The 121,896-nt window shown below is 45.5% G+C and overlaps 2 protein-coding genes across 5 annotated transcripts; one reads left to right on the top strand and one right to left on the bottom strand.

Annotated features, from left to right (window-relative positions):
- Nucleotides 1-9,827: 9,827 nt before the first annotated feature.
- Nucleotides 9,828-84,100, bottom strand: LOC146185912 (uncharacterized). 4 transcript variants are annotated; one of them, XM_084606840.1, is made up of 6 exons: nt 19,248-19,469; nt 16,159-16,242; nt 15,328-15,428; nt 13,780-13,875; nt 13,256-13,429; nt 9,828-12,088 (listed from the first exon to the last, which is right to left on the bottom strand). In XM_084606840.1, the coding sequence occupies exons 1-6, from the start codon at nt 19,464-19,466 to the stop codon at nt 11,509-11,511; spliced, it is 1,254 nt and encodes a 417-aa protein (XP_084462966.1). In that variant the 5' UTR covers nt 19,467-19,469; the 3' UTR covers nt 9,828-11,508. The 4 variants fall into 4 exon arrangements, with proteins under 4 accessions (XP_084462966.1, XP_084462968.1, XP_084462967.1 ...); XM_084606842.1 differs by lacking the exon at nt 19,248-19,469 and adding an exon at nt 83,976-84,100 and having other exon boundaries at nt 9,829-12,088; XM_084606841.1 differs by lacking the exon at nt 19,248-19,469 and adding an exon at nt 30,471-30,676 and having other exon boundaries at nt 9,829-12,088.
- Nucleotides 84,101-87,383: 3,283 nt separating this feature from the next.
- LOC146185911 (solute carrier family 2, facilitated glucose transporter member 8-like) lies at nt 87,384-94,899 on the top strand. The gene is made up of 3 exons (XM_084607948.1): nt 87,384-88,125; nt 90,001-90,668; nt 94,312-94,899. Exons 1-3 carry the CDS (start codon nt 87,384-87,386, stop codon nt 94,897-94,899), a joined length of 1,998 nt encoding a protein of 665 aa, XP_084464074.1.
- The last annotated feature ends 26,997 nt before the right edge of the window (nt 94,900-121,896 follow it).

The raw sequence follows: 121,896 nt of genomic DNA, 5'->3' as shown, positions 1-121,896 counted from the left end.
ATAGAAATCTAAAACCGGTGTAGTTTCCCTTTATGTCACACTGTGGTGGTGCAGCAGTGGTTAGGGCGCTCGACTGATGTGCCCAAGGATGCGGAATCGAATCCCGGCCGCAGAGGCCGATTTCGATGGAGGCAAAAAGCAAAACGCCCGCGTGCTGTGCTATGTCAATGCACTAATATTTGGGGCTACTTGGGCTGTTGAAATATCAGCACCGTGGACACATGGCCCTTCGGAAACGAGAACGAGTGCCGCGGTGGCTACCAGGTAGAAACCTTTAGGGCCCACAATCAAATTTGACGTGAGCAGTCAGGAAATATAAGAACCACAGGTGGCATAATTTTCCGGAACCCTTCTCTACGGCGTCTCTCATAGCCTGAGTCACCTTGGGACTTTAGACCCCGTAAACTAAACCACGGAAGTATATTTAGGTATATTTACTAGATCTAGCACTAATTAGCGAATTTCGCCGCTGTTATATTATGAAGCTAATTGAAGATCTCAAGGAGATGTTTAATTTTCAGGGCATTATCAGGTCTCCTCCCTCTCCCCTCTCACATGTTCACAGTACACAGTCGGATGACAAGTTCTCAATGCACTATCGCGCCTGGATACTGGCATCTTCTCGGTAGACGCGGTTTTGGAGAGAGAACCTCGAGAAGGACGCGTGCCGTACAATGAGGGTTATCTTGGAATTCCACTTGTATACCGCTCGTGACGTCAGGTCCTCGCTGTCAAGGGCGTTTTTGAGGGCCCACGTCTCCATCTTTTGGACTTCTTTCGAACTTCATTTTTCATCGCATGGTTGGCGTGGGATATATACTTTAAAAGCCTAAGGAAAAATTGGCGGCTTGCCGAAGGGGGCGCTGCTGGGACTTTGGAGCACGGGAACGCCGTATAGGGGGCATAAATGGATTGAACTGATTGGGCTGATGCTGTTGGGTTCCTTCCTATATAGTTGAGACACGAAATTGTCTTTGTGACGTAAAACGCAAAAGTGAACATCGGCATTGTATAAGCAGTACTGAAGATTACAATAATGTTATAAAATTGCTGCTTAAGTTGCTTTAGCATTACCCGCATATGACTATTTAAAGGCAGCAAAAAAAAAAAAATAACACCAGCACAGGAGGGAACAACGGAACGCGTTTTTTTTTGTGTGTTAAACATATATAACGAACACATCGACTCTCCTATATAAAAATTCCTTAACCTTTACATATGTTACTGATAATGTTTATGTTCGACAAATAATCATATGTTATATAGTGTGATTTATATTAACGTACAAACTAAACATTATTATAGTGATGCAATATAAATATTATTTTATAGTTAGAATCATAAGTAGGAAAAATTACATTCCAACTATTATCATATAACGTTCTAATAACAAAAATAGCAACATTAGCAACATATCTCGGATATTTCGTCTAAGAATTTTTCTTATTGTTCGTGTAGTAACAACGTTTTTCAAATAACAGACTTTGCCACTACATATAGCCGGCGGTGCCTGTCATTTATTTGGACCGTGCGTTTAGATGTCTTCCTTTAAGAGGTGCGTGCACAGCTGCAATATATAATAAAGAAAGATTCATATTTCAAGTACACCACTATATGGCTTATCAGGCCCTCTTCCTGGCTTGCTACGAGAGCTTGAGGTCACGGTATCCACTTGAACGTGAGTGCATGCGCTGCTTGTATCAGTCGTGCTGTATTGTAGAGTGTGTCGCCCTCGGTGACCCTCGTTCCTTGCAGAGTGTTACCTAGCTCCAGGTGTGTAAACTCGCAGTTGGCGGATATCTGGTTAACCAGCATTACTTTGACATTTCCGCGAAAGTTGCACGTATGCTCTTTCAGCATTCAATGTCACGGACGACCAGAAAACGGAATGGTGAAAAGGTGGGAACGGGAACCGGCTTCCGCCGCGCGTTACAGATGTGTTGGCCACCCATGCTGTCAGCGAAATATCGCGGAAAACAATTTTCTCTGAACTGTGTTACCTATTTCTTTTTTTTTTTTTGGGGGGGGGGGGGGGGGGGGGGCTGAATTATTTTTATTCCGAGCGGCATAAAGATGCGAGCGAGCGATAATAATGTGAATAATTTACTTGTAAGAATTTCCGTAAAGCAAGAATGTGGTTGTGAACGAGCCCGCGCTGGTCCCTCCATATCCTCGATCAAGCGAGTGTGTCCGCACCCTACACAACGGGAACACTTGTGAGGCTGGCGCGCTTATAAAAAGAAAGGAGTCTTTAATTTCGTGCAATGCCCAGCATACGCGCTGGCGGCTGCCTCCCAGACAGCACCGAACAGTAATGCTAATTGTTTTGGTCTAACGTTATTTCGATGTTCTTACTGCACTTCTTTTTTTTTTTTTCGAACGCTTAGTAGTGTTACAAATAAACGTAAGAATAACGCTTCTACAAACATTTAAACAGCATAAATATAACATGTATGCAATGTAAATAATATGTACATCGTCCTTGCATTGCGGGGCAGTGATAATATTCTTGAAAGTAAGTAAAGCAATCTTTCACGAGAGTGTACACTCGTTCAATTTTTTAACAATATCAAGTGTTGCGTCTCTAACAGCAACACGTAGAATGCTTCTCTCAGCTTTGTAGGTTCCTTGTTCGTACAGACATTTAACGCACAACGTAGTAACAAATGGCCCCTTTACTATAATAACAAATTAGGAGGGGAGGTTTGCTTGAATCGGCCAGAATTAACTAAAAATCATCATCCTTTGCTGCGACAAAGAGACAATTCAAGCAGCATGTGCAATAGCGGTTGCCATCCATTTTGCTTCATTTGGGTAAAGGATTGGTCTAAAACTGGAAGTGCCTGCGAATTTACTTTGGTAAGTTATTTTACGGTAGATGCTCCGCAAGAATCATTGCGATGATTTGGTTTACTACTTGTTTGGTTTAGATCGCAGCAGACGATGCGGATTTTAGGTTATTTCTGAGTGAATCAGACAAGTAGCATGCTATATGAAAACAGGCACTTTTAAGTACCACTTCGTGCGTTAAATTACAGCACGAATTAGCAAGCGGTGTAGACGAGAGACGCATTATATACGTTACATTTAGCGATGCAACACTTGAGGCCATTAAAAGTTTGAGAGGGCGTAGATGCCTGCCACTCCCGCTACTGGTGACGGTGACGTCGCGCAACTTGAACTCTGCAACACGAGTAACGGGAGAACTGAGGACAGGCCGTTGCGTTACATTTTTTGAAGCCGGGCGGCAGGTCTTCCTTCTATGATTTCAAAACCATTCAGTCAGTACGTTCGCGCATGCGTCGCAGGCGCCGTGAAGGCCAGATCAGATGTTGAATTCCAACGGCAGATCCGGATCAAGTTTTTCTACTCCATTTGGGCAGTTGTAGTCCAGTGGTAGAATGGGAGCGAGAGCTGTCTGTTCCAATGGCAGATTGGGATCAGGTTTGGATCCCGGATCGCTCTGTGGAGCAACGATACTTGCTCCGCCAACATCGGGGGATTTAGCCGGAAGCGCGTACGCCGCGTCCCTTGTTTCCGCTTCTGCTCCCTGCCACGACCGGCGCACATTCTCGCTTCCTCGTCGCTGGATGATGGTCCGAGCAACTGTGGATGACATGAAAGCTGCGCCTGCTTGCCGACCTCCAACGAGTTAACTTTCATTGCGAAATCCTCGCGCTAAAACATCTTGCTATGCGGGGTGCGTCGAATTCGAGCAAGGAGCGGAGGCCACCGGCATCAGGCATATCGCAGTAGACAGCCTTCGCAACGACGCTGTATATAGACGAGCAGTGGCTACCGGCCGCAAAAGAAGCTGCTACAGCATCAGTTCAGTCGTTCAGTCGTGTCCGACTCTTCGTGACTCTATGGACCATGTCACGCCACGCTTTCCGGTCTCTCACTATCTTCCTAACATCACATAACTTCATCTGCAGTGCCTCGAGGATGCCATCTAACCATCGCGTTCGCTGCCTACCCCTTCTCCGGCGACCCTCAACCTTTCCCAACATCAAATCTTTCTCCAGCGACTCCTCTCTTCTCATCAGATGACCAAAGTAGCTGAGCTTTAACTTTAAAATTTGACCCTCCAATGAGCAGCCAGGGTTTATGGTCGACAATATCGACTGATTTGATCTTCTGGCAGTCCAAGGAACTCTCAAGAGTCTTCGCCAGCACCACAATTCAAACGCGTCAATTCTTCGGCGGTCAGCCTTTTTCACAGTCCAACTCTCGCATCCATACATCACAACTGGAAAGACCATAGCACGAGTTATACGGACCTTGGTTGGCAGACTAATGTCTCTGCTCTTTACTGGGCGGTCAAGGCTAACCATTGCTCTCTTTCCCAGAAGCAGGCGTCTCCTAATTTCATGGCTGCAGTCTCCTTCCGAGGTAATCTTGGAGCCCAAGAACAGAAATTCTGTCACAGCTTCCACTTCTTGTCCATTGATGCTCCAGGACTTGATAGGGCAAGACGCCATGATCTTTGTCTTTTTAATGTTCAGTTTAAGCCCAAACTTCTCACTCTCTTCTTGTACGCGCATCAGAAGTCTCTTGAGTTCCACTTCACTTTCTGCCATTAAAGTGGTGTCATCCACATATCTAAGGTTGTTGATACGTTTTCCAGCAATCTTCACTCCAGCTGAAAACTCGTCCAGACCGGCCGTCCTCATGATGCACTCTGCATATAGGTTAAATAGGCAGGGCGACAGTATGCAGCCTTGCCTCACTCCTTTCTCGATCGGAAACCAATCAGTAAGACCATGCCCAGTTCTGACTGTGGCCTCTTGCCCTTCATACAGGTTCCTGAGGAGACAGATGAGGTGAATTGGAACTCCCATCTCTTGGAGAGCTTGCCACAATCTGCTGTGATCTACGCAGTCAAACGCTTTCGCATAATCAATAAAGCAGAAGCAGATGGATTTCTGGAACTCTCTTGCTTTTTCCATGATCCAGCGAAGGTTAGCAATTTGGTCTCTAGTTCCTCTGCCCTTGCGAAACCCAGCTTGCACGTTCGGAAGCTCCCGATCCACATACTGCTGCAGCCTACCTTGGAGGATTTTCAACATCACCTTTCTAGCATGCGAAATAAGCGCGATAGTGCGGTAGTTGGAACAATCTTTGGCACTGCCTTTCTTTGGAATGGGGATGTAAACTGACCTCCTCCAATCCTGTGGCCACTGCGGGGTTGTCCAAATCTTCTGACATAATGTATGCAGAATGTTAACAGCGTCATAGTTGAGGTTTTGAAGCAACTCAGCTGGAATGCCATCAATTCCGCTAGCTTTGTTCTTAGCAAGGCTGGCTAAGGCCCATTCAACATCTGTCGTAAGCTTTTCTTTTATGTAAACCTTACAAAGCACGTCAGGGGAGCTGTATGCATGATTTTCAACGTTGTTCCTACACACTTCGGCTGCAGCAAGACGGCGGAACTCTGCAGCCAGCCTTGCCAACGACGATATTCGAAGCATTTTTTTCGCATTCGAATATGATAAATCGGTCTGCATCCCAACCGACGCAAGAACAATGTTTGTAAGCATTGTCTACGATATTTGTATTATAACGTGCGTACCCCTGAATTACTTCTTTGCTGTGAAATGCTGTCATATACAGGGGCAGCCACCCGTCAAGCTGCTTTTCGAAGCAGCTTTTTAGCGGCTGCTGCTTTCCTTTCCTTGTATTAAAGGAAAACTAAATTATTATTATTATTATTATTATTATTATTATTATTATTATTATTATTATTATTATTATTATTATTATTATTATTATTATTAATATTATTATTATTATTATTATTATTATTATTATTATTATTATTATTATTATTATTATTATTATTATTATTATTATTATTATTATTACTGCTGTGGTAATATTCTTGACATCTGTCTATCGAATTTTGAAAGTGTTCCAGTCTCGAGTTCAGATATACCGCTGACTCGCTGTGACAAATTTCACCCTCCACTTCTAGTTACTATGCTGTCTCTGCCTCACCTTCTACTCATTCAGATCGGGTGAGGAATTCGCCCCGTTTCGCATATGCATGTGGTGATTATGTCGGTCTTTTCAATTTCCTCTCTTCCATCGACTGGTCCCTTTTAAATGACATTAATGAAGCGACGGACAGGTCAGTCGCTTCACTGAAATATTTCTTGATGATATGCGTCGGTACATACCTCTGCATACTCCTTGTGGCTTTTTTTTTTTTTGTACTTCTCATTCTCATGTACTTCGGTGCTTCGTAGACATGTTGAGCAGGTTACAGTTTTTTCATTACATAGGGACTTCACAAGTGATGTGGTTTGGATGGACATGTCTTACTGCATATGTGTGGTGGTTGGTTGTTAGCGTGTGACTATGTGACTATGTGGTGGACTTTATGACTATCCAGCTTGGATGATGGTTGTGGTATACTGGGACGAATGTGGCATTAGTTGCTGGGCAAAGCAGAGGTGTGTGGAGATGTACGTGAGTGTAGAATTGGTGACTGTCATGCTTGGATAATGTTTTTGTTCTGCGGGGAAGAAAGTGCTACTATCTCCTTGGCAAAGAAGAGGATGATGAGAAGATGTACTTGGGTGTACAAGAAGAGGAGTGGTGAAGAGGAAATGTGTGGTCAGATCCATATTACAGTTGGTAGTGTGCGCGTGTGTTGTGTCTCTTCGCATGTGTTTGTGTTTGTTGCGCCACATTTCTCGGTATTATCCATTAAATCAGATTTGAGTATCAGCTTAGTTGACTCTCAGGGGTCGGAAATTCGGGATGTTGTCGACAGTTCTGCTCAACATTTTTCCTCCGTTTACAAACATCCGCATTGTGATTCCGTTTGCCTCCCATCTGGTGCACCATCTAATTCCGTTCTCTTTGACGAGGAGTTGATAACTGATAGTCTTAAGCGTCTGAGACAATCTTTGTCTCCTGGACCTGATGGCATTCCAGCCGCCATAATAAAAGCCTTCAGTTGTATTTTTGTAGCAGTATTGACTGCCATATTTATTAACTGTTTAAAAATGCTGCCTTTCCTCGCGTGTGGAAAATGGCATGAGTGATTCCTGTCTTGAAGTCAGGAAACAAATCTGATGTTTGCAATTATCGTCTGATTTCTATTCTATGTGCAACCTCTAAACTTTTCGAATTTGCTTTGCACAACGTACTTTCCTTCCATCTCAAACATACCATAGTACCGAATCAACATGACTTCATATCGGGTCGCTCTACTTCTACCAACCTAGTCACGTTTATGACGTATGTCTCTGCAGCAGTCCTTCAGAGAGGTCAGGTTGACACTGTGTACTGTGATATGAGCAAGCTTTCGACGTTGTTACTCACTCACAACTTCTTGAGTAGCTTCCACTCCCTGGCGTCGAAGTCTCACTCGTAGCCCTCCTACGTAAGTATCTCCTTGATCGCTCCTGCTTTGTCAGTGTCAATGGACAGACCTCCTTCGTTTACCCTGCAACCAGTGGAGTTCTTCAAGGTTCTGTATTAGGCCCGCTTCTCTTCTCCGTTTTTAATAATGATGTTTCCTCGCCAATCAAGACCTCCTCGTTTCTTCTTTATGCTGATGATATAAAAAATATTCAAGGTAATACATTCTTTTCAAGATTGCTTGTTGTTGCAATCGGACATATCTGCTTTTTCTTATTGGTGTGCGAGGAATCGACTTACCCTCAATTCTTCCAAAACTAGAAAACTAGTGTTGTCTCATTTACTCGTAAAACACACAGCTTTCTCTACCATTATTCTGTGAATTCTGTGCTGTTGGACAGAGGTGATGAAATTAATGACCTTGGTGTACTTTTTGACCTTACCTTCAACTTCTCTCATACTAAACGCATTGCTCAGCGGGCTGTGCGCACACTCGGATTCGTTTGCAAACTTTCGAGAGAGTTCCGTACTCCACTTCCGTTCTTAAAACTGTACCTGTCCATATGCTTGCCGCTCTTGGAGTACGCGTCGGTTGTTTGGAATGACACTTTAGGCAGATAATGACAGAGTTAGGGTGTTAAATGTTTTCTGTTAGGCTTTCCGGGGAGAGGAAAGGCACATCACCTGTTTCACTTCTCGGAGCACACCTACTCTTATAACTAACGACATGCTATTGGATGTATATATGCTTCAGGTTCGAATCTCTGTCGCAAACCAGCCTCAAACTTGGCCAGCAGATGGATGCTTATTGGGAAGCGAAATTGTATGACGTCACCTTGATCGCTGCATAAAGAACGGTTACGTCACAATTGTGATACGAAATCACGTGTATTTTTTTTCGACACTTTTTCGACATTTAGCTGCACTTGCTTCCTGCTTGTGAAGCGAGAAGACCTGAACGGTAGGACGGCGCCCGCCTAATGTAACTTCTTTTAATCATGCTCACTAGTTAAGCAGACCCTGTCATGAAAAAACGAATCCCCTTCACCAAGAAGATGGAGAGGGAGCTTTATGGACCGGGGAATGGTGACTTGTACAGGGCTTGTCAGAAGGGGCTGTACTCAGATCGTGTCACTACAGCGTGTTCTCATGAACTTATCTGATAAGAAAAAATTTCTGATGGTTTAGCTTGATAAAACGTAGTGAGTAAGCGAAAGTTTCATTATTAATAGTTGCACGTGGTAAAGCTTTTATTTGCAGATGAAAAAGCAGGTCAAATGGAGCAAGAAGATTCGAAAAACTCCAAGAAGAAGAAGACAAAAGGGAAGAAGAAAACGGGAAGCAAGATGATTCGATAGACGCCATGGAAAAAGACTGCAGAAGAAGGGAAGAAAAAGACTGGGCGCATGCGCAGTTAGGGCCTGCGCCCGGCACGGTGATCTTGGCTTTACATGGCGTAGTGAAGCTTTCGCATAAAAAAATCGTTTCCACGCCAGGACTCGAACCACCATCCAGCCGTACTCCGAAAGAGCGCGCTAACCACTGCTTTTTCCGGCGAACCTGTCCATAATTCTCCTTGTCTAGCGTAATGACGTCTGGGGCCCCATTCAGAGGAAAATAAAAATAAAAGAATCAATAACAATAGTAATAAATATAGAAAAGCAAATGAAAAAATGACAATGATTTCAGTGTCGCAACAGCAGCAGCAACGCTCAGGCTGTCTCCTTACTCCAGTGCAGGTTCTGCAGTGCTCTACAATTTTTTTTCTCACGATTTGCCATTCCTCTGTTCAGGGGCGCGTCGAGAGAAGAAAAGAGTCGGGAAAGGAGGGGAGGGCGCAACATATTTAGAAAATGTAATTGAAACAATGTGTGAAATCAATAAAATCTGCTTTTCGCTACCAATTCACCACCGCCCACTCCCCACTTCTAAAATAGTTTAATCGCTCCATTTATCTTGTTTCCGGAGAGGGAAATAGAAAGTCGAAATGCCATATGGTGCCTGTCGGACAAGTCCCTTATCTCCTTGTTTGTGGTTGCGTTGGTTGCTGCTGTGCTGCGTATGACATAAAATTAATGCAAATACATTACTGTCGCATGAATCCTATTGATCGCATTTTGTTCTTTTTAAGTTTAGTGCACACAAAAGTGGGGATAGTTATAGGGCGTGTAGCGAGGCTTTGCACTGTCACACGTAATGAGCGGCTAAACATCCCTCTACTCCCTTTAGCAGAGAGTCACGGTCAGCCTTCTCCCCTATGTGCAGCCTACGGACGTGCAGACTCATAGCAGCTTAAATGACATTCTGACCGATCTGTATAACACATCTAGTAAAATGTCTACAGCTTGCGTCGCTTCTGCAGCGCGATGCCAGCACTCCCTGGTACTTCGTAGCCGCTATCGCCTGCGAAGATGCAGTGACTGGGGACCGTCTTCATGTCAAGAATACTCGACATCTCGAAACAAGAGTAATGATAAGGACTGTGGTTCCACGGCGGGATTTATTTGCACATGTCGACGCGAATAAATACAACAGCGTATTCAGTACGCCAACCAGTGAATGTACAAGGAAAATGTCAGATACATTTCCTTTCAATAAACAGCTATACGTACAATTTAAATCTTCACGGATAGTCACGAACCTACAATAAAGTATAGGGCCATCAAGCAAAACTATAAACTCCCCATCCGAATATGTGCATTCGTCATAAAAAAAAAACGGACGAACACAGCATTGTCACAGCAGAACGATGACAATAAGTGTTCAGTGATCTAAAAATTGGGCTATGCCGGTTAAAAAAGGGAACCTGTAAACCTGGACTTGTTTAAGAACGGTGGAATAATCTAGAAATCGCCAAAATAACGCGCTCGTTAGAGTAAAACGCTCGATGAGAGTAAATATTCTTGCAAGTACCTCACTGTACGAGGAGTCAATATGAGTATTCATTGGCTAAACACACGCGTGCAATTAACTTACCGCTAAGTCATAGTAAGCGCACAACTGTAGAGAAATCACAATACACGTATAGAGCTCAAAGCCTCCGTCTAGGAACAATGACAGTAGTAGCTTGCTCTTCATTCAGAGCATGGGTCTGCTAACAGAAGCAATGTTGCGCGCGATATACTCCCTGAAAGTGTGGAGTGTCAAAGTGTGATGCAACACATCAGCAGACTATCCTCTGCGTCCATGTTCAAAGCATGCAGTGCTGATTTACTTCTAATGAAAACATGGAATGAAATTAAATAACTGCGATGCCTGGCAGTAGTCATCATGCAGTGTGCGTACGGCGCTTCACAATAGTCAAGTAGTTGCCACTGGTGTACAGTGAACTGTCTCCCAAGAGTATGTCAAGTGCTTGTGAAACCGCATGTATGCAAAGTTCGTCTTGAGCAGCGGCAATAGCTTGGAAGTTTCATCAACAACACGTGGAACACAGCGGTCTCGATAACAGTCTCATGCGTATGGTTAATGCAAGATCTAGCCGCACACTAGTGACCGCTAAGCAGTTCTCCTTCGCGACAAAACAAGGCAGTCATCCAAAGCAAGACAGTCAGTCACGATGAAAAAGGTTGGCAGAGGGAGCCATAAGGACAGTGCATGCAACGCACGTCGCCTGCTCGAACAGAGCGGTCAAGATCTACGTCGCGTTTACGAACACAGGCGCCAGTTGCGGGCGCCAAGCACGCGCATAGGGACTTTGTTCCGCCTGTCGGTCTTTCGTTTGCGAACATGCCGAACACGACTTGATCGGCTGCTTCTCAAATGCGGGGTGCCACTTCCCGTGAAGGGAAGCAATGGCTGAAAACTAAGCACCTTTTTCAGTCCGTACGAGATCTTTGGATACAGGAACAGCTTATGCAGTCCCTAGCTATTAAGCTCAGACGTCAGGCAAAAATCATCTCACCTGTGCCATCACTAACAGCTTTTAGCCCTGGCACCTATAGTGTGTCGTGTCTACTTCTATACGCACAAGATTTTCAGTAAAGTGACGTTTCATTCGACAAAAGTAGAGTTTCAGGCGGAACCATCCCGTCACGCGTACTCAGCGCCTCCGATTGGCCCGCGTGTTTGCAAACGCGGCCTAGGCCCGTGTGATAATGCGAACAAATCCGCGCAACGTGCGTGCTGGTCCTCGTTTCAGGAGCAGGCCGAATTTTCGGAACCTGACGAAGAGCAGGACGAAAATGAAGACGCGTTGGCACCGAGGACACGGGCCGCGGTGGACAGCGCCACGCTATGGCAGCCATGACATTCATCTGGCACTCGGTCCATTATTTCGACGGCACTCGAGAAGGACACGTGCTTCTTCATGCCGCCCATGGTCACCAGGCACGAATCGCTGGCGCTGGTCCGCAGCCTGGAGGTCTTGACCTGGAGGTATGGGCTTCCCCCTTCGCTGCGGCAGCTGTCGTTCATGTGAGCCGTCATGCCGTTGCCATCGGCGGTTGGGATGGGAGTGCTGGTGGCGGGAAGGGGACAGGACAGGCTCTGAAGCATGCCGCTGTTGCCCTCCCAATATGGCGGCAACAGTGTGGGTGTGCAGACGCAGATGCTGGAGCCGATACGCAGGTGACAATGGCCGTCTCCGCGGCAGCACTTGAACGTGTGCATCACGTTGACACTGCTCGTATTGCGTAGGATGCCCCGCGGTGTGGCCGTGGAGTTTCCGTGGGCAGAAGTGGAAGAATCCTCGGCTGCCGACTCGTACGCGCTGTCACTAGTATGCAAAAGAAAAAGAAGAGACAAAAGTCGTTAGAAAAGTAGTCGGCTGTCGTCTCCACGGTCTATAGCTGTTAGAACAAGAAACAGGTTATGCCGAAGGAGGGTCACTTGCATCACGCCCGTTCACTACAAAGCCAAGCGTTTAGCTGTCAAATTAGACTTGAGCGCACTCATTTTCACAGCAGATTTTGAGGTCAGTGAACATTTCAATGCGTCCATGAAGATCGGTCGCATTCGCAGAACATCAGTTCCGAGGATGAGAAATGTTTAAAGAATTGCCCGAGAAATATAGTGTCTGCTATAAAATGACAATTTAAAACATGCCATGGAAGTGTACGGAACACTATAGACATGAACAGTACCTCTAAGACAACCAGCAGGCAAACATCGTGATGGATTAAATGTTTCTGGAAGAACTTTCCTCAGTTTTTTTTTTTTTTTTTTTGTCGTCTTTAGCTGACTTGTGCAGAAATAAAGATTAAAAAAGCGTAGATTATCATGGTTTTCTTATTTAACAATTTCAAAAGCTGGAATGATACATGCATACCGTCAAGACAGCAACATGGCGGGGTAAACCGAACAAACTTTATTGCTCAGGTCATATGCACAGCAAGGCGTAAGTACTTGACCGCTTAGCTTTCATGAGCTTCAACGTCGTTACCACGGTACTCAAAATGCGGCACGAAAAACTGTGGCCTTGGTTGCAAACCATTTTTGCACTGAACTAGTTTTTCGAAGGGGAATGATATTATCAGTGCCGTTATGAATGCATACTGAGATAATTTGTAGTGAATGCTGTTGATGGCTATGCTGAATTTCAAACATTAGGTTGTGGCAGCTATACATTGGAGAAAAATTGCCTCTGAAAAAATTCGGGGCCTGCAAACTCCCAACTGACGACAACGCTTATTGCTCGTGATGACGTTCCGAGATCGGGATGCTGTAGGCATCTTTGTACTCGGAAGGGGAGTGGGAGGAAGACAAAAACACCAGGACCATAAAACTCTCCTTCGATCTTCTACACGTATAGACTTTCCGCGCACTGCTAACCGGAGACCCAAAAGTTAAGCTCTTCGCACGGGCCTGTCAGATATAGATAAAAGGACACTCATGCAGTGGACCGAATTATGTTTAAAGGACAGGGGAGTCCTGGGCCACCTACCCAACCTCGTCAAAGACCTCGTCATGCAAAGCGAGCACAATGGGCGGTTTAGATTCCGGGATGTAGGTGCCCTCGGTTCCTTTAACGACGCCTTCGATCTCCTTCATAGTCAGGCTGGTCTGGATGAAGAGGTGCAAGCTCTTGTTGGAGAGGTAGAGTGGCTCCGTCAGTACGCTGTGCGAAAGAGATGCAAAATTGAGGAAGGGAGATTTATATTTTGCAATCATCCAACATCCGGTGCACAGACAAATGCGGTGAACAGAATGTTACCAGGGTCAACATTATCTGAGTTCTTCAATATTGTGTTGTTGAAAAGAAAAGAACAGCTGATAATACAAAGAAAGTGAAAAAATAAGGAGCCGTGGTAACATTTTCAATTCAGCCTTCCTGACTTCAAGTAGGTTCAGCATAATAAGGAAAAGGTGGGGGTAAACGCTTCAAGCAGTCTGTGGTAGCAAACATTACATTTATTTGGTAGTAAGGTGACCACTGGATGAAATAAATTAGTAGTTAAAAAAACTTACTTTCGCAAGAACGTCTCCAGGCCTGAGCGCCGCTCTTCTATGAATTTGTCATCGAATCTCTTCAGCAGTGTCTTCGAGGGAAGGCGAGGTGGAGTCCTGTTCGGAAGAAAAAATCGATATATCGGTTTATATAAAACTATCACATATTGCGGACATATGTAGTGCTAAATTTATTTCACCTGGCATATTTGAAAGCAGTTCATCTTGTCTTTAGCTAGGCATTTACAACGAGTTTGGTTTCCACGTTAAATTTCAAAGTGATCGTAAACTCATGGTGCTGTCTGTAACATGGTATGGTTCAAGCTTCATAATGAGGTAAAGACACGATGCCAGTGCATTTTTACGGCTTTTACGAGCGAGATTTTCGACGGAGAACTTAAACACGATATGAATTTTATGGCTACAATGTGTTTCTGAAATACAATATAAGATTGTCGATAGCTGGCGAATTATTTCAAAAAAAGGCAGCGACGGCACCCATTATGTTCGCCCACTCTATAACGCGTTATAAAGCAGATTAGGTGGTTATAGAGCTGCAGAAAATCCAGTTTCAAACATTGCCGTGTAGCCATTCAGACGGTATCAAAAGTGCGGTCTGTTGTGAACTTGTGTTTCAAGTAAAAGGCAGGGTCATCCATTGCTGTACGAAAAACTCGTGTGTCCGCAGAACAGCCCCGTTTTTTGCCTTGTCCCCTCTCCCATCCGCTTCCGCGCAAGACGTTTTCCGCACGCGCCAGTGCGTTTGCTGCGTATTGACTTTCGCTCGAACACGTGCTAGGGGCGGCGCCTTGACGCAATATCAACAACAGCGATCGAGCTGACTAAAGCGCAGAGTTATCGCCGCTGTTTGACGTCACCCGGTTCTGACGCAAGGCACACGGTGCCTTCCGCTTTTCGCAGCGGTGATCGATAGTTACTCGGTGCGTACGCATGGGCCAAGTCGTCAGCCGCCCTTCTCGAGTCAGGGCCTTGGCTAAATGACCTTTGTGGGCGCGATACGAAAGACAAAGAGTAATCAAAGATTTGCTGACCTTTTTTTCCCCGCTAGTAGCTTGCACCATGCAGTGCCGCTTATTATATCGAGTTGATTGTGTTTTCGTAAACGATAAGATTGCCGAATTCGACAAAAGACCGGCTTTGGTAACCACGTAAGAAGTGCGGCAAAAGTCTCATTGCCGCGCTGGATCACGTAGCCCGTGTTCCCGCAAATTCTCTGTGCGATTAGAAAGGGTAGTTCTCCTGCATTGTCTGCTTGCTTTAGCCATACTTTATTGCTTGAGGAATGCGCCGATAAAAGAAACGAATGTTTCGAAGACATGTAACCAAATATTTGTCAGATCGGAACAAAGCAATCGCATTTGGCGATGTAAGGGAGCTGTGGCATGAGAGGCTGAACGATGTTTAGTGGAAAAAAGCTCGCCCTAAAAGTATGCTCCCACGAATGACAAATAATTTTGAACAATTAGTGCTGAATTTGGCTGAAGTAATTCCTCAGTTCTGTAACGCAGTGGAATTATTATAGCCTTTAGGGATGCCACGGAAACTCACAGGGAAGGTTGCAGCTCCTTGAGAAGATTCTTGAGGGAAATGAATTCCGAAAACCTCCTTCGAACCGTCGACCGGGGCATTGTGAAGCTGCTGCTGTTAGTCTGCAACGAACATGGCAGATTCCAAAATAAGCCGCAATGAAAAGAAAATCGGCTGAAAACGAACGCGTGTCAAGGAGGCTAATCCCACTGGGACTTCGGAGTTCCTGTCGCGACCCAATTGACTGCGCCGTAAGAAAGCCAAATACCCGTACATAGATATTTTGGACAAATTCAGGGAAAGTTCAGAATTCAAATTTTTTTTTTCACATCTTGTATAACCGCATCATAATGACCAATATATCCCCAGTTCCTCCCAATAGAAGGCTTGCAGTTATTGCTATTAAACTATTAAACGAAAAAAAAAAAGCACCTCATTGGCTTTCTGTATAACCTTTAATCATTCGTCGTGGGCGTAGCACAAATTTCAGAAGCAAAAATTTGCAACGTATTTCTATACAATATTTCAGTTTCCTCGCAATTATTTCAAATCTCACCCCATTGATACCCACTGATACCCAGACAGCCTCAATTACTCGTCATGAGCGGAGGAAATACTTAATAGCAATTTTTTGCTTACGCATAGGAGTTCAGCTCAGACCATTCAAACCAACATGTGCCTGACAGTACGTTATATCTGTAATTTTGTTTTACAATTAAAAGGTGCGTCGGAAAGCTAGACTTGCATGAGAGAGACGGTTAGCGAAATTGTTTTGGGGTAAATTTACGACATTTAACTCTTGCAAAGGTTACTACTTGTAAGAGAATGCCAGCTTTGTTCTATTTTGCTTACCTCAATGGAAATGTCGTAAGAAGTGTGAGTATCTCCCTTAACGTGGTGGATGATTGGGTTCCTCACGTTCACGTCCAAAAAGGTCTGAAAAAATGACAAGAAAGCACGCAAAGCGAACAGAAGTCAGCAACGCATCACTACAAACCGTATCAGGAAGAAACAAAAAGTAAAATACGAGCCCACAGGCAGCCCGACCACAGTGCAGAACGCAGCACTCCTGAATTCTAGTCTCCTCTTGTATACATTTTTGAATTTTGTATAGTTAAGAAGATTGAATTTTAAGCTCTAGCCAAGTACAGTACAGGTTGCGCTGAAAGACGCGAGGCAAGGAGACTACGTCGACATTTAGAGAACTGTAATTTTTAATCTCCTGAGACGCAACACATGGCTGGAGTAAGGACGAAGGACAGAAACCACGTGCTTTTAATTCATCCTCTCTTCCATGTTGCGACGCATAGTCTTTTCACACTGAAAGATGGATGATGGAATAAACCTCCGAAATGAGAGCTATGAACAGTGCTCGCGGGCGTGGTTTGTTCCCTCTATCATGACGGTGGGAAACGGGACAGTGAGTTTCCGCAACCCGCTTTTTTTTTTAAAACATGCGATTGTTAGGGAACGGGAATTCACATTTATAAGTGATAACGGCGTGCTTTCCGGTCATATCAGCATATACTTGTTGACGTTGATGTTAATTAGCGGAATTACCTACTTAACGCTGCCGTACAATGCACGTCTATAGAACCATTGGTAACAGGCATCACAGGCGGCCTCTTTTTTCAGACTAACTAGTCGTTTCATTTGATCAGTCCATCAAGCTTTGTATATTTGGAATGAACCTTGGCCTATTGTGTTCTGGCTTCAAATATTTTTGCATTTCACGAGAGTTGTTAACATATATTTGTAATAATAAGAAATAAGGAACGAGGAATACACACTGACAGGTGTGTGCTCAACACAAAAAAACAAACTGTCTTTAGCATGTGGATTCAAATTACGTTAAGCGATCGCGCTTCACTTTTCGCGCACTGAGGGAACGTTCAATTCCAGTGAACATATGACATTGCGTTGCGCTGTCGTAGAAGCGAGAAATGTGAATGGCGGAATATGCGGATGTTGAAATGCAGGGCACTAGGGCTTGCATGTAAAATAATCCTCGCGCTTGCGTTGTCCACAGCTCTAACGCAAGCGAATTGCGCGCTACACCAGCGTTTGCCACCAGGTTTCGAAGCTTTACCACAGCTCAAGATTGTAAAAATAATTTCGTTTATTTGAGGAAAGTACGAGCATTCCCAGATGTAAACTGTCGCATCTCAATTCGTCAATTTCTTTTATAATTTGTAAAGTACAGCTGCCAGCGAAAGCTGTCTAGTCTAAGCTAAGATGTTCACCACCGACTAAAAAGGCGCTTTTCAATTATCACTTCAAGTTTGGATTATTTCAGATTTCATGCTATAGCTTAATTGTAATCTGCTTCCCTGCTGCAGAAAGACTGCGTCGCAGAGGTAGTAAAGCTAATTGTATAGTACAGAGAAATTATAGTAGAATTCATCCGGCGGAATGTGCGCACGTAATCTGGCTACATACTATTCGGCCTTGACGTATAGATGAGTCAAGAAAGTGAAGTAGGTGTACAAGAGTATTCGAAGCGGCGCATAAAAGAAAGTACCAGATGCATAGCAGAAAAGACAAAATATATGGGGGAACATTTCAGTTTCACCTTTAAGGTTAAGGCGCGATAGAATGAATGACTTCTGTTACGGCGAATCGTTGGCGTACATGCCTTTTGCTATTGGCTTAATAACTGCTCTCTTGAATTGTGAGTCTGCTATCTCACGTACTCATTAGCATGCAGTCATAAGCTACCACATTACATGTATGACCAACAAACAGAAGTAAAGCCCCGCTTCAACCGACACGTACGAATGTACCTGCTTGGTCTAGGATTAGCATGTCTGACATGAAATCTGTGAGGGTCCCAGCGGGTTAGATTCCCGTATCAAAAGCTGTCCGAAAGCAGCTTCTACTAATGCGGCCACCACATATGCCCTCGCGATGTCACACAACCTGCAGACCAATCAGTGTGCCACCATGTCAACTGCCACTCAACAGAAGCATGCTCGTTATTTTTCGCTCAACGCGGACAACATCAACATCGACAGCGACAAAGCCGACGGCAACGTTTTCTTTTATGAGAACGGGCTCTTATGGTATCGCGTAAGTCGGAGACTGTGCTGATAGAATCATTCAGCGAACTGGCAATGAGTCAAAGGCTGGCCTCGAACGGCTGGCGGCTACACGAGACCACTACCGGAAGACGGCGCGCTCCACACCGATATCGAATAAAAGGGCACGTGGTTCAACTCGATCCGGCAAGACTTCCGTATCGGGTGAACCAGACACGTGTAAGCTTGAGTCAGTGGCCGTCAAGGGGAGAACAAGGGACGGTTCAGAACCCGCGGATGCCACTGGCTTCGCATATGGCGCCTCTAAGGCCCGGCAAAACCAGCTGGAATGCCTCTAAGAGCAATACCAGAGTTTCCAGGCTATTGCTAGCGGGCATTGAGAGTGGTCAGGCAACTGTGGTATCTTGCATGAACCGGAAAAAGAGACTGAATATAGGGACTTCATTTGCGGCGCTGCATGCAGAATACCGAGCGCCGTGGAGCAAGCCTTCAGAAAGCGCCATCTGAGATTTTTTTTTTTTTTTTTTTTTTTTTTTTACAACAGCAACGCTCTAAATGCATGAAGTAAAAAAAAACTCCCATGCCTGAAATGAGCTGTTCGCCTGAATCGACGATAAACTGGGAACTGCGTCAAACACGTGCACAAAGAAGCACTTCATTTATGAGCCTCATTACCGATTAATGGGTGGGTGGGGTGGAAACGGGGGGGGGGGGGGGGTTGTGCCATTCTTGCAGACAGCGACAGGATTACGCGATCAGTAAAAAGTATGGACAAATGGTTCTTGACGTTCTAGTTCCGAGTTTTCCACATGAGCACGGCATGTTCGAAGTGCATAATAATGTCCCGTTGAACATCGACATTTCCCTCCCACAATCTTCCTCTAAAACACAGCGTCTCCCTACCTGCCGGTCATTCAGTGTGACGCCGACCGAGTGATCCTTGGAGGAAAAACTCCCATCGCTGTCGCTTCTGGACGAGATGCTAGCATCGCTGAGACTGAGGCTTGCGCTGTCATCGCTGAGATCGCTCGAGGAAAGCCGCGGCGCCTTGAGGATACCCTTGGGTCGTTGCGGTGCCGCTACCGAAGCGTCGCACAGGCATACAGCTGCAGCGAGAGGCATCTTCGACAGTTTCGCTCAGTTCGCCTCAGAATTTTCGAGAAGAAAGGCAATACCAGCCGAGGTCGGTGTGACCTATCTTCGGGCTGCTACCTCACAAGCGAGGAGCTTATCACACTTCAATATAGTTCTGGGACCAAGTGACGAGCTTGAAATCTTGACACTAAAGCTTGCTGAAATGCAGAATGTGCAAGCTTGAGTAGCTCTTTGAAGAGAGTACGATCTCGTCCTAAACAAGCGCGCCCTCTCTTTCTCTTGCAGAGTTCTCTTCTCCGGAGGCAGAATCTGCTCTCGCTGCCTGTCGCTCTTTGTCTGGAGCTTTGGTTCTGAACGTCTCGGCCTTTTAGGTGAAGTCAGCGTCCGTGGAATGGGGAGAGAGTGGGCCGAGTGTGGGAAAAAAGAGCGAAACAGAAATAGAGCGGGAGGACAGGGCCTTATCCTTGCGAGTAAGGGGGGCGGAGGAGGCAGAGGACGATAGTGAGACGAAGGCTGTAATCGAGAGGCGATAGGCAGAAGTCCATTGTTTTGGGAGGACGTCACGAGCTCGCGAGTGCTTCCAGGGCTTCTGTGCGAGGTTGAGAGACAACGAGGGCTTTTCCGCGCGTGGCACACTGCTTCAGGTAGAAAAGTACGGCTGTGAAAGCGTTTGTACAGGGCGCCTGAATGATGCTAAGCGCAGCAAACTAAACAGCATTTCAAAATACGCAACGAGTTTACATATTTTCTTAAAATATGCAGATTTACAAGCAAAAAAAAAAAGGCAAGATAGCCATGCCCTCAACACTAAATATATTATATATAAAGATCTCTACAAAAGCTGTTCTGTGGTGCCAATCGTTCGTTGTGATGGTTACTATCTCCATTGGACATTGTGCTATATACATTGTTTCTTTTTCTCATCAAAGAAAAATATTACTCTGTGCATTGTGACGACTCCTGCCTGGGCTTTCAATATATGGACTCAGTATAGTATAAATAAAACATAGTTTGTTCTGTAACATACTGACAAGTCGGCTCACGTCAGTACTGTTCACATTTGTTTTCGTTGTAGATCTCAGCGAATTAAGGCAGTCGATGTGTCACCGATCCTTCGACGCTTCGTGTTTGACTGCTATCCCTGAAGGAGTACGGAACGATATAGACGGCATATCAGCATGGTCTGTACACTCTGTAAAGGTGCTTAACCATGTATACTCGATGCACCTCACGCATTTCTAGCAAGTGAAAGGTATTAGAGCATAAAAACAGCAGCTTTAAAGCTGAATAACTTTTTTGAGACACCAGTTACAACCACACGCGTTGCATATGGCGAACTCGGAGATGTACTCATGGTGATCACACTCATCAAAGTAGGCTTTTATTCAGCCTCGATCGCGTATGCTAATGCGACCGGGTGTAGGCAGCGCAGGGACATCAGCTGTTTCCCTATCGTTTTCTTCAGCAAAAGACAAAGCTGTCCGCGTAAAATTAACATCCGCACGGCATTATGTGTCGTCAAGAAAAATACCAAACGACCTCTCTGCATTAAAGCGCTTTCCGTAATCACTCATAACCCTGACATACTACCAGACGTACCTTCATCTTCTGAGTCGGAAGACTGATAGGCAGCGAGGCGATAGCTTTGAAACACATCTGGAGTACGATCTCCTTAAGCGATGCAGTCATTCTCTGCATTCATGAATATAATGTATTGTCCAGTAGCTTTCGCGCCGCAGACGAGATATCGCGCTGTCGATAACACTCAATTTTTATCTGTCCTGGTGCATCAGATTCCAGCAATTACCTTATCTGCTATTCCGTACACAATTATATTGTGACATATATGCCCTGCATCGCTGGACGTAAAAGAAGACAACGATCAGAAGGAGTGACACAGAAGACGACAAAGTGGCAGCAACGTTCAACGCTAGAAGAAGGTTAACGCTGCTGTGATTCTGTGCTTTGTGCACTGCGTCATCCTGGACTAACCTTCGTGCACTAACCTTGCCACGTAACAATATTAGAAAGTGTACACAATTTGAAAGGGCGCGATTCAAGCACGTAGGGATTCGTAATTGTGACTGGTACGGGGGTCACGACGCCGAAATGTGCACATCGCTGCCGTAGGCATCATCCGGGACTTCGCAGTCTACCGTTTATGCTAGAGAGATGATTGGTGCGCACATTAAACTGCAATTAGAGTACGTACTCACGTAGATAGTAATTATTCAGTACGCCAAATGCGTATTTTGTTGTGTTGGATTTTGTGGCATACAAGCAGCTTAGGCTATCGGGCGTGAAACACAGGGTCAGAAACGTATCTTATACACTGAACCAGTTTTTCAATCTATAATGCGCTCAATGCTCTTGCTTACTTCAAAAAAAAAAAAAATCTATGCTTCTGGCTAGTGTCACTCATTATCTGAGCATACCAGCTGTTTCTTGTCATCACTATCACGAGTTATAGCCGCCAGAACTATGCCCATCATGCATCAAACCAGGCCAGCTTTGTCCCAATCTTCGCCACCATGAGTTCTCACCGTCTCCACCATCTCTCCAGCGCTCTCATCCCCGTTCCACCACAGCCATCGAGATTTCCAGCATAACTCGTGGTGGAATTTAAAACACGGGTCAGTACAGTAGTATCATAACATAATCGTCGAAGAACGCAGGAACACGGGCAACCTTGTGTTGGTATATTGTTAGAATAAGCTACCTGCTCAAACGCATGGATGATAACTTAAGGGTTTATGCGCACGGTACTTCGCCGACGCTCGTAGCTGCTTTCTACTGCTTTCGCGCGGCGTCTTTCCGTTAATGATGGGTTATTTTATCACTCAATTGTAATCTTGCATGTGGTGTCCGCTGGCGTAGGCCGCTAGGTATAGAGCACAGCACGATGTAAACAAACGGACAAACGGACTAAAAAAGATACAAAAGGGCTGCATTAGTGTTTGGTTTGTGGGCATTCCACTGTCTTGTCTCTTGTTTGTCCGCGTGGCTGTACAGTGGGTCAGAACTCCGCAACGTGGCCGCAGTGGTATACAGTCGAACGCAAGGACATGAGTGTGTGTATATCCTTATCGGAGCTCACTGGAAACGCCGCTGGCTCTGTTTTGTTTAACTTTAGAGGACATCCTTTACTCTTGAAAAGCGTGCGCTTCCGCGAGCGTTGAAACAACGCCGTTAATTCCGCTTCTACAACATTTGACTGGACGGTAGTTTCCGTCAATGTCCCGACTGGACGGAGAAAATATTCACGACGATTCATTTATTTACTACACTGAGCAGAGTAGGATAACTTTGAACTCAATAAGTTAATTGGTGCAAAAGGTGACTCCGTGAGCTTCGCAGCGAGTTTATTTCTTGATGCGTTCATAATAAAGCAATTTTTCTTTCTCTGACATATTTCGGATGTACGTCATGCATGTTAGAAATTAACAGCAACAGTTTGACGATGCACCGGTCGACGATCTGGGATATTTTCGGAATTAATTTATCTCGAGAATCTTCTGAAGGAGCTGCAGTCTTCCCTTCCCTGTGACTTTTCATGGCATATTTGAAGGCTAGTTTCAATTTTCTACCAAGTTTTGTTCGTATGGTGGTTTTAATGTCACGAATAGTTGAAGGAAACAGCGTGGGTTATATTATAAGAAGTCTAAAGATTTCAACTAACATCGTTGCGAGTTTTGGTTAAGAACGTTCACGACCAGCAACTATCATTAGCAAGTTGCACATGTTGCTTCAAAGAAATGGCCTGAACACCTGTGCTCAGATTTATAAAGAGCGCAGGAACAGGGTATGGTTACAGCGGCGGGAATAAACAAAAATGTTTTCGCGTACAGAGTTTTCGTTGAGGATGGTAACTTCCACGCCACACCTACGACGACGCGACAGTTGATTTGCTCTATGCTTCTGTGAGGGATGCTGTAGTGGAGAGCCCTGGATAACATCGACCACCTTGGGTACTTCAACATTCACTGACATCGCACAGTACACAGGCGTCTGACGCTTCACCCCCATCGAAATGCGGCCGCCGCGGCCATGATCGAACCCGGGTCTTCCGGTTCAGTAGTCGAGGGCCCTAACCACTGAGCTACCAGTTAACATTTACCGCTTAGTCAACATTTAGTGCAACGCCGGTAGAATATCTTAATTGCGGCTAAAATGTGCTTTCGGAGCTGCTCTGTCGTCCCCAGCTGCTTCGCTGTACGGCGTTTTTTTTTCTTTTATGCGCAATCTCATTTGCTAGCACTACGGATACAAATCTCAGGATAATAAAATAAAAAATATTCTAATACGGCTATAATACCAGGAACAGATGACGGTCAGTTGTAACTGTTGTGACTATACACTGAAAATGCTCCTCTGTCCTTGGAGACTTCACAAGGAGGTATTGCAATCCCTCCAAAAACAGGGTCGACACACTTCTGTGCAGATAATTTGGTGCGTTCAGATCTGTGCGCAGTTTAAAACACTATATAGCGCATTAGATTATAAGAGTGCGGGGTATCAACTGCAAGCACACGCTTGGGTGAATCATTTGGTATAGGCAGAATATGAACACTATAACAGAATGACGCGCAGAATGACGTCCTAAAACTGAATGTATAACTTCGCAGAAATAGATTTTTTTATTGCAGTGGCAGTCGTTCCATTATTTTATAGTTGATTTAAGCAGATGCAATTTATTTTGTAGGTGGTTCCATTCGACCTTTCGTTTGGACAGCAGCGCTAGTTTAGGATAGCGTGTCTCACTCGCGACGCAAGCGTCACAGGCTCTATCCCTATTAATTGCGCCAGTTTTATTCGCACTGCAATTGATTTACTTTAGTCTCACGTGTCACAATGACCCCTCACTTCCGTGTCATCCTGATTCACATGACCCGCGACATGCCGGCTTTTCCACTAAACGCCGTCGCATTAATAAGAGCAACTATATCACCCAAGGTGAGATTGCAACATCAAGCCGGCGTGCTGCCAGTTGGACGCTCCGCCATCGACTGGCAGTCTGCCAGGTCGGAGCGTACGCGCTGGCCACACAGCTGCGCAGGAGAGCTCTGTGCTATGCGTTTGCGGTATGCCATCCCCAGCAGAAGCTATCTATTCTTTAGTTGTACGCATCATTGTACGCCCATGACTCGAGAGCATAGCTGTCTACAATGCTATGCCACCAAGCTGCAGAATCAAAAACCACCTTTCCTGAAAAAATAAGAAGCGTCACTAATGCAAGCGGTGTTATGCTCGAAAGTATATAACTTCGAGCACGAAATGAATTGTCTGCACATAATTTCAGTCTGGAACAACCCCAGTAGAACTTTTTCAGCTGATTTACAACACCAAAGATATTTGTCTGTTGATTGCCTGCGGCAGGCAGAAATCTTAGGCATACTTTACAGCTTCCCCAGCTCACCGCGATAGCAAAGAGCGGCCTCGTATCGAACCTGTGGCCGCAACCTTCTGTTAGCTCGTCCACAAAGCCACTGTACAGAAGCGAACGTGTTTTAGTTCGACGCTTTCGAGAACACTGGAATTCAGTGGTTAGAACTAGGTAGTGTGCGATGAGGGAATAATGCCTGGAAAGCTAATAGGACTGTGTACAGCAAGCTTATCGGATTCCGAAGCCGGCAGTTATAAGCCAGTGTTGCGGTGCGAGCCAACCTTCATCCCACATTGTACAGATCAACCCAATTGTTACACCTTTAGGTTCTTTAGCACAGAATGAATTGATTGACAAGAAAGGCAAGACGTGAGAAACATACTCGCGCATGAAAACGGCATCCTATATAAACTGGAGTTTACCGTCTAGGAGAGGATACATAGGCTGGGATGGACGTCGTATATATATATATATATATACATATATACATATATACATATATACATATATACATATATACATATATATACACATATACATATATACATATATACATATATACATATATACATATATATACACATATATATACACATATATATACATATATATATACATATATCTAGGTTATATCGTCTTTGGTGACAGGGTCCAAAAGTAAAGCTGGCTCTGAGTGGCCAACCGAGAGCAGAGCTCCTCTGGCAACGGCGTTGTTGGACCACTTCCCAGAGCGATAAGTCACGAGTCTGGTCGCTTATCCGCGAGGGGTCATAGAACACACGCACCCAGCTGTTCTTGAAGTTCACTGGACGGCCTCGCTCGATTAAACGTGGACCCGAACGTTCTCCGATACGGTGACAGGCGGCCATAGAGTGGCCGATGTCTGTGCTCTAGAAACGCAAGTCTAGTCTAAAAATCCAGTTTAGTCATTTTGTATTCTATATAAAAAAAGCTAGAAGCGATACTCTCGCCCTAACATTTGAAGGACTGACATGATACGCTCCGCCTAATATCCCACACATCTGCCCACCTGCGCAAGGCGTGCAAGCTGCAACCAAACTGTTATCGTCTCCATCAAAGCGCTGCTTAGACGGGGAACGCGGGGCGATATTCAGATTAACGAACTGAAAGTGCGTTCTAATCAATGCGCCTATTCGTGGGCACAAAATGTCTTTTGGAAAGAGCCGGAACTTGCCGAATAGGCCGCAATCGTTGAAGGCCAGTACACATGATCACAGACGCTTCATACAGACAATTACCATTGACCTGCTTATGGACAACCTGCAGCAACTAGATCCAAGACGGGCTAGGAAAACACGAAACTACCAAATAATTTAATGCTAATACGCACATTACGTCACTCATACAGGTAAACGTTTAACGTCTAATTTAGTGCTAAGTCCACAGAATGACATTTCGCGTGAAACATACTGGTGAAACTGAACTATGGACAAGGCTTCCGGGAAACTGCAGATTTCAGGTTAGGTCGGGGTTTTCCGCACTCAGATGTGTAAGCGCGGAGTGTCAGCGCCCTATTTTCTGCCTATCTCGGTGATGCCGCTCTCCGTCACAGCTCGTAGTTCAGATTGCGCGCGAACTTTGCCTTTGACGCATCGTCATCTAGCCATATGTAGTTACGTGCTGTTCAACTAGATAAATCGTGCTCATAAGCAACGTACATTTAAATACCTTGCTCTCAATGACGTTCGAAACGGTGTACTGCCAGTTGCGCGTAACAAGTAGCGCGCGCGCACACGCACAAAGAAATACACACAGACACACAAACAAACAAACAAACACGCACACAAACACGCACACAAACAAACAAATGCGCACACACACATTATATATACATATATATATCGAGGTCATGGAGAAATGAGCCTTAGTTTTGCACGATACGCTGTAAATTAAAAATGTATTTCACAGAAGGTAGAAAACGCCGTTCTTGAGATTTCAGAAAACTGGAAGTTTGAAGCCTTGCTGCTCACGCACTGAAATTTCATCGTAAATCATTTCTTATCCAATTATTATATGCAACGTTTACTTTTGTGAAGTTTATATAAACGTTTTTTTTTTTTTTTTTTTTTTGTTGGCACATTTCTTTTTCTCTAGGAAAAATCGCAAATATTGCTCCAGGAGGAACTCGCTGCAAAAACTTTTGAGTCCTACATTCGGCACGATGCAATAAGGTGTTGCCATCGATACTTTTCTGCATTGTGTAAATCATGTCCTTTATTTCAGGCAAAATTTGTATCTCTAGAGAAGTAAGCCTTTTCTTCATACCGTTCCAAACGCGGCCAAAATTCAAAAAGTAAAAAAATTCTTGTATTTAAATCTTCCTCAACCATCGTCAGTACTTCATATGTATCAGGGACTAAAAGGTGTTGCATTATATATTGTTTAAAATTATAAAAATATTTAACTGAACGCATATTTAAAACAAATGCCAATTTTCAGCTTTTCATTACCGGACACTGCAATGAGGTCGTGCCACTAAACCTTTTGCTGTGCATTATACGCAGTTCATGTTCTTTATTTCAAATGAAATTTGTGGTTCTAGAATAATACTTTAAATATCGTTTCAAATTCGGTTAAAATTAAAAGAACCAACGAGAAAGGGGCAACCTTGGAATTTAAAATTAAACATCTCCGATTTTGATTAAAATTGCCCCCAAACAATCCCCAGTGCTTCATTAATACCATGCACTAAAATCCATTGCATTACTTGTTTGGTTTGGTTTATGGGGTTTAACGTCCCAATGCAGCTCAGGCTACGAGAGACACCGTAGGGGAAGGCTCCAGAAATTTCGACCACCTGTGGTTCTTCAACGTGCACTGATATCGCACAGCACACGGGCGCCTAGTTCTTCCCCTGCATTGAAAAAGCAGCCGTCGCGGCCGGAATTCGATGTATCGCATTACGCAGGTATGAATGTAGCCACCTTTTATCTCATACAATGCCCAAAGCCTTCTTTGTGCTTATAAAGTCGCCTTTCGTTTCTGGAAGGGTTGATTATAGCTTAAAATAGAATAAATGAGTTATTTCGTTTAATTTCAAATGAGATATTTTGTTTAATTTCAAGGGAAAAGATAAGTGGTGGTATAATTTTTTCTCTATCCTGAAATTCTTGACATGCGATGACATTCAATTGAGTTAATAAATATATCTCATTTCACGGTTATTACAAGTAATAGCAACAATATCGAATTTCCTAATGCGCACTTATGTACTATCCTAGGCAAAGGCTTTGGTGGACATATGCTTCATTATGTTAGACACGAGCAGAGATGGCGAGTATTCTTGTAGAGGGCGCTTTCTAGCGTAAAGAGAACTTTCCGTCCACCTAACCTGAAAAGGCTCAAGCGAAACGCGAGATCTGAGAACACCCGCACTCCCTGTGTACGAGCTGAATAGCTTGCAGCTCGTTAAAACGAGTTTTTCGACTAAACTGCCACGAAACACACCACATGATTTAGCAGCAGACAATGAAAGAGGTTGGGTGCGATATATGGTGACATTGTAAGTGACATTGTACGTGAGGAGTACGAACTTTACATCTCTTCTCAGTGTCACAAACCAGTGCCAACAGTTTGTAGACGTATGCTGGCGATGCACGCGTTGGCTCAGTGCTCTCACTCAAACAGGATGTGAAACTGGAGGAGGCTCGTGCAGCGATCATCCTTTCGTCTCCGTCACCCAGCTGGCCGCCTTCGAGCCAGCGCTGCGTAGGCGACCACCTGATCGGGAACTTCCGCCTTGATCCCCCCACCCCATGCGCACTGTTCTCTTGACTTTTCCATTTACGTGTCTAGTTTATATTGTCGTACATCGTCATCATCATCAGCCTGACTATATCCACTGCAGGGCGAAGGCCTCTCCCATATTTCTCCAATTAACCCGGTTCTGTGCAAGCTGCATCCACTTGACCCCTGCGAACTTCTTAACCTCATCCGCCCACCTAACTTTCTGCTGCCCCCTGCTACGTTTTCTTTCCAGTCGTGCATCACTGCCTGTAATCTAATGTATGCGTCTATTGTTTATTTGCCTCATTCGTTGAACTTGCATTTTGTCTGGTTAGTCCTTGCGCCGTTTTCGGTATTGATCTGTTGTCGCATAAACTACAATTTATTCTGTTACTTTGTGTATTATCCATTCTCCCCGAGTTCTTGATCGCTGGCCAACGCAACGACACAAGTGTCCCTTTCAAAGGCTGACCGGCCCTAACAAAATGTATTGTTCAGTTCTGACTCTTTGGTCTGGTTGCATCGTAAAGTAGTCGCTGTTTGCGCCTGGCAACCCTTAAACGAGGTGTTTGTGACACTTATAGCGCGAAAGTCCTAATTGCGCACGTGACCTCGATCACTGCGTCATGTAAACTGCATCCGCATGCAGCCCGTATTATATAAAATTCCAGAGGGTTTCTTCTCCTCAGAGGTAGTTCTAAGCAATTCCATAAAGTAAATATATGCGCAGAGTTTAATACCTTTAATTTAATATTTTAGACTGAATAATGCCACACACTTTAGAGCATTATATTAATGATGCACTGATGACTGCTTTCAGCAATATTGATTAAAAAAATCGATGCTTATTTTTATATTCTCATCAAAGTTCTCCGTTATTTGATGTTTTTGAATGTCATTTCAGAATAATATTGATTTTTTTTTTCAGGATATGCGCTAAGTTTATATCTTATAGTTCTAAACAACATAATTCAACGCTTTTTAGCGTTGGATTATTTACGAAGTATTTACGAAGTATTGAGTATTGTTGAGGGAGTTATAGAAATCGGATATGATGTTATCAGAATTGGAATGAAAATTGTCAATTCTTTGCTGTTTCTGAATTTTGGATGATTTTGAAGTAGTGTGGAGAAGAAGCCTATTAGTCCAGAGATACTTCTTTCTCGAAATAAATGTAGCTCCAATAAGACAAAAAAGTTGTGGCAACGCCTTAATTGCACCCTTCCAGAATGTAAGGCTGAAAATTGACTTCTTGCAGCGTGCCGCTCCTGGGGCAAAGTTTTTTTATTTTTCCCTAAACACCCATTTCAAAAAAGAACTTTAGAACTAACTTCTCTAAAAGTAAAAGTTGCATAGTAAAAAAATTATGTAAACAACACAATTTCAGTACACAATCAACAGGGCTCCAAACCTTTTGAAATGGCAAAAATAGCGTTTTCCACATCTGGTCATATACATTTTTTGTTGCGAGAAAACTAGAATATTTTGTAAAAATAAAGCTCATTCCTTTGAGTGGACACTTCCCCCATGAACAAAAAAAAAAAAAGGGAATATATTGGTATGCACAACATAACGATAAAATAAGACTGACAAACAGTATTGGTGAAGTGGGCGCATGCGTTCCGAAAAACGAAAGGCTACAAAGCCAATGATAATGACGTGATGGCGCTATCAGTGAGCTTTAAGACAGTGCTTTTAAACGGTCTTTGTGTCCAAGATCAGCCCACTCTCACACGCACGCGAGCACACGAACACACACTGTGCCTAGGTCACTTCATGCAAATACACTCCTTACGAAGTTTGTTTTACTACGGTACTTGTCATCAAATATTCACACGTTTGAGCTATTACAGATATTTAGCAAAATTATTCAGAAGTCAATCGAATACAAATTAGCATACCATTTCTCGACGTCGAGACCGGCGCCCGTTGGAAGAAAGTGGAAAGCACTCTTGTTCAATGCATTGACGGAGCTTTTTGGCGGCATGAGTCGAGGGAAATCCCCGGCGTTCCGCCGCCATTTCGATACTCAACGGTCTGAATTCAGCGGCGACGCTCTAGGTCTCGTCGAGGTTCCTTCCCCTATCACTTCCGCCTATAGTGAGACACTGGCGGCATTGCCACGCGCACGGAAATAACTATACGCGGGGCACTATAGGCTCCCAAAGCATCGCTGGGCGGCGCTGCGGCTCCTGATGGGCAGCGCCATCTGTGGCAGAAAAACACACACTGGGACGCCGCCGGCTCGGCTCGCTGCCTTCGCGACGTGCGCCGCGCGCTTTCTCTCGAACGAGCACGCGCCCTGACGCGCCCCCGCAGGCGCATCGCAACATTCCGCCTGCATTCCGTCTTAATTATTGGACAACCTGCCGCGTATTTCCATGGAGGAAACGTAATTATAGGCTAGAAAATTTTTATTCACGTCAGCACTGTAGAGCAGACGACAGACGGCGATGAGTAAATATTGATTGTGAATGCGTTTCCCACGTTAGCGAAAACGAAGGAAGTTTATCTCGAGGTAAGTCAGCTATGCAACTATATTGTCGTATATAAGATGTTTAAAAACTGCGGAAGTATTATCAGTACTCTGAGATAAAGTTGCTCGCTTGTTGATTATTTTTTTGCCCTATAGCATGAGATCTATATACGGTTTTGTTTTTATTATTACGATGTTACTAAAGCAAATCTTGCAGTAGAAGAATAAGCTATAGTCCGAAGGAGATGTTTCTTCAAAGGCACGAACGCTAGCAGTCTCAAAAGCACATGCGTGCTCCGCGCGCTGCACGCGACATAACCGGCTCGCTGGCTCGGAAGGAAGGTGAAATCCAAGCTTGTACTACAATCGTGCTTTATTTCGGTTCTTACTGAATGGTTGTGCTTTATTTATATTTGGTTTGCATTTACGAAACCTGTGACGCGAATAGGGTGCTCCGTGCGAGTAGTGTCAATCGAGCCATAGCTAGGATCGCTTTTGTATTGCACTTCCAACATATCTTGGTTATGAATAATAATAATGTTGGTTCATTTATTGGCCAATTTGCGGAAATCTGTAAAAGCATCTCAGCCAAGCATGTTTTCAACCCCCCCCCCCCCCCAAAAAAAAAAAAGGCCTCGTTCCTAGATATTTTCTTGGTCGTAGGGCACATTCACACATCATTATCGATCGCGGACGTCGCACATTGGATATCTGTTGATTTGGTTGCTTTCAGAGCACTCGCAAAGCAGGGAGAGAGCACAGAAAATCGGCAAAGCAAGACACGCGCGGAGCGAAGAGCAGGAGAATCCTCTACCCCCTTCACTTCGTATAGATGGTGTTAAACCATTGTACTCTTTTGATGCCTCTCTAAGACGTCTTTGTCAACTGTCGAACATTTCTGAGTTTATGGAGAAGGGGAAAATTGGCCCTTTTCGTTTCCACAAAGAACGCGAGACTTCTCAGAATGCTGTCATGCAGTTGGAAAACAGGTCTTGTGGAAACGCTTCCAATGAAATCTGCAAAGTTCCACACGTGAGCTTCGTCTTTTGGTGCTTCGTCTACTATTGTGGCTACCCATGACACAATGCTACTTAGTACCTCCGTTTCGCATCAGCGGAAGCGCTTTTGTATGCCCAAATAACCGCCAGGCGCAACTCGATCGCCGCACGTGCACAGGAAGCTAGCGGAGCGTCTGCTCCGGCGACGTCCCATCGTTTCACATTTCGCCACCATGCCAGGAATGCGGCGCTGCCATCGCGCGGCGAAACTTGAGCTTGGGTTCCCTATTGCGAAATGTCACCAGCACGCAGCGTACGCCAGCTGGCGTAGTGAACGCATGCTCTCGACGATAGAGAACAGAACGCTGCACTATGGCCGCTTTGAGAAACGAGTTTTAGAGCGACGGCGTTCGACGGTTGAGCTGCTGTCATAACCGAGCGAATGAGAGTCAAAGGCCGAATAATTTCTCACAAAAAGAGAAAGAAGAGAAAGAAGAGTCAAGAGCTCCAGCTTGGTTCGTGAGAAACATAAGGAGGGCTTTGTAACTGCGCATAGATATATATCCAAACATCTCAAATTCGTTGCCTCAGTATATCGAAAAAAGGCTTAAACAGCTAGATGCAGAGTCAAGAGCTCCAGCTTGGTTCATGAGAAAAATAAGGAGGGCTTTGTAACTGCGCATAGATATATATCCAAACATCTCAAATTCATTGCCTCAGTATATCGAAAAAAGGCTTAAACAGCGAGATGCGTTTAAATTTCGCATCAGGGAGTATCGTAATCACTTCATCTTCGAAATGAGCCGAGCTTAGATATCGAAATTGGGTGAAGCTTAGCTGTATTTCGAAGTTCGCCCAGGTATAATTCCTTTGACGCACCATAAAAATTAAATGGCACAGATAACTATCATTTTGAAGCATACCAAGTTAAAGCTTCCGATGCGTTGCCGTGGATAAAAAACGCGTTTTACTAGCTCTCTGTCAAGGCAGACTTGGCTTATATCGGAAAAAAAAAAAGAACTGATAAAATGCAGAGTATTTCGCCTCCTGTTGAATCTCGAGAAAGTTTTGCCTTACACGTAAAGCGTCGTTGTCCGCTAGTTGCTGAACAGCTCAAGCAGGTCGGGTGACCAGTGACCCTACGCAACACTCCAACGAGCGAATGCTGAACACAGTCAGTCTACGCTATGAAAAGCAGCCAGAATTTTTCTGACATGAGAAGTGGGGCTTTGGACCAGGTCCCTCGAAAGTAGAGCGTTGGCACCCTAAACCAATTCATTTGAAGTTAACTAGTAAGAATCGTAGTGAAAGTATGACACTTTTCTCAGCGTTTGAAGAATCAAGAAATGCGGTTACGACTGCAAGGACAGCACTAATGGTTTAATACGTGTTTTGTTGGATATGCAATTAGCTTGCAGCCTGTAGAACCATTACGGCCACGGTTCGCAGGGGTCAAGTGGATGCAGCTAGCACACGACCGGGTTAACTGGAAGAAAATGGGATGGGCCTTCGCCGTGCAGTGGGTATAGTCCGGCTGATGATGAGGCCACGGCTTGTGCTACTTTCAGTGAAACAGCTTTATTTGGTTGCGTTCAGACAGTAGTTAGTCATTAGCATCAATATTGGCTGCTCGAATACCTCAAATACAACTAGCACAAAATTGACGCCGCATGTCACAAGCCATTACGATTATCAAGTCAACGTTCCGACAAAAGTGACATAGCAAACTCGATATTATGCACCAAGAAAAATTATTTCCGATAGAACTGGCGGAGTGCGCACGTTTGTTTTCAGGGTCATTTAGCCGCATACTTGTGTCCAACGTCACCCGCAAAATTCGACGATAGATATATACTTCACGTGACCGTTTTCTGCGATGCCTTTTGTGAGGTTTGCTTTTCCCAGTCGCATACGTCATGAGGGCGCAAGTTGATACTCTTATCGTTTGAAACAATGAAACACGCTGGGGGAATTGTGCACATAATAGAACCCTCCCAACCCAAAACGAGGGTGTGCAATAAAATGTTCCATTTATTGTCCTAGCAGATCCTGCCCTCGTGGTTTGGTGGAGATGCAAGACTAAACAGTTTCAAATTACGTCAAATTCGCAATGAAAGAATTTTTTTTTTCGAAATCGTAAATTATCACCGATGGGTCGGGAGAACAAGTGGAATGGTCGGCAAAGCGTTGATAGCCCGAAATTTTATATATTCCACAGCTACTTCGTTTTCTACTTTAAGGGCGGCTTTATGCTGTTGTGTTGGGTTTTATGCCGCGTAACAAACTCAGGCTATCACGCGCCAAATTATATTAATGGTCTGTTGTATTTACAGATATTTTGTTTGGCGCACTTCCTTCTTTAAAATGCTAAAAATTCAGAACAGGTCAACACGGCCGTTTTCCCTTGAAACAACACTCGATGAAAAGAAATGTGTTCATCTTAAAACAGGGTAAACGTTTTTCTTAGTGCGTTAAGATGCCAGCTTTATAGAAAACTATGGTCTGCTGGTAATTTCTGCGTGCATCAAATATATGGGCTTGTCCTTTCTAGTTTTATAGACAAAAGCTTTACTTCGAGGTGACATTGAGCAGTTATCAGAAATGGTTCAAATTTTTACGTTTGAAGAAAGGACGTCATTAGTTTATCACTTCAGTTAGGGTGGTGAAACATGAGAGTATGCCTCAAGGCCCTGAAACATTTCCACTGGGTGGAAAACATTTGGCAACTGACAGAAAATAGACATTATATTATAGTGTGCGCATATTTACTGCTGTTTCTTGTTTCCAACGCGTATCTATAAAAAGCGCCTACGAAGAAAAGTGGCTGATAAAACCGCACACTTGAGAACTTAGTGTCGTGCGTGCTCACTAGCTGCGTTATGAAAGCGGTTGAGGATTACTTCAATACATCAAACAAATAAACCATTATACAAAGCCAACTAGATTGCTTCATTCTCAGTCCTTGAGTAGCAATCCCTCTGTTCACGTTTGCTCTCTTACTGACTACTTTTGCACGGATTGTGAGTGCGCAAAACAGTACGAAAGCCTTGAGGCACATGGCTTCTATTTATGAGGCCGTGGAGGGAGCGTCGTACTTACCAGTGTTCTTCCTTACATGTTAGGCTGAAATATTTTTTAGAACTTCCATCGCAGGCTTCAAGAGTTGCAGCTCACAGAAGCGATAAAAAAAAAACGCAAACGAACGTAAAGTGACGGGAGAGAGCGATAGGCATGGTTTCGGAATAGTTTGTTTTCGAGCAATTTGATCCCGTCGCTTGCTCGCCTGACATTGCTAGGGGGAAGCAAGAAAGGTCGACCCTGTCGCGAGGTGCTGACAACATTTTGCCTCAGCCGGCATAAGAGCGATACGGTACAGTACAGCGGTGGCTGGGTAGGCGCGTACAAAGAGCAGTAAAAAGATATCGTTCTAATCAGGGGCCGCAGCAGAAAGGGGCGTGTCATTCTGTTCCGGTGGTCGGTGATCCTAGTGAAAGCAACTAATATGCACCGATTGCTCACTGTGTGCGTGCATTGTACTGCCCCACTCGTTGAGCAAGCTCATTGAAGTTTGGGTCGAACAATGTGGTTGCAGTCCTGAGGAGATCACATAGCTGTGGGTGCGAGGTGTAGGCACCAGATTCGAGAGCCGCAGTTTGGCCGTTCTTGGTAGTGCATGCGCTACGACAGTATGGAAGTGATAATCATGCCGTTCTGGATCATGCATCGCCCCTCTGTATCATGTATCGCCCGCGGTACACACGCAAAAAAAAAAAAAAGAGTGCAATCCGTAGTCGGCGATGTCGGTAGTGGACTAATATTGACTGCTTGATATTTGTCCTGGGATAGCCGCCATTTCTGCGCTTCTGAAACGTACGGCATTTCGAATTTTGAATAACAAGAAATGACAGTAAAGATCATTATATCAGAACTTTATGGAACAGCGTAAGAACTTGTGTGGGCATTGTAGCAGGCGAAAAGCTCACTGAACAAGAATAAGCTTGCACGAACATCTGGTGGTTTATCGTTTATGGCCGTTATATGGCTGCTAAACGCTACGCGATTCAGTCATCTAATGACAATTACCATATGAAAGGGAACGAAGTTTGAACTCAGTTTACGATTACTTCATTCTATGTCAAGCACACTTTCTCTGTACTGTAACGAATTTTACTTTCGGCGTACAATTTCTTGAAATCACTTTCAACTGTACTAAAAAGACAAACCAAAAATTTGTATTTTGATAAATAACTTCCCTGCTCTTCCTTTTCACATCGAAGGAACTTGTATACGCTGGTAAAGCTTCCCGCTAACCCACGCATGAAAAGTGAATCATAACCTGTGACAAAGTATGTACGGCCGCGTAAGAGCATTATTCTACCAAGCTAGCCCACTCGCCAGTGGAGCAGACTTCGCCGAGCGCACCGTTCGGCGCTCTAGGCGTGTGACCGGCTGTACAGTGAGCGCTTTGAAACAAAGTGCAGAAGAAAAAATTCAAACGCACAAAAGGGTAAATGTGAACTAAGAGACAGCAAATGTCGCAGAGTGAAAAGTAACGAGTAAAATACGTTGGCAACGACGCCACTAGGAAGCAGCTGCTTCCCCGTGACAGCCGCTATCGGGCTGAAAATCACGTGGTACGCCTGTTTGTCACCGGTGATCAATCACTAAGTGCCAGTCAGGAGTCTTTTCTGGAAATGAGATGGTTACTAAGCAGAGAGAGGGAGCGCTGAAGCGCTTCACAACATATGCCATTCTGCACCACCATATACGTGTTATACGCCTGGAAAACGTAAAAGATATGTTCGCATTTCAGGCAGAGACAAAGGAAGTCAGTGGACAGTATCACCACGCCCGCCAAATGCACGGTGTGTCAGGTGTCAAAGCCTATGTTACATGCTAACTCTCCAGCGCAGCAACTATAAACGGACGTCCCTAATAAGAGAAGCGGATACATCCGGCGAATAAGTGCGTCCTTGAACTCACCGTGTTGTCCATGAATCCGGACGCTCCACGAGCCAGACCGAGGGAGCGTGTAGTTGAGGCGTGCACAACGCAGGAATGCGCCGAAACCGCAGTAGTGGAACACGCGGTGCCCAGGCGTCCGCTGGCAGCTGTCGGCGGGCGTCCACGCAGATAAAGAAAGAGAGACTGGCGCGAAGAGATCCGAGCACCGTGGATCCGAGACACGAAACGACGAAAGCGAACACTACCACTCGGAGTCGACGGCGCCGGTTTGAATTGAGTGTTCGGGCGTACGCGCACGCTTGTCGGAGGGTAGATTCTGCCGTCCCTTCACTAAGTCGCTGGCTGTCTTCGACTGACTGGCTGCCTTTGTCGCGCTCCTGTCTGCAGGTGTTATTGCTTGCGTAGCTGCTAGACAGTGCGGAGAGCGCGTGCGCTTTAGTAAACGTGCACCTGGCCTTGTGTTGCGATCAGCTCGCGCGCACGCGTCGAAGTTGAGCGTTGCGGGGGCGGTCGCGCGCACCTAACAACTCAGGTTCGCCGAACAATCGACAGAAGCCGCTGCTTTGTAGGCTATTGTTGCGTGCATATAATACTAATGCGGTGAATGGGAGAGGGTGCAGGAAAAACCGAAGGCTCACTGCTCTGGAAGCGAGTTGAATAACTGTACGTCTTTATTTGATATCCTCCTCCCCCCCTCCCCCCTCCCCCCGTAACCCCAGCGTAGTCATCTTTCGTCCGCCAGCAGTTATCAACAATCCAGCCGCTGCGCCGCCCACGAGACGTCAGTGACGGAATACGTGAAACTTCGCTAGTTCGGGTTTCCACCATGCTGGGTAGCCTGTCGAGTGCGGAGTGACAAAGCAGGGGGCGGAGTGGTAAAAGCAAGTGCAGGTGCAGTTGTTTCGGTGTTCTCCGGACGAGAAAACTGAAACCGGCTGTGGGCCAGAAAGAGCTCTATGCATCTCGCAAACCTGCATTGGAACACAATGCGCCAATCCAATTCTGGAAAGTACGGACTCCTCGCCAGTTTGTTTATCCGAAATGCTTACAAAAGAACAAAGTTTTCCGATTTATCTAAAACCTTTTATCATAACTGCGGCGGCCGCATATCGATGGAGGCGAAAAGCAAAGTCCACGTGTGCTTTTGCAATGTAAATGCACGTTCAAGAACCCCAAGTGGTCCAAATTTCCGGAGCCCTCCACTACGGCATCTCATAGCCTGAGTCGCTTTAGGACGTTAAACCTCATAAAACCAGACCAATCCTCTAATGCAGCCCCTGTGCCGGGCATCGTCAAGATTGGAGATGTGGAAGACGTAAAATCCCGAGTGAATTTTCGCACCTGTTCCCACATTTCCCTTTTAGAGCTGTTTAGTGATGACACACTTAAAGCTTCTTATGAAGTTTGGCTCTGTCTCCTTCACTGACAAGGTTTTCCGGAAAAATAAACATCTGCAAAACTGCACAGCCAATTCGTTTGATAGCGTGTAAGCATTGAAAAAGCGTGAAGCGACCCTATTTTGTAGTTATGGTAAATATAGCCTGGATCCATTTAAATATACAAAATACGCTGAATTGCAGCGGGGGTTTCTGCGTCGTTCGCCGTTGTTAACGTACAAAAATACGTCGATATGCAAGAGTTATTCAGAGTTGTAGCTGCTATCTATAGCCATACGGTCCAAACGCGATAATGTTATCCACGCGATGCTTTTTTTTTCTATGTGTGAGGGTTTTTACTCCAGTATATCTCATGGTCAAACGTGGCGGCAAGGACTAGAGGCAATTAAACAGGAGCAGAGTGAAGGTCATATAAGAAAGTAAATCTGACAAACGGAACGCACTGTACTTTGCTCCTAATTAAGCCCTAACATTGCAGTCAAACGTCGAGTTGTGTAAGTTCGACATCATAAGTCATACGTGACTGGCAAACCGCAACGTTTAATAGTCTAATAATAATAATGATAAAAAGAAAAGTGCCCGCAAGCCTAAAACCGCACATATATTCAGCGGCAAAACCCGAATAGTGATAGGGTTCAGATAAATACATTCTACGTTACCTCGTCACGGAATCCCCCCCTCCCTTCCTTCTCCAGATAAAAGAAAGACGCCCAGAAAAGCCCTCAGAAAAAGTTGCCTCGAAAAAAAAAAAAATGTTCCCAGAGAATGTCTTCATTCACGAAGTAAGAACAAATGTCTCCAAACTTGCGTCCTCAAACGAACCGTAAGCAGAATACTGTCAGTCGTAGGTCACATGAAATGCACTTAAAATCATGGATAAATGCGCGACCGCTCTCAGCTGCATTTTTGTTTTAATTTTTGCCGTCTAATGTGCTTTTTGGTTATAGGGCCATATTTTATCAAATTCGAATATTAATTTCTCATTTGAGTTCCATCTGGTTCCCTAGCATTTTACACTGTTGCTCGATGACGTGGCCGGAACTATCAAGTCTCCATCTCTACTTGAGCGTGTTGCCTATTGGTCCATTTACGCCTGCTGGCTGCATATGCCAGCCAATGGTGATCCGGCGCATGTAGCGAACAGCGATAGCTACCGTCGAGGGTGCTGCACCATTTGATTTCTGTGATCATCCGCTTGCTGCTTTCACCTGATGCTGCTACCACGCTATATATAGTGTCACGCAAAAAGAAATGGATAAGGGATTTGTACAGAATGAGGCTCGGGATTTTCGTTTAATTAGTACCAGCTGGTTTATCGCTCAAGGGTAGGAAGTATTTGCAACAGAAAGCTTGATCGGATCCGAAGATCGTCTCCTTTAATTTTCATTTTTTGTTGCGGTCATTGTATCTTTTGTTTCCCTCTGTTTCTTTGCTGGCGCTGTAGTTCTTCACTGTGTGATACATCTAGGATGTTATTTGAATGGCGAAAAAAAAAAAAAAACCGATCCCAGGAGGCGCAAACTTCATCAGGAAAAAAATATGGATCGGTTGTTTCTTAACACCTACGACAATTTATGAAGCGCCCTTGGCGCCAAACATAATAAAGAAATTTGACATAATCAATCTTAGTTAAGTAAATAAGCGGAATGTAAAAATAATCTCAGAAGCGCCACATGACGGCAAAAAATGGGCCGCTGGTTTCCCCCAGTTTAGGTAATCAACTGTACAGGCGGAGAGAACCGTCACTCCCGCAAGCTCCCGAGTAGACTTGAGGACGCAAATAAAGAAATTAGTGGCAAATGCGTAGGGGGTCCCCAGTCGAATATCGTTGGCTGCAAGCCCTCACCCCTTCCGCCCATGACATCGACTGATTCTCACGTCGGCATGGATTCCCATGGATCTCTAGTTGCGAGACAACTCATGGGGCGACCTATGAAAGGAGGTCCACCACGGCTTAATCGGATTAACCGCCTTGTTATAAAAATTGGCGCCATTGGCCGAAGCTCATCTTTCGAGGGGTGTATGCCGTTCTTTTTTTTTCTTGCGCAGTATCAGACTTAAAGAGGTTGCTGTTAGCTTAAGTCGAACCTTCCCCCTCTCTGTCTAATATAATGGCCTCGCTTTTTCGCTCTGCCAGACGCTTGTGTAGTGTTAATGAGCGGTGAGCAGGTTGTGCAAAACAGAAGATTGTGCATGGCTCCCTTCAGAATGTGCTGCCGAATAAGGCGCAGTTCACCACTTTGGCAGCGGTCCATGTGTTACAACGTACTTGTCAAGGGTACCTGACGGGCTGCGTCGTTGCCGCTCTTCTTATTCTCGTTTCTTGGGCCTTTACCCGGTGGATATGGTTGTGATAAGGCATACGTGGCTGATAAACAACTTTAGTGGAGGCGAGGATTAATTGCACTATATGGTAGATAGCGACCGCTGGAAGTGCGTCGAGCGGCTGTAGAAGTGCCCTAAGCTGAACGGTAAACACCGAGGACCGTGGAAGAAGCAGTGCAGAAGATAGAAAAATCCGCTTTCATTGAATGTGTAGTTTCTCAGTATGTGTATGCCGTGAATTTGTATAGTTTCTCAGTGCGATGCATGTAGGGGCCCCAGGTAAATTATTGTATCGGGGTTTGGAGCGGGGAGGTGCTTATTTGGAAATGTGAGACAGGCTTGCTCGGTGGTGGAAGTGAAGCCTTTTCCGGCAGGAACCGAAAACTGGGTGAGTTGGGGAAAGCTTGGCATTGTGAACAGTGCGACGAACGAGGAATGAGCATGAAGCACACGCACAAACGAAGCGCTGACAATAAATCGAATATTATTAGCAAGGAGTTATGTTTGTTTATACCTTCACATCGAGAGCACGCAGGAGCACGAGACACAAAAACAAAACACACGCAAGAAAACAAGTTAAACCACACATGTGAATTAATGTCCTGCCACTACAGTAGCTTCGTCAAGGTAATCCAGTTTTATCTGGTCAACAACCGAGGACTTTGCGGCACACGATGTACGCGATGCGGCGATCGAATATTTCCATGCACAGGCGATTCTGTGCCTGTGCCCAACGTCGGTACGTTGCCCCGAACGATCAGGCAGCCAACCCTGCTCAAGCAGCCACATCAATACTTTCTATACATCTCAATCACCACATTTTACAACACAGCCGCATGGCATTACCATCACCCCACAGTACCTTGTCGCCCTTATCCAGAGCCACATGGCGACAATAGCAGATGGGCTGCTTCATTTCCCCCTACCGTGTGTCATGCTTTCATCCTGACTTGCCCTCTCACTGTGACACTTTTGGCCTGCCCAAATACTCATTTTTCTACCATCTGTGGGAATGTACTTACCCAAAGCAGTACCCTTCATCCCCCATCCTACTTATTCTTCCTGGGAAGCTGCTTTGCGGACCGCTCAGCCCGCTGGCCAGAAATGGCTGGTGGATCGGGCTATATAAGAAGCACAAGCCTCTGGACTCCTGGACCAGTAGGGGACAACCCTGGAAGACTTTTTTTTCTAATAAGGTTGATTTCATCCATCCATCAATCCAATTCCGCGGCGCACAGGTTATCGTGTCTTTTGCGGTAGTCGCGGCAATGTAGGCCATATACCTGCTCCTTCCTCAGTCCTTCTTTTTCGCGCTGTTGTAAGAATGAAGCCTTTGGACGCGATTACTGATGCCGATGTTTTGAGGAATGGCCTTGCTACTAATATCGGAGTAATTGAAACGAAACAACGGGAACCAAGAAAACCTATTAGGTCTTCTGGCGAATTCGCCCAAAATTCTTAAAATATGTAATCAAAATTTCTAATACTTAAAATAGGAGATGACTATCCTGATAAGATATACTACTAAGACAGCAAAACTAGTGGTGTAAAGGTCTGAAAAAAAGGGACGTTTTGGAAAAATGTTACCTTCTTTTTCAGCTGGTAAAAAAAAGAGGAAAAAAATTTCTAAACGGATTTGAAGGCTTTCACCATGAGCTTCAGATCTTCGCCATGAACTTAGAAAGGCTTTCGCCTTAAAGAACGAGTTCCCTATGCTTCCCTTCACCTCGCTGGCTGTTGGCTGCTTTCATTTGTATATATTGCCGCATAGAAGACGACGCCAAAGATGATGACTGGGCCCCACAAGCGCGAGCCTGGAAGAGAAGGAAGTTGGAGCGCAAGACTCGTCCAGGTTGATTTATTAAACCCGTCCTATCTTTGGGTCCTCCTTGGCGTTCAATCGAAACGTGACACTGGTGGAGGTGCTGGGTATGCATAAGACTCCTTCCGGCAGTCCACAGCGAATCCCAGACGTCGACACGCCTGTACATCGCGCTAGCCGCCGCCTTCTAGGCCTAGCCCCGGAGTACAACCATCTGCCAAGCTACTCTTCAAACGACCAAGTCCATCAGGTCTCCCAAGCCATGGCACATCCCAACCCTACGCCGGTGACTCTTCAGAACACCAAGGTGCCAGAGTGCTTTCGCGGGGAAGCGTTTGAAGATGTCGAGGACTGGCTTGACCAGTTTGAGCGAGTGGCCAAGATTAATCAGTGGAGCGAAGATCACAAGCTTTGCAATGTTTATTTTGCCCTTCAGGATAATGCTAGAACGTGGTTTGAAAACCACGAGGCCAGCTTATCCACATGGAACGACTTCCGCCGCCAGCTTGTAGACACCTTTGCGAGAACTGATCGACGCGACAATGCGCTGCGCCTGCTTGAAGTGCGTGTCCAGAAGCCGAATGAGAGCGTGGCTATGTTTGCGGAAGACATGGCTCGCCTTTTTCGCCGTGCCGACCCTGATATGAGTGAGCCAAAGAAGTTACGGCATCTCATGCACGGTGTCAAAGAACAGGTGTTTGCCGGCTTAGTACGCAACCCACCTAAAACCGTGAGTGAGTTCATTAAGGACGCTACGGCTATAGAGCGAGCCCTCCAAGATCGGTGCCGCCAGTACAACCGACCAGCCAGCTGTGCCCCGACGACTGCGGCGGCGCTGACTGCAACAGATCAGACCACTCTTCGAGACATGATTAGAGAAATTGTCCTTGAGGAGTTGCAGCGAATTTCGGTTACGAAAGCTCAGTCGTCAGAGGCCCTCGTGCAGGCTGTAAAGAATGAAATTCGGTGCTCCCTAACACCGTCTGCCCAGTGCAACGAGTTTCATCCAGTCGACAACGCGGCAGTCATTTCCGAACCACCATACCGCGTTCCACAACCGGTCAACTACACGGCCAACATTCCTGCACCTTATCACGAGCCGCAATCTGAGAGCTACGCCGCGGTCCTACGTCGCCCGCCTCCAGACCACGCCTCACCGAGCGCACCAAGCCGTCAGGAGACGCGATTCTTCCAGGGGCCTCAGTGGGCGCCTTCCAGGTGCTCTCAACTACGCCGAACGGACAGGTGGCGCAGTTATGACAGCCGGCCACTCTGTTTCTACTGCGGACAACCTGGCCACGTATATCGGTACTGCCGTTACCGCGAAGAGGGGCAGGCCTTTCCGTCTGCTTCTGCTCGCCGCCGCTTCGACGCTGACACTGCCCAAACCGAGGACGGCCTTCCGGTCAGCAGGGAAACCGAATCCCCGGGCTTCCGCCGCCGCTCCTCCCCATCGCCACAGCGTTATTCTCCGCCGATGCGTCGTGGCAATGCTGACGTTGGCGGACGGCGGTCCCCTAGCCCTCACCGGGGAAACTAACAGCCGCAACCTCACGAGGGGAGGTTGCACACAGTCTAAAAGTGTCAAAACCCTCACCACCGCCGCAACAGCCGACAGCCCGTGCTTCTGACGCTGCCGTTAGTATTGACATTGCCGCACTACCGCCGAAAATGCCGCCTACATTACCACCGAAAATGCCGCATCAGATGAGCAGCCCCGACGACGAAGCTGATACCGCTGACCTTGCCGCACTTCCGCCGAAAATGCCGAAAGAGACGAGCAACCCAGATAACGTTGTTAGCGCTGACCTCGCCGTTTCCATTGATGGGCTGGAGGTACATGCTCTGGTGGATACCGGGGCGGATTTTTCAATTATTAGCCAGAAACTGGCTGACACGCTGCGCAAAGTAAAAACCGAATGGACTGGGCCAGTAATAAGAAGTGCTGGGGGCCAGCTACTGGCACCGACAGGGAAGTGCACTGCCCGGATAGGAATAGAAAACGCGGTGTTTGTTGGCAGCTTCGTTATTCTCCCTGACTTGCAAAGATCTCATCTTGGGCATGGACTTTCTGCGTCTTCATGGGGCTGTAATCAGCATTCGTGACAGCGTCGTTGCCTTCACCAACAATCATGAAGACCTTGGTTGTGCGGAAGTACCACTGATGCCCTTACGCGTCGCCAATGAGACAGTGACATTACCTCCGCGATCATGCTCTCTTGTTGAAGTGAAGTGCGACATGGCGCATACCGGCGATGGTATCGCCGAAAGGGCAGTCGCCCTGGTACTAAGCCGAGGTGTTTCTATAGCTCGAGGGCTAGTCAACTTGACCAATGGACAGACCGAAGTGCTGCTGACAAACTTCAGCGACGAGCGTCAGCAAATTCCGAAAGGCACAACTGTGGCCTTTTTCGACAGCATCCCAAAGGCGCAGCACTGCTTCTCACTGCAACAGGAAGGATCAATGTGCAAGACGCCAGTAACCATCGTCGATGTGAGTAAAAATTTGTCTTCTTCAGAACGGGACCGTCTTTTGGATCTCATAGATCAATTTCGAGACTGCTTTGCTTCCGAATCGCGGATCGGCCAAACGCCTTTGACAAAGCATCGAATCATCACGGATGACTCGATTCGCCCGATTCGACAAAATCCTTACCGTGTAGCTCCGAAAGAACGTGCAGCCATTCAGCGCCAGGTGGCCGAAATGCTTAGAGACGACGTTATCCAGCCGTCACAGAGCCCCTGGGCTTCCCCCGTGGTACTTGTTAAAAAGAAGGACGGCAGCTTACGATTTTGCATAGATTACCGCAAGCTCAACCAAGTAACTAAAAAAGACGTGTACCCTCTTCCTCGCATCGACGATTCCCTTGATCGCCTACGAAATGCACGTTACTTCTCATCAATGGACTTGAAAAGTGGATATTGGCAGATAGAAGTAGACGAGAGAGATCGGGAGAAGACAGCATTCGTCACTCCCGATGGATTGTACGAGTTTAAGGTCCTTCCGTTCGGTTTATGCTCAGCACCAGCAACATTTCAGAGGTTGATGGATACTGTGCTCTCGGGACTTAAGTGGCAAACATGCCTGGTGTATCTTGACGACGTGATTGTGTTTTCGGCCACATTTGAAGAGCATCTACGCCGTCTGCTAGCTGTATTTCAGGCCATACGATCTGCGGGCCTCACACTAAAACCCGAGAAGTGCCACTTCGGGTACGAGGAGCTGCAATTCTTAGGTCACGTCGTTAGCCAAGAAGGTGTCCGGCCTGATCCTGAAAAGCTCTCCGCAGTCGCCAAGTTCCCGACACCTACGGACAAAAAGACATTGCGGCGTTTCCTGGGTCTTTGCGCCTATTACCGCCGGTTTATTGCTGGTTTCTCACGAATTGCCTGGCCATTAACTTCGCTGACGCGTGACAATGCTGTCTTTCACAGGGGTGAAGAACAGGAACAAGCGTTTAATGAGCTGCGGAGACGTTTACAGACACCACCTGTCCTGGCGCACTTTGATGACGACGCCCCTACACTGCTTCATACGGATGCCAGCAACGTGGGCTTAGGTGCTGTGCTGGTGCAGCGCCAGGGTGGTGTGGAAAAAGTAATTGCTTACGCCAGCAGGACCCTATCTAAAGCAGAAGCGAACTACTCGGCAACCGAAAAAGAATGCCTTGCAGTGGTATGGGCGGTTATGAAGTTCCGCCCTTATTTGTACGCTCGCCCCTTTCAAGTCGTTAGCGACCATCACTCGCTCTGTTGGCTGACGAATCTAAAGGACCCTTCAGGGAGACTCGCGCGTTGGAGCCTTCGATTACAAGAATTCGACATGGCAGTTATTTACAAATCTGGAAAAAAGCACGCGGATGCTGACTGCCTTTCGCGAGCGCCGGTCGAACCTTTCACTATGACCGATGAAGACACTGCGTTTTTAGGTGTCATAGATGACGCAACGCAGGTGTCATAGATGACGCATAACCAGCCTCTCACTTTTCCTACAAATGTATGTATGTATGTATGTATGTATGTATGTATGTATGTATGTATGTATGTATGTATGTATGTATGTATGTATGTATGTATGTATGTATGTATGTATGTATGTATGTATGTATGTATGTATGTATGTATGTATGTATGTATGTATGTATGTATGTATGTATGTATGTACGTACGTACGTGTACGTATGTATGTATGTATGTATGTATGTATGTATGTATGTATGTATGTATGTATGTATGTATGTATGTATGTATGTATGTATGTATGTATGTATGTATGTATGTATGTATGTATGTATGTATGTATGTATGTATGTATGTATGTATGTATGTATGTATGTATGTGTCTTCGTCAACGGCGCGAATGGACGTTCAGGCGGACACTCAGCAGACGTGGGGTAGCAATCATCAGTTCTTTATCTAAAATTAGGCGAATGAGCTTCGTTTCCCTCACAAGGCTGCAGATTTCGTCTACAAATTCGTGCGTCGATGCCTCGAAATCGCAAAAAACATCGTCGCTACTGAGAGAATGAGTTGCGGGACGACGACACCACCGTGGCCACCATGTTTGGCGCGATCGCTACGTGCCGAGAGGTTTTATGCGAAGTTTCAGAAAATAATTCATATGGCTGCAAAAAAATAAATAAATAACTAAAAAGGCAGGAAAAAAAATGGAAGAGTTTCAACCAAGGAGAGCATGCGAAAGCTATTTTATGCAGACAATGAACAATACTAAATTGTGTTTCAGTTCAACACGCTACGGTTGGTCGCGGCTACCGCTACGACGTCGTTCTTGTACACGCTTCCCACGAGAAATTTCTTGGTTCGATTCCGCTCAGCTCCGACGATTGTTTTATTAGGCTCGGTATATGCTAGCCACAACATTTCTGATCGGATTCTTGGCCGGTCATCGGCCTCAGAGACACTATGGGCATGTGCCTTCACTAGCATCTGGCATAGCACCAGGTGCTCATGCAGCCGTGGAAAGCTGAAAAAATAAATTTGCGCGATATTCTTGACAGTCCACTTCCTCAAAATTGGTGCTTGCAGCGAGGTTGACAATTAGGAGTGGGTCAGGGGATAACCCTCATGATGAGCAACAGAGCAGTAAAGACGGACGGAAGAGAAGAACGAGGCAGAACAAGCGCTGTTCTTCTGTCCGTGTTTAATGCGCGATTGTCCTCCAAGAATATTTGCAATCTTTCTCAGCTTTCACGCTGTTAACCCTCACACAGATATATAAAAGGGAAATCTGGGTACACAAGTTGTGAAATGCGAAATTTAGCGGCAGTTTTCACGAGCCGGAGTAACAGGAAAGAGCTCGATTCGGTGGTGCGACGTTGCGAGGGCATCTTTGGTCCTCCAACGTTAGAGAACAGGAAAATACAATTCTTTTCAGAACGGATTTGGACAAGGGGCATCAGTAGAGCTCAATCCGCTGACTAACGCTCTAGTACGAGGACCTCTATTTGTCTGAGTTCCTCCTGTCCCATGTTCAAGCTTGTGCCCTCCATTTTTCACGATCTGCGCAACTGCGAGAGATAGTGTCTTGGAAAGTTGGAAATATGATGACGCTTACTTTGTTCCCTTGAACCAAAACGATCGTTGAACATTGCAATTTTGTGTTTGTGGCGAAATATGTGACCACGAGGTTCATGTTGCATTAAAAACGTAACCTAATGCGACGAGATGTTAGGGTAATGCTTGGTACATAATATCACTGCGGTTTCTTGCACGCAACATTGGACAAAGCTCTCTAAGCTCTCTGCTCTCCGTTCTTTTCCGCTGTACATAATTGGAGCGAACAAAGTAGAGTTATGGGCTAGATAGTAAGAAATGATTACTGGGAGGCATTGGGAACAGGCGCTCGTCCTGTGTGCCTCTCTTGTCCTCGTCTGTTCCGCGCTAAGCCTCCCATTAATCATAATAATTGGAGAGCATTGGAACTGTGTAAAAGCTCAGCATGACCAGGTGCCCGGTTACGGATGAGTCTGCGGGTGTTTTTCCACAAACGAAGAGGCGCTGCTCCAGCTGCTTTTGTGGACATATTGATGCCGAGCACAGTTTCAAGATTGTAACCAACAACAAAAAAGAAGGAACACAAGGACTCTGAGCTGCAGCGAGCGTACAGAGGCAAGGAGCGGGACCACGGGGCGCTCCAGCTGATGGCTTGAGCGGCCTGTCAACAGAGTGCGATGCGCTGCCGATAGATAACGCTGCCGCGCATGAGGAGTTCCCGTGATCATCTCCTGGCTGATCGCCCTTGACCACGGCGCAGTAGCGGACGGCGAAGGCAGTCTGCGAAACACCATTGAAGCGCAGTTCCTGTGGATGTAAGGGGTGGTCCCTTCGACACGCAGTACTGATAAAATTTTTTTCCACATAAAATATTCGTGTCATTTTGCTGCGTCACTGAGTGGACCAAATTGTTGCCACCTCGATATAGTTGACTGAATGAGACAAGTGAATCACTGGTTGAGTAACGTAGTTGACAATTGTGCAGTTTTGATTTTTATTTGGGATTGAAACGATAAGAATTGGTATCGCCAGCTGTTGTCCTTGGTAGCTCGTAGTTCTAGCTTGTAAAGGGGCTAAAATAGGATTTCAGGCGATGCCCTTTTTTTGTTGTGTTGTAAGAGAGCAGATTCGCTTTGAAGCTAGATGATGAAACACGAGCTGCGAAATGTCGCAGTGCTTTGGAAGAATCACGTTTAGAGTGAGCTCACAGCTAACACTGAGAGCATCTGATTGCTGCTAAGATACACGAGAACGTTCCATCGCTAATTTGAGCGCTGTCTTGACGACAAAACTGCAGTTTTTTTTGGACATCTACTCTTAAAAGTTGTAACATAAAAAATCAAACACTTTTTGTGTGGTTGAGAGGCCACCATCTTCCTGAAATCATGATCCTGTTAAATGAGTCAACAGAAATAGTAGATCGATAAACACCTCTAATGATTTCATGACATCCATATTTGAGATGTGCCTAGGAGTCGATGGAAACTTCAGCTTAGTAGTACTCTTAATTTTCTGAACCTCGAGGTGAGGGACACGGTGCGATGACAAGGCTTTCTGTCGACCTGTCAAATGGCACTGCGTTTCGCAACACTGATAACCAAAGCACATGCTCGCGGTTCTCGTGATATACACGGATAGATAAATTGAGCCATTATGTGGCGTGCTGGTCACAAGGCGCACATGGCAGGGGCGAAGATCACGCTGGGTCAGCATGACGAGGCTTCAAGAGAGCATGCGGGCAAAGGTCCCCGAGCATCAGACGGAGTCAACAGCATACATTACAGGAACGCCTCTTGATCGTGTGCCGGTGTGCAAGCGCTTGCCCGCGTTAAACGCCATAAGGTACCGCGTAGTAATTAACCGCCTCACCAAACACACAGCAAAAAGAAAAAAAAGAAAAAAAAAGAAGCCTGCTTACAAGGGATCATGCAATAAAAGCTTAGAAAGTCCCGAGATAGGCACGCCTGGATGAAGTAAAAACATCATGGCAGGGCTCCGTAACAAGAACGAAAATTATCCACCTCAATTTCTGAGTACCAATGCAAAGAAATAGCTCGCATGCGCTTTTATGGCTTCAGACACGAGGAAAAATAGAATGACAGGTTGCAGAATCAGACAAATCATGTACAGATTCCCCGAAAGGTACCATGTGTATATGTGCTCGGCGAGAAGGGGCGGATTTAAAGTGCGGGCTGGGGCGCCGGCCCGCCCAAGCGAAATATGCTACGTAGGAAAACCACGCTCGCCAGAACAAGAAAAAAAGTTAAAGAATATGTGACCACGTGACGGAGGCCCCCTTACGAAGACCTTAGTAGCCTGGGAGCAGCTGGGAGCGGTGTGTTTGAGTCGGCATCCAAGAGCACTGGAAGGGTGGTTCCTATTCCACCTTCCCACATCAAATGAACAACCAGAGTTGGAAGCTGGTCTCAAAATTGCGATATCATGCGCTCTCATTACGTATCACAACAGTGATCGATCATGTCCTTTGCCAACTATTACCCGCCAGAGTCATGATCGTGATATTTTCCTCACAGCGCTGACAACGGCGGATTTTTTCAGAATGGGACCTTTAGTGTTATCGCCTTAAAGTATGGTTCGAATGGTACGGCACCCCCGCCACACACCAACCCCTTGAAAGGTAATCCATAAATATGACCCTGTCACCGATTGCCTAGCTGTATGACCTTTATTCTTGTTTTTCAGAGTCCATATATTGTGCCGTTCCAAAGCTCCTTGCCAACAAAAGAAAGAAGGCCCCTGCTTCCTTTTGTTTTCCCCGCGAACACCTGTCTGAGGCTGCGGCTCTAGATTGGCACTTGACATTGCACGTGGAGCTCTTATTGAGTTTATATAGTTGACGAAGATATCAGACAGGGATTACTGCAAACCAACTGCAGAGTACAAGATGTAGAATACTGAATACTGACAACGAAGTGAGCTAGGGCACCGATTCGTTCGGCAAAGTTCAAGGCGATGTCTGCCTTGAAAGAAGAGACTGGGAAATAATATCAGGGAGCAGGATTGTGCTCCAAAGCACACAAGGAACACTTCAGATATTGATGGCAGGACACACTTATAAATGGTGAAAACGTTTCTCCGTTCTCCCCTAAAATTTATTCGAAATGTTCTCCCTTTCGTGCCCGCACTTTAACGCTCATGATTTTTAAATTACATGCTTAACGATTTGGACGGTGACGTGACTCTATACGTTGGTGCGTTATCTGCTTTTATGCCTGACTCAGTTTGGAGCTGTGTACATCGCTGGCAGGGCTGGCCAGTCATCCGCTGTCCTTGATGAAGATTGAGGGCCGTAGCTAGTTTAGGCCTTGAGCCGAAGCATTTACTCAATAACAAAGTGTTTATTAACTAGGGCAACGCATCGCAATACTTGCAAAAGCATGCACCCACAGATAATATTGTATTTTGTTTCCTTGACCCGGCATACTTTGAGTCCTGAGTTTACCTCCCTAGCCGTCACACTTCGTTTAGTTTTTAGAGGTATCTCCAGCCAAAACGCTTGGGATACTTTTCTCACGTTAGTTATATATAGTTAGAGGTTTTCAAAATGGACCATTTGCAAAACCCTGTAAGTCAGTTCCCCTGTACTTACAAATCATTGGCTAGAGGCGGGGTGGCAATAGCCACACCCAATGTTGCACTTGGTTTCAGCCCAAAAACAGGTTTGGTCGTCGTGGTTAAGGTTTTTGTAGCGCAGAGAACATAACTTCAAGAATTTTGCGAACGGTACAAACCAGCCACAAGCGCTTTTTCTTCATAAATTGGGAGGCATCCCAACCTGCTACAAATATGCTTACGAGAAAAAGGAACTGGCTGCGGAGCTTATCGCCACATCGTGACCACTTTGTGCATTCCTCCGACCCACATCTCAGGTCAGACTGTCACCGAGATTTCACCGCCATCTTGATTATATTTAATATTGACTTCATTTCAACGCTGCGTTCTCAAACAACTTACGGTTCTGTTTGGTGCAACCGAACAGTCCGTACCGCGACAACAACGGCTGAACCAAAGCAGTGCAGTGTGTTTTTTTCAGACTTCCAACGTACGCCGATGAATGTGGGCATTACGAAGATCTCATGGAATTCCTTCAAGTGCCTCTGATAGTAGACTGAGGTCCCTTAGCCTGCCACAGGCAGCAAGTATGCGCAATGAACATTTTGTTTGTTTCTACTGGCAAATTTTTTCTCGACGAGCTTTAATTCCGCCGCACTCTCCATACGGTGAATTTCGCCGGCGCTTATGAAAGGCGTTGTGTATTAAAGATAAACTAGTTTTTAGGAATTGAAATTTGTACCTGCCACACTTCTAGGCGGGCACCGGAACCATGACTGACGTTGCAATTCACCTTTTTTTTTTTTCTAGCTCACCACTTCGGTGCATTTCACTTCACTACCGACAGTCGAATTTACTTCTTATTTTACCATTTTCCTGCGCCTCTCTCTGTGTTACCTGTTGTGCATGCCGCAATCCTATTTGCCGCTTCGGGGCGCGACAGCTGCAGGCGTCACAGTTGCTATGGTAACCGGTAAGGCACAAGCAAGTTTTTTGCTCCACTCTGATGATCACATTATTGATATCGTGCTATAATTGCGGTAGTTCTGCTTGTTGTTAACATTGTATTGTCAACTCTAACAGCGCATATCAGACCAAGCGTCTGGACAAATGACAATGTTCTTACGGACGTGGCTTTTAATGCGACCATCACAATGATATAAAGCCGAGTGATATTTCTACTGCCACGAAGGTTAGAGCCAACTATTACGCCGCCGTTTGCCTATCTTAGAGTGCCTATCACCTTGTTAGCTTCAAGTAAGTGACCGCACCGTAAGCAAGCGGATGTCTAGAGAATGAAAAACACTACAGCATTGCATCGCACAGGCGGACAGGGAGCGGCGATAAGTGAAAAAGAAAAGGACTGTCCTCTGAAGTCGCTGCTAAGAAAAATAATAAAGTATTCGGGCTTATCTGAACGAGAACAACGCCGAGGACACTGTAAATTGCTTTGAAGAGTAACAATGTAGAGAGCTAAACAACGCCACCAGTATCACTAGCACCGTTCACTGGGCTTTTTGCGGCACGCGAAGACGCGAAGACAGCGACTTATCAATAAACGCTCGGGGCACCGCACATTTTCAGGATGGCACTAGGAGTGGCCATTGTTCTCGGATGCTGCAGGTATCGCTTTCCGTCGGAAATCAAGGTAGATAAACTGCAGCTGCATTTTGTAGGTTGCAAAAGAAAAGGTGAGCGCGGTGATCATGGTGATGATGGTGATTAATCCCTCTCGGAATAAACTACAGAGAATTTTCTGTTCTCCCGACAGAGTTTTCGTGCGGTTGTTGAAAGTTAACCACTTGTGACAACAGGAATTTCTGCAGTACCTTCAGAATCTTCTGTAGTTGAAACAGAAAGGTACTGCAGAACTACAGACTACAGAAAAGTACTACAGTATCACTGGCCAGTACTAAAGAGCTACAGAATATTCTGACGTTTACGCCAGAAATATTGTCATAAAGTCAGGATCACGGAATATTTTGTCGCATTTTTCACACGATTCTGTGATTTTTTCCGACCGGACATTCTGAAACTAAACCAAAATGGAGCTTAAGTGGAAAGCGCAATCTGATGCAGGTTGCTGAAAAGTTAAATGTTTCCAGTGAGAGGTGGAGAGACCGACAGGACGTGTTTGGTTTGGTTTGGTTTCCGGGGTTTAAAGTACCAAAGCGACTCAGGCTATGACAGACACTTAGTGGAGGACGGACGTTCTTATAGAAATGGCTATCCATTCTATCAAAGTAGAAGTCGTACTGAGGATCTTCATGACAAAGTTTGCACCGAAGGTCTCTGGAGGACGTTCGGCACTTCGCGCTTCCAGTTAAAAATAAGACGGCGCATACACAAATGGAAGGGGTACAAGTTCCGAGATGGAGTTTTCTAAAGAAAAGTAATAAGTAGGAATTTGACTGGCAACCAATGTGAAATCGGACTGATACTTGTCCGCGTTTAGCCTTCCAGCATAAATGAACATATAGCCTAAATGGCTATATATGTGTTTATATTAGGAAGCTGTACATTTCGCGCAGTAGGTCATAATGCGAATAAACTAATTTTCTAATGTCTGTTTGATTGGGTTTTCATAACAACTTGAATTCCACGTTTCAAGTAAAATAAATGACACAACCTTATTCACCGTGTCACTAAACTGTAACAAGAAGACTTGAAATAAATTCCACTGGTAAAAGTTAAGCAAATCCCCTGCATGTCTTTCTAACTGAAACGTCACGCACGCGTGGGAATTAAGGTAAGACATTAGTAAGAATCCAAGATGGCAAAAAACACATGTGCAATTTTCGCTTACTGAGGACTCCATTATGACTTCGCGAATGTGCGAGTAACAATAAGGGTCAAGAATACGGCATTACAACACAGCACAATTATGCTACAATTATGCTACAATTATTTTGCCTGAAAGTTCTACTTTCATCACCGATAATCACTTCTTTACTATGAGCTTTCCGTGCAAATAAGTCCGGGGAGAATTTTTTCTGAACGAAACTGGTTTAGACAAATCGCCTACAGTAAGGTGGATTCCGTTAGATTTAATTCAAATGATATTCTATTTATTTGTGGACAATTGCGTCCCTGCTGACTCGTATCGGTAGAGAACGAATTGGGGTCTTAACAAAGGAGGCCAACTAAAGGTGGGGTCTTACTGACCTGTTCCATACTACATAAGGACACATTAGGCGATCAGTTGAAAGTAAAAGTGCATTCAGTAAGACACCATGACAGAGTACAGATGAGAGAAAAGGAAGGTAACATTACAAGAGCATTTATAATAATCATTTTTTACAGTATTTGAGAGAGTCAGTTCACGTCGTTAGTAGTACTTATTTCCCGTAGCCGCTATTTTCCGTCACCGTCGTCATATTTATTCACCCATAAATGCATCTGTGGTAAGACTGCTTCGAGGAAGGTCGATGAATAATAAGTACGAAATCAATCCCCAGTATAGTAATTCGACAGAAACAATTCAGACAGAAGAATATAGCTTGTGTTTGTTTCAGTGCCAATAAAGGTAAAATAAAAAAGTCATATTTCACAATTGTAGCTAGAAACCAACAAAAAATATCAGTTGTGAAGGTAAAACTTCGTCATCGCCTTATATATAAAGATATTCAAATTCTGTCGTTTCGCAATTTCTTTGGTATTTCACCTCATCTAACATTTCGGCAGTTCGCGCACAATTTTTGTGCGAGTTAGCATGTAGAATTAGAAAGCATCTGCGCTTGACCGCTGCCTCGCTGTAGTTTAGTGGTAGATAGGAAATCATTGGCCGCTCGAAAGCATTGACACTCGACATTGACCTCACAGGGGATGTGTACGGGAGCTGTCGCCGACTACCCGGATAATGAAATTGCAGAGAACAAGGCAGGACGGTGAAGGGCCTTTATTTTTGTTTTCTAAACCGGTCGCCCGACACAGAGGGAAAGAAATAGAAAAAAAAAAATTCGCACATTTTTCTGATAATCCATTGTAGGCCGGACACGTGCCCGTGATGATAGCGAAGAAAACAGAATTCCAGCGGGTAGTGTCGCGATTGTAGTTTCTGTTTTGACGGTTCCATTTCTATGAATTCTACACCAACCTACGTCCACGCTTCTCAGTGGAGATAGCCGTTGGTAGAGGAACGCATGTTAGTGCCGTTCACACATGGCCTCGTAGATGCGCACGCAAGGACAGTTGGAGCAGGTAGTATGAGAAAGAGCGTCAAGTCTCGTGCCATAGACTGAGCCGGGAATGAGCGAAGAATGATAGAAGGCGCCAAGCGCGCAAAAAGCACTTATACTTTGAGATGTACCGAGTAGAATAGAAAACGCGAGTTAGAAATCTCTCCCTCTCTGTATGACTATGTAACGTACGATCAAGCGAAAAACATTCATAGGTATATACACCTTTTACTTCCCGATTTCAAACCGGGAACAACTATATTGTCACTACGAAAGAGCCAGTGAAGTTAGAACTATGAGGTAATCAGCAGAAAAGTAAAAGTACAGTTTATTCTTCAGGCACGTGCTCATAAAAGTGAATCGAGAGGAGTAGGGTGATGTGGGGGCTCAAAACAACATCTTCATATGCTTTCCTAGACGTCAATGGCTGTTCGCTGAATTCACATATATGAACGCGGAACGACTTGCTTCATTGGAAGAGCGCATGAATATATGCACCGAAAATGGGCAAGGTTTTCTTGGCGCTTCACGTGACCTCTGCATGCAAATATTTTCGATTTCATCAAGAGTTTTACGCAATATTTCAAAGTATAGTACTATTGCTCGCGGTCCTGCAGAAGAAACAAATTTACATAGAAAGAAGTAGTCCATCTTTCACCTTCAATGGTGCAAATTTCCTGAGAGTGAGGGTAACCGTCGTCCTCGCCAACCCAGCTCTGAAGTGTCAGGAGTGCTAAAAGCGCCCAACTGCACGATGAAGCAGGAAACGTCGGAACTTGAGAACATTTAAAAAAGGTGTGGCTAGTGTATAAGGTGCCTCCTTAGAGGAAGAGTGAATCACTGCTCAAAGAAATACAGAAAGTTAATTTTAGTGCACCAGAACTATGACACTTGCTTGTACATATGTTATCACAAGAATGCCAATGCGCGTAGTATACGGAACGATATACATTTTGACACGTAGGCAAGTTTCTTTCATGTCCGGACGATACCGCGGGTAAAGCTGCGTAGCGCTGAATCGCTTTTGGTTACTTGCACTCGAGAGGCGTCTGCAAAAAAAAAAGAAAGAGTCGGGCCGCCGCGCCATTGTTTAGGAGCGAGCATAGGTGTAGGGATGAGACAAATGCTTTGATTGTTCTGCACGGCATTCGTGCAGTGCGTTTGCCGCGAAAATGGCCTCTAGGATGACGCACGGCTGAAAATTGTAATGCGATCCACCTTGTTGCTTGGAAAGAATGCTAAAGAAAAATGCTAGCGACATCCGGATAATACAGTGTCACGATGTTGAAAATCTCATTTTCGACACTTAACAGACAGTATATAAGCCACAAGCTTTCTTAAAAGCAAAAACCTACATAGCAATGCTCTCAGAGAAATCAGCTCACCACGCTAGGTCACGTGAATTTTACTCTGGTCACGATTTGCGCACGCTTTCAAGTCCAACACAATTTTAACGGGAACAGGAAGTGCACCATTAAATTACGAGATCATTGCGGTAAGTGTCGTTATGATCATAAAGTGAGAAGCGCACTTTTTTACGCTTTTCTATTCAGTCAATCTGCATGCAAACATCGTGCAGAACAACCTGAGGTGCGCAAGCCAAGCATATACGCTCCTAAGGTCGTTCGCTCTTCACCCTTTCATTAAGCCAACCTCATCATCAGAAGGCGGCTTTATGTTACAAAAAGTAAACTGGGTGTGCGCCATCCCACCTTGCTGTTGCTGGGCTAGTTGGTGCATTGTAAATGGGTAAACATGTAAAATGTACGTTGATGGCAGCTGCTCACAAATTTGCTAAGCAAGAATGTATGATCGGCCGGCCAACCGGCCTAGTTATTCGTTGGTTGTCTTTGATTCACTCAGAACATACAGAAGAGGATAACACGTCATAAAAAAAAAATTGTATAACACCCTCATTGTTTCGCAGGCCTCTAAACGGGAAGACGTTCATTAGTTTATATATAATTGTCTTAACAACGATTAATTTCTACTCGCATCCCCCTTTCTTTCATCCCCCAAGGAAACGAAAACTCTGCCAATGTTTCTAGAGGGTAATCCAAGTGCCAGATTCTGTTTCTTGTTTCAGCTAATCGTCTTCTTTGGTCTTTTTTTTTTCTTTTTCAAACGATGGCACACCATTCCTAACCAGAATGGTGATAGAAAGAGAGATGTTACTAACTCGCGGTGCAAAATCGCTCAAATTTCCGCGACACAAGAGAGGCTGCAATTGTCTTGGTACTACTGTGACTTTGCAGCACTAACTTCTAACAAAAAAAAAAAAAAAGCATTGCCCAGCTGTTCAGAATCTTTGAATATCAGTAGACGCTGGGCCTCTCCGTCGCTAGATTGTTCCAGGGTCGTGAAATATGCTCTTAGCTTCACTGTCGCACTGTGACAGCTTTAACAGCTTGCCTCGTGGCAATGTCAACGCGCAGACTCGTCCACGATGCAACGACCATTGTCTGGCACGCGCGTTACGGTGACAGTATGCGGGCTGCTCCGGCCCAGTGGCCCACTTTCGGGCTAACTGTGAGGCGGATGGGAGCCGGAATAGACCGCGTCGCCGGAAGCATGTAAAGGTTAGGGAGGCCAAATCACCGACAGGCTTCGGCGCGTGCTGTTACTTATCAGATGTAGGTAATCGTGCAGAACGATTGACTCAGGAAGAAGGGGGGGGGGGGGGGGGTGGCGCGTAGTCGGCTTCTTTTTATGTGCAGCCTTTGCTACCAATGACTGGCCTATACGATTCGCTTCTCTCTTACTATGCATCTCCGAATTGGTTTATGGGGTTTAACGTCCCAAAGTGACTCAGGTTATGAGAGAGGCCGTTGTGGAGGATTTCGGAAATTTCGACCACCCGGGGTTCTTTAACGTGCACTGACATCGCGCTGCACGCGAGCGCCTTGCTTTTCGCCTCGATCGAATAGTGGCCGCCGCTGCCGGGATTCGGTCCTGCATACTTGGGTTCCGCAGTCAAACATTCTTTGTGCGATTAGACCACTTCTCCTTCCTTTTGTGTATTCCTAAGGACGTATGATCGAATCGTTCGCTGCTGCCGCATTTCGACAGAAAAATACAAGAAGTGTCGTATTAAGAGCAATTTAACTGCGCGGTAAAGAACCTCCAGGGGGTATAGTTAACCCGGAGTCCTCCAGTGCTGAGCCTCTCATGCGCAGTTTCGCCAGACGATGCTGCCTTTGACAAAATACTTTACTTGCTTTGAGTGATTAAATGCATGCTGCGGTGAAGATTTGCCACGAGTTCTTTCGAGTGCCTAGAACGTTGTATGGCGAAGTCTTGACACTACTGGTTGTCTAAGCTGTTTGAGAAGCAGCTGTGCACGACTGCGATAACAAGTGGTTAGGAAGCGTGGGCGCGACACTTTTCAGCGTCAGTGCTTAGGCTGCCTTAGGCAAGGAATATCGCGACTTGGAGATTCAATAAATTGTGCCCCAGGTACTATGTTTGTGCTGCTACCTTGAGAACGAGATAACAATGAACAGAAATAAATGTTACAAAGCATCTCTATTATCCAGACACATAGCCTGCTGCTGTGAAACGTAGACAAGAAGGGGAAAGAAAATATAATTGTTTCGCAAGCAACTGCTTATATAAAATGTATAGTATTGAATATTTATATTGTTTATTATTTTTTATTATTTATGACATTTATTATTATTTATTTGCAAAGTATTGATTATTTCTAGTTATTCTGATTATCTGCACAGTCAGGTCTTGGATTTAGGTGGAGAGAAGTACCCTAGGGTGTTTAATGCCATTTTTTTTTAACTTAGCTTGCTCAAGGAAAAGATGACAGAGTGCAACTTCTTTTTTCCCTCTGCATTGCGCTGCTATGTTCATTACCGCGTAACTGCGCACATGGATAAATCCATTCCAACAGAGTCCACTACCGTAAATCTATTGGGGTCAGTGAGGATAGCGCCATTCATACAGTGCTCGCGTAATAGCTTCTAGTGGTGATAGGCTGCCGCGGGAGAGCACGTGGAATTTCTACGTATACACGGCCTTGCCTCGTTTCCAACGGATCGGCCGCGTCCGGTCGGCGGAGTTGTGGATCGCCCTCCGATACGCAAGGGCACGTGGAGATGGTTTGATCTCGATAGCGAGACCGACATCCTTCCCACGGGACTGAGCGGAGCTATTCGTGGGTTGTGCGAGGTTAAAATTTTGGTAGTCGCTCCGTCATGCGCCGCCTGGTTTGTTTTAGATATTAGTTTATTTTTTCTTTCGAAGAATGCGCAAATACACAGGTTCTGTGCTGATAATCGCACTGGGCTGAAGGAAAGGAGCGCAACTTTGGTTCGGGACAGGGAAAGCACTATTGGTATATTTGCGGCTAAGGCATATACGTCGTAAGGCTGCAAGAAAATTCTGAAAGGTCTTAACAAAATTTTGAAAAATAATACAATAGACGGTATATTGGAAGTCAAGCCTTAACATACATTAAAACTTGTTGCATTCTTTGCATTGTGAAATAATGTTTACAGTGTTGTCTGCACAGAACGAAAGCGCCTTGCGATGGTTACTCTTTAATCATTCAAAACATGGTATTGTGAAATTACTATTCTAACAGGGAATCAAATGCACCATAATCGTCGCTCCCAATAAGTTACTGAAGCCTTGCATTAAAATCACGTCCTACGCCGCCAAGTGTCCCCTTAAACAGCACGTTTTTTTTTTTTTTTTTTTTTTTCAGAGAGAATTTTACACAGTATTAGAAGAATGCTGTTCTCCTTACTTATATCCTCCCAACACGGACGTCTGCAGGTATAATTAGACGAGCAGAATGATGTGAGTACAAATGTCACCATACGCGACATGCAAATCAAGATATCAATTCAGATTTGCCCCGCCAAGGCGTCTGAGTGGTGATTACGGAGTCTGAAGACACGTGTTCGGTCACGGTCAGAGCGGCGACATTGCGATGGATGCGAAGTGTAAGGCGCCCACGTACTATGCGATGTCAGTGCACTTTAAAGAACACCAGGTAGTCGAAATTATCCGGATGCCTCTAATACGGCCTCCCTCATAGCACGAGTCACTCTGGGACAGTACAAGAAGTAATAAAACTAAGGAAGATCTCTTAAGTCTGTATTGCTTCACGCGTACAGAACGCATCCTTTACGTGCGCTATATGCGGCACACTTGAAGCGCATAATGGAGAAAAAGAATTGGGGCACTTAAGCTCTACCTTCAAGGTTCCTTATGGTTCCTTACATTGACTTTGCGGCTCGCTTCATAACTAATCCCTCAATTTGTGCCTCTGATCCCACACGTGCTCTTCTTCTAGAATGCAGTCATAAGCTTACCTCATCACGCGAAAGAGCACATAAATATTTTCCTTTCTTTTTAAATATCTGTCGATAAAACCACTTGACAATGATGATCAAGCCATGCGAACTTGACAGCATGTCCTATAGAAGTAGCGTGTCTATTGATACGGTGTCAAATTAAGTTTCTGGCGTTTCTTTAACGCAGAGTTCGAGTTTAACGAACTATTTGCTTTGAGTGTTGCAACTCGACTCCTAAATCTTCCGAAAACTGCAGGCATGTTTGCCGTCGCCAGCCCGTGAGCCTATCACTGATGCATGAATGCAGTAAGTATCGGAGCCTTTACAATGGATGGGGAAACTGCGTGCGTCACAGGTGCTGCCGTTTTCACAATAGATGCGAGTGAAGTTTTCTAGCTGTTGGAATCGTTATTGCTACGCGTGGTAGCAAGAGCCACGAAATGATAAGTTCAGAGAACTTTATCAAAATCGAGATACACCTCACCTATAGGGCTCACAGACTCACCTATGGGGCTGAAACGTGGAGGCTAACCAAGAGGGTTCTACTTAAGTTGAGGACAACTCAGAGGACTACGGAGCGAAAAATGGTAGGGGTAAAATTAAGAGATAGGAAGCGTGCAGAGTGGGTCAGAGAAATTACTCGAGTTGCTGACATTCTAGTGGAAATCAAGAAATGGGCATGGGCAGGACATGTAGTGCGAAGAGAGGATAACCGATGGTTGCTTAGGGTAACAAACTGGATTCCAAGGGAAGGAAAGCGTAGCAGGGGGAGGCAGAAAGTTAGGTGGGCGGATGAGATTAAGAAGTTCGCAGGGGTCAAGTGGATACAGCTAGCACAGAACCGGGTTAATTGGAGAAATATGGGAGAGGCCTTCGCCCTGCAGTGGGTATAGTCAGGCTGATGAAAAAAAAGAAAAAGATACACCTTATATGTCTCTATGAGCCTTTCACCTTATGCTAGGAAAGAAGAGCGTAGGAGAACAGCTTTCTTTTTTCTGGCCTGCAATCAAGCCTGCGCACTGCCTTTCCATTTTAATGTAGGACTGTGTTGGTCAGCCTTAATTGCTTTTAGATCTGTGATAGACTGGTAGCCCAAAGGGGTCCTGGGCCTCCACTGGGCATGAGGAGATGGAGGCACAAATTGATATGAATTTTTAACGTATTTAATTAGGATAACTGGCTCGATGTTGCTTACGGCTCGTCGTCCGGAGCTGTGTCGTCGTGGTGCGTCACGGACTCGAATGAAGGAAGGGCTGGATATTCGTCACGGCCAAGCTGTAGAAAGCTGACAGCTGCCGCGGCTGCTCTTGTTCCCTGCTGGCGGATGGATGAGCTGACAGGCGTGGCGGTAGGTTGAATGAGGTCGGACGTGAGCGACGGCTAGACCCCCGTTTACCATGTCGTGGCAGATTATAGCACTTCTTTCCATTGTCTCGTCCACCAGCTCCGATTGCTCTCCCCGTTTCTTCCGTTCACCTCTCATTTTAAGACCTGCGCTCCTTCGTCCCGCCGCCCCTTCCTCGTCGTATAAGTTGACCGCTGGTTTTGTCTCCGCGGGATGCCTTTGTTTGTTCTTCGCGGCTCATGACGGGCTCTTAACGAATGTGTCTTCGCTGGAAGGGAGGGTTTACGGGGGGATCTGATGTAGTTGGGCTGAGGAAAATGACGAAGATACTGCCGAATGATCAACATTTAGAGTTGCAACAGCAGCAGCAGCGGTCGCGGCAAACACTTCGCTTTTCAAATCATGCGTTACCGAATATGTACTTATCCCCCCTCCACAATAAAGTTATGCGGACTTTATGTGCCCTACTTAGGTCATATGCTGTCATGGCGTCTACAGCGTAGAACATCCTCCACCACAGCAGAGCAATACGGAATAAAAAAAGCTCTTTCCTATATTTTGTGCCATGACCAAGGGCGATGGTTAATCTTCACGGACTCGCAAGGTGCGCTACAAATAATGTCAAACCTATTGAAGAGAGAAAATCACCAGCCAATTTCTCATGACATTGGATAGCTGCACCACTTGGCTATTACTGAAGGTCACATTATAAATGTTCAATGGATTCTGGCTCACTGCGGCATCTTGGCCAACGAGAGAGCAGACGAAGTGGCTTGCAAAGGTCTACTATACACCACAACTATAAGCGCATCTACTTCACAAAATGAGATGCGTCTCAACTCGTCACGAAATCTGCCCCGGATGAGAAAACCGCCTCTGAAACTTGCCAAGTCATCATTATCCATTTCTCCATTCTGTGGACCAACATCTCAAATCATGGCTACCACTCGTGCTTGCGCGTCATATAGAAACAATTTATCAACGTATCCGTCTCAGTGCTGCCTTTACGAACAGTCTACGATTCAAGCAAGCTGACAGTCCGTTTTGTAACAACTGCGGCTCAATTGAAACTGTACTCCACATTCTCCGCGAATGCCCAGCGTAAGCCAACGAACGTGCGCACTATGAACAACGCATGCAGATTGTTACCGGAGTGCCACTCTCAGTGGACTCTAGTAGGTCCTTTAGGCTGCTGCAGACAGCAGCACATGCAATGACATTCTTATTTGTCTATTTAGATGCTATTGGTATGTTAAACACATGCTAAACTTCCCACCCGCTTGATCATCCCGCTATACAAACACGTTACTGGGCTTCCATCTTCAATGACCGCACTCTTTCCTAGCCCTTATTTTATCTTTATTCCCTAATCCCCCTTACCTCATGCAGAGTAGCATGTCAGCGAACATTAACGCCGGCTAAAATCTCTGTTTTCATTAAAGAGCCTTCTCTCTCTCTTGCATAAATTGAAATCTTTTTTATTTTGCTTTTCTTCATATTCATTATGCTCGGCAAAAAAAAAAAAGAAAAAAGACGCATGCTGACCACGCGAATAACGCACATCAACTTTTTATAACAAATGGTGTTACTTCAGAGGTCACAGACATCTGCTGTCAGACACACGAATACGAACGTGGGACTAGTTTAATAGCGTGAACAGTGAAGGTCATTGTACTTAACGCCGGCATTCGCAGTGCCATCTTCGTAAGTGTCGAGGGGAGCCTCTACTTTATCGAGCCGCCTCACCGCATGATTCGATACAGCCGAGCAATATCGGCCAAAGAGCGCCATCTTTCGACGCAGGCACGAGATGAAATTCCCTGCTACTTTTGATAACAGCTTCCATATCAGTCCTCTCCTTCCTGCCTTTTCTAGCCGTTCTTCGAACATAATTTAAGAACTGAAAGAAGTGGCGTTGTTTCTGTGTCCCGTCCCCTTCCCGTATTTTTAACACCAACCGCTTAAAATTCTCGTGAGGCGCGCGATACACCCGTAACTATAAGTGAAATGAGTTTCAGCGTGGTAGTGCTCCCTTTGCGAAAAAACCCGGTGGCGGCATGGTGAGCGATTTATAGGCCTCTGCAGGGGTCAATTGGCAGGTAACATTACTGGATGCTGATTGGTGGTGGGGTTGTGTGACGTCATGATACTACATGACAGGACCAAGTTGACAAGAGCTGCCCATCGGGTGGCTCCTTTCGGATTGGGGCGCCGGGTCAGCAGGGTCGGATGGTAATCGAACCCTCCGGGGACCCTGCGTCCCGAATAAGACGTCTTGCCCCTAGGTCACTCAGAAACGTTCCCACGGTTTGCTTAAAGCGGTGTTTTATGTGCTCCCGCAGACGGGAGTGATTAAAGATGCCGAGTCACGCCCTCAAAGACGGACGTCAAGCCGAATTTTCAATTTAATCAATTTCAAATAAGCTGCGAATGGGTCGCTTTTGCGAATGCATGGGGTAAGTGAACAGGTGATGAATACGATAAAAAATGAGAATGGTTCAACGCTGCTGAACCGAATGTGGAGCGAAAACATTAGCTGCGGGTGACCGAGCGTTCTTCTTCCTCTTCGTCTTCTCGTCCTTCGTCTTCTTTGTCGTCTTCATCTTCTTCTTCGTCTCCTTCCGCTTAGTGTTCTTCCTCTTCCTCTTCGCCTTCTTCTTCTTCATCTTCTTCGCGGCTGCTCAAGGTCATTCGCGACTGCAGCTACGGACTACGCGACGGGCCGACCTATTGCCCTCACGGATGGGGCGAATCATATCCAGAAGGCCGCAATCTCAGAGGTGGTTGATGCAGAGAAGGAGGAATATTAGGAGATTGATGTAGAATTATTCCCTAAAAGGAACAGGACTGTCGTATCCTGAGTCCTGAGCGGATATCACCACGTCTGCTGTTGATGCTTGCGACGACATCGATTCGTCATTGAATACGTCAGTATTGTTCTGATATTCTGACCTGATTTACGCCAGATTAAGTTGCCCGAGGCCATTACAGGTGTACGTTATATATTTCTTTCAGTGTATACTGGAAGTACGCAGGCGCACTGAATGTTTATCCGTCACTTATGGTGGATGGGCCCGATGGTAGTTGCGAACGAGAACAGCGGAGTGAACGTGAAAAACTGCTGTTTGGCCGCTCATTCAAACTCTTCATCAGCGGGTGACAATGGTATCATGTAAGTATAGGTGTAAATAGAAACGAAGTGTTGGCATTGGCAGTGCAATGCCAGCATTGGTATCGCACTGCCAATGAAGTCTCTTGAAATCTCAAAAACCTATATTTAAAGCTTCTGGCTAACCTTCACTGAAATATCCGGTTTGATGTCGATAGCTTGCCTAATTACCATATGCAGCACTCAATAAAAATCATCCGAGATATCAGGTCGATATGCATTTACAGAAATTTCAAGCAAAGCTACAACACTTCTAGGTCTGGTAAGGGCAGGAATCGCTCATTTTTGCGGGTGTAGGCTACTCCGAAACATGAGCGCGAAGTCGAATCTTAGGCTCCGAAATCAATTGCTATGACTAATAGGTAATACATAAGTGAGGATTTTGAGGTTGAGTGCCATGCTGACATATAGCCTATAGGTAACGGGCGAACGTTATGTAATACCCGTTATGTAATACCCGTTATGTAATACCCGTTATGTAAGACCCCTTATGTAATACCCTCTAATGAGGGTGGTTAAGGTAATAAAGTGAAGTGAAGTGAAGTGAAATGAAGTGAAATGAAGTGAAGTGAAGTGAAATGAAGTGAAGTGAAGTAACTCCGGCGCCGACGGGAGCGCCGCTCGCGGCGAGGAGCGCACGTCCAGTAGTATAAGTTCGCCGCCCCACAAGCGTGAACGGCTGAAAACCGACTGCGGTGAGGATGCTGCTATATTCTCAGTCAGCAAAGAGAGCGATTTTAAACATATATCGTTGCGTAGCCGATTAAGCAGGCATGAACACATAATATTTCTCCATGAACCTCGTTTGACAGTTACTTGATTGTGGCTGTCTCGCGGCAAAAATTATCTGAGGCAGGATACAGCGCTTGTCAGTTACCGAGGATGCATGCTATGTATGCAGCTTGTATGCAAAATTGATCTAAATTTCCTCCCCAAGCGTCAGTCGACAATAGAAAGCAAGCGTTTTGTTCTCGCTGCGAAGGCAGATGGAGAGGCCCATCCTACATGTCATAAAACCGACACTCGTACAAATTGCTGCGCGATCGCTACATTATTAATAACTTCTCAGCAGAAAAAAAAATCATTCAGAAGTTATGCCTCGCTCTACGTCGACTCTAACAAATGTGTTTGTTGTGCCTGCCCCAGTTCGTTCCGATTCGATAGCAAATATATGCTCATTTCAGAGAACAACGGCATACGAGGAAGATTGCCTGCCGCAGAACCAGATTTTACCTTAAGCACGCTATTGAGGCCGTCGTACGTGCTGGGAATTAATAGCTGGCAAACTTTTGGGGCACGCCGCAAAACTGCGAAAGAAGAGATAGTTTAAGAAGGCTTTCCCAATAAGCCGGATTATTTAGGCTTGTTTGCTTGCAAGCCCAGAGTTATTTTATTTCCTAATGGATGAGTACACAGATCCTCCCAAAGGATTATCACCCGTCTTTTCCAAGGTAAAAATATTCAGTACTGGAAGCGCGTGTAGGAGGCCTATTACACACTTAATTCAGCCGGAATCAGCTGTGCGTCATCTGGTTAATTTCATTGCACCTGAGCAAGTTTTTAGCGATTGCTTCCTCCATTGGCATGCTATTCTATTACGTCCAACTATTCCGCCGATGATCGTATTTTCCATACCTGCATAAACACGCCAGACTTCGGTTGTTCGTGAACGAAATTTTATGTTTTGAATGAGTAGCACAACAGTTGCACCATGTCCACATTTTTTTTTTTTTTATTTTGATGCAATATACTAAAGCGATCAAATCCAACCACGAATTTTACGTGAAGCTGGCCTCTGCCGAGCACAGGGGTAAAAGCAGCTGTCGAAACTGAGCGAATTCGAACCCAGGAATACTTTCTGGGAAGCAGGTATGGAGTCCCGTAGCTATCGCTGCAGCCTATCACGCCGCGTGCAGAATGCAACATATTTTGCCGCTGTTCATTGCAGTACGTCGTCACCTACTTAGACTTTCATCTTTGCGGAAAAGATTTATTCGCTGGTGCTATACTCGATCAGTTCTACTACATTAAAGTTGTGCAATTTTTATTGTTCTTGCTGTCCTGAACTCAGCCTCAGGACGTAGGAAGTATTGTGGAGTCGTCATAAAGTCCGAGAATTCTCGTGCTATAAGCCTCAGGCCGTAGGAAGTATTGTGGAGTCGTCACAAAGTCCGAGAATTCTCGTGCTATAAATATATCCAATAGGCGCGGCAACTACGGTATCGCGGCCTATGCGGCCATGTACGCGGCGCATCACGATTTTGTTTTATCCACGAAACCGTCCTAGAGCTCACAAGTTACGACTGAGCAAAGAAACAGTTTAGGTCGTATTCAGAGGCATGTTTAAGCCAAAATCACCGTTTAAAACTGACAGACGACCGTGCATATCAAGTTCGGGTAGCATACCGTTGAGATATCGAAATTATGCCGCGTCGCCATACGATAACAACTCACACACGTTACGGTGCTGGTCGTACTGGCCATGCGTAAACGCTCCCTAAAAACAGCCATAACTATAAGCCATTTAATTCTGGCGTTTATTAAGAGAGAGTGCGGCTGCGCTTTGATCGTCGGAGGGATGCAATGTGCGGCGTTTTCGAAAGGATCCGGGCATCACCGCTTTTCCTTCATATACGCGTCCTGCTTGAAAAAACCACAACCCAATTTTAAATTGACTCTGTAAACTGAAATAACTGAGAAATAAAACATCTAAGGCGTAAATCGCTGCCGAGATATTTATTCGCGCTACCCAGTCGGCTACGTCAACTGTGCGGAGTGATCTTGCAGCATACTCTCATCGCTGCTCGCAGGGTGGCGCTGGCTTGCTATGTGATCGCGGAGGCTCCTAGTTGATGCCAGTGGTTACCCGACTGGCGACTGGATCCCGCAATAGTTAAATTAAAACTAATCCTATATACGGTGTTTTGTTTCCAAATTTTAGTTACTGCGTGCCCTTATAGGTGTTTATGCGGCCGTGGCACTTCAAACGTCTAATAAAACGAAGACCAGAGAGTTAAAATGAAAGTAGTGAATTAAAAATATTTTACATAATGTGAATCGACGTTTAACGCATATGACGTTTAGTTGGACGGAGGAAAAGTCGTGGCGTAGATGTGTATTCCGATTCACCAGCAGCTAATATGTATATATATATATTTTGGAGATAAGATTTTCTTGTCCCCGTTTTGGGCTTACACTGATGATGCATTATTCATATAACTGGGGCAACTATGAGTGTTTAGCAAGTCTCAGGAGGTGTTTTAACATAGCTTATGCTTAACAGCTCATCAGCAGAAGTGTGGGGTGCTCATTACTTGCAATGCCTTTAGTATTTTTGAACGCCCTGTACAAACACATGCTTTGCTGACCCACGATAGTGTCATAGATCAATACTAAATATATTTGAGATATAATCTACCTTGGTTCACTAAGCCGAGTACGTCAGGTTGAATGAAGCAATAAGTCTGCCAACTGCCAATGGAAACAACAAAATTGACCTGTCTTGCTTTTTGTGATGGCAAACTATTGAGAAACACATTACCCTCAATTTAGTTTTGCGACTATAATAAAAATTCTGAGCACTCTGTTGCGGTCGTAAATACCACGAAAGTATTATCCCAATTCGTGTTTTGCAGCGCTTTTCGGAATCTCGTTTCAAAAAATTTTGTTAACCATGAAATATATTCCATTCTTAACCATTTTCCACCTCATCGGGGTGGCGCAGTGGTTAGGGAGCTCGACTACTGTGCCCAAGGACGCGGGATAGAATCCCGGCCTCTGCGGCCACTTTTCGATGGAGGCGAAGAAGCTAGGCGCCCGTGTGCTGTGCGATGCCAGTGCACGTTAAAGAACCCCAGGTGGCCGAAATTTCCGGAGTCCTCCACTACGGCGTCTCTCATAGTCTGAGTCGCTTTGGGACGTTAAACCCCAAAACCAAACCAAACATTGACCGTTTTCCAAGCAAAAAAAAAAAAAAAAAAAAAGAAAATATTTCCTCTGGTTCTTCTTGGCAACGCTGTCGTTCGTACGATAGCGAAAGATGCATTTGTCACCGAGCAGACTGGAAATATTCTCGCCAGAAGGCTCAAACTCATTACGTCATTGCCGGAAATCTGTTGAAAGTGGATGGATACGTAGCGGAAACTCCGGGATCCAAGCTCCAAAATCGACGTCGGCGCACGCATTTTAAAACCCTAAAACGGCCGACTATGCCGACACCTGCATTCTTATTTTTTTTATTCTTTCCAAGCATATAAAACGCTCCGTATTCGGCTAGTGTGTTGTGCCTATTATTAGAACGCAGTACCATATCGGTAGATACTGAATTTTCTGCGTTACAACAGTGCCTGTTATAACGCAAACCAAGTCGCTCAGCAATGATATTAGATTCCGCTTGCATAATGAGGACACCAAGCGCACTTAAACACTGGGGCACACCAGGAAGTATTGTAGTTACTCTCTCCTTCTCTGTTCTCCTTTTAACCCGGTACACAGATGCGGCGATAAATATGGAAGGCAACCTGCCGTGTAAAGCACCTTACAAGTGTCCGACCTTTGTCTATTGTAATCATTTAGTACGTATTCCTTGTGGAAGGCTTCCACAACAGTTTCCGAAAGCTCCCACTTACATCAGCATCCTTATCACGGTCCCCCATCGCGATAAGCTAAAACAAGGTGAACGTTCTCGGAGTGGGCGCGATAACCGAAGATTCTCACCTCGGTCCTGAGAGAAAGCGCGAGCGAACTAAACCATTTCCCTCGCGGTAACAGGACCCTAGAAACAAGGAATAGCCGGGACGTTTACTCTTGTAATCACGGTGAAGGCGCGGTACCGATATGGAGACTAATTGACGGCGAATTCCAGCGGCAAATTTCGAGAAACGCAGTGTGGGTCATCGAACGGTGCGTCAAACCAGCTGAGCTAGCAGATAAATGCTGCGGCATTTGTACGCGTCGTTGGTTTATTTTATTACGCGGTTACTTTAACTGTTGAGTACTGCCGATCGTTATAATGGCTGCAGCGGTATTTAAATATTTTCATGATTCAACTTTCTGGCGTTGAAATCTGCAGTATGTTTAACTATGATGTTTAACTTCTACATAAGCCATGGGATCTCAATGACTATCATGAAGGTTCAGTTGGCTTCTTTGGCGCGGGTCAGGCAATATGTAGAAAATAATGTGGTGGCGCATTAGGCTATCTGGTATGATGATATACAGGGGAGAACAGGAAATTTGAAATTTGGTAGGATAGGTTGGGCACGAATGACGCCTGACGAGGCTAACTGGAGGTCAGTGGAAGTGCCGCTCTTATCCCACAGTGAGATTAACCTGACTCCAACTGTATTAATTCAATCTCACAACTTCTTGTTGGTAACCTGAAGGGCGTGAGATGACAGCACTCTCAGTGCGTCTTTCTCACGCGCTAACGAGCAAATCACGTACGCAGGCTCCCAAGCCTCGAGTGAATTGCTTCACTTCATCTGTAAGCAGTTACATGATAAAGTAGCGGGCGTCCAGGTTCACTTATTTTTCTCCGTTAAATAATTATTAAGCTGACATATTTGCAAAATATTTAAAGATGTAGGAATATGGAAAAGTTTAAATTAGGCAAGATTTATTATGGCGAGCGACTGATTAAGCAAGTCTTCTTTAATTTTTTTTACGTGCATTATAAACCCCTGATTGTATAGCGTGTGTACCCATAACTTTTGTATACCTGCGTTTAAACATATTCGTCTGTGCCGCTTCTTCGTACCCATCCTTGCTTCTACTTGTAGTAACTTCAGCCACCGGTTGGGCAGCCTTCCGTTAATATACTTGTTCGTTTCAAACTTAGTTACACTTGTTGGCAACTTCTTCTTGTTCTTGTTACAATCGCTCCAAAAATTGGTAGTTTTATAAAGATAGATAAATAAATAAATAAATAAATAAATAAATAAATGATGGGATCTCCAAAATTGCACCTATATTCCAAATATTTTCTTCAGGTACCGAAGTCGGGCTGTGAAGTATCGAAAGCGGTGGCAGTTGCTTTGGCTGCGCCGCTGCAACGTCCCCAAACAGGCTTCTTTTTACTCGTTTCTTTCCTTATATGCTGTCGCGGCGAAAATGAACGCCTGCTACATCGGCAGATTATCAGAAGGTTTTAAAAATATTGATGAAAGCATTGAAATGCAATTTTCGCAGTGCTTGTAATCTTTCTCATTCAACCTTTGCAATTAAGCTTGCCATAGCTTTCAAAAGTTAGCTATTTTAACTGGCAAACTTTTATGCCTCGATGTGTGATGACATTTAAAACGTCAACTGTTCCTTAAATGATTCTAAACTGGATGAAAATTTAAGTACAAAGTTACCAAAATATATGGCCGAGCCATCTAAGCACATTTGGTGCAGAATATTTATTGATGCTTCCAACTAGAGCTTCTGCTTATATATACATATAAATAAGCACACTGAGGACTGCAGGGTAATGTTGAAGACCTCTAATAAACTTTAAATATATCCTAATGATTAGGTGCAACATATCGGGGTCGGTCAGTGGACAAGAATAAGAATGCCATATTGGGTAGAGGGGCACTGATAGTAAAAGCGTTTCATATGCGAACCATGGAAAGTAAAGAAAGAAGTGAAGGGCACGCGATGCTAACAATGAGCTGTTTGCTCCCATCCAACCATCATCCCATTTTCCAGGTAGGTACGCAGGAGTTGAGAGACCATTAATTTCTTATTGATTTCCAACAGTTTCTGTGATAGACGACGACAACAACAACAAAAATAGACCTTCTTTGACAACCGGTTGTTTGTGTTTGGTGCTGGGATGAACAAAAATAGTAGGCACGATGCCTCGGATCATTCGCGTATTCTGCAGCGAGACTAAAGTTAACCAATGCGTTCGACCTCGTGTTCGATGCATTCGGTGAGGTCGTCCTTATGCAAAACACTTTGTAGGATAAAGTATGCAGTGATGGGAAATACTTCATCACGCTAACCCTCTTGTGAAAAATAGGCACCTGCTTTTGTTTGTGACATTTGTAGCATTATAAAATCGCAGCATTCAGCATCCTGTGTAACAAGGGGTCACAACTGTACCTGGTGCAAAGTACTGCGAAGCTGCCATGCGCCTTAACTAAAGAGTTGTCGTAGTTGTGCTCTCGCAACGTCTCGTTGCCACACCTTCCACTCTGGCCTACATAGACCACGCTGCATGACAATAGTATTTTAAAGGCCACCCCGTTATTAACACATGCCACGAACATGTTCCGGTGTCTAAAATTGCAGAGCCGTTCTTTGTGCCCATACTTTCAGGGGAATATAAGCGTACAGTAGGTAGCTTTCACTAAAAATGAAGAGATGCTTTCAGCTGCGAGTAACAAAAAAAAAAAAAAAAAAAGAAAATCATTTGGGCTCACAGGTTTCAACAAAACTGGTTTTACGCTCGCTCTGCGTGTTTTACTTTTCAAATCTTCCTGATTTTTGTGCCAGTTCATGAAGGACGTATAAGGATGCGCACCGCCAAAATAATAGCTAGTTAAAAGCATGTATCATGTCATGTCCTATATGCTTGTATTTTATTTCGCCCGCAATGGTTTACTCCTATGTCATTACGTATGACTAGCGCCATTTGAACCATTACGGGCAGTAAAATAAGGTTCGTTGTGTTATTCTTTGTACTCTTCTTCTGCACCTGTTCGAGGTGCCCATTGATTTGGCGGGCGACTAGTTTACACAAAGAGAGACGAAGAACGAATAACTTGAAGCAACCGAATAAAGAATTTTATAAACGTAAACAGCACGTGCAGAAAGGTATTTAAAAAAGAGAGAGACAGGCGACTACACAGCAGCAGAGGCTGCCTCACACTATGCACAGCTATGGTGCTGTTACTTTGAACGATACATAATCTCATAGCATAACTCTCCTATCACGACTTGCTAAACCGGGGTCTGCCTGCTACCGCTGTCGAAGCGTCCAGCACCGGTGCGCAACGTGGCGCGCTCCTAAATAACCTTGACCGAATTTTACAGAATTGGGCAGAGAGGCAGAGAGGAGGCGCAAATACTGCAGCACTCACTAAGCTATGCTCCTCCTCCTCCTCCTCCTCTGTCTGCCAGTGAGTACTCGAACATTCGAGAGCTTGGGGTCGTTGCTCCCGTGTCGACGTTGGCGAGGAGCTGCAGCGCGGCGGCTGGAATTGCGTAATCGGCCACGATTCCTTCGAGGTGCGCCGGTTTCTCCGGCAGGGGAGCGTAAACATCTGAAAAGGGACCACCACGGCCTTACAATAACCTTTGGTCGAATCTAATAAGCCTGTTTAGCTAACCGTTTTAATGAATACCTTGATATGAGACTGAAATCAAAAGAGAAGAGAAGCCCGTGATTCGAAAGCCGCTTCAAAGGCTCGGCTCGATCTTTGGGAATAAGAGCTTTATCTGGCTTGGCAGTAGCTCCCTTCCCTCCCCATTTTCTTTTTCAGCTCACAGCATCGGAACATGGAACCATTTGGAATCAGTGTGCGTAGCTGAACGCTTATTTCAACAGGCGAGTCGTTTTGCTCACGATGTTCACAGAGCGTTCTTTAAAAGAACAGGGTCAGAGAATGTAACCTAAGAGTAAGAAAAACTAAACACAATCATCCTTCTTTCGTCTTCCTCCTCCATGCTCTTGCCCATACTTGCTTCGACTATGGTATTCTTTAAACTGTTGCAACATGTCAACGTGAAGGAGCTGTCTTGGACGTGGTAATAGTGCACATTAGTAATGAACATTAAAAAAAAGTGATACATACAAAAGCAGAGGCTGCGGTAATGATACCAGGGCCCCAAACGAGAAATTTGCTGGGGCATTTCACTCGTCTCTCTTCATTTCTTCTCACTGTGACCCAGTGCAGGATACAGAACGTCCTTGTGTACACTCAGAGTGTTCTGAGATGGACTAGCCACGAAGAAGACTTGCCTCTAATCAGCTATTGTACTTCACTGCCTCCTCACGCCAGACAGGTCAACCTGTCCACGTTCTGCGCTTAGGGCGACAGATGGCAGGATGGAATGGGTGGATCCTTGTGATTATTTTGTTCTTATCTCACGTGCGCGCGGGATACTTTCACCACACCGTGGGCATCTAGGAGCGACCGTGATGAATCCCTCACAACTTTATAAAATTAGAGCAATAGTTGTAAATGTCTACCCTCACAGAACAATGAGCTGATACCGATAAGATATGGATTTCAGCACTGGAGATATTTAGGCTGCATTTAGTAAACCGTTATTGTCGCCTGTTTTACCAATCTTCAGGTGAGTTGGTGGACTTCCTCGTTTCCTTGAAAGAAAAATATGCCCTGACCACACGATTTGTTTGAACCGAGGTGAGTGGCTTAAGGAGCTAGTAGTTTTCGCGTTGGAGGGGTAAGCTAGTTGGTGATGCCAGCCTAAAGTATTGTACAGTAACACATAAAAAGAGAGATGCGTTAGAGCGAATTTTCTGGTGTTGCACTGTAATGCCTACTGATGCATTACCAACTGTAATGTACATTAACCTTATATAAGAAAACACAAAACGTAGGGCAGTGCGGTGACAGCACCCGTTTTCCTGCCGGGCGAGTCAGTTTTGGGGCGCAAAATATGGCAATTGCTATAGAGACAAAGGGTCGGAATATTAATGCGATATATGACTTCGAAGCTCGGAAGCATTATTGGACCGTATTTAACCCGTTCCTCTTGCCCTACTGTGGACCGCTGACATTTTATGGCTGCCTGTTAGTTTGTAAAGCAACCAAACTTCCGCCAGCGCCTGACAAGTGGCCTTAGCGTGGCTTTTGACCTGGCCTGTGTTATGCGCTACCTTTGTTACAGATTGGTCCAGCCACGGATTCTGCGCGAAAACGCTTCGTCAGGAATACGGGCCTGTGTTGGAACCGCAAGTGTGACTACCAAAATGGGACCATGGACAACCGCTATACCTGCAGCATTTGAGACATGTGATTGAGAACAACGAATAATGACTTCTTTCTCCTGTTCTCTTCCTTTTTCTCACTATGCCTTATGTTATACATGTTCAGTAAAAAGATTAAAACCATAATCATCCTTCTTTCGTACCGCTTTCGATCCTTCTCAGCCTTCATAAAAAAAAGCGCCCATGACGACCGCTCTTCGATGGAGGCGAAAAGCAAGGCGCCCGTGTGCTGTGCGATGTCAGTGCACTTTAGAGAACCCCAGGTGGTCGACATTTCCGGAGCCCATCTCTACAGCGTCTCTCACAACCTGAATCGCTTTCAGACGTTGAATTCTATAAAACAAACCAAACAATTCAAACCAAACCAAAGCAAACCTTCTTTAACCATTTTGTCTCTGGTGGCGTCAATTGATACCGCAACACAAATGTTCCGCCAGCGCATCATAAACAGTAGAAAATCTACTGATAATTACTGTGGTATTTCTTTCAGAGTCCCCGTTACAGTCTGTGTTACTATTATAACATTTGTGCTAACATATCCGGCATGAGGAAGAAGAATATGCGAGAAGGTAAGCCATGACTAAAGAAGCAACAGTACAACAAATTTGTAAATTTATATCTTACTCGTAATTATTGTTTACAATAATTTTTTTCAAATCATCTGTTCAATACCTTTCTAAGTTTGCATTCAGGCATTAAATGTGATTGAATATTTAGAGGCCTCGTTAGATGACGCTTTTAACAAGTGCGATTTTGACACCATCAGGGGCTCAACGGTTGTCAGTGGGGGCCATTTAGTGATGCCAGGAAATATTTCTAGAAAGGCTTCCGTTTGATTTTCGTGCAGCTGTGCCTATATTAATCACACTGCTTCGATGCTGACATCCGCTATTACTTCCGGCAATCCGACAAAATTATATAGTTGTTGTTTTAAAGATGTAAAAAAAAAAAAAGAAATATTTGCTATCACACAGCACGAATGGCCGAATCGAGCCATAATATTGGTAAGCAGTATCCGCAGAAAAGACTGAGAATAAATTCTCCCTTCAATTTGGACTTTTATTTATAATTTTTACCTACTCTTTTTCTTTTTCTGTGGACACCGGGAAGCCAGAGTAGCAGGCTGTTAGTGCCCCACCGCACTTGCAGCATGTGTGTGCGCCCTGGATATCAGGAGCAATGCAGCCTGTTTTGCTACCTTTTCGTAACAATGCGAAAACAGTGCGTTCGCAAATGCGTTGCTTCTTATTTCTGGTCAAATGTGTGCGGCTCTGCATTGCGCAATGCAGAGCCGCACACATTTATTTTTTTAAATGTGTGCGGCTCTTTATTTATTTTTATTAAATGTGTTTATTTTTTAAATGTGTGCAGCCGCACAAGTTTTATTTTTGTTTAAATGTAACGCACCGTCTAATTGTTTAATACGAAGACACCATGGATTTGTTGAAAAGCCAGGCGGAACTTCATTTATGTTCGCCATGTTCGTTTGCGGCTTAGGAACATTTTTGAGTCTCGCATGCATGAAAGTGTCGAATCTTCGGCAATAAAAAAAAAAGGAAATAAACAATAGGAATAGGGACCTCTGTTTTTCACTTATGGAGACAGGAAAGAGAAGACAAGAAAGAGAAAGGGTCTATAGGTTATTCATTTTCTTCACTCTATATTTCTGAAACTTTGAAGTGCAAGTCCTCCTCATAACACCATCCATAAGTTTATCGATATGTCAGGTAAATCGGCAATTGTTATCGCAAACGTATGTACTGAGACGCCATTGGACAAGTAACTGACACTAGCTGCCCCATTTTTGGAAGGCACGGCATTTATTCCATCTGGATCCACCGGCTTTGTCATCGACAGCCATGGCCAGATGCGGAGTCCACTTTTGTTCTCTGGCCTGCATGCCTCTGCCCTTATCTATCACACAGTCCACGCGCCTCTGAGTGGAATATGATGCTCTTGTGACGTAAACCGAGCCTGGTATGACCTGGATGACGCGCTCGTCGGAACGCTGTATATGAGTTGTTTCACGTTTTACAATGTCTGTCTTGGCTGCTGCTTTAGGCCAGCAGCACTGCTACCTCGTAAACCTTAGGGCCACGTTTTTATGTTCACGCACGCCGCACGTGGGTTTCCAAATGAAGTACAACTCTCGATGTTCTCGCTGGAGGGAGCTGGAATCACGCTTGCTGCTAAGTAGAGTTAGAGAGCACGCTTTGTTCAGTTTCCTTTTCATGAAAAGGCCGGCCAGGATCAGTGTTTCGTCATTAGCAGTGCTTAGTATCCGAGAAACTGTTATTATATCGCTTGTAATTAAGCGCATAACTGAATAGTAAGTTGAGCAAATTGATGCTTGCTGAGTGAACTTTGACTTTAGAAAGCTGATGAGCTTCTACTAACCAGCGCAATGAGCTATTCTACGTAACTATTAGAATACAGCTAGGCATCTTACTAGTTAGAGGAAATCACAAATTTTCTAATATCCGCCCCCGATGGAACCAGGCCGCAGTTCTACCCCAAGATGTGTTTTTAAATAATATTAGGTGAAGTATTTTCAATAGGCACATAATATTACATATATGCGCGCGCACGCACGCACGCACGCACGCACGCACGCACGCACACACACACACACACACGCACACGCACACGCACACGCACACACACACACACACACACACACACACACACACACACACACACACACACACACACACACACACACACACACACACACACACACACACACACACACACACACACACACACACACACACACACACACACACACACACACACACACACACACACACACACACACACACACACACACACACACACACACATGTCTCTAAGGAAGTTTTCGTGGTCAATAAATGTGAGCGAAAGCCAAATTTCTGGCATTCGATGTTGTACACGGCCGCGTGAACCCCAGTTAGGAGCGTATAGGTATAGGGAATTATATGGCACCTGCAGTGAGCTTATTGAGCTCATTTCCTCAGGTGATATACAATGGAGTTAAGTAAAAAAAATTTCGTCGAATCAAGGCCGAGCAAGAGCTTTTTTTTTTTGTGTACTGCCTGAGGTTGCCGCCGGTGCCGCGGCGGCGGTTTGGTGCCGTGGCTTTTGTTGTAGTAAACGAGGCACGGACGGGTGCGATCGAACTGACTGGTGTGCGCGCCATGAACAACCCTGGCACATCTGCTGCGGCTTCGGTACAGAAAGCCCCTTCCCTGGCCCACGTTTGAAGACCATCCCGGGCCCATGGTTCCAAGCCCATCGGCAATGATTACATGTCCCGGACCCGGCCTGCGCTTCCACGACGGCCCGTGCCAAAACTGCAAAGTAAGTCTGAGCAGATGCCTTAAAAATTGCTTAACTAGCACATAACAATAAATCAAGATGAGAGACAAACCTTGCAAAATATTCTTGGTAGAGAAGGGCACAGTTAAAGCACCGACAGAAGCAAAGGCTTGGTGAAGAATATTTTGATAAGACATTTGATGTAAAGCTATCTAGCACAATGTACATTTAAAAGGTATGGATTACGGGCATTTTAACTATGACTCCTTATAAGCAATTGGCTCTTGGTGCAAGTTCTTTGCTTAATCACCTACAAAAAGACTGCCCCTGGCAACTTTGCCCCAGGAACATGTGTGGGCAAGGGCAGAAAAAAAAACGAAATTTACATATTCATTGAAGAAATCACTGCCACATTACCACATCTCTGTGGAGACGAAAAGCGGTATTGTCTGTTCATTGTGCATGTATATGTTATTGGATACGTAAAGATTCCTAACGCAATAAGCTCTTATCCTACAGCATTTACTGTAGCATAGAGACATTCTTTTGGGGGGGGGGGGAGCAAAGCAGACAGTCAGAATTTTTATGAACAGATGGCTGCCTGCCAAGCAGTCAATTGAAGGTCCTTGTCCAGGGGCTAAAAGGTGCAGCGGTGGCGTAGCGGTAGAACATCCGCCTCGCATGCAAGAGGACCGGGGTTCAAATCCCGGTGCCACGCAATTCTCCACCGGATGACAAAAAAAAAAAAAAAAAAAAATCCGCGTGTCGATGGAATTGCATATACAGGTTTGGGGTGCGACCTGATGCCGGTGAACACCTCCGGCAACGCACTCCCTCACCAGAACAGGAGTTGGCCACCCTGGTGCAGTAATTGGCCACAACCTCCTATGATAAGCTCCATAAAACCTCGGCCCTCAGTCACCAGCGGCTGCGGAACAACTGACCACGGCGGCGGTCAGACCTGTGACGCAGCAGGGGGTGCTAAGAAAGCCTGGCTCCGCTGGACAGGCCGCCATTGGAAACTGACCCTGGCAACGTTTAATGCTAGAACCCTAGCTAGTGAAGCTAGTTTAGCAGTGCTGTTAGAGGAACTAGACGGCATGAAATGGGATGTCATAGGGCTTAGTGAGGTTAGGAGGCCGAATGAGGCATATACTGTACTGAAGGATGGGCATGTACTGTGTTATCGAGGTTTACCAGAGAGGCGACAACTAGGAGTAGGTTTCCTTGTCAATAAGTATATAGCGGGTAATATAGATGAATTCTATAGTATTAATGAGAGGGTTGCAGGCATCGTAATTAGGCTTAATAAGCGGTATAAACTGAAGGTTGTACAGGCCTATGCACCTACATGTAGTTATGATGACCAGGCAGTTGAAAGCTTCTATGAAGATGTAGAATCGGCAATGCGAAAAGCAAAGACGCAGTATACTGTACTAATGGGCGACTTCAATGCCAAGGTAGGGAAAAAACAGGCAGGAGGCAAGGCAGTAGGTGACTATGGCATTGGTTCTAGGAATAGCAGGGGGGAGTTACTAGTTGAGTTTGCAGAGCGCAATAACTTACGAATCATGAATACCTTCTTCAGCAAACGGAAGAACCGAAAATGGACATGGAAAAGTCCTAACGGAGAGACTAAAAATGAAATCGACTTCATAATGTGTTCAACCCCCGCCATTGTGCAGGATGTAGAGGTAATCGGGAAAGTTCGATGTAGTGACCACAGGATGGTGAGGTCCCGAATTAGCCTAAATCTGAAGAAGGAACGCAATAGATTAGTAAGAAAGAAACCCATCAACGAATTAGCGGTGAGGGGGAGGGCAGAAGAGTTCAGGATCTCGCTACAGAATAGGTATTCAGCTCTAACTGAGGATGGCGACATTACTCTAGAGGCAAGGAACAATAATTTCAGAGATATCATTACTGAGTGCGCGGTAGAAGTAGGCGGTAGGATAGTTAGAGAGGATACCGGTAAGCTGTCTAAGGAGACGAAAGATTTGATTAAGAAACGGCAGAGTATGAAAGCTTCCAATCCAACAGACAAGATCGAATTGGCCGAGATATCAAAGCTAATCAATAAGCGCAAGGTGGCCGATATAAGGAAGTATAACATGGAGAAAATTGAGCATGCTGTAAAGAACGGGGGAAGCCTTAAAGCGGTAAAGAAGAAATTGGGCATAGGCAAAAACCAGATGTATGCGATAAGGGACAAGGCGGGCAACGTCATCACTAATATGGACAAGATAGTCAAAGTAGCCGAGGAGCTCTATACAGATCTCTACAGTAGCCAAAGTAGTCAGGACCGTAATGAGATTGGCGTCAGGGAAAAACAGTCAGACGTTCCACCAGTGACGAAGGACGAGGTCAAGAAAGCACTACAAACTATGAAAAGGGGGAAATCAGCTGGAGAGGATCAGATAACTACAGATTTGCTGAAGGACGGGGGGGATATCGTGCTAGAAAAACTGGCCACCCTGTATACGCAGTGCCTGGTGTCATCGACGGTACCGGAAGCATGGAAGAATGCAAACATTATCCTCATTCACAAGAAAGGCGACTCTAAGGACCTTAAAAATTACAGACCAATCAGCTTACTGTCTGTTACGTATAAGGTATTTACTAAGGTAATCGCTAATAGAATCAGGACAACCTTAGACTGCAATCAAGCAAAGGATCAAGCAGGGTTTCGGAAAAGGTACTCTACTATCGATCATATCCATACCATCAATCAGGTGATAGAAAAATGTGCGGAATATAACCAGCCCTTATACATAGCATTCATTGATTACGAAAAAGCATTTGACTCAGTTGAAACCTCGGCGGTGATGCAGGCATTGCGAAATCAGGGGGTAGACGAGCCGTACGTGAAAGTGCTGGAAGATATATATAGTGGCTGCACAGCAACCATAGTTCTGCATAAAGAAAGTAACAAAATTCCCATAAAGAGAGGTGTTAGGCAAGGAGACACAATCTCCCCAGTACTATTCACAGCTTGTTTAGAGGAAGTATTCAGAGACTTGGAATGGGAGCAGTTAGGGATAAGGCTAGATGGAGAATACCTCAGTAATCTGCGATTTGCTGATGACATCGCCTTGCTAAGCAACTCGGGAGATGAACTGCAAATAATGATTGATGACCTAGACAGGAAAAGTAGAAAGGTAGGCTTGAAAATCAATATGCAGAAGACTAAGGTAATGTTCAACAGCCTCGGGAAGGAACAGGAGTTTACATTAGGTAGCGAAATACTGGAAGTAGTAGGCGAATATATCTACTTAGGACAGGTAGTAACCGCAGATCCGGACCATGAAAAGGAAATAACAAGAAGAATAAGATTGGGATGGAGCGCATTTGGCAAGCACTCGCAGATTATGACTAGCAGCTTACCGGTATCGCTCAAGAGGAAAGTATACAACAGTTGCATCTTGCCTGTACTCACCTATGGGGCTGAAACGTGGAGGCTAACCAAGAGAGTTCTACTTAAGTTGAGGACAACCCAGAGGGCTATGGAACGAAAAATGGTAGGGGTAACATTAAGAGATAGAAAGCGTGCAGAGTGGGTCAGAGAAATAACTCAAGTTAACGACATTCTAGTGGAAATTAAGAAGAAGAAATGGACATGGGCAGGACATGTAGCGCGAAGAGAGGATAACCGATGGTCGCTGAGGGTAACAAACTGGATTCCAAGGGAAGGAAAGCGTAGCAGGGGGCGGCAGAAAGTTAGGTGGGCGGATGAGATTAAGAAGTTCGCAGGGGTCAAGTGGATGCAGCTAGCACAGAACCGGGTTAAGTGGAGAGATATGGGAGAGGCCTTCGCCCTGCAGTGGGTATAATCAGGCTGATGATGATGATGATGATGACTACTTGGAATAAATGAAATAAAGTGCTAGTACGAGAAAATTGTAGTAAACGTGGTAGGCGGTCTACGATTATGGTTCTCTAGACGTCAGTACTTAATACCCCGGAATAATGGCATTTATGGCTAGTGTGACAGATAACTGAGCCAGACATATATATGGTGATACAAGTAGGGGAGCATTATTTTCTTTCTCATCAATACGTGCCTAAGCTGCCTGAACGTGAGCCACATATCTGAAATTTTATTTAAAAACCACGGCCTTGCGTTGTAAAATTAAGGTATTCGCATATTGCGGGAAATATTAAATATTTGCGTGAATGTACTTAATTTTTTGCTTGTGCAAATACTGATTTGTAAAAATGATAACGGTAAAAAAAAAAGCCAGGCGAAGAATTAAGCGACTGTAAAACTTCAGGAATCGAATATAGAAAACAAATTTAAAATAGACATATACATGCACATGAAACGAGATCAGTCTGGGCACGTCTGCCTAAGTTCCAGAACAGATTTGATGGGGAGTTCAGGCAGTAACAAGGATTAGCTCTAAAGATTAAGAAGCCGCAGATGAAATTTTGGTGGAGGTCATATGTGGTCTCGGCCAGAAACTTACTTGCTGTGGCATTCATCCGCGGCTACATTCAATAAATTATTCTGCCCTGTCACCATGGCAGCCAGTAAAGAAGACAATTATATGACTTATATTGATTGTGTACAACCTATTCACTTGCGGTATGCACTAAATTTGGTGGCAGCATTAAAAAGCACTAAAATGTTCAGTTTTGCACTCTTTTTGGTAAGGAAAATGCAAGGAAAAAAAAAAGTTAAATACTCGCCATTCGCGTTGGAAGGCACTTCATATCCCGTTGATTTAATTGTCTGAACTTGTTGCGTCAATACAGCTGCTAAAATACTACTATACGGATTCTGAATTAAGAAGCACCTACAAAGGCACTGCAAAACAATTCGTCTCGACAGTTAGACCCTATAGGTAAATGGCGAAGCTGCGAATTGGAAAAAAGAAAAACGCCGTTTCATTTATGAGGCCTAAGCAAGTAATAAACATGAGTATCCTATTGTCCTCATATTTGCAGTAATTAATGAAATATTTGCGCTGTTTGCGATGTTATCACGCCGGAAATCGTGAACAGCAATATGCGTTTCTAAAGGAAAGGTGGAAAGGGTCACATGTGCTTGTCACACGAGTCGGATTATATCCAAGGCACTCACCGTTTCTCCCAACCCATCTACGCTCGGAAGGCCTGGAGTTTCGTGCAGCATACTGTCACTTCACCTTAATGATGCGCCGCTCGCTCCGAACGCAGGACAACCAAAGCTTCAGAAATCGGGAGTGCTTTCACACCCTGCAGGCGGGATGAACACAACAGGAGCAACACAAAGAGCAGATGGATGGGCTTAACTACTGGTTCCGCGTGACTGCACCGCATCGCAGCAACGCTTACGTCACGTTCAAACAACGCCCATTATCGGCTGTTCATTCTTGATAGCGGACTGACTGTAAAAGAAACAATGGTAGCAGGAGATGCCCTATCGGCAGTACTGTGTAGATAATCCAGTTGGGAGTGTGGGGCAGATAGACCTGGGATCGAGTGCTTCCTAGAAGAAAAGACAACAGGGTTAGGATAGAGGTCTATACTGCTCTTTAATCTGACCACTCTGGAATGCCAAAGGCCGTGCGCTATCAAGGTCTCAGTTTACAGTGGGAACAAATTTGCTGATGTGTCAACGAGCGTTAAGCGGTCACGAGACAACAAGTGGGCCAACTAGAAAGCCCTCGAAGCGCTGGCCTTGATTTTGTTTGAACGAAAGTAATACAAATGAACATTTGGCATGGAGACACGCATTTGTGCCGGTTCTTAACGGAAAATGAACCAACTAGGATAACATCTTCACACAAACAGCGCTTTCTTAAAGCAGCGAAGCATTTAGTTCGTGACTTGCAAACAATAGCGAAGGAGATTTTTTTGCGGATTTGGATCATAAAAAGCAGTAATTTCGTTGCCCACAGCTGTTTGCGTCTGCTTGTACGTGCAGGGCGCAGTGACGCGTGCTGTTGTATGCATACCATTAAACTTGTTATTGGGCCCGATGTGCACACTACATGTAAATCTGATGGTGGCAGGTGTGTTTGAAGTTTTCTCACAACTTTCACCTTGGTGTCGAAACTGAAAAATGACTTACTAAAGGTAATGCCGTTATTTAATGGGGGTCTCAATGTTCAGATGCCCTTGACTCCTGCTCGAGCATTACTTACAATGTTCATTTTCGTGGACATACCCTGCATGACACTGCCGAAAAAAAAAAAAAAAAATGAAAAGCCCACCTACAGTTAACACTATTTCGCTGTCAGATTTTCAGTACAGATAGCTCCCCCGAATGGCCCGGAATAAATTCCACGGCGAGAATTTTGTCTAAGCAGTTGAGAACACAATGCCTTTTATTTGTTGTGGCAAATAAGAGGTTGCGTCAGTATAGCGGGAAAAAGAGCGCGCGCATCCGCGTCCGGCTCATTCAGCGATTCCTGCGGTCATGTTCTTGATATCATTTTCAGCCGCATGGCAGCGCTTGAGTCGATGTTTATCAGTAATTAATCCGCTGTTTTGCTTTTTCCATAACGGTTTTGATTGCTTCAGGACATAAACTGATTTGTTATGGAAAAGAAAATAAACAGGGAAAGAGAGGTGGGTTGGTATTAGATTAATGAAGAAAGTTTGGCGGTTCTGAAGAAGGCCATGGGGGTAGCGACGATGTGACTGTGGCTCCTGCGTTCATGCAATATATGAGAAGGGATTGTTTGGCGGGGACTCTCTGTAACAAGCACTTACTGCAGTTTGGTAGTAAGTTTATATAAGGAAGAAGCTGCGTACCGCATTAAAAAATTGCCCAGTAGGCCAAATCAGGGACTCCAGAGTTTTTCCGGATGATTTTGTCTTCTTCTAATCGTTGTAATAAATGCTTCTTTCTCTCTTCCTACACGTGCCAATAAACCGAATAGGCGAAGAAGAAGTTGAGCTTGAGCTAATACCAACGGTGTTTCGCGCAGTCATCATTCAGTTACTGACGTAAGTGCTCAAAATGCCCTTATACCATTAACTGTAGGCTTTCAGAACAGCGATGTTTATGCATACGCTTGGAGAATACGTTTTATATCTCGTGTTAATCTTGAGCTATGTTATAGACTAAACGAAGACTCTCTTGCAGCGCCTATCGGGACTGAAATCCCGTGAGGCATCGGAAGAATTCTCGTGCTTTGGAGACTCTCCAGATAGTTGGTGTTTTGCGCCCTGACGAAGCGCCGATGTACCATAGTTTATGCACTTGCACCACAGCTTGAAATACAAAGCAAAATGGAAGATCGATCAGCGGGAAGCCACTCAGAACCAGAGGAAAAGGCTTCCACGGCCAAGCCTGCTGATTCACACCCGTCCGGTGCTTGCGAGGGCCAGCTCGGAGTTCGCTCAATGGGCAAGAGTTCTATAACCAACAACTTCAACAAAGCCTTCGTCGAAGCAGCGCCGGCTTTAATTACGTGTCTGAAGACTGTATTTAGGATATTTTCACTCGATACGATTGGGGATTCAATCTAATAAGGGGCAAATAAGGGGAAAATCGAGAGCAACTTATATTTGAAATCCAGTGGCGCACATCTAATTCAGCTTCTATCATTGGCTGGTGTGATTGAATCCATCAAAATCATTCTGGCATTGGTAGTGCCTATGGTAAGTAACGTTTCACAGGCTAAATTTCTTAAGTGAACCAATCGATGGGAAGGGACTAGCAGCATTACTTTATAACGAAAAAAAATTAAAGTGCTTTCAATTACAGCATGCTTAAAGATTGCTATGCTTATAATAAAGCTTTCCCATGAAGCAGCGAGAACAGCGTCGTGCAAAGCATCTGTTTTGATCGTGATATGTGCCATCAGCTTTCCACTGATTAACCCGCCGGATAGTTGCGCATTTTTGCCCTCGTCCGTGCACAGTAGCCGCTATCTGAAGTCTTCTTGAAACAGCCACTTTGCGACCGCTTCTTCTTCATCAACAGAAGAGGAGATCGGGATATTCATCTGTCCATATGGTCATTTGCTAACGTGGCAGGTGCTTTATATATAATTCGATTCCAATTTCAAATCAAGTTGATTTAGAAGCTGTTAATTTCTTTCCTTATATAATCAAGGTCTTGCAACTGGCTCTGTATAGATTACTGGTCTCGATATGGCATATATGGCTACACCAACTTAGCTTGTATTTAATTAGGGCGGAATTTATAAGAGGTTATAGCTTTCGCCGTAATAAAATGCAAGCTAAAATGCCGAAGTTTTGTTCTGCAGCCTTGGATTGTAAGGATACATTTCGGTATCTCCACCTTCTCCTGTTCTCAAGCGTAAGGCGTATATGCATTCACGACCTGGTCAAATTTAGAAAGAGGAGTACCTAAACATAACTAAATAACGTTAGATAAATGTTTCAGTCCATCTAATATTTCGAGGGGCAACACTTTTGAGTGTTTTCGTTGACTGTACTTTTGACTATTTCTCCTGGACATCAAATTTTTACTATGAATTTATTTGTTGTAGCAGGTGTAATCCCAGCCCTGCCGGGTGCTGCTTCAGCAAACATGCTTCCGAAGGAGGCGGAAGGTGCGTCGGACGCTCTTCTATCAAAGGACGGTGCAGGAAAAACGTCAGGCATCCTGACAGGGGTCACAGAAGTGAACGCGCCCGAGAAGAACGCTGTCCTGGAGCACGCCTCAATTCCGAACGCTTCGAGTAGTAACGTCGCCGCTTCTGGATCTCCACCGGAAGACGTGACACCCGGCATCCATGAAAACACTGGTGACGAAGCAACGCTCCCTGCTACTGCAATGACGGATGCCTCACAGGTACGTGCTACTGCAGCTACTACCACCGCATCAACCCCTGCAGGACTGGTCTCCACCGTCGGCACAGCTGCTGCACCCATGACCACGGCAAGCGCGAATTCAGACCTTAACGCAATGGAAAGAGGCTCTGTGAACCTTCCAGTGGAGGGAGACTCAGCGCAAGAGGTGGAGACAGCTTTCGCATCGGCGGCCACAGGTGTGAACGCTGTGGCGGTTCCGAGTGCTGCCCCAGTCCCGGAGGCTGAAACCGCAGTTGTCGGGGCTCCGGAGGCCATGGGCACTATGGCAGAAGCTCGGAAACGATTGTACCTTGCCGTGGCTATAACCTACCTGGCGTCACTGTCGTTCGGTTTATCCCTGGCTTACTCTTCACCGGCACTCCCCAATATACGGAAGGTCATGGAGTTCAGTGAAAGCGACAGTGGCTGGTTCGGATCCCTCGTTACGCTGGGCGCAGTCATCGGTGGCATGACCGGCGGTAAGGAGACCGGATCGCACATGCGCTTTGGGCTTAGCGATTCCGACAATTTCGGCGACAGTGATGGAGCGATAGATCGTAGCTGCTTACTTTGAACCGAATTGGCGGTGACGACTTCCGAAAAAGGCTAAGCTTTTTTAATGGTATGAAAGAAGAGCAAAAAAAAAAAAAAGGACAACAACGCATGAGCTGACTCGTGACACATATTATCCTTTCTGTCCCCGCTTTTTCACTGCTTTTGTTGTGTTACTTATAAACCAACTGTCCCGAACCGAACTTTTGCAGAAGTTTTTTTGTTTTGTCTGGTTTTAATGTTTTGCAAAAGGAGGCTGCTTTACTCTGAATGTGCCCAGTTTACACACAGCAGCAAAATAGGCTCATGATTTCTAATTTATGCTGCGTTTCGTGCGTATGCAGCTTCGTAATTAGACAAGGCGCAAAAATGGTCAAGTCCAAATAATTCACTGTTTAATTGAGCAAATCGTTGCTCTGGGTAACAGCCCACTTCCATGATTCGACACTACAAGCTTAGCAACACGAACAACTACCATTTCGTTACTGACAGCATTGATTGCGGTGCCATAACTGTCATTAACTGCCATCTGTCGGTGAAACTCTTTTTAGGTGACACAGGCTTTAAAGTGCTCATAGTAAGTATCGTCAGTGAATTTGAGCAATTACTGTACCTGCATGTCTTCTTAATGTGTTTAAGGCATTTTATACTATTATAACACAGTTGAGAACTTTTCCCCACCAGTATTGCTTGGTTTGGTTTGGTTTGGTTTTGGTTTGTATGGTTTAACGCCCCAGAGCGACCAATGCTATGAGAGGCGCCGTAGTGGAGGACTCCGGAAATGTCGACCACCTGAGTTTCTTTAACGTGCACTGACATCGCACAGCACACGGGCGCCTTGTTTTTCGCCTCCATCGAAAAGCGGTCGCTACGGCTGGGATTCTATCCCGCATCCCTGGACACAGTAGTCGAGCACCCTAACCACCGCACCACCACGGAATTTTAAATGTGAATCAAGTTGGACTAAAGCATAAAATAATGGGTCATTTATTAAAAGAGGAAACGTAGGCCGCGTTATGTTCACATAAACAGAAATACCTGCCTTCCTGGCGCTGTGGCATAATCATCAAACGTAGTATATTCACTTCATACGTTCCAAACAGATGACATGTTAGTAGCCATAAAAGAACATATTGCGAAAATATGTCTTTCCTGATCAATTTAAAATATTAATTCCTGGGTAAATCTTGAGTTCTACCATCGATAATGCCACCGAATGGTAACATCGATCAGAGTATGCCAATACTTTTGTACTCATATCCGGTAGTAGACTGTCCCTTTAAAAATCTGAAGTCGACGGTCCCGTGAGTGTAACTGTTGACAGAAACACGAAAAGCAAATTTTGGAACCTATTTTAAGAAGCTCCTGGTGCCTTTATCAAAGTCCTAGAGAACAGCGTGGACAGACGGACGGGTGCAAATGAAGCCGTATAATGCAAAACCACTTTTGATAAACACAAATGTAGGAGAGAAAAAATCTGTTTCGACGGCTGGGCTTCTTCTTTAACTGTCATCTTGGTCTGTGAGAAACTGCGAAGGACGGCATAGAAGCATCGCACCCTATTTTTGATTATCTCCATTTTTATAACCGGTCATATTTAAGCCTGCAATGATCAACTTAGTTTTCATGCGGCAAATGCGGTTTAACTTCAAGCATAGCCGCACAACATGTTGTGGTGCCTGTTCTCTTTCGACATGCGTTCTCATTGTGAAGCACAAAAATAAGCTTGCCATCATCCGCGGCTAAAAAAATATACGAACCTATCGTCGACCCTATTTTCTGGCTTAACTATACATTTGCAGGCCGTCACCTCAGCTTGGTAGGTAGGCGAGGCACCCTGATCGCTTCGTCCGTCTGGTTCATGGTCGGCTGGTTCTGCCTGGTAGTGGGTTCTCCCAAGGCCGCGCTGTTTGCCGGCCGTGTACTGACGGGCGTGGGCACTGGAATGGTAGCGCTCGCCGTCCCCGTCTTCATCTCGGAGGTATCGCCAGCAGAGCTCCGTGGCCTCCTCAACACGGGCGCCAACCTGGTCCTCTGCTCCGGCATTCTGGTCGTCTTCATGTTGGGCAAGTTTCTCAACTTCTGGATGCTGGCCGTCTGCTGCTTGCTGCCTTCTGCCTTCACCAGCGTGTCGCTCTTCTGGTGTCACGAGTCTCCCCGCTGGCTCCTCAAGAAAGGGCATCGAGAGCGCGCGGCTGCCGCGTTGCGCTTCTACCATGGTCCCTTCGCCGTAGTTGAGATGACCGTCATGGAGGCGGCACTATCGCGCCATGGCGGCGGTGCGAGCTTCTCGCTACATGACTTGGCGGCTCCGCGTGTCTACCGCTCGCTCCTGTGTGTTCTGCTCACGATGACAATGCAGCAGTTGTCGGCCGTTGGGGTGATCATTGCTTACGCCCAAGACATCTTCGAGGACGCTGGTACATCCGTGTCGGCGGAGAACTCGGCCATCATTGTGGCGGCTATCCAAGTAAGCGAGGGCTTGTCCCGTTCTTGGGGATCGGATAAGTATAAAAGGGCAGCTGAAGCGATTTTAGAATTTATCTGATTAAAATTAGTCAGCTCTGTAAAGGCTGATGGTAAATCATGCCATGTTGTTTTGCGCTAGCATTTAAATTGGCGCTGTGAATAAAACTGTTTATCTTCGTTCAGGCTTCTCCTCTGCACAAGTAGGCACACCGATGATTACGTCATCTGTGGAGGTGATGCCTTTCTAACGCGTAAACGCTTGCACTGAAGAATAAAATCAAAGCTTACACAGGTAAAGGCCGCTAGGCGTTGTTTGCTGTCATCGGCCGACTCACAGAAGGAGTCAAAATTGCAAACGTCACCGGTAATGACGTCATCACCAAGTTTCTCCACGTTGTTTCGTTGCTGTGCAGTGTAGCCTGAATATTGTCGGGATTTTAACAGTCGATTACTTCATATGTTTAAACGGCAGCGCAGCTTAACCCAAAGGCACATCGATGATTGCGTCATCTGTGGAGGTGATGCCTTTCTAACGCATAAATGCTTGCACTGAAGAATAAAATGCTAGTGCATATATGCTAATGCGTGCATCTCATGAAATTCACGAACAAGTGTTTCAGCTTCCCTATAAGGAAAACTTAGGTGCGCGTTACTGCATTAGATGATATCCTGAGTGGCTCACGTTCCAATGTGTAGGAGTTGTTCGGTAAGGTTACAATGGAACAGTGTTGAAGAACTCATCTGCCAGAAACAAAAGATCACGGTATTGCAAGCGCAACTTTCCGTATTTTTTATAATATCGGGCCCGCCTCGATTTCCCTGTGCAGCGACACCAAAGGGAATGAGAGCAGACATAAGGCGAGGGAACGAGCGCATGCGCAAGCGTATAGGCAATGTTCCTGCAGAGAGCCCTCTACAATTAGTTTTTGCGTGTAACTATCGCAAGATTATCGCAGCTATCGCAAGTATATATACTGTGGGTAAAAACAAATGACGCTTCATAGGATTCATCTTAAAGCAGCGCGAAAACACAGGACTAAAAGGAACAGGAGACGACACAAGCGCTTTTCTAACAACTGAATTTTTATTCGCAGAAAGGTGTAGTTATATAGGAAACAACCCAGATAAAATCAAGACGAGGCACGTGAAAACCACCGCGGTGCCCCTTTTAGAAACAGTGCACGCGCGCAAAGTCAGGATTAAACACTTCAACACAACAAACCTAACAGCCTCCCACATGACAAACACCCGCTAACACTTCATCGCTAAATATTCACCGAGAGCGTGAATCTCTTTTTCTTCAAGATTAGCAGAAGGTGTAGCTACGCACGCGTCAAGCTCTTTATTTATCAGAAACGCCTCGACCAGCTCTCTGCATATCCGATCAGGGTGACTGAACAAGATAGTGGTCCTGTTCAATTTGGGGAAACAATCTTTACACTCCCGGCAATGAGCGGCAAGGTTGGACGATACCGCTCCTTTAACTGATCTGCGGTGTTCAAACAAGCGCTCATTAATACAACGGCCTGTCTGACCAATGTAAGTTTTTCCACATGAAAGCGGGATGGAATAAACCACAGCCGTGTCACAGTCGATGAGCGGTTTCCTGTGCGCTACTATGCACTTCATCCTCGTCTGGGCGCCTTTTGAATCCAGCTTCCTTCGCACTGCACTACAGATGTTTCCCAGCTTATTTTTAGCTGTGAAAAGTACTTTTAAACCGTATCTTTCACCAACCTTTTTCAAACGGTGAGAAATTCCGTGTAAGTACGGAATTCCCACAAATCTTGCCTTCTCTCTAACTTTATCAGACTCTTTTGCAAAATTTAAACCCGTATTCATTAACCTTTCCATCCCGCTTTCATGTGGAAAAACTTACATTGGTCAGACAGGCCGTTGTATTAATGAGCGCTTGTTTGAACACCGCAGATCAGTTAAAGGAGCGGTATCGTCCAACCTTGCCGCTCATTGCCGGGAGTGTAAAGATTGTTTCCCCAAATTGAACAGGACCACTATCTTGTTCAGTCACCCTGATCGGATATGCAGAGAGCTGGTCGAGGCGTTTCTGATAAATAAAGAGCTTGACGCGTGCGTAGCTACACCTTCTGCTAATCTTGAAGAAAAAGAGATTCACGCTCTCGGTGAATATTTAGCGATGAAGTGTTAGCGGGTGTTTGTCATGTGGGAGGCTGTTAGGTTTGTTGTGTTGAAGTGTTTAATCCTGACTTTGCGCGCGTGCACTGTTTCTAAAAGGGGCACCGCGGTGGTTTTCACGTGCCTCGTCTTGATTTTATCTGGGTTGTTTCCTATATAACTACACCTTTCTGCGAATAAAAATTCAGTTGTTAGAAAAGCGCTTGTGTCGTCTCCTGTTCCTTTTAGTCCTGTGTTTTCGCGCTGCTTTAAGATGAATCCTATCCAACTCGCCCAGTTTTCTATACTTGTGAGCTTCATAGGACTCCGGTGAATAACAGCCTATGATCGGCATGGATTGCTTTGCGTTAATCGGACCGGCCTATGAGATGACGCTACCATCAGCAGTTGAATTGTCGGTATACCCTTGCCTTCGCAATACTTCACTTCCTCCATCTTCCGGCGCAGCAATGCCGGGCAGGCGACGCCCGCGCGATATTAATAAACATATGGAAAGCTGCACAGAAAATTGAGATCCGAAATACGGAGCACGCTGTATGGATAAAATTTAGCTTAAGAATTAAAGTGTAATGCTTGGACTGAATTCATTGCTGTATGTGGAGGATAATTCAACATCTGAAATAGCCAATTTGAATTTCGATCGGCTAAGTTGGACCACTTTCAGCTTAATTTAATTCAGGTTGTATTGTTTAGCCTACCCATTTATACCAGTAACAGAACCGCTCCACTGCACTCACAAACGTAAAATATGTGCCGTTGCTCTGCAGTTTAAGGCGGATGCGGAAATTGGCAACTGTCTGTGTATAACTGCCAGTACAATTGTACAATTTCACTAAGAAAAGGCAGCCCCGAACTGTAGTGTGAACTTGGAATGACTGATGTTTTCTTACAAACTTCAATTATTGCGAAGTCAGAAATGCAGAGGGCAGGCGAACTGAAAAGCAGTATTCTTATTGGTAGTCTGTTCTAACAAATTTTCAGCGACTGATTTTGAATTCATTTGAAAGAAAAATATTTTTTGATGAAGAAGAGGTCACTAAAGTTTGGAAAATTGCTACGTGGAGATATGGGTTTGGTGAAAAGAATAAAGGTGACACCTTGAGCACAATGCTTTCTTGTAAGTTTCGTTTGTATTTTTGGCAACGCTAGCATAAAAGGCCTCAATAGCAGTGAGCCATTCTCGGTAAAGATAGAAGCAAGACTGTAAACTTGTGTTCATATTAATTTATTCAATATAAATTTTTGATTAAAGTTTCATCGCCTGTCACCGTGCTTAGCGGGAGCACATGAGTAATCAATGGCGGTATAGAACAATAAGAAGCATCTTGTGATTTGCGATGCGGCCGGGCGCTCTACCACAAGGGCACCGGCGGCCTTGTGGTTCGACCTTGACGGTTCGTGCTTACTCTGACGTTCCTGTACTTACATTTGTGCTCCTTCCTTTGTTTGCTCTCAGTGTTCCTAACTTCTCTTTACTATCTGCGTTTCAGGTGATCATGGTAGCAATAGCCACGGTTCTCGCCGATCGCCTTGGCCGTAAAGTCCTGCTCCTCTTCTCGGCAGCAGTGTCCTCAGCGTCCCTTGGTGCCCTCGGTCTATCCTTCCACCTCAAGGCGACGGTTGGGCAGAAGTTCGAAGAGTCTTTCGGTTGGCTGCCGCTAGTTAGCCTCTGTACCTTCTTCGTTGGCTACGCAGTGGGCTTGGGCCCGCTGCCTTGGGTCTTGTTGGGAGAGATGATCCCGCTCAAGGCCAAGGGATTTGCGACAGGATTCTGCACAGCGACCCTTTTTGCACAGGCGTTTGTCCTGACGAAAGGCTACAACAGCATCCGCTCGGTTTTGGGCACGGCCGGCACCTACTGGATGTTCAGCGCGTCTCTGGCTGGCGGCTTCTTTCTGATACACCTGTTTGTTCCGGAGACCAAAGGAAAAGATCTCGAGCAAATCGAGCGCCTTTTTGGGAAGACTATTTCATCGCCTCAGGATTCGCTCGTCAAGAATGAAGTCCCAGATTTGGGGAAGACTATTTCACCGCCTCATGATTCGCTCGCCAAGAATGATGTCCCAAATTTGAAATAATTTTCTTGTTAAATGGTGTCATAAGTTATCAACAACATATATTTTGAAAACAGTCTAGATTCACCGCATTTTTCCGAGCTGCATGAACACTGAAGATAATTATATGTAACGTGTTACAAACCCGATTGTGAATAAATGTGATCAGAACGAGTTAATTATCAACGTTAAATGTGCACAGAATATTTTTACCGTGTCTCTGGTAGCCGCAGAACTCACAATTTAGCAAGCGTGACTTGAGCGCTATTTCAATTTAATGAACGTTGGTGGCTCTGTGAGACCTAGACACTAATGTGTGACCTCTCTATTGAACGACTGCTGTCCAGCCGATAAAATACGACGGTAGCACCGGTTCTCGACCCAAGCGCTTCCGCATAAGTGACCAAATCTTTGTGTTCGTTTCAAGAAACAAAGATGCACATTCCTCCATGGATGCGCAACACTCCCAAGGCTAGATACTTCGAACCGCAGCGGAGGGGAAGGAGCGTAAAAGGAGAATTAAGACTGCGAGAAAAAAAAATCTTTGTTAAGGAGGAAAGCGATTTAGTTTTCATGTGTGCTTTTTCTTTCCGTAGTTGCTTTGGACTTTTGTTTTCCTGCTTACTAATTTCTCATAAAGTTCAATGCATCGCGCCATTTTGGTCAGAGCTCTTTGAATGCGCAGGATGCGTTTAAGCTGCCATCTGGTATGCGTTATGGTTACTACACACGAAGCTGCGCGCTTGCCCGTGCGTGGCGTTGGAAGCACAAGCCTTGCGAAAGCGCTTATTTTTGAAGAGGGCTTGCTGTTAGCTAAGGCATTCGCTATGGCGGGCAGAGAAATGGTTGTGAGCGGACAGCATGCAGATCTTTGGTGAAGCGATATAACTTTATGCAGTAGGCTTGAGGAGCTGTCTAGCGAAGAACGCGTAGATATTTTCATTATATATTGATAACACAGTGACATGTCCGTTGTCACCATTATTGAGACCTTTCACCTAGCGTGAGCATGGCATATGCTTTATGAAGTGTAATAAGTACAGTGTAATGACATTAAGTTGCACGCAAATGACACCACACGTGAAAGTTTTTAACCGCAACATTTTGGCGTCAAAATAAGCCTGGCCTCTATTCGCTCGGCTAAAAGAATATATTTGCATAGAACGTTTTTTAGGCGTAATTGGCCCGACATATAACACGAAATTCGGGGACAGGTGATTCACAACAAGAACATAGGTCAGCCGTTGAATAAATCTCGTGCAGTAACGTAAGGCTGAGGAATCGTATGCGGTCGCTCGAAGTGCTACTGTAAAGTCCTGCGGCCGCTTGTGAAGATCATTGTGGTTACACCATCTTCCGCTTACTTCCGTCGTTTCATTTGATGCGGCTTGCGCGGCTCGCACAGTGTGGCCCTAGATGTCATTTCACTCATTGACGCTCGACGCAGCCTTGTGGCAAAGGGTCTTCACATTGCATTATCTTGCCTGTGCAGTACCACGTTCTCAAATTTACAGTAATGGCAGCGTTTGGGCGAGTTGGTTAGACATGTTAAACCTGGAAAGCGCATAAAAAACGGACAACAGCAAGAGACAGACACACGAACGCTTACTTCCAACTGATTTTTATTTTCATGCGAGAAGCAGAATATATGTACACTTCAGATCACATGCGCATGCGAAGAAAACTCAAACAAGAAAAAATATTATCTGGCTGCACATGTAAAAGATGAAAGATATGCAATCTCTTTCTCAGACAGCAAAATCGACGCACCACTTACACAATCATCGCCAGTTCGTGCTATCTCACTTGCCTCAACAATTTCACGCGTTGTTTTACACTTGCTTTTATACAGAACTTCACATTGATGAAAGAGAGGACGACAATTCTTCTTGCTTTTGCACTTGAGGCAATGAATGCTCAAATGCCCACCTTTTCTGTTTTCGACAGCGTAATTATGTTCACCTAATCTCTCATTTAGGCATCTACAAGTTTGGCCTATGTAATATTTACCGCAAGTCAATGGGATCTTGTACACAACCCCTTCTGTGCATTTTACAAATAGTTTTTGGTGCTTGATCATGCAACCTGACTTCAGCCTGTTTTTTGACGTGCTCTGCTTACTTAGCGCACTCAGCTTACTCGGGGCAGAGAACAAAACATTTACATTCCCTCGGTTACCAATTTTTCTTAGGTTGTGTGACAACCTGTGCTTATAGGGGATGACTGCAAACTTTCTTTTATCTTTTGTCTTATCCGGCTCTTGCTTTGAGTTAGCATTCCTTTTGTTTGTTTTAACAAGTCCTTCTGCAACAGACACCAGCATGTGCAATGGGTAGCCCGCATCTTGCAACTTTCTTGACTGTAAAAAGATGCTTTCTTCAACAGAATGTGGGCATGACTTTTTCAAACAGTTTATGAAACCTAAACGAGCTATGTTACGTTTAATGAGTTTGTTAGGTGGGGCGATGACCTGTTTTTACAGAAGCAAGGAATTCGTATAGGGTCCAGTGTGGCTCCCATTTTAAGTGACGTGTTTTTATCTGAATGTGACAGAAGGCTCTTTGCTCGCCTGAAAGACGTAGGGGTGTTAAATGTATTTCGTTACGTTGACGACTTTTTAATTTTGTTACACACAACTGTAATCACCCTCGATGAGGCCGTTGGAAGTGTTTTAGATTGTTTTTCGAATTGTTTATCTCCACTTGTTGTCACACATGAGCTCCCTGATAACAATAGCATACGCTTTCTTGACATCATGTTAACATTTTTTGAAGATCATACTTGCTGGATTTATCATCCCAGACATGGAAAATTGTCTTTATCTTTCAGCTCCGCGCATTCTAAACTCATTAAACGTAACATAGCTCGTTTAGGTTTCATAAACTGTTTGAAAAAGTCATGCCCACATTCTGTTGAAGAAAGCATCTTTTTACAGTCAAGAAAGTTGCAAGATGCGGGCTACCCATTGCACATGCTGGTGTCTGTTGCAGAAGGACTTGTTAAAACAAACAAAAGGAATGCTAACTCAAAGCAAGAGCCGGATAAGACAAAAGATAAAAGAAAGTTTGCAGTCATCCCCTATAAGCACAGGTTGTCACACAACCTAAGAAAAATTGGTAACCGAGGGAATGTAAATGTTTTGTTCTCTGCCCCGAGTAAGCTGAGTGCGCTAAGTAAGCAGAGCACGTCAAAAAACAGGCTGAAGTCAGGTTGCATGATCAAGCACCAAAAACCATTTGTAAAATGCACAGAAGGGGTTGTGTACAAGATGCCATTGACTTGCGGTAAATATTACATAGGCCAAACTGGTAGATGCCTAAATGAGAGATTAGGTGAACATAATTACGCTGTCGAAAACAGAAAAGGTGGGCATTTGAGCATTCATTGCCTCAAGTGCAAAAGCAAGAAGAATTGTCGTCCTCTCTTTCATCAATGTGAAGTTCTGTATAAAAGCAAGTGTAAAACAACGCGTGAAATTGTTGAGGCAAGTGAGATAGCACGAACTGGCGATGATTGTGTAAGTGGTGCGTCGATTTTGCTGTCTGAGAAAGAGATTGCATATCTTTCATCTTTTACATGTGCAGCCAGATAATATTTTTTCTTGTTTGAGTTTTTCTTCGCATGCGCATGTGATCTGAAGTGTACATATATTCTGCTTCTCGCATAAAAATAAAAATCAGTTGGAAGTAAGCGCTCGCGTGTCTGTCTCTTGCTGTTGTCCATTGTTTTTTATGCGCTTTCCAGGTTTAACAAATTTACAGGCTGCTGCCGAGAGCAAAGGCAGGTATTTTTCTTTTGTTACTTGACGTGCTGCGTTCCTAGAACACCCCAGAAGTACGATTGCGTGCTGCGGCCGGTGAATGCTCCTCATACTTCTTATCCTTTAGCGCGCGCAAGTCGACTCACTCGGAGATGATTTTTATCACCGAAAGGAGGGGAAAAGAGGTTAACACACTGCAGTTTGGGATTACAAGCTACGACTTGCGCATCTGGCATGAATTGCTGTATCATATAAGAGTATCCGATGGATTTCGGAGCAATGTCCGCGCTATCTAACCGGCTGATTCCTTTTGTAGTCAGGGATGATGTGCACTTAGTCTGTACCAAACCCGCCGGGCTGTTAGGTGAAAGAGCTATATCTCCTCAGCTTAATAAGTCATACAGAGAACCAGGCCGTGTCTCCTTTCCTAAGCAGTAAATCACTCATCAATTGCAGAGGATGCCTTTTCTTCCCCAGAAACCCCGCCGCAAAGTTGGAATCGAAGCGACTCCGCATACATTTCTGCGAGTGCCGCCGGCTGCCGATCCATTCTCTAGGTCAATCTCGTGGCGTATAGCTGAATGTGTTTACCAGCGTTACTCTACATCTACAGGAGTGATATGTGCGGTGTATGTCAAGTGGGTCCGGCGGACCAATGGTACATCATGTGGGACTGTGCCAGGTTCCCGACCGAAGCTGCATCCAGGACATACCCGCTGGAACTTCAAAGTGCTGTGCAAAATACAGACAAGGACATTCAACTATGGGCCGTCCAGCAGGCCCGGGGTGCGCTCGAAAAGCACGAGCCTCACAACCGCCACAAACGGGCCAAATGAGGTAGTGCAGAGTAGGGCATAACCCCGGGTAGACGCTTGGCCAGCGTCACGACGCTTTAACCCGTCGTTTGCCGGCTCCTTAATAAAGTCATACATACATACATACATACATACATACATACATACATACATACATACATACATACATACATACATACATACATACATACATACATACATACATACATACATACATACATACATACATACATACATACATACATACATACATACATACATACATACATACATACATACATACATACATACATACATACATACATACATACATACATACATACATACATACATACATACATACATACATACATACATACATACATACATACATACATACATACATACATACATATCCTCGAGCATAGCGCATGCATACGCGCGTTTTAATGCAATATCGTTAAAGGTTCCCCTTTCCAAAACGTCGGTGCTGTGAGTGAAGAATCACGACCATGCCATTGGCAGGTGACAGTTGAAAGGTGATATGGAAGGTTGCCGAATGATCGGCGAGCTGTGTTTCGTCACAACACCATGTAAAATGGGCGAGTTGCAGCAGCTGCTGGCCTTTACAGAAAATGATCAACCGATTACAATCACAATTACTCTATCTGAAATGTAACTGATTACAGTGGTCAATTATAGCCACAGAAAAGCAACTGAGAATTACTAGGCAGTAATCGATTATTATTGCGTTACTTTTCCACGAACTTAATTTCCATAACACGAACTCGCTGAGGCTGCATTCAATAAGCTAGTGCGGTTTGCTGCAAAGTTTTTCATACCTTCTCAACAGGAGTTCTTCACACTCGTCGTCTATGATTTTGCAACATTTCACCGCGAAGAAGTTTGCCACTACACCGAACAATGTCAATGTGAGCACTAGAGGGTAGGGCGGTGTTATACCGCATACAAACTCCTCAAGAATTTGCGCACCGGCTCTGGTTGCACCATGCTTCGATGCCAGTTTCTACGTCATCTGTAAAGCGGCGAGTTTCATTCTTGGTGCTTTGAAAAGGCGTGCAGGTAAGGGTATTGTAAAGCTGAAAAAAAAAGTCTGTTGGTGTTTTTATTAGGAACATCAGACGTGGCGTCTGATGTGGAAACACAATAAGGCCGGTTCCGTGTGCTGTGCGATGTCAGTGCACGTTAAAGAACCCCAGAGGGTCGAAATTTCCGGAGCCCTCCACTACGGCGTCTCTCATAGCCTGAGTCGCTTTGGGACGTTAAACCCCACAAACCAAACCAAACCAAACCAAACCAAATCTTCGTCCGAAAGTTTGTGGAGCTTCTGACGCCATGCAGTCGAAAACATTGACGCAACTATATCGTCGTGGGCGCTTTGCCCCTGCAGCCTTTTCACGCACAAGAGTAATTGTATTACCCAAAACGGTTTGGAAAAGGAAGCGGTTATTTACAAATTTGATAAAACTGTAATTAATTAAACGTAATCGATTACAAATACTTAGTTATGTGTAGGTCTGCTGCTAACTAGCAGATTTTTTGAAAAGGGAATCGAAGCCTCCGTGACTCTTGAATCTCGTGTCAGACGAGCGGTTCCTATATCACGCTATTCGGTTCGTACGGTTTAGTTAGAGCGGGGCTTAATAATAGCGGAGGGGGGGAGGGGGGGCAGAAGGGAGGACTAGGTTAAATGAAGTGGTAGCTGACGACTATGTTTGAGTATGTATGAGGTTATAGAAGCTCAAATTAGGGGATCAATGATTAAAGCAGTATCAGCATACATGTATGCGAAAGTGGCTTCGCAAGGAATCCTTACGTTGATCCGTACATAAGGTATTATTCTGTCCTGACGCTATTGCTTTTTAATTTACGCACTTATTGCACGTTTCCTCTATTTGCGTTGCGCTCCCAATATTACCCGAACTATTTAGGATGCGCCGGTTGCAGTAAGACTATTCGCCAGACATCTTTCAGCAGATGGGACGCCTCTGGGCGGTCAAAATTCGCACGTTTCCACGCGGGGCCCCTGGAGTTCGGCCAAGTTGCGTTACACGTTCCAAGGGCGGGCAAATGCTTGTTGCAGGAAGCACCTTGGGTGTTTGCGCAGAAAATTCTAGGCCATAAAATATTCTTGGCTTTGCGTCACGTCACTCAACCGTGAACAGGGCGGCTATTTTTTGCGTAATGCCTACGGCCTGGGTCTCCTTGCCTTGCACGCGACGGGCTGGCGCCTATTCCATTAGGACGTATGCGATCCAAATGCCTCTCCTTTTCTGTCGCTTGCAGGATCCTCCCACTCCCTCCCCTCCTTATTTTTTTTTTGTTGCACACTTCGTCACGTGCTTGATTGGCTGAGTAATCGAAATAATGCCTACCCGAGTGCTGGTTGTCTTTTGTATTTTTATTTATTCTAGACTGCAGACCTTGCTCAGGCCCAAGCAGGGTGGTAAAATGCAATAACACATACAAATAAACAATGCGTCAATGAATGCAAACAGGCATCTTAGAATCATTCCAATCTGTAATGGAGCGGGGTAAAATGAAAATTTGAAAATCGAGAAATATAGCATCAATTTGACCATTTTTATCAAGGCATGAGGCATGTGAATGTATAACCGTGACTAGCTGTGTAACAGTTAAATAGCCTTTTCTAAAACCGTGTTGAAAGTTCGACTGTATACTGAGAGTTTCCTCTAGAAATTCGTTAATCGGACTGGCAACAATATATTCGATTAACTTACAACATGAGGAAGCCAGTGATATTGGACGGTAATTTTCTAACAATGAGCGGTCGCTCTTTTTGAATACTGGCACAACTCTGGCTATGTTCCAGTCGTCCGTTAATTTTCCAGCAAGTAATGGGGCATAAGCTATAATAACAAGGAACTTGCTATTGATTCAGCATATCGTTTCAAAAAAAAATAATTTCAATGTTGTCAGGACCACAGAAGATTCAGTTTTTAAGTTTAAGAGCATGAAAACTATAGCCTCCTCCCCCCCCCCCCCCCCCCACACCCCAAGATATGAACTAAAATCACTTCAGATGAAGATTTTAATCATAAGTGCATGCGACACCCTTTCAACGGAGCCTTGGAGTTGCTCAGAATTAAATAAACAAATAAATAAACAAAACATACATCTGCGTTTCAACCCAGCGTCTTTGCAGAGTTCTGTTCGTCTGCCGGAGCGTCCTCTGGGGACATTTGACCTGACGTTACTTGATACATCTTGGTTAAGCAGTGGGAGACCAGCCATGTCTTTATAATAGTGCGCTGCATTCTCGGTCGCGCTGGTTAGAGAGGAACGCAGAGCAAACAAACGAGGGTTGAATTAGAGCCGCAGTCCACTCTCTAAAATTAGGACAACATGATTTGTCTTTGTATGTGCGGTGCTTTCTATACTGAGAGGGGCGAAATCAGGGTTCAACAGATTAAAATACCGATCAGGAAAGGCGTCAAGCAAAGAGTCATGATCGCTCTACATAGCACTATTCTACTCAGTACTAGATTGGAGGATCAAAGTTAATGAAGAAGGAGGAGGAGGGAATATTATGGGGGGACACCTAAGCTCTGCCTTAAAGGGCATGAAGCGATAGCATAGGCTGCCACCTTACATATACAACAGCGCATTTCTAGTACACAGCGCTCGTCCAGTCTCCTTATTTGTGTGTTGTGGTTTACTCTGTTTCCGCAAAAAATGTCGTACCAACAAACCCGAATTTCCGTGGCTAATAAAATGGCGTTTTAATCAGGCCGCATGAACGTACCTGCGTGGCCTAGGAGTAGTGTACCTTACTCTGTATTCTAGTGCACTGAAAGCTTGATTCTTATTCCACCTTCTCATCTCAAAGGAGCAACACGAGTTGGAAGCTCCTCGCAACTTTCTGTTATCCTGGGGTGTCGTTAAGTAGCCCAAAGCACCATGACCTTGAAATTTCGCTCACAACACTGACGCCGACAAAGCCGACAACGCCGACCCCGAAGTCACATTTTCTGGAAAACGAGGCTTTAACGCGGTTTTGTTAAAAACTGGGTAGTTTTGCTATCTTCCTGAATGGAGACCTAAGAATAGGGCCTCATGTGCCACCACGATCCTGCAGGCCCGCCAGAGCAGCTGTCGCTGGTTTTGTGGGGTCGTGCCAGACAGAGCAGTCTAAGGAAGGAATAAGTTCTCTCAGTCCATGACACTGATGGCCACTAGGATCTTCTCTGCCCGCTCGATGAATCAGTGCTGGTCGGTCGGCTCCTTGTTGGACAAGGCACCTTCCCAAGTGAAGTGGATGAGACGGCTAAAAGTGGGCCTCCACCCAATGGGGTTATGACACCTGATTCAACACCTTCCCAAGCTTAATAGCGGAGAACAGTCTTCACCAACCAATAAATCAGTTTTTGATCCCGCCCCTCAAAAAACAACAGAAAACTCATTCTCTAAAGCATGGCAGGGCGAAGAAATACGGTGATATTTTTGTGAAGCAAACAAGAAGCAAACACCGCATTGTGAAGAAAGTTCGCAGAAAAGTCAATGTCTCCCGATGACGTGTTGTAGTTATAAGGTGCCATATTCGAAATGTCTTCCGTGTCATGCATTTTCGTTTGCTCCGCCGCTTTCCAAAAAGGACTACAATGTTACTGACAATGACTGCTGCTTTCCTTGCACTAAGCAGTATAAGCAAAAAAGCGAACGTGACGTGGCACAGTATAGGGCAGCCAGCTCTAATTGCAAACCGTAATCAATGTATCACGTCATTAAAGGAAGTCACGCTCGCACCGGGTTTCCTGTGCTTCAAGCAAACCGCTCATTCTTATCGCATTCACCAGCTTTTTAAGCCCTACGCATAAATTTGGGCGATCACGCATCTTCTAACAAAGACGCTGTGGATAGGTGCGTGTTTGTTAGAAGGTGTTAGAAGGTTAGATAACATCGTCCATTAATTTGTCAGCATTACATGGCAGTTTGCCAAGGAAGGCAATCAAAATTTAGCGTACAACTTGCGCTGACCGCAGACCTCAAGACCGAAGGCTGCCACCTTGTAGAATTGGGGATGGGCCCAAGGTGGAAGTGGTGGAAGCACCGCCGATTATAGCTGCGTCACTGGTGATGCTTTGCTGCGGTTCTATTTAAAGCCCAGACATCGCCGCCAATCTTTTGACAATCAGTTCCAGTTTGGAAACGGCTGCAGAGGTGCAATAATTTGTCATATTTTCCACTCTTATTTTACAGTGCAGATGGTGCATCGCAAGCCCCCATCCCCCCTCCTTTCCCAAATCCCAATTTCAATGACTTGAAGCATGCACTCTAAACTGAGTTACTTAAAAAGGTAGTGGAATATATTTTTTAATTACCAGTCTCAGTGAGCAGTCATGCGTGTTTTTTTTTTTTTTTTTAGCTTTTTAAGGCTCTAAAGCTAAGCGCGAATTTTGAAATCCCTAATTAGAGCTATCGTAAATTTGGTACAGTTTAAAACAGAACACATCTGTTATCTCACTGTTCTATTTCATGGCTCTGAGTGTGTAGGAAGTTCTACGTGCAGCTTACGTATGACACCGACTGCTATTCTGTGTGCCTCAATTAGGCTTTGTGGTATTTTAATGGTCCTGGAGGAAGTCGTTTTCTGTTCATGGTTCTCTCAATAGCTGGCGCTGCCACTGATATTCTCGGCAACATGTAATTTCTGTTAACGTGGGGATACGGTCGCAATGAATGTAATCTACTGGTTTATTGACAGGAATTCATTACAGTCACCGAAGTAGTGGAGAGATTTCACCGCACACGACTTCACGCATGAGTGGTCGAAAATTGGTATATGTTAGAAATTTTCTAAGCTGCACTAGCGCTGTTCTGATGTGATTCTTAGTTACATGCGCTCAAGATAGAAATGTCCGTTGAGCTCTTCTGATTTCCTTTTCTCAGCAAACCTCCCGCTCCATCCCTGTTTACGATTGACTGCAGCAGACATTACAGTGAGATACGTCGACACGACGTATGCATCCGCGGTTTCTCCATGCAGCTTGACATAACTCGTTGCCTGTCAGTGTTGAGCGACGTTCGAGACTCAATCCAAAATGATGTTAAACTGTGTTCCTTTTAAAGCTAATTAAAACTCTCTAGAAGGCGCATTCTTGCGCCTTGAAACCCAAAAGTTATGGCACAAAAAGTCTGGGGCTTGGATCGACAGCGTTCAAAATTTTGCGTCTCTGCCCCTTATAGCTCGCGACAACAGGAGGGAAGAACGATAAACGCGCCCACCTATACAGCAATCAACCACGGCAAAGCGGAGCGCGTATCAAAGCAAGATCTTGATATCGTGAGGCGCACCACACAAGACACAAAAAGGCCACAACAAAATGTCTGGCCCGAAGTGAGCAGGAGTAGTGGCCTGCTGGTGTGCCCAGTCACGGTTCGCGGCCTCCAAACAACAACAGTTATCGGTCTCTGTTTCGAAGTGCTGGTGTGCACAGTCACGGTCCGCGGCCTCCAGCCAGCAACAGTTATCGGTCTCTGATAGCTCGGAAGAGACCGTTATGCTCAAAAAGAAAAGAAAAAAATTGTCTGCAACAGTAACACGCATGCGCAAACGGTCGGGCTTAGCGGATGAAAAGCCAGCATTCCCACCAATCCCTTTCTCTATGTTCCAACTCAGAAACTACGCTGTTCGCTGCGGTGCCCGACAGGCCAGAATCACTGATTGTCGCCGTACTGGATGCTGTATCAAGAGTAGGCTACCCCGTTTTTGCTGCTGCGCACTTAGAGACTGAAAGGGACTTGACTTTCAGGGGTCATTTCCTGCACATATATGCAGTGCTAGCCCTTGCGGAAGTTATCGGAGTGTCGGAGAGTCGAGGAAAAGATGTTGCACTGTTTTCCCCGCAGTTGGTTCGAATTCTGCTTAAGCCTGAAGTTTCTTTCCTGTTGAAAACCGCTGCCCTAGGAAAGACACGATGCTCAGGCCACCTTTCCTTCGAACGCTATGAGGACTTGGCATCATTAACTTAGACTTGGAATTAACTGGACAATGGTTAAAAATGAAAGTTTCCGACCAGTGACCGTGTGTACCTAACTTTGTGACCGCTGTGAATGTGTTGCCTCAGTGTTGGAACTATCTTCGCCGTGCCTCCGAGTCACCTAGACGCCTTTGCACTCCTGACCGACGGATGGACATGCGACTATCGAGGGCTACTAATGAGCCAGGCCGTCGGCATCGAAGGTGAGTGCGAGGATAAGCCTCGCGGTCGGCGAGGGCGACTTGTGTCCGTGGAAACCTCGTGTTCGCTATTGGTGCTAATATAAGCTTGACTTGAGCGCTTTCCACTAGCATTGCAAAAAAGTAAACAAGTAAGAATATGCAGAGGTTTCCTAGGCCGTCGCCATTGGGTTTTTGTCATTGACGGAAGCGCAGTGAGCAAGGATATACGGCGCGTAGGCTTAGCTCGCACAGTAGGCAGAAAGGTGTAGGTATTGAGCCAGCTAGCGAAATTGGGCCGGCCTGTGGTGTCTTCCGAATTAATTCAAAAGTTCGACACTCTGTGAAAACTGAACTATTAGGTGCACGACTCTATTGGTGTACGAGGTCGTGCACGACTACCGGGATGACGTCCTCGGGTGCCACCGCATACGTGCTGACTTCGTAGATTAATCCTCCGATTGCCAGTTGTCTTTGCTTCAAGACCGCCGTTGTCTCTTGTAACATTGGACTTACTGGAGCTCGGTTGGAGTCGAATTATGAAGTCCGGACCTTTGCATTTTGGATGCCGCCTTTCTGCTTCATGGATGACTATCGATATCATTACCGATGACTTTTGGAGTAGTTGCAAGCCGTGCTTGCTTGTTCATGATTACTTAGATGTCGTTGTTCGGTAGAGGCGGTTTACGGTTGCTAAAATGTTTTGCCTTCCTCTTCCTCCTGTCTTTTCGGCGTCTCTTTTACGTGCGGCCATTTCCAATCTTCCACCCACTGGCCTCTACTACTGGTAGCTTGTCTATTCTGGAATTTTCGAGTTTTTATTTCTTTTGCACGTGCCTTCTCGGTCTTCGTTGGCGGCGACGAAGTGCTCATAGTCTCTAAAATCGTCATTTCGTTTATTTTTTTCCTGTCCTTCTGTTGCCATTGTAATCAGAAATTGGGGCCGGTCAACCTTCTTGGTGCGGCTTTGCGCCCCGGTTTTCCCTCGCAACCTTGTATGAACTGGTTTTCGGGAATAAAATAAAATAAAACCAAGATACTCATTTGGTCCCGCTCGGGTTAGTGTTTCGACTCCCGTTAGGACTCACCAGTTTTTTGTCGTTCGGTTTGTGCCGCGGCCTGGTCGCCGAGACCTTCTCGTTCACGGTTGCCAATCCACCCCTTTGGTATCGCCATCTAGCAGCGGCTTGTTCGCTCTAAAATTTTCATCTCGATAATACGTCGAAAAATTGGCTTACCGCTGAAATGGTTGCATTCCGGTATGCCGGCCATCGAATTCTTCCAGTTCGCAAAAATTGGAGAGTTCACTTTGATTTCAATAACGTAAAGCTTCCCAAAACTTCAGGAGTAGATGTTCCATATATCAAACGTAATGGGACGCTTTCGAGTATTTTCTGTCCGGGAAAGAAGTTCCTCTTGAGATGAGTTTGTTGTCTAGTGCTCTTAACTCCTGACGAATGGGGGAAATGTTTGCCACATTTTGTCTGATGCCTTCTCGTCGTCTTCCTGGATGGCCCTCTTTAGCTGCTTCATCCTCGTAGGCATTTTCCACTTCATCTCTGGTCACGACATTGGGTACAGCTGAGATTCTGACAGAGTACTTACTCTTGAGTGGCTTACCTTTTGTGGTTTTTGGTATGGTAGCTTTGGCGTGTCTTGAAAAACAGTCGGTCTTTTCCTGATATGTGCTCAGCTTTGGAATCATGCTGTTGGTCTTGGGTTTAGGAGCTCTAATCTGGTCGATAGCTCCGCACTCGGATGGATGGGATGGGATGGGATGGGATGGATGGATGGATGAATTATTTTATTTGCCGCACATGTCGTGAATTAGGGCAGGTGGGTCCTATGTGGTCTCCAGATTTGCGCGACATCCTGGGCCCGCGAATTGCAAGTTGTGTGTTCTTGTCTGGCTTGGTGAGGAGTTGGTCCCAGCTTTCCGCAGAGGGAGCTGGCAGGAGGGCCCCTGGGGGTTGGTTATTTTCGCATCCCCAGAGGATGCGCACCAGAGTGGCGGGTTCTCCGTTGTTGCAATTTGGACATGCGGAGTCGTATTCTCCGTTAGTAATTAGTGATAGCCTGGAGTGACTAAGAATTGAGTCTGTGTCTAATCCCCGGAGCAGGGTGGCTCGTGCTCGGTCGAGGTCGGGGTGGGGAGGCGGGAACAGGCGTCGCGTCTCTTTGTGAAAATTGGTAATTTCAGCGAAAGTCTGGGGCTTCAGCGAGTGCGTCTGGATTCATGAGACCGAGCGCTCGGATTGTTAATCCTCGGGCAAGTTGGTAGGCTCTATCGTTTCCAGAGTTTCCCGCGTGGGCGGGCACCCAGATTAGGTTAATTTTGCGGTCTGGAGTGCAGCCGCGCAGGATGCGTGCGGCAGGAGTAGCCTGCCGAGAAATTGAAAATAGCTCTTTTTGAGTCACTGAGGGCTGTACGCGTACGCGGGTCAGCGATGGCCAGCGCTATCGCTGTTTCTTCCGCTGCGGTGGGGGAGGAGGCGCGCACCATGGCGGCGGAGAAAAGGGTATACATTGCGGCGTGGTAGCACAGGCCCCGTAGGTTGTTGCATCTTGCCTTGCCGCGTCCACGTATGTTGCGTTCGTCGGTACGGTTGATGTCATCGGGTGCTCGGGCTTTTTGCTGACGGTGCACGTCGTGTCGGCCAGGGAGCATGTTTTTCGGTAGCGGTTTGACAACGAGGCGGCTGTGTACACCTGTCGGGAGAGGAGCTGTGGGATGGGGATCGCCTATTGGATTGAGGTTTAACCGGTCAAGGATGAGACGGCCGTGATTTGCCCTGGAGAGGCGATGAATTTGGAGGGAGACGAGCGGTTCGTGGTTCGTCTCAATTGTAAGGACTCTCCAGCTAGGTTCACTCTAAAATGAACTATCTGTGGACTATCCAGTTGGCGATGAAAAATTGAGGTACTGTTGGCAATTATATCAAATATTGCCAGCATTTCTTTGCCAATTTGATGATAGTGCTTAATTTATGATTCAACGCACTACTTTTTAAGCGAGGAGATTAGGCATTTTCCCTTCATTCTCTTACGTCCGCATGGCGCTCATTTCTTCCGGTTTTGCATCTGTGATGAGGCGAGGGTCTTATGTTGTTTTCGCCGCAGTAGCCTAGCGAGTTGCTGGCAGCCAATTCTTTTTGGATGCTATCCAATGCCGCTTGCTCTCTGCTGGTCGATTGAAATGTGTTCTTTTCATTAGTGGGCGCACGAAGTGGTTCCACGATCTGAGCCAACTGTGGGATGAATCGGCCACAATCTAGTTCACCATCTCTAACAAGATTCGTCCTTCTGATAGATATTTCGGACCAGTCATGGGCTTGAGTGTTTTCATCTTGGCAAGATTTGCTATGATGCCTGGATTCGGAGAATACGTATTGGAAGAAGTGCCTTATACTCTAGCTGCCGCGATCGCGCACTTGTTGTTCAAGGTTAGTCCGGCCTCTTGCAGTGCTTTTAGCAAAAAGTGGAGCCGGTAGTCGTGCTCTTCGAGCGAACGTCCAGAGACTAAAATGATATCGCTTGTTTTTTCTTCATAAGGAACGATGCCGTATGGCGTCTAAAACATTCTGCTCCTGTCTTTATTCCAAAGGGTAGTTTTTATATCTTGTCAGTCGCCACCGTGCGTAGCGAACGTGGTTATTACCTGTAGCGATATCTCGCCAAGTTCTAGCTTGTCGTAGCCCTCATTCAGGTACGACTTCAAGAAGTACTTGACATTGTTCATGATACTGACGTTGTCTTCCACCACTGGCATGACGCGTCTTTTTCGTTTTATGACAAAGGTTGGCTCCCACTTGTCCACGCGCATCCTAATTGCATATGGATCAATTGTTTCTGAGCGACCACTATTATAGAAACCCACGTGGTCGGTCCTATTGCTGCTTCGTTTATCTGGAGGTTTAAATGCAAGTTTTCGTTTTCCAATCCCTTGAGGAGGTTTGGAAAATCTTTCTCAGGGCACGCACGACAGTTATTTAGAAATCCGTACTGTAGCTCAGTAGAGATGCGTGCTCCCCTTTGATAGCATAGACGTTTGTTGCTACCTTCTTACCTCTGGCGTTCGTATTTTCTCTGAAGATTTTCTGACACCGGAAGGGCTGCACACACTCCCTACAGCACGATGTGTAAGCTCGTTTCTTGTAAGGCTGCTCTCAGTAGGTCCCTCCAAGGCCTATTCTCCAATCATGTCGACTCCGGCTCCACGTCCATGCAGAATTCTACCCTGAATCCTTCAAGTTCTACTACTGCAGCTGGAGTCTTGCACTTCCTGCCCTTTATGAACTGCTCTTAATCTTCTTCGAAAGTCTTTTTGCTGTGCTACACGTTTTGCAGTGTTCGCACTCGAGTCTCTATGAGATCTGCACAGCCGAGCAAAGTGATTGTTTTCTTGCTGCAGCTCTGTGGGGTGGATCCTCATGCTGGACATTTTTCGTTTCCTCCAGCGTGGGGCCACTATAGTTCCACCGTCCTCAATAACGTGGTCAGGTCGTATTATGTGCATTTTCTTTTTGCTGATGCTTGTGTCGCTGCTTTAGGACAACCTTTTTTACCACCACTGTGGTACGTTGCTCGACAGCGGCAGCTTTTCTCTCGGCATTCTCTAGACTGCGCTCCGCGCTTAACAAACGGTCCGGCAGAATCTCCTTCTCTCGGAGAAGTTCTTCTTAATCTCGACGATGCGGTTCCTTCTATAATTTGGGATATAGTTGCTTTGTTTATGCCGCGGAATTCACACGTAGCTGTCAGCTGTTCTGGAAGTACGTGAAACTGATTCATTGTTTCGGTTTCCTCCTATTTTGCTTGGCGACATACGAAACGCTGGGAGACTACGCTTGCTTAGATGTCTGGATGTTAGAAAGATTTCTTACAAAGCTGCTCCTGCAAGATGCAACAACGTCGCTCTTTTGTTGTCAGTGGTGACGTTGGCATCAATTATGTAGGTGATTCGTATATCGCGAGCCTTCGCGTCCAATTCTACGTGCGAATCAAAATCAGCAATGAGTGGTATGTCCATGTTCATGTTGGTTTGTCTTGAGGGACAGAAACGTCTTTGCTGCCACTTAAGTGTGCCTTGACGTCGAGTCTTGTTTCTTCTTTGAGCGCGATTCTAGCGCTCTGCGTCGTGGGTTTGGGGTCAGTTTTGGTATCCAATCCTAGTCGCAAATTTGGGGCGTCTTCAGGATTGACTCGGGAGGACGTCACTCTTGAAACTAAACAGGTTTATGATCTCGCATCCGCATTCGTACACAGATCCTACTCGTGGCATGCACCCGTCTCTTCCATTTTCTACTCATCCAGGCGCCCATGCTTCTCCGTGTTTACAAAAACCCAGCTTTCAGGTTTCAGACAGCACGGCTGTGCGGCATCGGAGTTCGAACTCCGCCTGGTGTGTATAGACATGTATGATTAGCGTAAAACACTGCAGGACCTACCCAGCTTTTCTAGCTGCCTCAAGGGGTTTAGATATGCGAGCTCGCTGCCGTTTGCGTCACTGAGAAAAGCCCGTTCCGAACACCGTTGCTCCACCAAGCCACTATGTCGAGCCATCGGATTGCCGGCCGCAGATGTGACTTTGGTCGACATGTGGCTTGCGGTCGCGCACGGCGCACGGAATTCTCGCCACCCCATCTAGCAACTCTGAAGAACGAACGCTGCCTGCGGTCTGCGGCACATCGTGTTTCCGCTGCAGCCAAGGTCAGTAGAAAACTTTTCTGCTCTGCAGCTTAGCTTCAGGCTTGTTCCACCGCCACCTTCTCTGGGGAACCACCTAGCTTAGTTTTCTCCCAAGGTGAGTATTCACGACTGCGATATGCTTGCTTGCGTGCAGCAGGGTGCATATATGTTTTTTTTTTCCCCTTGCAGATGTTTCATAACTGCATTATGAGTAATGCAGTGGTGCATAACGAGATGCAGTGGTGCATAACCTGCAGTGTCATCTCTCGAACGAGATGACACTGGCAGGTTGTGCGAAAATACTTTCGTGCAACCCGCGTGTTCTGCCAGCCACACTGTACTGTCGGAAACTTCGACTGCGCTGCATCGCAGCGCCAAGTTTTCTGCGTATTCGATAAGCAGGAGCGCGGTCTTATCGAAACGAGAAGGCTGGCAAGGCTGCTGTAACCCTGAAGGCTATCTCGACAGAAAGTATAGCGGTAATGGGGTGGAGGATGCCGTTTGGTCGAAGTTCAAGCGGCAAATGCGACATTTGCTGTCGACAGTGCAGTCAGTGCACAGCGTGAATGACATAACCCCGTTCAGCCTTCGTTCAAATATAAACTTGCACTTTTTGCCACGGTTGTCGTCGTCTCTTCAATAGTCGTGTTGCTACCCCTTACCGATGCTATTATTAGCACACGTTACTTGGAACACTGGAAAGTTGCCAAATGTCGAAACTCTGCGCAAAATAGACAAAATATTCATTGCCGACGGTTCTAAATGGGATCTTTATCGGCACAGTAACATATCCGCAGTCTCATCAACGGAATTGTCCACAACGATTCCGTGATAATGTATTTTATCTTCTTTTTCTCTGTCGGGTTTCCGATGCAGCACATGGACCCCGGTTTTCGCTCTCAGAAACATTGAACAAAAATACAAACATATTTAATGTTGATTGTTATCGTATCCCAGTAACCGCGAGACATATTATGGAAAAGAAAATATAAAAACTTTTCATTACACACACAAGTTTTAACTTCCCTATCCTCCTGGAAAGGGCATAAGAATCTAGATGCCAAAGAAAATAACGAGTCAGGTTTAAAGAAGTCGCTTTGTGCAGTCTGAGAATAGAATGCACGTACACACACACACTATTACCTTTTAAACAACACTCTTTTAAACAACACTCCGGTACCGCACCACCCGATGTGCGGGATTAGCTGAAGGTTATCCATGTTTTATTTGTATGTCGCAAGCTTGAGCCAGATAGATTTAATTTTCTCGACTTTACATGGAGGATCTAATACCCGTACACCTGTCTATCCTTATCGGTGATATGGCTGAGCTATTTTAATGCAATACATCAGGCGTCTTGCCGTTTTTGTACCGGAAATAACTGTTCCTGAAACATCTTTGTTCTTAAAAGTGTGCACCTACCTGTTTTTAATTTTTTTCACATGTCATTATACACTGCGAGCGAACTTTTACGCTGTATGCAGCACTGTTTTTATTACACACCATTAGAGTTTTTAGTCTACATCAGTGTTTTATCACATTACGGAACTTCACACCCAGTGCAGTTTATTGACTCGAGTCGAACTTTTTGTCTGCATTTGTCGCTCTTTGGTCTAAGATGTCATTAAAATCCACCAACATCACTTTTCTCAGCTGATTCGATTTCCATTTTCGCTTGCTTCTTGACGTAATGCAGCTTAGCCTTCATATGTGTACCGCCTTCGTCGCATACCGTGGAAAAAGGTTCGCGTGTTGTTTTTAGATTTTTACCTGGCCTCAAGGCAACAACATTATTTTGATGCCCAAAGAAATTGTTTCAGTTTACAATAGCTGCTCATGTTCGAGTGCAGCCACATTTTGGTATTTTAGTCCGAGCCTAACAACCTTGCACGTCGCCTAGTAAATATTCCATCGTGCAACCAGGTCTCTTTTTTTTTTCTTTTGAGAGCTTTCTATTCAGAAGCTTTAAGGTGATCTTTTTTCACACCTACACCTGCAGTTAGCTCTCCGCTCCTGCATTACATTCAAACATTACGCTACATTAAAACAAATGCCCTAGCAGGTAACACGAAAAAAACAAACAAAAAACATTGCTAACTTTTCCATGCATGCATCTTTTATTGTTTTCCTTTCCATGGCACCATCGGCACTTGTGGAGTTACCGTGTCGGCTTTTGTGTACCTAGTGCTCTTACAGCCACATGCGTCCGGTTATTTGCACTTTAACAAATCCACACACACAGAGGCGCGGACAAACTATGAAGGAGCAAGCTTGTAAAGAAAAAATTCTCACCTTTTCCGTCGAGAAGGTGCAATGGCTTCTTGCCTATACACATGCTAGCGCACCAGCGGCGCATGTTAAAGTGAGCATGAGGTACCTCCTAATAATCGCTAGGTAAACGTAACAAAATGTTTTGTAGGTGAGACGTACCCCGTAATATTACGACCGCTACTAAACGTCCTGCATACTACGTGCATGCCCTGCGTTCAGCTGTGTATGACCTTATAATTCTGATACTAAGTACTGCTCTAGTTTAATGTTAACTGTACTCAAACTCAGAATATAGGTGCCTCTTTCTGCGTTAGTAGGTTTCGCTTTTCATCCCCTTTTCTGAACGTGCATCATTACAACGCCATCCGCCGATGCCATTCAATTACTGCATGCATTTATTTCCTACGATATATTCTCTGTATCTGATTCTGTCCTCATCAATGCAGTCGTCTCTGATCGCACGTATTCTATGTCAAGTTTGGCATGCTATCAAAAGAGCTTCTTGACCAAGAAAGGTGAACGCCAGTTCAACTCTTTTGTGGCGCGCAAAGCTGCTTTACTCTTCACTATAATGTTGCCGCTATTAGTGAACCATATTTTTCCTCACTCTTTCTTGTTTCCGCACTTGTCTAACCTGCAGTTTCGTTTCTATTTCAGCTTTTGCAATTTTATGTTGCTCATGTAAATACCTACTTTTGCAGCGCTTTTTTTCCATCTGAGTTAGACCGCGAGAGGGCTGATCGGTTAGAGTATCTAGAATAGCGGCTTGGGCATGTTGGTTATGCATCTGGAGGTAACAGCGCGGAACGTAGACGGGAGCACAAGATTGTGTCGTCTTCTAATCTTGTGCTCCCGTCCACGTTCCGCGCTGTTACCTCAAGAGGTTAGAGTATACAGAGCGGACGACACGGAGTGAAAACACAGGAGGACATTGATGTTATAACAAAGACAAGCGAAAACAAATGGGGAATCTAGAAAATGGTCGGAAGAGACAAGGGAGGAATGGGATAAAGAAAAATAGAGAATTTTAACTGGAATAATAATAACGTGCAGAAGCGGGATTGCAAGATTTTTTGTGGCTATAGACCCAGTGCGGGGCGATTTCAGCTGTACACGGGCGCTATCTGGGTGCTGCAGCGTCAAATGACGGGGTTTAACCGAATTTAAACCTGGTTATAACGGAAGAAAAACCAGCCGCCGCGGTGCCTCAGTATTTAAGACTTTCGGCTACTGAATTCGAGTACCCGGGTTCCTATCTGTTCAAATAAATGTTTATTGTAAAAATGTTACAAGAGCTCATATCACAGGCTCAGTCTCTCTCTATAGGCTGGTGAACTTAAGAGACCTGGGCCCGCTTGCACAAAACAATCTTAAGACTGTCTTAGCTAAGTCCAGACTTAACTGGAGTCTAAAGAATAGGCCACTAGCATGGCCGCTTAAGACTGGAGTCAAGACTGGGCTTCAGTCCTGACTTGAATAAGTCGCTTGTATGATTACGACTTTAGTGCTGTCTATGGTTAAGACACAAGGACGCCGGGGCCCGCTCGCACAAAACAATCTCAAGACTGTCTTAGCTAAGTCCAGACTTAACTGGAGTCTAAAGAATAGGCCACTAGCATGGCCGCTTAAGACTGGAGTCAAGACTGGGCTTCAGTCCTGGCTTGGATAAGTCGCTTGTATGATTACGACTCTAGTGCTGTCTTGGTTAAGACACAAGGACGCCAGGTGTCTAAGTAGAGAAATTAGGGAAATACAGGGATGCGCTGGCACTGTCCCTGCTGTAAGATGTACACATTCCGTCAATTTTGCGTTGTGTAAAATCCGTGCCATTGCTTTTTGCGGCTTAAGATTGTGTTACGAGGAAAAATGCCCCACGTGGTTGCTGAGGCCGTTCTGGGAAGCCACTCTGGTGAACATGAACCCGAAGCGTTCGACGTTCGGAACACGAGCCGTCTTAAATAAGCTTGGTCTTTCTAAAGACACCATTTAAGTCTGGACTTAGCTCGGACTTTATCGTGCAAGCCGGCCCTGATCGGGAGACTCCCGCATTAGAGCCGCTATGCGTGACTTGGAATACTCGCGTGAAACCACGAGGTTATTACCTCATGAAATAGCTTCTGCGATCATAACGACGGTACAAGCGTTATACAATTTTACTAGGCTTAGACCGACCGGATTAATGTCTGCGCATCAAAAACTTTGAGAGCACTCTAGAGATCTGCATTGGAGAAATGCGAAAGAATGTGCGTTGGCTGCTGTTTAGTAGCTCCTAGAGTCATGATTCAGCACATTTCAGTGTTATTGTCATGACTTTGATTGGCTTAGACAAGTCACAGACCTCATAGTCATGCGCACTGGATCTCCCATCTGACTCATGACAAGTGACAGTGACTCATGACTACACTATGACTCACACGGCATGACTAGGCATGGCATTTCATTATATACCACTTGTCAACACATACACATTCATGACTGCCAATCTCGTCTTAGGTGACGGCACACCACACGGTGCATTTTTCTTGCATGTTTTGCTTCCGCTTCTTGCTAACACATTTTGCGGACACATTTTCACAAATATAGCTAAGTAAGCTGTCGCCTTAAGCTGACCTGAGTCCGACACAGGTCCTATCCTTGGGCTGTAGAACATGAAAAGTTCCTTTCTTCGTCTCCTTCCCGAAGTGGCGTTGATGTCCATCGACTTTCACGCCCCTGATTCCCGTGAGAGCAACGAGGGCCCACATGCAGAGATTCTGGACTCAGTGAAATATTGACAACGAAGAGTTTCTGAACTTTTCTAGCGAGCACCTGACAGTTGTTGCCTGGTGCTCGCTAGATCCCAAGGGTAACATTGTCCTGTCGACCCTATGTCCAGAGGAAAACACGAATAAAATCTCGGCAAGAGAGGATACTAGTTCCAACGACAACACTGTTTAATCTTGCATTTCGGAAGAACGGCCAGAGAAGCAGGCCCAAGAGTAAAGAGACACGAGAACACCGCAGGTGTCTTGAAGGGCAATCTCTTCATCGGGAGCGCCCCGTCGCCGTGTTGCAGTGATTAGGGCTCTATAATACTGCGCCCCCTTCCCCACACAGGGGCATCTTATGTGCAAGGTGCTGGTGCTTGGTGCCACCAGGAATCCTTAGCCCCCATGCCGAAGCTGTCATCCGCACCGTGGCGATAGGTTGTAAGGTGAAAGGTAGAAACTATAAACGGGGGTGGTGGAGGCCATAGTAAAGCCTCGACCGATATGCACCTCGCTTGTCTTACCCGACGGGAGGCTCCGAACCTTCCTCCGCGTGTAAGGGTGAACCAGAGGAGACAAATTTTAGCCAAATAAGTGGAACCGCGAGCGTGTTTGAAGATGCCGGCGCGGGCAGCCTTTTCGGCGTTTCTGGGGCTCCCCTCCGTCACGCTGGTTCCCGCTGCTGCCCTTCCGACTTGCGGTCGCTGTTGGCCTGTCCTTAGGCTAGAACGTGACATTGGTGGAGGTGCAGGTACGAATCACATATAGCGTAGCCCTACACATAATTCGAGCCCGGTCTCACGTCCAGATTGCCGAATTTTCATAGTCTGCGGTAGCATCTTAAAACCACGCTAGTCGACGTCAGCAAGGCCAAGCTCCGGAATTCGGACTCTTGCCCGAGGGAAAGACTGCCAGGTCTAACGTCACCATTACATTCCAGCCTTAACAACCCGAAAATGCGGCTGCTTCGCGGATCATCTACGTACCGATGGCCACAAGGACTGTCACTCCGCTCTGTGGCGATTTCTGGTCGATTTGACCCAGCATTACGAACGGGTTGCGCGCCTCAACAGGTGGACACCCCTCAATGCGTGCAGAACATCTACTTCTCTCTGGAGGCAACGGCGATGTGCTGGTAAAAGAACCACGAGGACTCTTTGACCTCTTGGGAGGTGTGCAAGAACGAATTGGTGCGCATCTTCGCGAACAAGCACCGGCGACAGCATGCGGAAGATCACCCCAAGCTAGAATTCAGGGACCTGCCGATAATGTGAAAAGCTTCGTAGAGGACGTGCGCCGCCTAAGTGCTCGCGCGGACCTACATGCTACTGAGGAAGAAAATGGGCGTGCGTTTATTCGAGGCGCCCGAAATGAGATTTTTGGCGGCCTTATACACGATCCGCTGTTTCAGTAGCCAGTTTCGTGGCCGAAGCGACTAACATTCAGTATGCATTGGGCACGAGTTCGAGCCACTATCAACGATTGGGCACTTACCCCAACGTCTCGAGCCTTGCGTCGTCAGGCCCTAGTGGTGCTGGCCTCACCGACGTCCGCGAAACCATTCGCGACTTCGTGCGCGAAGGGCTCAGGAGACTTTTTATAGCTCATGAGCAGCCTTTACCAGTATCCATTGCTACAGCCGTTCATGAGGGACTGCGACAGGCACTCACACCGGAAGCCGTCTCTACTGTGGCAATGGTTGCTGCCGAAAAACAAGAACCGGCTGAGAGGTATGCTGCCGCTCTCCGTCGGCAGCTGCACTACCTCACCAATACCAACGGGGTACAGATCCTGCACGTGGACGCCATGAATTCTTGGCGCGGCATGACACATACCCGGAGCCACGGGGACGACGAAAAATTGACATCTGGAAGACTGCGGACAGCCGACCGTTGTTTTCACTATGGTGAACCTGATCACATGTACCGTCGCTGCCCATACCGAGAGCTCGGCAAGCGAGGATTTAGCCGGGACGATCAGCTCCCTCGTTACGGTGAAGAGCCCCGAGATATCCAGGAATTACTTCGACGCTCTTCACCGCCGATGCAAACCGATGACCATGCATCCCGCTCACCCTTGCCATGCCGCTCTCCCACCCCTCTTCACAGATCTCGTCCTGAGAGCTTTTCTCCTCTTCCTCATCGGGAAATCTAAGTGCGGTTACCCCCTGGAGGTGGCGCTGCGGGATTAGGCAGAAAGAGCATTCACGTACGTTAGTATCTTACAGTATGAACAACGGCACACTTGGAAACGAAAACTATTTTCCGGCCTCTAGCAATATCAGCGTTATAACCGACGGTCACACGGTCACCACGCTCGTTAACACTGGTGCCGGTTACTCGGTACTTAGCGGAAAGTTATGTCGCCGACTTCGCGAGGTCACCGCCCAGTGGGATGGGCCTCCGATACGAACCGCAGGAGGTCACTTTGTAATTTCTGCTGGAAAATGCATCGCACGCGTCGAAATTCAGTGACATGTGCCCTGCCAAATTTGCGATTTTAGAGCATTGCTCCAAGGACGTCATTCTCGGCATGGACATTTTTCGTGAATATGGCAGTCATCTATGCAGGACAGAATAAGTGGACCCTCCGACCACTTTCCTCATCGCCGAGGCTTCGTAGCGCCACCTCCGTTGCGCTTAGTCCATGCCCAGCATGTGAATTTGCTAGTTGCCATCGCTCTCGAGAGTATTTCTACCTGTTCGAGCCGAGGCCGCATGTTGCGAAGGCGTCCTGGAAGGCAGTGTGCAAATATGCTTTTGAGGGGAACTGATGTTTTGAGGGGAATAGCCGATGCCCAGGAAGGACGTGCCAACATCTTCGTGACGAACTTTAAGAACGAGCCACAGCACATGACAAAAGGGGTAGTTATAGCCCATATGGAAGAGATTAGCGACGTTTGTGAGGCTGTTGTGTTCTCTAAACGGGATATTCTGCCCTAACCACAAGATCAAAAACCATTGTAACTTAACATGGCGACAAAACTTGAGCTGTTCCAGACACGCGAATTACTAGAACTTTTGTATCGCTACCACGATTGTTTTTCAGCGACATCTGGTTCGCCAGAGGCCCGCTGCGAAAGAGAATCATTGTCGATGGCGCGGCCCATCCGATTCGTTAGCAGCCGTGCCGAGTTTCTCTGAAAGAAAGAGAAGCAATACAGGAACAAGTGTGAGAAAGGCCACATGGCGATGTCATCCAGCCTTCAAACAGTCCGTGGGCAGCATCTGTTTTGCTAGTAAAATAGAAAGACGGGACACTTCACTCCTGTTTGATTGCAGGCGAGTCAAGAAGGTCACAAACCAAGGTGTATATCCCCTACACCGAATCGATGACACCCTCGATCGACTCCGTCACGCCCGCTATTTTAAGTCTATTTGGATACTGGCAGATAGAAGTGGATGAGCAAGATCGAGATGAGACCGCGTTTATAATACCGGATGGCCTTACCAGTTCAAGGTGATGCCGTCTGGCTTATTTACAGCACCCGTGACATTTCAACGCATCATGAACACTGTCCTCGCCAGACAAGTGACAGATGTGTCTCGTTTACCTGGATCTTTTCAAGCACCTTCGCTGACCATCTTGTGCGCTTCGAAGCGGTTCTTCGTGCTGTATACGGAACGCCGCACTCACAGTCAAACCTTCGAAATGTGTTTTTGCATATGGTGAGTTGAAGTTTATTGGACATATCGTCAGCCACATGAGCGTGAAGCCAGATCCCCAGAAAACGACGGCCGTGGCTTCCTTCTAACCATTGTTGGACAAGAAAGCAGAAGCTGCTTTGTCTCCGGGACTAATTGGGACGTTCTGTTTGTAACTTCGCCCAGATCGCAGCGTATACTTACCCAGCTTACGAAAGATAACGTTGACTTTGTATGGAATGAGGAGCAAGAGTCAGTATTCAGCCAACTAAAGCAAGCCCTTTAATCACCACCTATATTGGCCATTTCGGTCGAAATGCCGACACTGAACTCCACTCGGATTCCAGCAACAAAGACCTTGAGGCAGTGCTTGTACAATTCCAGGATGGCGCTGAGCGTGTTATTGCGTAAGCTAGCCGAACTTTTTCTAAGACGGTAGGTAATTACTCGACAACAGAAAGAGTGCCTCGCTGTCATTTGGGCCATAACCAAGTTCCGGCCCTATCTGTAAGGCCGCCCGTTTCGAATGGTCACCGACCATTCACTGGCTTGCCAGTCGCAAGGGTCCCGTGGGTCGACTTGCAAGGTGAAGCCTTTGGCTACGTGAGTACGAAGTCACGATCGTGCATAAATCCGGCCTAAAACTTCATTATGCTGACTGCTTGCCTCGAGCAACCGCGGGACAATCACCAGGAGGCGCAGATGAGGAAGGCAGCTTCCTAGTGCCTTGAATCCTGCAGATCAGCGACGACATGATCCCCAACTTTAACTGATTGCGCATCTTGCAGGAGACGGCGATGCAGTACCTCGGGTTTTCCTGCGTATTCTACCTGCATTCAAGATAAGGAATGATTTCTTGTACAAGAATTTCGACAGCAGGCGAAGATCGTGGCTTTTTGTCGTGCCGGAAGAACTG

The sequence above is a fragment of the Amblyomma maculatum genome, chromosome 6, assembly GCF_055883805.1.
Source record: "Amblyomma maculatum isolate TAMU_Amacu chromosome 6, ASM5588380v1, whole genome shotgun sequence".
Taxonomy (NCBI): Eukaryota; Metazoa; Arthropoda; class Arachnida; order Ixodida; family Ixodidae; genus Amblyomma; species Amblyomma maculatum.
The sequence above is the reverse complement of the archived record's forward strand: the minus strand, read 5'-3'. Positions and strand labels throughout refer to the sequence as shown.

Bases quoted from the DNA above. Each gene is read 5' to 3' on its own strand.
- LOC146185911 (XM_084607948.1), top strand. From the start codon at position 87,384: ATGCTTCCGAAGGAGGCGGAAGGTGCGTCGGACGCTCTTCTATCAAAG. The intron at 88,126-90,000 runs GTAAGGAGACCG...ATACATTTGCAG, and splicing joins CATCGGTGGCATGACCGGCG to GCCGTCACCTCAGCTTGGTA. The intron at 90,669-94,311 runs GTAAGCGAGGGC...TCTGCGTTTCAG, and splicing joins TCATTGTGGCGGCTATCCAA to GTGATCATGGTAGCAATAGC.
- LOC146185912 (XM_084606840.1), bottom strand. From the start codon at position 19,466: ATGCCTCTCGCTGCAGCTGTATGCCTGTGCGACGCTTCGGTAGCGGCA. The intron at 15,429-16,158 runs GTAAGCAAAATA...TGTTCGTTGCAG, and splicing joins CTTACGACATTTCCATTGAG to ACTAACAGCAGCAGCTTCAC. The intron at 12,089-13,255 runs GTAGGTGGCCCA...TTTGCATACTAG, and splicing joins GAGGTCTTTGACGAGGTTGG to TGACAGCGCGTACGAGTCGG.